This window comes from Salmo salar, chromosome ssa26 (assembly GCF_905237065.1).
Source record: "Salmo salar chromosome ssa26, Ssal_v3.1, whole genome shotgun sequence".
In the NCBI taxonomy this organism is placed as follows: Eukaryota; Metazoa; Chordata; class Actinopteri; order Salmoniformes; family Salmonidae; genus Salmo; species Salmo salar.
In genome coordinates this window covers 28,896,681-29,040,859 of record NC_059467.1, presented here as the reverse complement: position 1 = coordinate 29,040,859, position 144,179 = coordinate 28,896,681, and the positions used below count along the sequence as shown (strand labels likewise).

Here is a 144,179-nt window from a genome sequence, read left to right as displayed (position 1 = left end):
GAGTCAGGTTTGTAGGCCTCCTTGCTCGCACACGCTTTTTCTGTTCTGCTCACAAATTTTCTATAGGATTGAGGTCAGGGTTTTGTGATGGCCACTCCAATACCTTGACGTTGTTGTCCTTAAGCCATTTTGCCACAACTTTGGAAGTATGTTTGGGGTCATTGTCCATTTGGAAGACCTCATTTGCGACCAAGCTTTGACTTCCTGACTGATGTCTTGAGATCTTGCTTCAATATATCCACATAATTTTCCTCCTCATGATGCCATCTATTTTGTGAAGTGCACCAGTCCCTCCTGCAGCAAAGCACCCCCACAACATGATGCTGCCACCCCCGTGCTTCACGGTTGGGATGGTGTTCTTCGGCTTGCAAGCCTCACGATTTTCCTCCAAACATACTGATGGTCATTCTGGCCAAACAGTTATTTTTAGTTTCATCAGACCAGAGGACATTTCTCCAAAAAGTATGATCTTTGTCCCCATGTGCAGTTGCAAACCGTAGTCTGGCTTTTTTTATGGCGGTTTTGGAGCAGTGGCTTCTTCCTTGCTGAGCGGCCTTTCAGATTATGTCGATATAGGACTCGTTTTACTGTGGATATAGATACTTTTGTACCTGTTTCCTCCAGCATATTCACAAGGTCCTTTACGGTTGTTCTGGGATTGATTTGCACTTTTCGCACCAAAGTATGTTCATCTCTAGGAGACAGAACGAGTCTCCTTCCTGAGCGGTATGACAGCTGCGTGGTCCCATGGTGTTTATACTTGCGTACTATTGTTTGTACAGATGAATGTAGTACCTTCAGGCATTTGGAAATTGCTCCCAAGGATGAACCAGACTTGTGGAGGTCTACAATTCTTTTCGGAGGTCTTGGCTGATTTCTTTTGATTTTCCCATGATGTCAAGCAAAGAGGCACTGAGTTTGAAGGTAGGGCTTGAAATAAATCCACAGGTACACCTCCAATTGACTCAAAGTATGTCACTTAGCCTATCAGAAGCTTCTAAAGCCATTATATCATTTTCTGGAATTTTCCAAGCTGTTTAAAGGCACAGTCAACTTAGTGTATATAAACTTCTGACTCACTGGAATTGTGATACAGTGACTTATAAGTGAAACAATCTGTCTGTAAACAATTGTTGGAAAAATTACTTGTGTCATGCACAAAGTAGATGTCCTAATCGACTTGCCAAAACTATAGTTTGTTAACAAGAAATTTGTGGAGGGGTTGAAAAAACGATTTTTAATGACTCCAACCTAAGTGTATGTAATTTTCCAACTTCAACAGTATGAAGTAAGTAAAACAGAATGTAAAGATTGTTAAAGTGGCCAGTGATTCCATGTCTATACACATAGGGCAGCAGCCTCTAAGGTGCACCTGTACTGACCTCGCCTTCTGGATGATAGCGGGGTGAACAGGTCGTGGCTCGGGTGGATGTCCTTGATGATCTTTTTGGCCTTTCTGTGACAGCTGTAGGTGTAGTGGAGGGCAGGCAGTGTGCCCCCAGTGATGCTCTCAATGGTGCATCTGTAAAAGTTTGTGAGGGTCTTAGGGGCCAAGTCATATTTCTTCAGGCTCCTGAGGTTGAAGAGGCGCTGTTGCGCCTCTTTGGGTGGACCATTTCAGATTGTCAGTGAAGTGTACACCAAGGAACTTGAATCTTTTCACCTTCTCCGCTGTGGTCCCAATGATGTGGATGAGGGCATACTCCCTCTGCTGTCTCCTGAAGTCAAAGATCAGCTCCTTAATTTTGGTGATGTTGAGAGAGAGGTTATTTTCTTGGTACCACTCCGCCAGGGCCCTGACCTTCTGCCTGTAGGCTGTCTCGTCATTGTTGGTAATCAAGCCTACTACTGTTGTGTTGTCTGCAAACATGATGATTGAGTTGGAGGCGTGCGTGGCCATGCAGTCATGGGTTAACAGGGAGTACAGGAGGGAGCTGAGCACACACACTCGTGGGGTCCTGTGTTCAGGATCAGCGAATTAGAGGTATTGTTTCCTACCTTCACCACCTGGGGGCGGACCCAGTTTCACAGGGTGGCATTCAGACCCAGGGCATTGAGCTTAATGATGAGCTTTGAGGGTACTATGGTGTTGAAGACTGAGCTGTAGTCAATGAACAGCATTCTTACATAGGTATTCCTCTTGTCCAGATGGGATAGGGCAGTGTGTAGTGCGATGGCGATTGCATCATCTGTGGATCTTTCGGGGCAGTATTCCATTTGAAGTGGGTCAAGGGTGTGATGTAAGGTGGAGGTTATATGATGCTTAACTAGCCTTTCAAAGCACTTCATGATGACAGAAGTAAGTGCTACAGGCATTAGTCATTTAGTTCTGTTACCTCTTGAAGCAAGTGGGGACAGCAGACTGGCATAGGGAGAGTTTGAATATGTCCGTAAACACCACAGCCAGCTGGTCTGCGCATGCTCTGAGGACACAGCTAGGGATGCTGTCTGGGCCGGCAGCCTTGCCAGGGTTAACATGCTTAAATGTTGTACTCACGTCGGCACTGTGTTATCCTCAAATCAGGTGAAGAAGGTGTTTAGCTTGTCTGGGAAGAAGACGTCGGTGTCTGCGACGTGGCTGGTTTTCCCTTTGTAATCCGTGATTGCCTGGAGTCCCTGCCACATACGTCTCGTATCTGAGCCGTTGAATTGCGAGTTCACTTTGTCTATGTACTGATGTTTGCCTGTTTGATTGTCTTACGGAGGGCATAACTGGACTGTTTGTGTTCAACCACATTCCCAGTCAGCTTGTCGTGGTTAAATACGGTGGTTCGCTCTTTCAGTTTTGCGAGGATGCTGCCATCTAACCACAGTTTTTGGTTTGGGCAGGTTTTAATAGTCACAGTGGGAACAACATCCCCTATACACTTCCTGATGAACTCAGTCACCTTGTCAGTGTATATGTCAATGTTATTCTCTTATTCAACATATTTAGCAAATATGGGATCGGCCTACATTTTGTTATTTTGTTTCTGTAGGCTATTTAACAAACTAGGCTGTAACGACTAGCATTTATACTGGAGTTGCTGACAAAGCAATACAGAAAACCTCAAATACACAATTTGAAGCAACCACATATTTAGCCATGAAGCACGTTCTAATTGGCCAGTGAGGGGTCAAGCCTCGGCACAGTTCGTCTAAGTAGTAATCATGGCCGAATTACCGACTGGGCCCTGACCTCCAGGGGCCCCCCATTGAATTTGTTAGTCACTCTTGCTCAGATATTATATTAACATGGCATAAGTCATGGCAAAATGTGTAGAATTGCAGGAAATTAGCTGTAAAACTGTCCCATGTCAAAATGGGTAGTTGCATGAAATTAGTTAAAAAATGTTACATTTTTCTCTCTGCCCCATACAGGGCCCCCTGTATGCACCCACATGATAGCTTAATTGATAGTTAACATAATGAAAATGCTCATTAGGCTGATAATTGGGGTAGAGAAAAGGAACAGAGGGTTAAATGTAAACACAACTCGTCAACAATTTCATGCATACAGATGATCAAAATGTTGTCTTCTGTTGTGTTAGACAGAGTGATTTAGATACAATTTTCACAGGCAGCTGCTGGGCCTAATCCCATTTCAGCATTTGTCAGTTGATAGGTGTGATGGGCCCTGATGAGCAGCCTGAGCTATAAACAGAATTATTATTAGATCCCCATTGTGATAAATGTTATTTGTTGCTGTCAAGCGGTTTAATGTTTAATTCAACGGTAGAAAATTGGAAGAGTAGACACACACAACCCAGCCCGTTCACCATGGTCAGTTATTATGACAAAGGGAACTGCTGGCCAGATGAACTTCATCGCCCCTGAGATGGGGGGGGGGGTGAGAGATGGGGGGGGAGGTGAGAGAGTGAGAGGATAAGGGTTTTCATTTCCGTGTTTAAAAGGCCAATGTGGTAATATGATGTTTATCTTTTCTGAAGAGTTTAATTTCTGCTGGGACCCAGAGCACACACTGTGACACAATGCATTATGGGGGATAGTGTGTGTGTGTGTCTTAGGCCATGGGGGGTAGTGGGTGGCTGAGCGGTTTAGGATCAGACTGTTGAAGTGGGGGGGTGGAGGAGTGTGTGTGTCGGGGGGGGGTGTTGAGATTCATGCTCAATGATTTATTCATTAAGATCACTAACCAGCAGCAGAGCTCTTGTTTGTTGTTTGACCCTTAGTGGTAAGTGTGTGAGACATGTATATCTCATTTTACATTTGAGTCATTTAGCAGACACTCTTATCCAAAGCAACTTACAGGAGTAATTAGGGTTAGGTGCCTGACACATCAACAGATTCTTCACCTAGTAGGCTCAGAGGTTCAAACCAGCAAGCTTTTGGTTACTGGCCCATTGCTCTTAACTGCTAGGCTACCTGCCGCCCATCTCCTCTGATCAATCGATCAAGGTACTTCTTCCATTTTCTTTCACTGAGATTGCTTTGGGTTCGAGCAAGATTGACTTCAATTCGTTTCAACAACAAGAAAACAAGATATTTCATCTGATGAGCTACTGTGCAAAGTCCTATTCTCTTCCTCCTCCTCCTCTAACCCAACTCTGCTACTCTGTAAATATTACTTAAAAACCCTGGAACATTTTTGCTGCAGAAAAATGGCTATGCCCAAGAGGTGTGTGTTCCTGAAATAAGATGATGATGTAAAAGGCCAGCTGCTAATCTTTATTCCCTAAGTAAAGCCTTCATTCATTATGTAACAGATTGCATTTGTATTCAGGCCACAGACCCTGCCAGGGTGCAGAAACAGCCAGAGATCCACTTATTTTTTATTTCTACAGCTAGACTCTCTCTCTCTCTCTCTCTCTCTCTCTCTCTCTCTCTCTCTCTCTCTCTCTCTCTCTCTCTCTCTCTCACACCCCTAATAGAAAGATTCTAATGGAAAACCCAGAGACAATGATTTTTTTGGATTGCATGTCCCCTTACAAAGAAATATAGAAATAAAAATGATCATCAAAAATGGATTCAATTATAATTATTTGCTTTGAAAATGAACGGGATCCTTTATGTGGTGCAGTGTGGAAAAGACCCTACTTTAGTGTTGAAAGAAATTTCAATTTGAAGTCCAATCCGGGGTGTAATAGTCAGGGAATGAAGGCCCTTAAAATACTTTCGCTTTCCTTCAAAGTGCTTTTCCAGTCCTTTGGTATAGGACACCAACCTAAAAAATCCCTGCAGCTTTTTGTTGTTCTTTGATTCCGACTAGTGCAAAAAATGTAGCTGCACATTTTTATTTTAAATAGGTCATGGAACTACACTGCTCAAAAAATAAAGGGAACACTTAAACAACACAATGTAACTCCAAGTCAATCACACTTCTGTGAAATCAAACTGTCCACTTAGGAAGCAACACTGATTGACAATACATTTCACATGCTGTTGTGCAAATGGAATAGACAACAGGTGGAAATTATAAGCAATTAGCAAGACACCCCCAATAAAGGAGTGGTTCTGCAGGTGGGGACCACAGACCACTTCTCAGTTCCTATGCTTCCTGGCTGATGTTTTGGTCACTTTTGAATGTTGGTGGTGCTTTCACTCTAGTGGTAGCATGAGACGGAGTCTACAACCCACACAAGTGGCTCAGGTAGTGCAGCTCATCCAGGACGGCGAGCTGCGAGCTGTGGCAAGAAGGTTTGCTGTGTCTGTCAGCGTAGTGTCCAGAGCATGGAGGCGCTACCAGGAGACAGGCCAGTACATCAGGAGACGTGGAGGAGGCCGTAGGAGGGCAACAACCCAGCAGCAGGACCGCTATCTCCGCCTTTGTGCAATGAAGAGCAGGAGGAGCACTGCCAGAGCCCTGCAAAATGACCTCCAGCAGGCCACAAATGTGCATGTGTCTGCTCAAACGGTCAGAAACAGACTCCATGAGGGTGGTATGAGGGCCCGACGTCCACAGGTGGGGGTTGTGCTTACAGCCCAACACCGTGCAGGACGTTTGGTATTTGCCAGAGAACACCAAGATTGGCAAATTCGCCACTGGCGCCCTGTGCTCTTCACAGATGAAAGCAGGTTCACACTGAGCACAGTGACAGACGTGACAGAGTCTGGAGACGCCATGGAGAACGTTCTGCTGCCTGCAACATCCTCCAGCATGACCGGTTTGGAGGTGGGTGGTCATGGTGTGGGCTGGCATTTCTTTGGGGGCCGCACAGCCCTCCATGTGCTCGCCAGAGGTAGCCTGACTGCCATTAGGTACCGAGATGAGATCCTCAGACCCCTTGTGAGACCATATGCTGGTGCGGTTGGCCCTGGGTTCCTCCTAATGCAAGGCAATGCTAGACCTCATGTGGCTGGAGTGTGTCAGCAGTTCCTGCAAGAGGAAGGCATTGATGCTATGGACTGGCCCGCCCGTTCCCCAGACCTGAATCCAATTGAGCACATCTGGGACATCATGTCTCGCTCCATCCACCAACGCCACGTTGCACCACAGACTGTCCAGGAGTTGGCGGATGCTTTAGTCCAGGTCTGGGAGGAGATCCCTCAGGAGACCATCCGCCACCTCATCAGGAGCATGCCCAGGCGTTGTAGGGAGGTCATACAGGCACGTGGAGGCCACACACACTACTGAGCCTCATTTTGACTTGTTTTAAGGACATTACATCAAAGTTGGATCAGCCTGTAGTGTGGTTTTCCACTTTAATTTTGAGTGTGACTCCAAATCCAGTGTCACGGGCTGGCTCGAGGAACAACAGGAGAGGTAGAGTCAGGCGCAGGAGACAGAGAGAGTTTGTGACCACACTTCTTTATTTGAAGCACTGTACGTGGTCGACAAGGTATAGGGGCGCAGCCCTGAACGATTCTGCGGTGGTGTACACAAATAAAAGAAACCACTGGCAGAAGGAAAAAACTCAATACACGTTCTTTACGAACACACAAAACCCGGACAAGCAACACAATCACATACAACCACATACATCCTACGCTAACCTAAATAACCCCCCCTTACTAATGACTAACCCAAAACAGGTGCGTGCCTACCTAGACCTAACCAAACGAAAGTGAAACAAAAAGGGATCGATGGTAGCTAGTAGGCCGGCGACGACGACCGCCGAGCTCCGCCCGGCCGAGGAGGGGCGCCACCATCCGTCACTGTCGTGACAGTACTCCCCCCCTGACGCGCGGCTCCCGCAGCGCGCCGATGCCGGCCTCGATGACGCCCCGGAGGGCGAGGCGCAGGGCGATCCGGATGGAGGCTGTGGAACTCCCGGATGAGCGCTGGGTCCAGTATGTCCTCCACCGGTACCCAGCACCTCTCCTCCGGGCCGTACCCCTCCCAGTCCACGAGGTACTGCAGGCCCCTCGCCCGGCGTCTGGAGTCCAAGATGGACCGGACTGTGTACGCCGGGGGCCCCCCGATGTCCAGGGGGGGGTGGAGGGACCTCCCGTACCTCATTTTCCTGCAGCGGACCAGCTACCACCGGCCTGAGGAAAGACACATGAAAGGAGGGGTTAATGCGATAATAAGAAGGAAGTTGTAATCTGTAACACACCTTGTTTATTCTCCTCAGGACTTTAAATGGCCACACAAACCGCGGACCCAGCTTCCGGCAGGGCAGGCGGAGGGGCAGGTTCCGGGTCGAGAGCCAGACTCTCTCCCCTGGGGTGAACACCGGGGCCTCGCTGGGTTGCCGGTCAGCGCTCGCTTTTTGTCGTACCCTGGTTCGTTCCAGGGATTCCTGCACAGCGTTCCAGGTCTCCCTTGAGCGCTGAACCCATTCCTCCACCGCAGGGGCCTCCGTCTGGCTCTGATGCCATGGCCCCAGGACCGGCTGATAACCCAACACACATTGGAATGGTGATATGTTGGTGGAGGAGTGGCGCAAAGAGTTCTGAGCCATTTCGGCCCATGGCACGAACCTTGCCCACTCCCCTGGCCGGTCCTGGCAGTAGGACCGCAGGAACCTGCCCACCTCCTGGTTTACCCTTTCCACCTGCCCATTACTTTCGGGGTGAAACCCCGAGGTCAGACTGACCGAAACCCCCAGTCGCTCCATAAACGCCCGCCACACTCTGGACGTGAACTGGGGGCCTCGATCTGAGACGATATCCTCGGGCACCCCGTAGTGCCGGAAGACGTGGGTGAATAAGGCTTCCGCGGTCTGCAGGGCCGTAGGAAGACCGGGTAACGGAAGCAGACGGCAGGGCTTAGAAAACCGGTCCACAACGACCAGGATCGTAGTGTTGCCCTGAGACGGCGGGAGATCGGTCAAGAAATCCACCGCCAGGTGGGACCATGGTCGTTGTGGAACCGGGAGGGGTTGTAATTTCCCTCTAGGCAGGTGCCTGGGAGCCTTACTCTGAGCGCACACCGAACAGGAGGAGACATAGTGCCTCACGTCCCTCACCAAGGTGGGCCACCAGTATCTCCCACTAAGACCACGCACTGTCCGCTCAACCCCTGGGTGACCCGAGGAGGGAAGCGTGTGAGCCCACCGAATCAGCCGATCACAAACATCAAGCGTAACGTACTTACGACCCACTGGACACTGCGGAGGAGTAGGCTCCGTCCGTAACGCCCGCTCGATGTCCGCGTCCACCTCCCAGACCACCGGTGCCACCAGGCAGGAGGCTGGAAGTATGGGCGTGGGATGGGTGGACCGTTCCTCGGCGTCATGGAGACGAGACAGTGCGTCGGCCTTAGTGTTCCGGGAACCTGGGATATACGAGATGTTAAACCGAAATCTCGTAAAGAACATCGCCCACCTGGCTTGACGCGGGTTCAGTCTCCTCGCCGCCCGGATGTACTCCAGATTGCGGTGGTCAGTCCAGATGAGAAAAGGGTGACGTGCCCCCTCAAGCCAATGTCTCCACACCTTCAGGGCTCTGACCACAGCCAACAGCTCCCTGTCCCCCACATCATAGTTACGCTCCGCCGGACTCAACTTCCTAGAGAAGAAGGCGCAGGGGCGGAGCTTTGGGGGCGCCCGAGCGCTGGGACAGCACGGCTCCTACCCCAGCCTCGGACGCGTCCACCTCCACTATGAAGGGCAAAGAGGGGTCCGGGTGCGCCAGCACCGGAGCGTCGGTGAACAAAACCTTCAGACGACTAAAGGCCCTGTCCGCCTCCGCGGACCACTGCAACCGCACCGGGCCCCCCTTCAACAGTGAGGTAATGGGAGCCGCCACCTGACCAAAGCCCCGGATAAACCTCCGGTAGTAATTGGCAAATCCCAAAAACCGCTGCACCTCCTTCACCGTGGTGGGAGTCGGCCAATTACGCACGGCTGAAACGCGGTCACATTCCATCACTACCCCTGATGAGGAAATGCGATACCCCAAGAAAGAGACGGCTGGTTTGGAAAACTCACATTTCTCAGCCTTGACGTATAGGTCATGCTCCACCAGTCGCCCAAGCACTTTACGCACCAGAGACACATGCTCGGCGCGTGTAGTGGAGTAGACCAGAATGTCATCGATGTACACCACTACACCCTGACCGAGCAGGTCCCGGAGAATCTCGTCCACAAAGGATTGAAAGACTGCGGGAGCATTCTTTAACCCATACGGCATGACGAGGTACTCATAATGGCCAGATGTGGTACTAAATGCCGTTTTCCACTCGTCCCCTCCTCGGATACGCACCAGATTATATGCGCTCCTGAGATCCAATTTCGTGAAGAAGCGCGCCCCGTGAAATGACTCCATCGCCGAGGCGATGAGAGGTAGTGGGTAACTGAAACCCACTGTGATGGCATTTAGACCTCTATAGTCAATGCACGGGCGCAGACCTCCCTCCTTCTTCTTCACGAAAAGAAGCTCGAGGAGACGGGTGAGTGAGATGGCCGAATGTATCCCTGCCTCAAGGACTCAGTGACGTATGTCTCCATAGCCGCTGTTTCCTCCTGAGACAGGGGATAAACGTGACTACGAGGAAGGGCAGCGCCCACCTGGAGGTTTATCGCACAGTCTCCTCGTCGATGAGGTGGTAATTGGGTCGCCTTCGTTTTACTGAAGGCGATAGCCAAATCGGCATACTCTGAGGGAATGTGCACGGTGGATACTTGGTCTGGACTCTCCACCGTAGTCGCACCGATGGAAACTCCTATGCACCTGCCCGAGCACTCATTTGACCACCCCTTAAGAGCCCTCTGTCCCCACGAAATCTTAGGGTTGTGAGTGGCTAGCCAGGGAATCCCTAGAACCACTGGAAATGCTGGGGAATCGATGAGGAAAAGACTAATCCGCTCCTCATGACCCCCCCGCATTACCATGACCAGAGGCACAGTGACCTCCCTGAACAGCCCTGACCCTAGTGGTCGACTGTCTAGGGCGTGCACGGGGAAGGGTTGGTCCAACTGGACCAGGGGAATCCCTAACTTAGCCGCGACCCCATGGTCCATAAAACTCCCTGCTGCGCCTGAATCGACTAGCGCCTTAAACCGGGAGTGAGGGGAGAAACAAGGAAAGGACACTGACACATACATGTGACGGACAGGGGGCTCTGGGTGAGGCTGGTGCTGACTCACCTGAGGTGTCAAAGGAGCGCTCTGCCTGCCCTCTGGACTCCTAGGGGAGTCTCCCCAGCACCGGTCCACAGTGTGCCCTCTGCGACCACATGAGGTGCAGGAGCGACCTCCCCCTCCAGTCTTCCTGGCTGCTGCCCCCCCTATCTCCATAGGCGTGGGAGCAGGAGGGCTGGAGGGTGGAATGAGCAGGGCCCGGGTCGGACGTCCGCGGGCGGCCAGCAGATTGTCCAGTCGGATGGACAGATCCACCAGTTGGTCCAGTGTGTGGGTCGTGTCCCGACAGGCTAATTCCCGGCGGACGTCCTCCCTCAAACTACAACGGTAGTGATCTATAAGGGCCCTCTCATTCCACCCTGCTCCCGCGGCCAGGGTCCGGAACTCGAGAGCGAAGTCCTGCGCGCTCCTCGTCTCCTGCCTCAGGTGAAACAGCCGCTCACCCGCCGCTCTCCCCTCCGGGGGATGATCGAATACTGCCCGAAAGCGGCGGGTGAACTCTGGGTAGTTGTCCCTGGCTGAGTCCGGACTGTCCCACACGGCGTTTGCCCATTCCAGGGCCTTACCCGTGAGGCAGGAGACGAGGACGCTGACGCTCTCCTCCCCGAGGGAGAGGGACGAACGGTCGCCAGGTATAACTCCAACTGGAGCAAGAAGCCCTTACACCCAGCGGCCGTTCCATCGTACTCCCTGGGGGGAGCGAGTTTCACCCCACTGGTACTGGGTGCTGTGGGTGCTGGTGGGGGCGCAGGCTGTTGGCCTGCCGCGTTCAGGGGGCCGAGAGCGCGTCGGTCGCAGCTCTCCAGGCGCGCCAACACCTGATCCATGGCGTTCCCCAGCCGGTGGAGCAGGGTGGAGTGTTGGTCGACGGTTTCCTCCATGGACATGGCTGGCGCTGAAGCTCCTGCTGACTCCATTTAGTTTGGGTACGTGATTTCTGTCACGGGCTGGCTCGAGGAACAACAGGAGAGGTAGAGTCAGGCGCAGGAGACAGAGAGAGTTCGTGACCACACTTCTTTATTTGAAGCACTGTACGTGGTCGACAAGGTATAGGGGCGCAGCCCTGAACGATTCTGCGGTGGTGTACACAAATAAAAGAAACCACTGGCAGAAGAAAAAAACTCAATACACGTTCTTTACAAACACACAAAACCCGGACAAGCAACACAATCACGTACAACCACATACATCCTACGCTAACCTAAATAACCCCCCCTTACTAATGACTAACCCAAAACAGGTGCGTGCCTACCTAGACCTAACCAAATGAAAGTGAAACAAAAAGGGATCGATGGTAGCTAGTAGGCCGGCGACGACGACCGCCGAGCTCCGCCCGGCCGAGGAGGGGCGCCACCATCCGTCACTGTCGTGACATCCAGACCTCCATGGGTTGATAAATTGGATTTCCGTTGATTATTTTTGTGTGATTTTGTTGTCAGCACATTCAACTATGCAAAGAAAAAAGTATTTAATAAGATTATTTCATTCATTCAGATCTAGGATGTGTTATTTTAGTGTTCCCTTTATTGTTTTGCTTTATTTTCAAATGAATGTGTTTGGTATTTGTTGGAGGCTGCTGGTGGGAGGACAGCTCATTATAATGTCTGGAACAGAGCAAATGGAATGGCATCAAACCATGTCCTTAATGTATTTGATACCTTTCCACAAATTCCGCTCCAGCCATTACCACGAGATTGTCCTCCCCAACTAAGGTGCCACCTCCTGTGATTTACATAGATTTCTATTTTATTTAACTATATTCCAATATATAATGCTTCCGTATGGGAGTTGCTGTTAACCTCTTGGGGCTAGGTGGGACGCTAGCGTGCCACCTGTGGTGCACTCCATCAACAGCAGGTGCATTTCAAGAGCGGCAAATTTGAATCCAAATAAATGTCAAAATTCAAATTTTTCAAAAATACAAAAATGTTACACCATTTGAAAGATAAACATCTCCTTAATCTAACCACGTTTTACGATTTCAAAAAGGTTTTACGGCGAAAGCATAAATTTAGAGTATGTTAGGACAGTACATTTACAAGAGTTGTGTGTAATGTTTTGTCAAGTCAAAGACAGGGTCACCAAAACCATAAAACCAGCTAAAATGATACACTAACCTTTTACAATCTCCATCAGATGACACTCCTAGGACATTATGTTAGACAATGCATGCATTTTTAGTTCTATCAAGTTCATATTTATATACAAAAACAGCGTTTTACTATGGCATTGATGTTGAGGAAATCGTTTCCCTCCAATAACCGGCAGTCAAGTCAGCGTCACAAATTAAATAATTAAAATTAGAAAACATTGGTAAAATATTATATTGTCATTTAAAGAATTATAGATTTACATCTTTTGAACGCAATCAACTTGCCAGATTTAAAAATAACCTTACTGGGAAATCACACTTTGCAATAATCTGAGCACTGTGCCCAGAAAAATACGCGTTGCGATACAGACTAGACGTCATGTTGGGGAGATCTAAAATCGAAAATACTATGTAAATAATCCATTACCTTTGATTCTCTTCATCAGATGTCACTTCCAGGTATCACAGGTCCATAACGAATGTAGTTTTGTTCAAAAAAGCTCATCATTTATGTCCAAAAATCTCCGTCTCGTTAGCACATGATGTAAGCCAGCCGGACTTCTCGTCATGAACGAGGGGAAAAAATATATTTCCGTTCGTTCAAACATGTCAACCAGAACATGAATAATATTCAAGGTGGACGAATGCATAGCCTTTTATAACGTATTGGAACGAGGGTACCCAACATGAAGTAGCGCGCCAGGTGTCTAATGGGACATCACCGTTCCATGGCTCTTGTTCGGTCAGATCTCCCTCCAGAAGACTCAAAACACTTTGTAAAGGCTGGTGACATCTAGTGGAAGCAATAGGAAGTGCCAAAATATTCCTAAACCCCTGTGTTTTTCAATGGGATAGGTTTAAAATCAATACAACACATCAGGTATCCACTTCCTGTCAGAAAATGTCTCAGGGTTTTGCCTGCCAAATGAGTTCTGTTATACTCACAGACACCATTCAAACAGTTTTGGAAACTTTAGAGTGTTTTCTATCCATATATAATAAGTATATGCATATTCTAGTTACTGGGTAGGATTAGTAACCAGATTAAATCGGGTACATTTTTTTTATCCAGACGTGCAAATGCTGCCCCCTAGACCCAACAGGTTAATGTCAGCAGAAACAGCAAAACAGACAGGCCTGATACTCCTTCCAGCTGATTGTGGTGTCATGAACCAGTGGATGTAGCTGCAGTTAACCATCTCTTCTCTTCACTGATATAAAGGAACAAATCACATCAGTGCCTGAAGAGAGAGAGAGGACTCCAGGCAGCCTGAGCTCCAAGCCTATTTCCAGCCTGGCCAGTCTGATAAAGGTGGTTGTCATCATCTAAACAGCCAAGCCCATTTGTAACCAGGTTACCAGCTATCTATCATCTGTAATTGAGAGCATGCAGCTTGAGTCGGAAGTGTATCAACAATATAAAATGTTAGCCTTCCATCAAGCAGGCTCTGACGGGAATTAATAGGTATCATCTGAGAGGAAAAGAGCCCTGAGACAGACCAGAATGGGCTTTTAGTGACAGTGAAAGATGTACCCCTCTGAGCTATTATTATTACTGTGTGTGTGTGTGTGTGTGTGTGTGTGTGTGTGTGTGTGTGTGTGTGTGTGTGTGTGTGTGTGTGTGTGTGTGTGTGTGTGTGTGTGTGTGTGTGTGTGTGTGTGCACGCGGTCACGCGCATGTGTGTGTGCGTGTTTGTCTGTCTGTACAGTAAGTGCATGTGTGAATGTATGTATGTTTGTTTGTATGTACATGCATTTGCACACAAAATAATCAAATCTACTCCTTGAACAGTAATATACCCCAATCAGAAACACTCAAACAGGGTCACATGACTTAAACTCAAATGACTGTCAAGACAGCAAGCTCAGCTCAGCTCAGTACACAACCTAGGATATCTTCTATTTCTTGATTTTCTTTTTTCCACACACCACATCTTCTCAAATTCAGCTTGACAATGCAGCTTGACACAACATCCCAGAGCTGACTTTGGAGAGCCATAGCTAGACGTGCACTTGGGATGTAGGGGGGATGTATTGCAGATACATGAATGACAGACACAGATCCAGGCTTGTCAAGCCGTTTGCTCCCCCAACCCCCTCTCCCTGTGATGCTGAAATGGCTGTTGTGGTTGCAGTGGAGGAGGGGAGAGGAGAGGACCTGACACTGACACACATCTGATCCTGACATAAGACCATCTGATTAAAACAGAACAATCAATGTTCCCCTCTCTGCTTTATAGACCTTACAGACTTCTGATTAAAACAGAACAATCAATGTTCCCCTCTCTGTCTTATAGACCTTACAGACTTCTGTTTAAAACAGAACAGTCAATGTTCCCCTCTCTGTCTTATAAGCCTTATAGACCTTCTGCTGCTACTGCTAAACTGATTCAGTGATTACACAGGGAAGATGGATACACATGCACCTAGGTTATGGTTGGTTTATAGCTTTGGGAAACAACATTGGGAGTCTGTGTATTGGTTGGACTCCCTGATTTGTGCATCATTCTGGTGGTTGGTGACGGAAAATAACCATAACACAATATAGCCTCCTTCACCGAAATTTTTTTCTTCCTGTCAACGAAAGCATGTGTATAAGCTCTAGGAACTCGACTTACCAGACATGAAGTGAAATGTAGGGACACATGCTATCAAATAAACATATGAATCCAACTTCTGTTCAAACCGCACCATATTCCTGCTGTGTAGGAAGTCTCGTGTGAAGTGCATGGTTGCAGCCCGCTGTCTAACTTGGTAGGAACAGTGGCGACCCATCATTCAGGACCGGGGGGGCTGAGCCCCATCTGTTTTGAGCCCCACCTGTTTAGTGCCTGTTTTGCATGTTATTTTGGCATTAATACCTGTCACATATCAGTTTACAAACAATGTAAAAAAATATATATATTATTGAGTTAATAAAGCTGCATACAAACATGGTCTGTTTTTTGTTTTCTTTTGTAAGGCAGCTCCAAAATGCAGGTGTTTCAGCCAGCTCAGTGCTTTCTTTGGTGGTGGGGCAGCCAGCGGAAAATGCAGAGCGTAGGGGTTGGTAATGTTCTCTAGCTGACCCATGATTGGCTCAGTATTCTGTCAATAACGGGGACAATACATCACTGCAAAATATGCATAAGTAGCAAAAAAATTCAAGCCCCTTGGGTGGTGCCATAGAGTTACATTAGAAGTGCCCATCCAACAAGGCTCATGGTCATTGGTCATGGTAATCAAATCATGTTATATCTATAGTAGCTTTGATTGGACAGATCATGTCAATATCATACTTCCAAAATCTTAGCTAGCAAGAGTGGATGTGTGGTCCAAGTCTGGGTATAAGGGTCTCTTTTCTTAAAAGGATAAACATTCAACATTGGCCATGCTGTCAATCCAGCATGACTTCTGCAGCTTTCAAAACAACTGGAAACTCAGAACTGGGAAATCTCAGACTTCGGTGAGTTCAAGAAAAACTGAGAACTCTAAGTCGGGTACTCGGGCTTCTTTCTAGAGCTCCAACCTGAAGATCACTAATGTCATGATTTGACCTTGTCTTGTTGTCTTGAAAGCACCATAAATCCAGAGAATTCCAGTCTTTGATGACAAAGTTTGATAACAAAATTAGCCCACGTGCCACCTTCCTATTCAAGTGAGCACAGCACAACAATATGAGTCCAAAAAAGTATTGTTTGCTGCTGCATAAATTATGTAATATGCCAGGGAGATATGTATACCATAGCTAAGAAAGTAATACTAAGTGTATGTTGTGTAGTAAGCTGTTAGTAGCCCATATGCCTCGCCCTAATAATTTGGTCCATTTTCCCCTCATAATTTAGCCTACTTTTCTGACTTGGTGGTGCACATGTAGTATGTAGCCTGTTTTAGAGAAATGTCAACATCGAATATCTTTCATTGTCTGCTTATATGCCCCATTTATTTATCCTACCGTTCTGATTTGGTGTACATGGAGAATACTGTAAGAACAGCCCATGTTCTGAATTCTGTTGCTGTACATTTAAAAAGTGCTGAACAAATAGTTATATTGACTACGTCTGTCCTAGCTTGCTCATTAATGTCTAATGTAAATTACGGATTGCGTCTTGTCCGCTCGTCGTCTCCTTATGCCATAGTTTGTACATTTCAATTGTCAGTAGAGACCACATTTGCTTAAGCAAGTCAGCCATATCAGCTCTGTTTTTTAAAAGGCAGTAAATGAGGCTGAATGAACTGTTTCACTGCCAGACAAGGCTCCGCTGATAGACAGGTGTAGCAGTGGTTAGGAACCAATATACACAGGCAGTTAGGAAAGCAAAGGCAAGCTTTTTCAAACAGAAATTTGCATCCTGTAGCACAAACTCCAAAAAGTTCTGGGACAATGTAAAGTCCATGGAGAATAAGAGCTGCCCACTGCACTGAGGCTAGGAAACACTGTTACCACCGATAAATCAATGATAATTGAGAATTTCAATCAGCATTTTTCTACGGCTGGCCATGCTTTCCACCTGGCTACCCCTACCCCGGTCGACAGCCCTGCACCCCCCACAGAAACTTGCCCAAACCTCCCACATTTCTCCATCACCCAAACCCAGATAGCTGATGTTCTGAAAGAGTTGCAAAATCTGGACCCCTACAAATCAGCAGGGCTAGACAATCTGGACCCTCTTTTTCAAAAATTATCTGCCGCAATTTTTGCAACCCCTATTATTGGACTGTTGAACCACTCTTTCGCATCGTCTGAGATCCCCAAAGATTGGAAAGCTGCTGTGGTCATCCCCCTCTTCAAAGGGGGAGACACTCTAGACTCAAACTGTTACAGACCTATATCTATCCTAACCTGCCTTTCTAAGGTCTTCGAAAGCCAAGTTAACAAACAGATTACCGACCATTTCGAATCCCACCGTACCTTCTCCGCTATGCAAACTGGTTTCCGAGCTGGTCATGGGTGAACCTCAGCCACGCTCAAGGTCCTAAACGATATCATAACCGCCATCGATAAGAGACAATACTGTGCAGCTGTATTCATGGAATTGGCCAAGGCTTTCGACTCTGTCAATCACCACATACTTATCGGCAGACTCAACAGCCTTGGTTTCTCAAATGACTGCCTCGCTTGGTTCATCAACTACTTCTTAGACAGAGTTTAGTGTGTCAGATCGGAGGGCCTGTTGTCCGGACCTCTGTCAGTCTCTATGGGTGTGCCACAGGCTTCAATTCTCGGGCTAACTCTTTTCTCTGTATACATCAATGATGTCACTCTCGCTGCTGGTGATTCTCTGATCCACCACTACGCAGACAACACCATTCTGTACACTTCTGGCCCTTCTTTGGACACTGTGTTAACTAACATCCAGACAAGCTTCAATGCCATACAACTCTCCTTCCACGGCCTCCAACTGCTCTTAAATGCAAGAAAAACTAAATGCATGCTCTTCAACCGATTGCTGCCCGCATCTGCCCGCCTGTCCAGCATCACTACTCTGGACGGTTCTGACTTAGAATATGTGGACAACTACAAATACCTAGGTGTCTGGTTAGATTGTAACTCTCCTTCCAGACTCACATTAAGCATCTCCAATCCAAAATTAAATCTAGAATCGTCTTCCTATTTTGCAACAAAGCTTCCTTCACTCCTGCTGCCAAACATACCCTCGTAAAATTAACTATCCTACCGATCCTTAACTTCGGCGATGTCATTTGCAAAATAGCCTCCAAAACTCTACTCAGCAAATTGGATGCAGTCTATCACAGTGCCATCCGTTTTGTCACCAAAGCCCCATATCCTACCCACCACTGTGACCTGTATGCTCTCGTTGGCTGGCCCTGGCTTTATATTTGTAGCCAAACCCACTGGCTCCAGGTCATCTATAAGTCTTTGCTAGGTAAAGCCCCGCCTTATCTCAGCTCACTGGTCACCATAGCAGCACCCACTCGTAGCACGCACTCCAGCAGGTATATTTCACTGGTCACCGCCAAAGCCAATTCCTCATTTGGCCACCTTTCCTTCCAGTTCTCTGCTGCCAATGACTGGAACGAATTCGAACATTCCTGACGCTGGAGACTCATATCTCCCTCCCCAGCTTTAAGCACCAGCTGTCAGAGCAGCTCACAGATCACTGCACCTGTACATAGCCCATCTGTAAATAGCCCATCCAACTACCTCATCCCCATACTGTTCTTTTTTTCTCCTTTGCACCCCAGTATCTCTACTTGCACATTCATCTTCTGCACATCTATCACTCCAGTGTTTAATTGCTAAATTGTAAATATTTCGCCACTATGGCCTATTTATTGCCTTACCTCTCTTATCTTACCTCATTTGCACACACTGTATATAGACTTTTCTATTGTGTTATTGACTGTATGTTTGTTTATTCCATGTGTAACTCTGTACTGTTGTTTGTGTCACACTGCTTTGCTTTATCTTGGCCAGGTCGCAGTTGTAAATGAGAACTTGTTCTCAACTGGCCTACCTGGTTAAATAAAGGTGAAATAAAAAATAAAATATTAAGGTGTTTGGACTGCTGTTGGGACTCTGCTGTTTGGACAACTTTATGTAGGCTCAGTTTGTGGGCACTGTTTGTCACCATTATAGTCCAATTCATGTATTGTTTAGTGTTGTGTTGTGGATTGTTGGCATGCATCTAAAAAACATTATTTTAGTTTTCCCCACCAAGATTTACATGCTAAATTATGGTGCAGTTTGGACAAAAAACTCGCGACTCATCATCCAACGGCCCTAAATGGCAGGTTGCCACTGTTCCTACTTAGACTGTGGGCTACCATTAGACCACGCACTTCACACGAGACTTCCCACACAGCAGGAATATGGTGCGGTTTGAACAGAAGTTGGATTCATATGTTTATTTGATAGCGAGGGACACATTTCACTTTATGTCTGGTACGTAGAGTTCCTAGAGATTATATATATGCTTTTGTTGACACAAATCATTTTTTGGGGTGAAGGAGGCTACAGTTATTTTCCGTGGCCAACCACCAGAACAATGACCAACTTGTGTTTGTTGGTTTAGTTGGTTTAGTATTATAGTAATGATAACATGATCATGATAGCCCATATCCCGTGTTGATTTGTATTTGCATCAGATTGACGTAAACATTATGTGTATTGCAAGCTGTTTTTTACTTCCGATAAACACAACTTGTAGTTTCTCAGTACCTTACATTAGTGTTATGAAATATTTTCCAATTTTCCTTCTAGGCTTTGGAGAATGGTCCAATTACAAGGGTGTAAAAAGGAGAAGCTGCCATAGTCTGCAATTGTGTTGTTAAGAAAACCTAAACAAAAGGATTAGAATGTGAGAAGTGTTCCCAACATCTCAGGTGGGTAGAGAGAGAGAGAGAGAGAGAGAGAGAACAGTGGCAGAATACTTGACCACTGTGACTGGCCCAAACTTACGGAAAGCTTTGACTATGTACAGACACAGTGAGCATAGCCTTGCTATTAAATAAGTCCACTGTAGGCAGACCTGGCTCTAAAGAGAAGACAGGCTACAGTTGAAGTTGGAAGTTTACATACACTTAGGTTGGAGTCATTAAAACTAGTTTTTCAACCACTCCACAAATGACTTGTTAACAAACTATAGTTTTGGCAAGTCGATAAGGACATCTAATTTGTGCATGACACAAGTCATTTTTCCAACAATTGTTTACAGACAGATTATTTCACTTAGAATTTACTGTATCACAATTCCAGTGGGTCAGAAGTTTACATACACTAAGTTGACTGTGCCTTTAAACATCTTGGAAAATTCCAGAAAATGATGTCATGTCTTTAGAACTTCTGATAGGCTAATTTACAAATAATTTTGTCAATTGGAGTTGTACCTGTGGATGTACTTCAAGGCCTACCTTCAAACTCAGTACCTCTTTGCTTTACATCATGGGAAAATCAAAAGAAATCAGCCAAGACCTCCGAAAAAGAGCAATTTCCAAATGCCTGAAGGTACCACGTTCATCTGTACAAACAACAGTTTGCAAGTATAAACACCATGGGACCACACAGCCGTCATACCGCTCAGGAAGGAGACTCGTTCTGTCTCCTAGGGATGAACGTACTTTGGTGCGGAAAGTGCAAATCAATCCCAGAACAACAGCAAAGGACCTTGTGAAGATTCTGGAGGAAACAGTTACAAAAGTATCTATATCCACAGTGAAACGAGTCCTATATCAACATAACCTGAAAGGCCGCTCAGCAAGGAAGTAGCCACTGCTCCAAACCACCATAAAAAAGCCAGACTACAGTTTGCAACTGCACATAAGGACAACGACCATACTTTTTGGAGAAATGTCCTCTGGTCTGATGAAACAAAAATAGAACTGTTTTGCTATAATGACCATCGTTATGTTTGAAGGAAAAAGGGGGATGCTTGAAAGTCGAAGAACACCATCCCAACCGTGAAGCACGGGGGTGTCAGCATAATGTTGTGGGAGGGACTGGTGCACTTCACAAAATAGATGGCATCATGAGGAATGAAAATGATGTGGATATATTGAAGCATCATCTCAAGACATCAGTCAGGAACTTAATGCTTGGTCGCAAATGGGTCTTCCAAATGGACAATGACCCCAAGCATAGTTCCAAAGTTGTGGCAAAATGACTTAAGGACAACAAAGTCAAGGTATTGGAGTGGCCATCACAAAGCCCTGTCCTCAATCCTATAGAACATTTTTGGGCAGAACTAAAAAAGTGTGTGCGAGCAAGGTGGGCTACAAACCTGACTCAGTTACACCAGCTGTGTCAGGAGGAATGGGTCAAAATTCACCCAACTTATTGTTGGAAGCTTGTGGAAGGCTACCCGAAACGTTTGACCCAAGTTAAACAATTTAAAGGCAATTCTACCAAATACTAATTGAGTGAATGTAAACTTCTAACCCACTGGGAATGTGATGAAAGAAATAAAAGCTGAAATAAATCATTTTTTCTACTATTATTCTGACATTTCACATTCTTAAAATAAAGTGGTGATCCAGTGGTGATCCTGAATGATGTAAGACAGGGAATTTTTACTAGGATTAAATGTCAGGAATTGTGAAAAACTGAGTTAAATGTATTTGGCTAAGGTGTATGTAAACTTCCGACTTCATCTGTAGTGCATACTGCCCTCAAAATTAGGTGGAAACTGAGCTGCACTTCGTACCCTCTCGCCAAATGTATGAACATATCAGAGACACATATTTCCCTCAGATTACACAGATCCACAAAGAATTCAAAAGAAACCCAATTTTGATAAACTCCCATATCTACTGGGTGAAGTACCACAGTGTGCCATCACTGCAGCAATATTTGTGACCTGTTGCCACAAGAAATGGGCAACCAGTGAAGAAAAAACACCATACAACCCATATTTATGTTTATTTATTTTCCCTTTTGTACTTTAACTCTTTGCACATCATTACAACACTGTATATAGACATAATATGACATTTGAAATGTCTATTCTTTTGGAACTTCTGCGAGTGTAATGTTTACTGTTCATTTGTATTGTTTATTTCACTTTTGTTTAATATCTATTTCACTTGCTTTGGCAATGTAAACATTTGTTTCTCATGCCAATAAAGCCCTTGAATTGAATTGCATTGAGAGAGAGAGAGCAAGAGAGAAAGAGGGAAAGGGAGAAAGAGAGAGAGAGAGAGAAAGAGAAACAGAGAGAGAGAGCATGTGTGCCTGAGGCGTCAGGCAGTTTGATATAATGGGAATTTCAGTCGTGTCTTGTTTGTCTGTGAGCTGAGCAGCATCTCTTCCAGAGCTCTGCCTGTGTGTGCTCTAATTACAGTCGAGATTAGAGCGGAGCAGGCACATTAAACTGCTACCAGCCACTGTTTGTAATTGCTACAAGCAAATGTTTGTAATTATTAACAGATTGCTTTACTGTTGATAATTAAAACCACAACAGAACTTACTTAATGACTGTCTGGAGATGGCACTCTCAAATTGACAAAGTAAGCCACAGAAAATATGTTTTTATATTCTCCCTTTCTATCTGGTGTTTTTTCTTGTTCTCTCTCTATTCTATCTCTTCTTTCTACCCAGTTTTCTTGTTCCTGATTTCCCTTGCTTCCTCATTGAAGATCAAGCGATCCTCCTCCAATCAAAAACAAAGGAAGCAAAGACTGTTGGACATAGTACTCCAGTGTTGATAGGAAGACTAGTGACTGAAGAAGCTAAATGAATAACAATATGTACAAACAATGCATTGTTTGCTAAGACAGCTATTAATTTAGCTTCTTCAGTCAGTAGTCTTCCTATCAACACTTGAGTACTATGTCCACTATGTCCACTATGTCCCCCATAGCAATGTTTGGCCATTATCCATGAGGAAAACGATACATTGAGTCCTTGGTATTATTAGCTGCAGAGCCATGTTGGTAATCCAGCCACCTGTTGTTGGGTATTTAGAATGAGTTCTATAATATACAGTTACAGTTTATAAAGTACTGGTACGGTAGTCTATAAGCAGGATGTGGGATCTGTTGGACCATTCAAATCAAATCAAATCAAAGTTTACAGTGAAATGCTTACTTACAGGCTCTAACCAATAGTGTGAAAAAAAAGGTATGTGTGTGTGTGTGTAGGTAAGTAAAGAAATAAAACAACAGTAAAAAGACATTTAAAAATAGGAGTAGTGAGGCTATATACAGACACCGGTTAGTCAGGCTTATTGAGGTAGTATGTACATATAGGTATGGTTAAAGTGACTATGCATATATGAATGACAGAGAGTAGCAGTAGCGTAAAAAGAGGGGTTGGTGGGTGGTGGGACACAATGCAGATAGCCCGGTTAGCCAATGTGTGGGAGCACTGGTTGGTCGGGCCAACTGAGGTAGTATGTACATGAATATATAGTTAAAGTGACTATGCATATAAGATAAACAGAGAGTAGGGGGGGGGCAGGGGGAGGCTAGAGCGTCCGTCTCAGATGCCAGACAGGGATTTATTGTAAATAAATAAACACCTCCCCATCACAGTCAGTAGAGAATGGCTGTATCACCATCATGGCCTGAGGTGGGTCTGGATGTAAACAACTCACTATGGGCTAGGGCCAAGAAAACACTAAGAACAAAACCTAATTTTGGTATTAAAATCAGTATATTGTGTGGGAATACCACATTTCTTGTGCTGATGTGTCATGAATGATGTTAGAGTTTTATTTGAGATTCTACACTTTCACCACTCAATCTCCTCAAATAAAATCCCTTCCATAAAATCCGTTAATAGCCAAATAAACTGGATCAATATACATTTCCAAACGGTATCGCTGACAGTGACAGCATGACAGTGAACATTGCGGTGCACAGTGGAAAGGTGGGGTGTGGTATTATGTCTGAACTGGGAAGGAGCCATGATCTCACACTGTTCAAGCCTATCCTCTGATCACATTCCATTACCTATTGTATTCATTATCCTTGTTGTCATCACAGTGTCTGTTGGATTTTATGTTCTAATAAGGCAGTCTTGATGTGATAACAGATGGTGTTTCATTTCGCCAGGCCCCCACAGCACAAACGCCATGAGTTGTGTGTGTTTGATTTGATTAGAGATTTGATTTAACACATACATGGTACATTACTGCAACAGCACCCCCATTTCTCATCTGCAGGAGAAAATGAAACTGTGATGAAATGTAATATAGTCCACCTCAGGCGAAACTGGAGGGACTGGGAATTGCAGCACAATAAATCGAATGGATATTACTGCACTCAGCCAGCCCTCTGTGTGTGTGTGTGTGTGTGTGCGTGCGTGCGTGCGTACGTACGTGCGTGCGTGCGTGCGTGTGTGTGTGTGTGTGTGTGTGTGCGTGTGTGTGTGTGCTACACAAGCATGAGAGCATGAGTGTGTGGTCGTGCACACAAACACACACTTGGTACTCTGGTGAACACACAGAGAGATATTCATGCACGCACACCATTGTTTGTCTGTCAGGGACAAATGTACATGTGGTTGAAGAATCTTCCCCTGCTTCCATGAAATTCACTTATATTTACCATCAGATCCATTTTACATCCTCCTAATGGATTTCAATAACCAGCTCTGAACTTCAAAGCTAATGAAGTAGATGCTCTCTCTGCCAATGAACGCATTCTAAAAAGCATGACAATTTTAGAACAGAGGATAACATATATTGTTCATTATCAAGGCCATGTAAAATAAATTGCTTTTTTCCAGTCAAGGTTCTCAGAGAGATAATGTAGAAGGAGGACATTGTGGAGTATTATACCATAACGGCAGTTCTAACTAGCTTTAGGAGGGAGCAGGTTTTGACAGAATGTAATAAGCATGGCAACAGTGATGCCTGGACGGGGATGGGGAAGGACAGCTTCTCTCTGTCAGAGTGAGAGTTAAAGGAAGAAGACAGGGATAAGGTCTTTCCTACACAGATCTGACAGATCTGAAGGTTGGTTAGGTTACTGTAGTAGCTGGAAAGGAAGATATTTTGGTCCTTTAGCTCTGATTAAACTTTGGAAACATATTATGCTTTTTGAAAAAATAGAAAATATAAACTTCTTTAAACTACTGTGGTTACAAAACTATCCTTTGAAGATATGAAGTAAGAGATGAATAATTAACTGAAAACAACCAATGGGTGAAACGTGTTTGGTCCTTCAGGGATATTTCCCCCTGTTGAGAGTCAAAGGTCATGGCAGTAGCTCTTGTCATTACATATGTTCTCATCTCATGAAGATGAATATCTCAAAAGGTAGAGTCTGCTATGTGTGTTCTGAATATGAACATCTCAGAAGATAGAGTTCACTCTCTGTTGAGTTGTCTGAACAGATGTCAGAACACCTATGCTGCATCAGTCTATTGCTCTTTTGTGCTCTCAAATATATATCACCATGATGCTTCACAATCCCTGCTGCCTTCTACAGAGAAAACATGTCCTTTACCATCAGGTTAATTGTTAACCTCCACCAAGACCCCAATTTTAAAAACCAAGAAATGCTTCTGGCCATGCTTCTACCTTACAGTTTAGGAAAGAAAGGCAGAGCAGGAATTTAATGATTCAGAATGTAATGATAAAGGGAAAAGATATCGACTAGCTACAGTTGAGTGGTTGGTTGATTCATGTATTGGTCAGTGGACTGGTCAGAGTGAATCACCATTCATTTTCTGACCCATGTTTTCCCTATTCAGTTAAGTCCAGTGTGATGATCTAACCACTGCTATTTTGTGCCTGGGAGCTACAGAGCTCCTGTCATCCCTTCACCTTTGCCCTTGTCAAGATGCTTGTGCACAAACCACCATGGGAAGTGACATTACCAGGCGCCCCAAACACCTTGTGATTAGACAGACACACACAGTGGTGTGGGGAACTTGGCCTTAATGTATTTGCCAAATTGAGTTTGCTTCAAGTGCTTCTATTGTGTAAGGTTGGAGGAGGATGGTGGAAGGAGGAAAAACACTGAGACCCAATTGAAGTAAATGGATACATCTCAATTACTGTGTTCTTCATGAAAGTGGAAGTGAGTCGCAGAGGGATTATTAAAGTGGATAGGAGGATCAATGTCTGGCTGTCCTCTGCTGGACGCACTCAGAACAGAACAGAAAACCCATACGCACCATGAGCATTATACAGTAGCTGTGTATGCTGGTATCATTATAAGCCTCTATGAGCTAAAGCTGAGTGCAATTAATGACATTAGTAATCATTACAAACACAGCTGCAGCTCTTTTAATGGAAGAATATAATCAAGATTTTGTAATTTACTGTCTTTTTGCACCACACGAATGCATCAGCACTGCCTTGTTTAGCTGCCGCTCGTCACCATGACAACACCATTTGACAGAACCTTGTCAAACAAGTGTTCAATACCTCTCTGTTGAAGAGTCTCAAGCTTTGATCAATGCAACACAAGGTCAATAGATGTTTCAAATGAGACCAAGAGACAATGTTTAGACAAAAGAAATCCCGGAGAAATCCATGGCCACAAACAATAATGTCTGACCAGAGGTTGTAGCTACTCTTTCCTCTTCCTCCACCTCTTTCCCTTGTGTTAGGTCTTCATTAGATCTCTGATAACGAGCTTGCTGGAGATGCTTTTAACTGTGCTCATTTGCATTTAACAAGAAATCAACTCAAAACAGCTGAAACTTGTGTGTCCAATATCCTTGATGCAGAGCCACAATGGATCTTCCAATATATACTATGTCAGATGAAGAAGAACATCTAAACATATCCCTATGGTGACATAGGCATTTTATCCTAGAACCCATATTTTATTACATATCATAATCAGTGAAATAATTTGATTATTGATCTGTTTGATGAATATGCGTTAGAGGAGAATTCAAATAAATGGCTGCCCAATCAATCCCCTTTCCAGCAGGTAACTTTAAAGGAATTTTCAATCACAGGCTAATGCCGTTCGGTGGCTTGATGAGACAATGTCTGAGAGGCAATGTAGATCAATACGGCACAACCAGATCTAACCCCAGTATGATGTGTCAGTGAGTTAACCATCCCCCAGACACACAGACACACTCACGCATGCACACACACGCACTAACAAGCTTGCAATGCTGCACGCAGCTTGATTCTGTGATTGTCATTAAGTTTCTAATTTACACCATATTTTCACATCAACTATTGGTTGAGAGTGATTTAGATTCTCTCAACCAGTGAATCCCATCTGTGTGGTATTAGAACCACGTTGTGAGTCCCAAATGTCACCCTATTCTCTACATAGTGTACTACCTTGTACTACCTTTGACCAGAGTCTTATGGGGCCTGGTCAAAAGTAGTGCACTATATAGAGTGCCATTTGTGACTCAGCCATGCTCTGCTCTGCTCTGCTCCAGACCTGCCAATTCCACTGACAGCTGCAGTGCTAATTAGCCCAAAAGTATTCTCTTCATTACTAGTTAACCTATCACAGAGCACGGCGAGGGGACGACGACGCCATCGCCATCAAATTAGTTTTATTTAAACAAATGTGTTGTTTCAATGTCATCCTATACAAATGAAATATCATTAGCTCACACTTGTTCTTGTTCCCCCATTTGTATTCAGTGGGCACAACTCCCGTGCAGAGTTAGCTAGGAAACTATGATGAAGTGACAGGCAATTTTCCATCTAGGATATAATATTAATATCCCCAAGGTCGTATTAGTGTGGAGCTGTGTGTCATAGCCTCCAGCGCTGGGCTACTGGGTTATGAGACTACATGGCTGGGCCAGGAAAGGACAGGAGAAGACCTGGGTTCAAATACTATTTGAAATATTTCAAATATTGTAAGCCTTTACCCTTTCCTGCCTGTAGTGCCAGGTGGGTGGGGTTTATGCTTTTGGGATTTTTTTGTGGTTCCATCGCAACAGGCAAACTCAATCAAGCACAGCTAAAGTATTTGAAATGAATTAAAATAGTATTTGAACCCAGGTCTGGACAGGAGGTGAGGAGGGGAGTTTGAGGGTGTTGTCACCATAAATAAGCCTAAGTAGGGCCTGGGAAAAGCAAATCAAGGCCCTAAATCTGAGGAGAGGGTGGACACATGGACAGTTGTTCTCCTCTGAACATTGAACACCCAGATGGCTAGGTCTAGGGGCCATCTGTGGTCTCATCGATGTGCGATGAATAACACCATAGCACAGGGTGAGGTGGACAACCTACACTACCGTTCAAAAGTTTGGGGTCACTTAGACATTTCCTTGTTTTTGAAAGAAAAACACATTTTTTGTCCATTAAAATAACATCGAATTGATCAGATATACAGTGTAGACATTGTTAATGTTGTAAATGACTATTGTAGCTGGAAACGGCAGATCTACATAGGCGTACAGAGGCCCATTATCAGCAACCATCACTTCTGTGTTCTAATTGCACGTTGTGTTAGCTAATCCAAGTTTATCATTTTAAAAGGCTAATTGATCATTAGAAAACCCTTTTGCAATTATGTTAGCACAGCTGAAAACTGTTGTCCTGATTTCAGAAGCAATAAAACTGGCCTTCTTTAGACTAGTTGAGTATCTGGAGCATCAGCATTTGTGGGTTCGATTACAGGCTCAAAATGGCCAGAAACAAAGAACTTTCTTCTGAAACTTGTCAGTCTATTCTTGTTATAAGAAATGAAGGCTGTTCCATATGAGAAATTGCCAAGAAACGGAAGATCCTGTACAGCACTGTATACTACTCCCTTCACAGAACAGCGCAAACTGGCTCTAACCAGAATAGAAAGAGGAGTGGGAGGCCCCGGTGCACAACTGAGCAAGAGGACAAGTACATTAGAGTGTCTAGTTTGAGAAACAGACGCCTCACAAGTCCTCAACTGGCAACTTCATTAAATAGTACCCACAAAACACCAGTCTCAATGTCAACAATGAAGAGGCGACTCCGGGATGCTGGCCTAACATAATTGCAAAAGGGTTTTCTAATGATCAATTAGCCTTTTAAAATGATAAACTTGGGTTAGCTAACACAACGTGCCATTGGAACACAGGAGTGATGGTTGCTGATAATGGGCCTCTGTACGCTATGTAGATTTTCCATAAAAAATCTGCCATTTCCAGCTACAGTAATCATTTACAACATTAACAATGTCTACACTGTATTTCTGATCAATTCGATGTTATTTTAATGGACCGAAAATGCGCTTTTCTTTCAAAAATAAGGAAATGTCTAAGTGACCCCAAACTTTTGAATGGTAGTGTATGTAGCACACCTGTGTCCGCCATCGGACATGTACATTACAAGTAGCCAGTGAAGTTAGCTAACTATGTGACAAATGAAAACATCTGTTCTGAAAAACAAAGTTGTTGAATAAAATGCACACTTTACTTGGTTATTGTTATCTATATTCAGTTACAGCAACAACTTTCCTCTGTGTTTCTAGTAAGTAAAATAGAAAAGATGAAATCATCTGTCACTACTCTTCTCAATAAACAAAACAAGTTTAATCAAGGCTCTAAATGTTCCATCTAAACACTGGTGGTTTTGTATTTGATAAACTTTCATTGTACTCAGTTTGCATTGTTATGTGCCCTCATATTCTTTCATTTCACCCTGCAGCATGCAGACAATAGAGACAAATTGTTGGGTTTTGATAGCTGTGTGTAGCTCAAGAGGTCAGCCATATGCTGATATAATTGCAGAAATATCAAAAGTGATTTCCGTTTGAATACAAAACTAACAAAAAGCCAATCAGCCTTTCACAGAGGGCTCTGTGATTGTGGGGTAGAGTTGGACCCCTGAAATACATTTGGATGGAGAGGCTGGCCAAATGGTTGATTTCTTAACAGTCATATGGACAGGGAAAAGTAGCTACAGACATCCAGGTGTCATCCTCATCACTTTTGAATGGGGGATTGATGGCAGAAAGCATCTCATAACTGATTGAAACAGGACCTAGTTTGGAGCAGATCCATTAAGCATAATGTTTTGTGGAACAAATACCAAGAAGTGTTTGAAACTATAGTAGAAACAATACATTACTGCCTGTTACAGGAGCCTCATCTGGATGGATCATACTGAGTGCGTGTGACCAACCACCATGGGAAAGAAAACTAGCTTGTCTCTAGTCAGCATGCTCACAAGACTGGTTCCAGAACTCACAGGGGTTTGACGTGACGGGCGGATTACAATAATAAAAAAACAGGATAATCTACGAACAAAGCCTTTTCAAAGAACCCCTTTCATATGTTTTCCATTGAATTTTGGTGAATATTCTGTCAGCGTACTTTGGAAGGGCGCTCTGACCGTGCAGTTCAGAGAAAATGGTCATTTACGCCACAGAGTCTTTGTTGTTGTCTTCATTGTGCATTGCTGACCCCAGGCTTCTCCAAAGAAAAACCTCCCACACCTCCGATTACTGGCTCATTAGGTCTGATACTAGCTGTGAGCAGAGGAGGTGCAGGGGTGGGCAGGGAGGCTGTCGTATGTCTATTTAGCCTTCACTCCCACGCCACACTTTAACCATTGAGACATTGTTTAGCAGTCTAAACCTGGGCACTGTTTAACCCCTCGTTTCTCACACTCTCATACTTCATATCAGGTCAGAGGGCAGCTTCAGAGTTTGTTTAGACGTTATCCCTCTAGCTTTATATACTGTATGTTAATCTGACTTATTCTTTACATCTTTTAATTATATTTTCATAATAACGCTAAGTAAAATAAGCTGCTGACTATCAAGATTCTGATTGTTTTTGTTGTTGTTTAAGATAGCTCTGGGGGTGAAACAGCAATATGATTCAGCGCATTGCAGAATATATACTACCATAACATGTACATATCTTACTATAGGAAGACTATAGAAACCTTTAGGGGTTGTGAAGTTGCGTTGTATTTTAAATTGTACCTATATTAATTGAATATACTTCAAGGCTAATGCATTTTGAGAGGTGATAGTGAATACTGGTAGAAGTTCCTATGCAGGAACATCATTCACTATGCTTGTTAAACAACAATAGTATGCACGGTATTAATTACTACATGTTGTATAACAGATGTTGAATTTAAAAGAGCATTTTTGATAGTTTCTCTCCCCCAGGCATTCAGCTGAGATGGAAATAAAAAAAGAGAACAGTGGAAATGCAGCAGGCACTTCAATGACCTTCCATTTCCATGGCTACGTGCCGTTGATATATTATTATACAACTACTATGCCGCTCTGTTTCATTTTTAATATACTCAAAATAAAGTTCTCATTCATTCAGCTCTACAGCTCCTGTGCTGAGTTCATAATTTCACTGTTGTTGTTTGAATAACTCTAAGGGTGAGCCACGGTGGAGGAGAGTAAAAGACTACTCTCTCTATTTCTATCGCTCTCTCTCTTTCTATTTCTCCTTCTCTTTCTCTCTCTCCTTCTCTCCCTTTCTCTTTCTCTCTCTCTCTCCCAGTTTCTCTCTCTCGCCACTTTCCCTCTCTCTCACACTCTCTCTTTCTCTCTCTCATTCCTTCCATGTGATCCATCAGAATTCTTATTTGGGAGACATTATACGTTACTATAGTGCAATTCTCTGCAATGTTAGACAAACTGCGTGAAAGTTGTTCCTGTTGTGGTGTCTGGCATCATTAAAGTGAAGACTGTTATTTTATCAAATCAATTCTCTGTAATTATTATTACGTGATTAAACTAATCATGTAAATGTAATTAACTAGGAAGTCGGGGCACCAAGGAAAATCTTCAGATTACAAAGTTATAATTTTCCTACTATAACTTTTCAGATATTTTAATATCTGATCAATTAGTCTTCTAATTAATGAATTATTCTTTACCTCACGTTAGTCTCATTCCAAACATCGTAAATTGTTGGTTATCTGCACGAACCCAGCCTTCACTAGGAATCATCCATTCATCAATTGTCTTAATCATTTATTTACTAAGTAACTAAATAATCACAGAAATGCATAAACAAACAAAGTAGATATGGTTACAAGGAAATGATAGGGGATGTGCCCTAGTGGGCTAAACCGATATGGCGCTTGGTAGACAAAGGGACTGAGAAGTGTGCGAAAGACAAAAGACACTACACAGTTGATAATTATATTAATTGAAATGCTAATCCTTTGCACATAAATGCTCACTCATTCGGAAATAATTGCAATCAATATATATATTTGCGCTCAGTGTGTCGTCATGATATCTGTTGGAACTGTTCATCTTTCTGTTGGAAAGTTCATCTGAACTTCTCTCTCTCCCATGAAGTCTTTCGTTGTTAGAATGCATACTTCAGAGTTCCATTCAGAAATGTTCTTATAGAATAGATGTTTCGGCGGTTGTCGGTCTTCGCATTCAGTCGACATAAATTCTAGCTGCAGACTAGTAATTAGTATCGAAGATGTGCTCTTATTCTGTCGGTATCGATAGTCTCAGAGTTTAACCATTTCCACCAGTGTAGCCAATGCTCCACGTGGTTTGGTTAGGAATTCAACAATCGTTACAACCTTAGCTCCCTCAGATGACCGAGGAATGCATGGTCTCTACTCAAACCTTAGCCCTCTCGGTAATCGAGGTACGCATGGTCTCTACTCAAACCTTAGCCCTCTCGGTAATTGAGGTACGCATGGTCTCTACTCAAACCTTAGCCCTCTCGGTAATCGAGGTATGCATGGTCTCCAATTGGCTTCTCCAGGTGGGGTTTATATTCAGAACAGCAGAAAAGGGCTGTCCCATGACGCCAGATCAATGTCTGTGCTCATGGGGCAGGCCAATGACTCAGTTAAACTTTAAAGGGAATTGGATTCTCTTTCATTAAACAGTTTAAAATCACATTACATAATTTCACAAATAGTTTCATCTTTACTCATTCATTTTATACAATAACTAGATGCAAAACTCATAATGGAGACTCTTGTATAAACAGAGTTATGGTAATGTAGCTGTATTGTCTCTCATGAGGTCACAAACATTACACAAAATGGACTGGTCGTAGCTGGATTCTCCACCGACCGTTTACACATTCTCCAAAACATGGACATTGTTCAGTTCTCAAGTTCTGTGAGGTAGAAGAAGTTCCTTTGTTCTACTGTGAACCCTCTCTCTATACTGTATGAGGGAAGAGAGTCTCCTCCAGGAATTTATGACCTGAGATAACAGAGCCTGGGTGTAGGGGGAAGAGAGAGGTGGTGAGAGAGAGAGAGTTGGTGCATGCTATATCCAAAGAGGGCCAAGTCATGACACTATATCTGTTGAAATAAACTGTACTGGGATCTGGAGTTGGGAACATTCTGGGTGAACTGTAATAGATTTGCAATGGATTTTTGTATCAGGAAGGGAAGGACAACATGGGAATAACAGCAAGCATTATAGAGATTTGTAGATTAGATTGTGTAACAATAACAAACAGGAATCTAATAAAAGCATGGAGTTGTATTAGTGTAGTATATGCACGATTACAAAACACTGTTCTATCCTACAGTCTTTTATTTTAGACTCAGTATAGTAGATAATCAGTGTATTGTTGGATGTGCATGCTCATTTAATTAAGAGCTGCTGGAGGGTTAATCAAATGGAAATACAACAACACATATTTCTACACTGTTCGATATAAATTATGTACACTGATGTCTATTGATCTGGTTGTGTCAGATGATTGGGTGGGGGTAGTATGGCTGTGCTCCTCAGTGAAGGGCTGGTCTGAGGGATTGTTGTTTGAGTATGGTCCTCTGTCGTCTTCAGCTTCAATTCCACACATGCTTGTGCACACGCACGCACAGACATTGAGAGATTGCTGTTTGAGTATGAAAATGTCGTCTTCAGCTTCAGCTGTACTCAGGAGAACAATCTGTACTTCACAGGCTACCCGGAGAAATAATATTTTCAGACAGTTTCTAATAAATAATGTTGTGTTGGCTACAAGTGTTTTTTGCGTAGCACTGATATATTGTAATACCTATACCCTGTATGCTGTATATGAGTTATTTGAGCATTGTCCCTCACTCTGATTTGTCTATCATAGATATCAACTACCTTGAACAAAAACACTGTATACGTCAATCAGTTTACCATGCTACCATAGCAGTACAATCATTAAGTATGAGTTCTTTAACATTACAATATTGACGTCAATGCAGGGAGGAAATACTGGAGCATTGCCAGTCAACCAACGGTAACACTAGACCATGTTAGCAGACATTACAGAAGTCAAATGGCCTTTTCGTCCATTGTGATTGTTAACTGATCTTGACAGCCAGTCATGAGCACTGCCTTCACCGTACCGCCCACTAAATCTATCAAATAAAACAGAAATATTTGAGGTGTTGATCTGAACGAGCAGGCCCCCTGAATTTAATCTAATCCTCTCTTTCTATTTAAAAAGAAGCAAAATAGCCCTGCCTCTGCGCTCTCTCTCTCTCTCTCTCTTTCTCTACTCCTCTTTTTCCATGGTGGTTATTTGTCATGTGATTAGAGAAAATAAAAAACTAGTCAAACGTGAATTAAAGAGAGAAATAACACTGTGGTGAATGACCTGGATGTCGGTCAGAGAGGGGAGGGGGGGGGTCGAAGGGATGTCTGAATGTGGCTCAGTCCAAACCGTGTTGCAACAGAGGGGGACTCGTCAAGGCAGCAGCAGGCCCTCAGACAATGGAGCCCATCGCATGCTGATGCAGTTTGACATGTGAACGACATGCTGAATGGTTGCCATGGGTACAAATGTGTTTGGATTTATGCATGAATATTCTGTGGGGATTTTCTTCTCTCATTTTTTTCCGTTCTTTACGGCTGGGGAGATTTGACTAATAGTGTGGTGATCCTAAACATTGTCCCTGAACAGAGAGCTGCATAGTGAGGAGGCTCTTCTTTCTCTCTACTAGATCCACTAGACATTATATTATAGCCCCAGCTTAATGCTAATGCATCAGAGAGTATTAGAGCACAGTCAGTCAGCGCCACTGTCCATAGATTAGATGCAGAGCATGTGAACAGAGAAACAGTGCATTAGGTTCTGCAGGAGGGGGCCTTCCACTGCTAATGATCCAATGACACAGTCTAGTCCACTACTTTGTCAGGCCTCATCCCCCCATAGACCACCACATACTGGTATTCAGTTTTCAGCCACCACTGAGGAAACAGGCAAATATGTGTGTTTCGTTTGTATTCACAAGCATTACTGTGTATGGGTGTAGCATAGCGTATATCAGTGGTTCTCAACCTTTTTCAGTTACAGTACCACCAACCGAATTTAGCTCTGCCCGGAGTAGCCCTGATGTACCCCGTCATGTGCATTTTACCAGTAGGCCTATCGTCTCATGTCATGAGTCTTCTCAAGTACCCCATTGTGGATGGGCCAAGTACCCTCAGGGTCCTAGTACCCCTGGTTGAGAACCACTTGCTTATACAACCTAATGTCGGTGGAAGCCGGTAGCCTAGTGGTTAGAGTGTTGGACTAGTAACCGAAAGGATGCAAGATCAAATCCCCGACTTGACAAGGTAAAAATCTGTTGTTCTGCCCCTGAACAAGGCTGTTAACCCACTGTTCCTAGGCCATCATTAAAAATAAGAATTTGTGCTTAACTGACTTGCCTAGTTAAATAAAGGTAAAAAAAAAAATGTAAAGCTCAGTGGTGAAATTAAGGTGGTCCGGTACAGCGTACCAGCAAAATAAATATTGGGGGTACATAATACCGGTAAAATGTGAGCCTATTACAATTAACACAACATTCCCAAAAAACTATAGGCTATTACACCCATATTTAACATTACTGCATGTAAGCCGCATGAAAAATTAGCGAATTGACTGGAAAACGGGTGGTATAGGCTCCAAACTGCTTTGTGGTTTGAGGAGAACACTTACATTTTGTCAAGACGGAGATGAGTGGCTGAGACGCTCCTGGACAAGGCAGACATGAGTGGACAACAGTGGATGCATCAATTCAGGCTAGAAGTGTAGGCCTAATGACAATCACAGAATTGCGGGTGCACAGTCCACTGTTGGGGTTTGGATGCAGAAATGATTTTGTGAGTGAACGAATGTGTGCGGGTGGCCTTCAGGAGCGCTTTTTTTACACATTAAAAGGCATAGGCGGTGTGTTCCTAAGGCTAGGGGAAGATATGCTTTCCCTAAAGTAAATTTAATTAAATTGCCAAAATTATAAAAGCCTAATTAGCTTACTCCTGTCTATGCATAAATAAATCAAATCATTCAAAATAGGCTATTACACCAGAAAGCATGATTTGGTCACAGAGGATCATTAGCTTCTTTTTTTTAAAAGCTGTCACCTAGCCTTAAGAAGTAAAAAAAAAAAGCTGTGGATTGTTTTTAATCGCATAGCCTACAGTCGGAAGGGCCCGCAATTTGGGCACCCCATGCTGCTAATACCAAATAGATCATTGCTGAGTTGCGACTGTCAGTGAAAAGCAGAGACCCAGCTAGGCATATATGCAATATCTAAAAATAGCCTACAATCACAGAAAAACTGTTTGGAAAGCAAATGGCTATTGCTGTAAAGAGATGACAATGAAAAGACTCCAATCTGTCTTTTAGTTATCAAAATTCTTAACTTAATTGAACAAACAGTAGCCTATCTTATTGGCACCAGCGGAGAATATCGGCCAAATCCCCAGTGAGAGTGCATACTCACTGGCTTTTTGCATTATTTATTTTTTATATTTGAAACATACAATATACTTGCAGTGAAGCCGCTCAACATCTACATCACATTAGTCATCTAACAGACTCCCATCCAAAGTGGCCCACAGAAGCAAACAGGGTCAACGCCCTGCTCAAGGGCACATCGACAGATCTCCCACAAGGTCAAAAATGGGGACCCAAACCAGGGACCCATCAGCCACCGGCCCAAGCTCCCAAACGCTAGGCCACCAGCCCTCCAAGATCCCCCCACAGTTCCCCAAGAGCTGTTCCTCAACCATCTGAGATCCCCCCCCCCAGGGGATAAAATAAAATAATTTCCACCCCAAGACCCACCCCCAATGCACCAACAACCAACAAAATGAACAAAAGAGAAAAAAGACAAAGACAAAGGAAAACAGAAAACCACAATGCAAAAACTAAACAAGAACAACAAAAATCATAACAGCAAGGCCAACTGAATACGTTTGTGTGCATGTATGGCACTATTTACATGTGTGTATGTGTGTGTGTCCGTGTATGTGCACATGTGTGCATTTGAATGAGAGTGAGTCTATATGCGCGTGTACAAACACCTGCACGGCATCAGCCTCAGGCAAACAGGCATTAGCTGTAACAACACTTCCCCTCAGTGTCATTCAAACTTACTTTTTGTTATGTTTTATTTTGACTTTATTTTTTTACTTTTATCTTTGACTGTGATTCTATCCCCCGCACAGCAACTCCACTCCCACTTATCTCCAATTCCACATCCCAACACTCAGCTTCCCTCAGCCCATCCCACCTGTCTCTGCTGGCCACCCTCTTCGGATTTCTACGCACCATATATCTTTCAACTATGCTGTGATGTTTAACATACAATTTGAATCTATCTAATCAAATAAAATCCACAGAATGCGAGTTGAAGATAAACACTTTTACTAAGAGTATTAGTAATTTGGTAATTGACTGACCCTGTCTCTCCAGATCTCCCAACAACACTATTTCTAGGGTCAATTTTAGATCAATGTTATGCATTTTCCGCCATTCCTGAACCTATGATCAGAAACAGCCTACCTGAGGGCAATACCAAAACAAATGGTCTATTGATTCTGTATCCTCATAATAAAATCTGCAGAGCTGCGATGATTATTTGCCCTATTCAACATTTTGTTGGTGGCAAGAATTCTGTACAATAATTTTAGCTGAAAAGCACAAAGTCTTGAATCTTACTTCGTTTTACACAGTTGAAGTCGGAAGTTTACATACACCTTAGCCAAATACATTTAAACTCAGTTTTCACAATTCCTGACATTTAATCCTCGTAAAACGTCCATGTCTTACGTCAGTTAGGATCACCACTTTATTTTAAGAATGTGAAATGTCAGAATAATAGTAGAGAAAATGATTTATTTCAGCTTTTATTTCTTTCATCACATTCCCAGTGGGTCAGAAGTTTACATACACTCAATTAGTATTTGGTAGCATTGCCTTTAAGTTGTTTTAACTTGGGTCAAACATTTCGGGTAGCCTTCCACAAGCTTCCCACAATAAGTTGGGTGAATTTTGGCCCATTCCTCCTGACAGAGCTGGTGTAACTGAATCAGGTTTGTAGGCCTCCTTGCTCGCACACACTTTTTTAGTTCTGCCCAAAAAATGTTCTATAGGATTGAGGTCAGGGCTTTATGATGGCCACTCCAATAACTTGACTTTGTTGTCCTTAAGCCATTTTGCCACAACTTTGGAAGTATGCTTGGGGTCATTGTTAATTTGGAAGACCCATTTGCGACCAAGCTTTAACTTCCTAACTGATGTCTTGAGATGTTGCTTCAATATATCCACATAATTTTCATCTCTCATGATGCCATCAATTTTGTGAAGTCCTTTTAGAGAGAGGTTTAGTGCTATTATATTTAATATTTTCAGTTCATATTCATTATAAAGATCATTATATAGATTGGAACGCTTTAATTTGTCATAATTAGGTTTTAAGTTCCGAGAGTCCAGAAAGGTTATCTAGATCTTCAATGAGACATTGCAGGGATCTAGCTTGCGGACTTAATATAAAACTTGAGTCATCGGCATACATGGACACCTTTGTCTTTAAGCCTTGAATTTCTAATCCTCTAATTATTCTTGTTATTTGATCTGATTTTAATAGCTAGCATTTCAATGGCCATAATGAATAGATGTGATGACAGCGGACACCCTTGTTTAACTGCTCTTGACAATTCAAAATTCTCTGAGAAGTAGCTGCTATATATTATTTACGCCTGGGGTTGCTATACATTCATTTTACCCATTTTATAAGAGAATCACAAAAATTGAAAAAAAATCGACTATACATACCAGGCATGGTTTCTTAGACGTTTCGTGTTGTTCTTGTCACATTCTGACCAGTAAAGGTGTTATTTGTTAGTGTTTAGTTTGGTCAGGACGTGGCAGGGGGTATTTGTTTTATGTGGTTCAGGGTGGGTGTGTGTATGTGTCCATGTAGAGAGGGGTATTTTATTTATTAGTCCAGGGTTTTGGTTATTGTTCTATGTTAGTTTATTTCTATGTTCTGTCTAGTCATTTGTATTTCTATGTTAGTTAATTGGTGTTGGGGCCTTCAGTTGGAGGCAGCTGTCTATCCTTGCCTCTGATTGAAGGTCCTATAATTAGGGGTGTGTTTGTATTGTGGATTGTGGGTAGTTGTATTCTGTTTTGTGCTTGTCACATGACAGAACTGTTAGTGTTGTTTCTGTTAATTGTATACGTGTTTATTTTGTTTCTCCTTCTTATATATTAAAAAGAGAAGATGAGTATACACTTCCCTGTTGCGTCTTGGTCCTCCACACACGACAATCGTTACAGTTCTATTATTTCTAGTAGTTGTCATATATTATCTCCAATGTATCGTCCATGTAAAAAACCTGTCCGATCAAGATGAAAAATACCTGGTAAAACCTTTTTAATTCTGAGTGCTATGCATTCCGCTGGTATTTTTGCATATATATACACTGCTCAAAGGGAACACTAAAATAACACATCCTAGATCTGAATGAATCAAATAATCTTATTAAATACTTTTTTCTTTACATAGTTGAATGTGCTGACAACAAAATCACAGAAAAATAATCAATGGAAATCCAATTTATCAACCCATGGAGGTCTGGATTTGGAGTCACACTCAAAATTAAAGTGGAAAACCACACTACAGGCTGATCCAACTTTGATTTAATGTCCTTAAAACAAGTCAAAATTAGGCTCAGTAGTGTGTGTGGCCTCCACGTGCCTGTATGACCTCCCTACAACGCATGGGCATGCTCCTGATGAGGTGGCGGATGGTCTCCTGAGGGATCTCCTCCCAGACATGGGCTAAAGCATCCGCCAACTCCTGGACAGTCTGTGGTGCAACGTGGCGTTGGTGGATGGAGCGAGACATGATGTCCCAGATGTGCTCAATTGGATTCAGGTCTGGGGAACGGGTGGGCCAGTCCATAGCATCAATGCCTTCCTCTTGCAGGAACTGCTGACACACTCCAGCCACATGAGGTCTAGCATTGTCTTGCATTAGGAGGAACCCAGGGCCAACCGCACCAGCATATGGTCTCACAAGGGGTCTGAGGATCTCATCTCGGTACCTAATGGCAGTCAGGCTACCTCTGGCGAGCACATGGAGGGCTGTGCGGCCCCCCAAAGAAATGCCACCCCACACCATGACTGACCCACCGCCAAACCTGTCATGCTGGAGGATGTTGCAGGCAGCAGAACATTCTCCACGGCGTCTCCAGACTTTGTCACGTCTGTCACGTGCTCAGTGTGAACCTGCTTTCATCTGTGAAGAGCACAGGGCGCCAGTGGCGAATTTGCCAATCTTGGTGTTCTCTGGCAAATACCAAACGTCCTGCACGGTGTTGGGCTGTAAGCACAACCCCCACCTGTGGACGTCGGGCCCTCATACCACCCTCATGGAGTCTGTTTCTGACCGTTTGAGCAGACACATTTGTGGCCTGCTGGAGGTCATTTTGCAGGGCTCTGGCAGTGCTCCTCCTGCTCCTCCTTGCACAAAGGCGGAGGTAGCGGTCCTGCTGCTGGGTTGTTGCCCTCCTACGGCCTCCTCCACGTCTCCTGATGTACTGGCCTGTCTCCTGGTAGCGCCTCCATGCTCTGGACACTACGCTGACAGACACAGCAAACCTTCTTGCCACAGCTCGCATTGATGTGCCATCCTGGATGACCTGAGCCACTTGTGTGGGTTGTAGACCCCGTCTCATGCTACCACTAGAGTGAAAGCACCGCCAGCATTCAAAAGTGACCAAAACATCAGTCAGGAAGCATAGGAACTGAGAAGTGGTCTGTGGTCACCACCTGCAGAACCACTCCTTTATTTGGGGTGTCTTGCTAATTGCCTATAATTTCCACCTGTTGTCTATTCCATTTGCACAACAGCATGTGAAATGTATTGTCAATCAGTGTTGCTTCCTAAGTGGACAGTTTGATTTCACAGAAGTGTGATTGACTTGGAGTTACATTGTGTTGTTTAAGTGTTCCCTTAATTTTTTCGAGCAGTGTATATATATATATTGCATTTTTGCAATATTGAAGTGTAAGAGGCCTCCAATTTTTTAGATTGACAGGATATTTATATTTGCCATCTGGGTCTTGTTTTATTAATAATGAAATCAGACCTTCCTACTGAGTACCTTACAGACTAACATTTCAATAGGAGTAGTTAAAACAATCTAACAATGGAGCTTTGAGTATATCAAAAAAGGCTTGATATACCTCTACCTCTATTCAGTGTCTTTATCATTGGGTCAGTGCCACTTTTGTTTGTTTTTGGACCATAATGTACTCGTCCAGGTTAGATGGACATCATATTGTATTTGTGTCTACCCTTTTTGTAGGCCGGTTATGTGGATCAGACAATGTCGTTTTTATTGATCTGTTTGTCAGTGACAGCAGAGTAGGCTACCCTGTCATTTTTGTAGTAGGCCTATTAAAAGAAATGTGAGTGCACTTGGGTGTCCCTTACCGGTAAGAAATGTAATCTACTTTCACCCCTGGTTAAACTGTAATCATAATAAGCTCCAGCATAACCTGGTATCAGAGGATAGATATGGATATATAGGATAGAGAGGTAGGATAACTCCCAGATGTAGTATGTCTTTTTAGCCTTTGAATCCTGATCATTTCTTGTTTCTGGTTGAAAGTCCAGTACATACAGTATAGTTACCACATTGAGAGCTGATCTACACATAATTTGGAATGTATTAATATGGAGTTCTTTGGTATTCAGAGAGACAGTGGTAGGCTACGCTGACTGTGAGTGTGTGCTACTGTTAACCCGTCCTCGGGGCAGATTAGATGGTGGGTCGTCCTCCACCAAACCCTGCTGATGAGATGGGAGAATTGGCACTATTTACAACAATACCACTGTCACACTCACTGCTACATAATGAAATTGTGTGTGTGTGTGTGTGTGTGTGTGTGTGTGTGTGTGTGTGTGTGTGTGTGTGTGTGTTTGTGGCAAAATACCCCTGTAACACATGTGATGGTGACATCTTAGACATTTATCATCATTTATCAGTCTTTGATAATAGAAGGGGATCTTACAACCTATGATTAAACCACCTAGAAGATCATTATGTCGTGTAAGGTATAAAGACATGGTGTGTGTGGACAGGACTGATATATGAAATGTCAATCTTGTGGAGAGCACACACTAACAAGCCAATACTGGTAAAGGATACATGACAATATGTTCCATATCTCTCCAGTGAGGAGAATGCCCTGTGAATATTTTATTTCACTGACCGAAGATCTACATTTAAATTACACCAGAGAAGTAAGAAATCTCTACCAGTATGATGACAGATATAAGACATGCACACAGCTCACTGTACACGTTACCAGCACAATAACCATCAGTGGAGCTTTATAGGCTACTGTGTATTTACAAATATACAGTGTAATACAATTTTAGATACAGTATGTCCAGAATTTTCTCTTTACTTTATTGGCTAATTATCCTTAGAGACAGGCCAGCTCTGTTTGAAATGAATCAATGGATTGTTACAATGCGTGGCGATGATATCCCAGCAAATGTAATTTTTCATTGGTCAATTAGGTCCTTTGCTTCTTGTTGTACAAATTTTGCTTCTTTACTGGAAACCTGGCTGCCACGCTTAGAGTAATATCAATATGAGTGGTCATAGATAATTTATAACGTGATACACTACAGCTGTGTTTTGCGTTTACAGAGAGAGAGAGAGAGAGAGAGAGAGAGAGATGGGGGAAGGGGAGAGAACACACCATTGAATGTCCCAAGCCATTAGAACAAGGGATATTTCTGCTTGACTGAGCAATTCATTCTCGACATGTCACATTGAATTTCTTCCATTATAAAACACTGCTGCCTTCTCCACTCTAAAGGCAGATTGCCTGCTCCTGTTTCACCCAGTAAAATATTGCCTCTCCCTCAAACAATATTTTTTTATCCTAGTTATGAGGAAATTCAGAACATAAGATTGATCTGTCTGTGTTCATAATGTGGACTGATTATTTGAAATAGTCTCACATTATTTTATTAGATGGATAAATATTGAAAACCCTAATGTTATCATGCCATCATGCCATCATTCTTATGAAATACATGTATACCATCCTTGTATAAAAATATCAATTGTAAGCCTTACATTTGTTCACATTTTAAAAGAAATAAGCAATCCAAATCCATTTACAGTAAAGCCAGTCTGTGTACTGTCATTTTATGACATGGTTTCTGGTGTTGTACATCACACGCCTGTCCATTTTCTCTGTTATTGATGTGTTATTGGACATCAAAAAGAGAATCTATCTGTAACTGTCACCATGTATGGGGCTTTAGTGCTAAAGTCTGTTTTTCACTGAACCTGCCCCATGACACATGGAGTAAAGAGTAGGCTTGAGTCTCTTCTATCTGTCGACCAGTGGTATCATATCCTCTCATCCTCAGCAACATCTTGTGGTTAGCTGTAAGCTCCACCACTTCACAGCATCTCTCTTTTAGGAGCCAGGCTTTATTCTGTGACTCAGACAGTTCTGACAGCCCTGCAATACAGATTGATGTTGCCCAGATCGAACCGGGAAGGAAAGAATGCCAATTATGTCCGCCTCAGAGAAACATGTGTCTGTGTGTGACGATACAAAGGCCTCCTCACTACATTGTTATCATTCTCAATAACCCAAACAGTGTTTGGGAGTAAATTGACTGTCTGCAGACATCTTTCCCTCTATCGTCTTCTCCTCCTTTCTGTGTCTTCCACCTCTATTCTATAATGAATCTTTCTCTCTGTTGCTTTGGGTAACATGGAGTCTTTCTCTCTACAAGAAATTGAATCACAGATAAAAAAATGTATAGTTGTTGGACACGAGTTTGCAGATTGAATACTATTGATACACACACACACAAGACATCCTTGTACGAGAATTGGGTTTATATACAGTAAACAAACATGTATGCTTAAACCTGACCATAAAATGCTTGAATGGTTGTCTTTATCTACAATAAGCCAATACATAAACTAAGACAAACAAGAGAAGTTGTTAGTTCTGGATAAGTACAAGCCCTTTATCTGTGGGTAGCTGACAGCATACTGTATATGGGATTTATGATACATTATGTTCTAAACAGCTATTATTATTCCAAACCACAGATTCCATCAGTTAAGAGCACATTTTGGATAGTGTCCAAGTTGTAGTCTGAATATGCTCTCATCTCTGTTAGTCGTCATTAGAATAACAAAGGTCACATGAGATAGTTCTGGATGATATGTACACTATTCAAAGGACTAGTCAGAAGCCTATAGCTGACTACTGAAAATATAATAAACCCTAAACATCAAATCCTGTACAAATCCTGTACAAATAACACACTAACACACAATGGGAGGGGTGACTCTGAATGTATCTGACTGAGCCTCTGATCTTTCTGTGCTAATGGAAATGACAGTTGGGAGAAACAGAGACAGTAGCAGTAGGATCCTGGCTAAGATCCAGATCCATCCATCCACCCCTCTGGATGCATCCCAAATAGAACCCTATCCCCTAAATAATGCACTATTTTTGACGAGAGCCCTAAGGGTTCTGGTCAGAAGTAGTGCACTAAATAGAGAATAGAATGCAATTTGGGACGCTAATCCTGTGTTTTTCCCCTGTCTAAACATGGCTGCCCTCCCTCTCTCCTGACCGAACCAGTTCTCACAGAGCTTAATATGACACTCCACTGGTGTCATGGCAACCCTAACGCCACACGGTAATTACTGCTATTGAAATCAAATATCTGTATTGGGAATCAGATTAGATTGGTTGTCATAGAAAAACATTACCAATTTGTTCTGACTTGTTAGTTATATTACCATACAAGATACAACCTTATCGGTTTGTGCCCTCAACAGTGTAGCTACTATTTACCTCAGCATGTTGCTTGTGTTTAGGAGCGATACACATAGAAATAGAATTACAGATGTAGGATTTTAATTTGATCACCCCGTTGCAGAACAACTTTCCTGCCATTTCAAACTTGATTTTCCCTTACGAGAAATGTATCAACCCCTACAAAAATGTCCATTAATTATAATCCACATAATAACTAATATTTCCTGTTGCTCCAGGATTATTTTGCTGCTGTAGCATACTGGCTCAAATTAGGATCATACATCTGTACATAATTTGAATAGAATGACAGTCAGAATGACATTAGTCAAATAGAATGGCATGAGTCCAGAGGACAGGATTCTATTCCATTCTATCAGTAGGAATGACAGAATGTTGAGTTAAATGATAGCATGCTGGATTAGGATTGAAATTAACTACTTGCTACAAATCAAATATGTGTCACTCAAACAGGGACAAGTCTGGGGCTTTCTTCTCTGGCAGACTCATCGATTTCAGCAAATGACACATTTACATACAACAGAATATGAAGTCACATTTTGTTTTACACTTGTGTTGACATTTAATTCAAAAGACAACAGGCCAAGAGGCCAACTCCATTCTCAGGCTACTGTTTAATGTGTTTGAATGGCTATCGTAAAGACAAGCCATGATCTCATTGAGATAATGGGCAGAAAAGTGGATTCATAATTGGTTTGTAGTTTAATGTATTATGTTGTAAAAAATGTAGTTCAACGCCAACAGGAAAACATATCAAGATGAGACATTTATACAACCAAGTAGGCAGTGCTATTCTATTGCTCTTCTATCTATTGAAACAGTACAATTAAAGGGTCCCTTTCCAAGACCAGTGTCCATACCATATCACATATAATTTCCATGTGATCAAATTGCATTTCCTCAATGCTCAGGGACCAACACTACAGTAATAGTCAAGGCCATGGTAAAAGCACAAAATAAAAACACCATTCAACAGCTATCTCTACTGGACACCTATGGGTAAGATAAAGTCTTCATGTATTGTTTTAAATGAGTTTCAGATTAATCCAGCCTACAGCCGCTAGACTCCTGTGAGCTTTTCCATCCAACGGGCAATATAGAATATTCAACGCACAAGGCAGAACAGCTAACAGCAAACAGCCCTCAAGCTGTGCAATAGTGAGGGGTGAGTAGTGTTCAACTGCAGTGTTGCATAAATATTGATGAGATTCCTAGCTACAAACCTATGATATAAACATCAGAATATGACCAGTGACAGCCATTAGAGAGCGGTCACACTGAATCAAACAGAATAGCCTGTCTTTGATGCCAGTTGTCAGCATTATCACTGCCATTAGTGGACACATAAGAAGAGAAAAGGAATTTCTAAATAGACTCTGACTCTGGCCTTAGATTTAAAAAAATTGCAGCACCTTTCATGTGTGCTATGGAGATGAGAGGATTTAGCAGCAAGTGACCCTGGCAACTCTACACTCTTAGAAAAAAAGGGTTATTCGGCTGTCCCCATAGGATAACCTTTTTTGGTTCAAGGTAGAACTCTTTTGGGTTCCATGTAGAACCCTCTGTTGAAAGGGTTCTACATGGAACTCAAAAGGGTTCTACCTGGAACCAAAAAGGGTTCTCCTATGGGGACAGCCGAAGAACCCTTTTAGGTTCGAGATAGCACCTTTTTGTATGTTAAAGTGATGCCAACACTGACTATTTTTATTTTACCTTTATTTTACCAGGGAAGACATATTGAGACCTAGGTATTTTTTTCAAATATGCCCTGCACAATACAACACAAATATACACATTATACACAAAATATACACATACAGTACCAGTCAAAGGTTTGGACACACCTACTCACAAAAGGATTTTTCTTTATTTTTACTATTTTCTACATTGTAGAATGATAGTGAAAACATCAAAACTATGAAATAACACATATGGAATCATGTAGTAACCAAAAAAGTGTTAACCTGTTTAGGATAGGGGGCAGTATTTTCACAGCCGGATAAAAAACGTACCCGATTTAATCTGGTTATTACTCCCGCCCAGAAACGAGAATATGCATATAATTGTTTGATTTGGATAGAAAACACCCTAAAGTTTCTGAAACTGTTTGAATGGTGTCTGTGAGTATAACAGAACTCATATGGCAGGCCAAAACCTGAGAAGATTCTAAACAGGAAGAGCCCTCTCTGACCATTTCTTGGCCTTCTATAGCCTCTTTATCGAAAACAGAGGATCTCTGCTGTAACGTGACATTTTCTAAGACTCCCATAGGCTCTCAGAAGGCACCAGAACGTTGAATGATGACTCTGCAGTCCCTGGCTGAAAAACAGTAGCGCATTTGGATAGTGGTCGATCTGAGAACAATGAAACGGGTGCGCGCGTGCACGTGAAGAGTCCATTTTACATTTTCAGTCTTTGAACGAAAACAACGTCGCTATTTTACGAGAAAAATCGCATAAAAATTGATTTTAAACAGCGTTTGACATGCTTCGAAGTACGGTAATGGAATATTATGAAATTTTTTGTCACGATACGTGCCGGCGCGTCACCCTTCGGATAGTGTCTTGAACGCAAGAACAAACGCAGCTATTTGGATATAAGTATGGATTATTTGGAACCAAACCAACATTTGTTGTTGAAGTAGAAGTCCTGGGAGTGCATTCTGACGAAGAACAGCAAAGGTAATCCAATTTTTCTTATAGTAAATCTGAGTTTGGTGAGTGCCAAACTTGGTGGGTGTCAAAATAGCTAGCCATGATGGCCGGGCTATCTACTCAGAATATTGCAAAATGTGCTTTCACCGAAAAGCTATTTTAAAATCGGACATAGCGATTGCATAAAGGAGTTCTGTATCTATAATTCTTAAAATAATTGTTATGTTTTTGTGAACGTTTATCATGAGTAATTTAGTAAATTCACCGGAAGTTTCGGTGGGTATGCTAGTTCTGAACATCACATGCTAATGTAAAAAGCTGGTTTTTGATATAAATATGAACTTGATTGAACAAAACATGCATGTATTGTATAACATAATGTCCTAGGACTGTCATCTGATGAAGATCATCAAAGGTTTGTGCTGCATTTAGCTGTGGTTTTGGTTTTTGTGACATTATATGCTAGCTTGAAAAATGGGTGTCTGATTATTTCTGGCTGGGTACTCTCCTGACATAATCTAATGTTTTGCTTTCGTTGTAAAGCCTTTTTGAAATCGGACAATGTGGTTAGATAAAGGAGTGTCTTGTCTTTAAAATGGTGTAAAATAGTCATATGTTTGAAAAATTGAAGTTTTGGGATTTTTGAGGAGTTTGTAATTTGCGCCACGCCCTATCATTGGATATTGGAGCGGTGTTCCGCTAGCGGAACATTTAAACATATCAAAATATATTTTATATTTGAGATTCTTCAAAGTAGCCACTGTTTACTTCGATTACAGCTTTGCATACTGCTTTGCATACAGCTTCATGAGGTAGTCACCTGGAATGCATTTCAATTAACAGGTGTGCCTTGTTAAAAGTTAATTTGTGTAATTTCTTTCCTTAATGCTTTTGAGCCAATCAGTTGTGTTGCGACAAGGTAGGGGTGGTATACAGAAGATAGCCCTATTTTGTAAAAGACCAATTCCATATGGCAAGACCAGCTCAAATAAGCAAAGAAAAACGACAGTCCATCCTTACTTAAAGACATGAAGGTCAGTCAATCCGGAAAATGTCAAGTGCAGTCGCAAAAACCATCATGCACTATGATGAAACTGGCTCCCATGGGGACCACCAAACGAAAGGAAGACCCAGAGTTACCACTGCTGCAGAGGATAAGTACATTAGAGTTACGTTAGAGTTACCGAAGTTGCAGCCCAAATAAAAGTAACAGACTCATTTCAACATCAAATGTTCAGAGGAGACTGCGTGAATCCGACCTTCATGGTCAAATTGCTGCAAAGAAACCACTCCCAAAAGAACACCAATACGAAGAAGAGACTTGCTTGGGCCAAGAAACACGAGCAATGGACATTAGACCGGTGGAAATCTGTCCTTTGGTCTGATGAGTCCAAATTTGAGATTTTAGTTTTTTGTGAGACTCAGAGTAGGTGAACGGAAGATCTCCGCATGTGTGGTTCCCATCGTGAAGCATGGAGGAGGACGTATGATGGTGTTGGGGTGCTTTGTTGGTGACACTGTCAGTGATGTATTTAGAACTCAAGACACACTTAACCAGCATGGCTACCACAGCATTCTGCAGCGATACGCCATCACATCTGGTTTGCGCTTAGTGGGACTATCATTTGTTTTTCAACAGGACAATGACCCAACACACTCCAGGCTGTGTAAGGGCTATTTGACCAAGAAGGAGAGTGATGGAGTGCTGCATCGGATGACCTGGCCTCCACAGTCACCCGACCTCAACCCAACTGAGATGGTTTGGGATGAGTTGGACCGCAGAGTGAAGGAAAAGCAGCCAACAAGTGCTCAGCATATGTGGGAACTCATTCAAGACTGTTGGAAAAGCATTCCAGGTGAAACTGGTTGAGAGATTGCCAAGGGTGTGAAAATTTGTCATCAAGGCAAGAAGAATCTAAAATCTAAAATATATTTTGATTTGTTTAACACTTTTTTGGTTTGATTGGCGGAGTCAGGGTTTAGACCTGAGCCAACTCCCCGTGCTTACCATGGGGAGCGTGTGACCGGTCAGGCACCGTGTTATGCGGTGATGCGCACTGGAGATACAGTGCGCATACACAGCCCGGTGCGCTCGTTGCCGGCTCCTCGCATTTGCCGGGCTAGAGTGGGCATTCAGCCAGGACGGGTTGTGCCGGCTCAGCGCTCCTGGTCTCCAGTATGCCTCCTCGGTCCAGGATATCCTGTGCCGGCTCTACGCACTGTGTCGCCAGTGCGCCTTCACAGCCCAGTGCGTCCTGTGCCAGCACCCCGCACTTGCCGGGCTAAAGTGAGCATCCAGCCAGGACGGGTTGTGCCAGCCCTACGCTCCAGACCTCCAGTGCGCCTCCATGGCCCAGTTTATCCTGTGCCAGCTCCGCGCACCTGGTCTCCAATGCGTCTCCCCAGCCCGGTACATCTTGTGCCCGGTCTCCAGTCTCCAGTGCGTCTCTCCAGCCTGGTACGCCCTGTGCCGGCTCCACGCACCAAGCCTCCAGTGATGATCCATGGCACGAAGCCTGCAATGATGATCCATGGCCAGGAGCCTGCAGTGATGATCCATGGCCCGGAGCCTGCAGTGATGATCCATGGCACGAAGCCTCCAGTGATGATCCATGGCCCGAAGCATCCAGTGACGATCCATGGCACAAAGCCTGCAGTGACGATCCATGGCACGAAGCCTCCAGCGACGATCCATGGCCCGGAGCCTCAAACGACAATCCATGGCCCGGAGCCTCCAGCAACGATCCATGGCCCGGAGCCTCCAGCGATGATCCATGGCCCGGAGCCTCCAAATTCTGTGTTTTCTGTTTCTTTGTTCCCAATCAGAGGCAGCTGTATATCGTTGTCTCTGATTGGGAATCATACTTAGGCAGACTGTTTTCCACCTGAGTTTGTTTGATCTTATTTTCTGTTTAGTGTCTGTGCCTTACAGAACTGTTCGCTTTCATTTTGTTGCTGTAGTTATTTTGTTTTAGTGTTTCTTGAATGAACTAATCATGAACACTTACCACGCTGCGCCTTGGTCCACTTCTTCCACCAACTAGAGCCGTAACATGCATTTGCCTTGATTAGAGCAGGTATTCCCAAACTGGGGTACACACAATGCCGTCGAGGTTACGCCAAATAAAAATGTGATTTACATTTCTTTTTACATAAAAAAAATAAGCATTTCTTCACATTTTCAAACAGTACATTTATATTTTCCAACGGGGCTATATATTTTGGTGAGGTTTTTTTCTCTCCTGAGTAACCTTGTTTCACTGCCATTTTTTTTTTAACCATCTAGTGTTCAGCGAAATAACAACACAATGTCCAATCACATTAACCTTTACTCTCTCATGGGAAACCTTCACTATTGCACAGACATTTAGAAACCAAACATGACAATTTGAAAAATAAGCCACGGGAGTTTATTGAGCAAGAATAAAGACGACATTCAAGTAGTAAACCATGTATAAAAACAACAGATACCATTAATATGGAGGGGCTAGAAGCGTCTTAAACATATTTTTGGGCTAATTTGTTGCACCCGTGAGTGAGAGTGCTGTGCCAATTTAACTGATATGTGGTAGTAGTGCCCCATCAATTTAAATTATATAGGGGACAGATTGGAGTGGCATCACGTCTTAAACCTTTAACGGTTGAGCATTTTGCCATGTCCTTGGTTTGTTTTGCACTGTAGTCGCTTTTTTCCATCATTGTATGATTTTTGTGTGCAAATGAACTCAAGCTTACGCACGATGTCAAATGTGATATAGCAAAGCACCTGAGTGAGCTGGGTGCACAATTACACAGGTACTTTCCCGAAACGGATGACACAAACAACTGGATTCATTATCCCTTTCATGCCCTGCCTCCAGTCCACTTACTGACATCTGAACAAGAGAGCCTCATCGAAATTGCAACAAGCGGTTCTATGAAAATCGGGCTGTTAAGACACTGATGCCCTTTGCAACCATGTACCTATGTGAGAGTGGATTCTTGGCCCTCACTAGCATCGGAACTAAATACAGGCACAGACTGAGTGGAAAATGATTTAAGACTGAGACTCTCTCCAATACAACCCAACATTGCAGAGTTATGTGCATCCTTTCAAGCACACCCTTCTCATTAACCTGTGGTGAGTTATTCACAATTTTTGAACAAATAAGGTTTTATATGTAAGACGGCTAAATAAAGAGCAAAATTATTGATTATTGTGATGTTATTATTTGTGCTCTGGTCCTATAAGAGCTCTTTGTCACTTCCCACGAAGTCACGTGTGCTCCTTCTCTGGCAACTAGGTCACCAGGCTGCTCGGACTCACCTGGACTACATCACTTCCCTGATTACCTTCTCTAAATATGTCACTCCCTTTGGTTCCTCCCCTAGGCGTTATTGTTTCTGTTTCAGTTTCATGTCTGTGCATTGTTTGTGTCTCTTGTTTGTATTATGTTGCGTTTATTTATTAAAGCACTCACTCCCTGTACTTGCTTCCCGACACTCAGTGCACATCGTTACATTGTGACAAAAACTCACACTCATTCTTATGTTTAATAAATGTATTGTATAGTGTGTGTGCGGCAGGCTTACAATGATGGCAAAAAACAACATTTGATAGTGCGCTGACCCTGGTGCTAGAGGGGGTACGCAGCTGGAGGTTGAATGTTTGAAGGGGTATGGGACTATAAAAAGTTTGGGAACCACTGGATTAAGCAATGTCATTTACAAAATAGCCTCCAACACTCTACTCAGCAAACTGGATGCAGTCTATCACAGTGCCATCCGTTTTGTCACCAAACCCCATATACCACCCACCACTGCAACATGTATGCTCTAATCGGCTGGCCCTCGCTACATATTCGTCGCCTTTCTGCCGATTTGCACACCAGTATTTCTACTTGCACATCATCATCTGCACATCTATCACTCCAGTGTTAATTTGCTAAATTGTAATTACTTGCTACTATGGCCTATTTATTGCCTTATCTCCTCACGCCATTTGCATACACTGTATATAGACTTCATTTTTTTCTATTGTGTTATTGACTGTACGCTTGTTTATTCCATGTTGTAACTCTGTGTTGTTGTTTGTGTCACACTGCTTTGCTTTATCTTGGCCAGGTCGGAGAACTTGTTCTCAACTAGCCTACCTGGTTAAATAAAGGTGTAATAAAAAATAAAATAGAGGGACAATATAGTGCTGAGTACCAGGCAGTTAGCAAGTTTGGTAGGCTACTAATGGCCATCAGCAGCTTCAGAGCTTGGAGAAGCCTAGTTACCACGACTAAACGGTCACGTGGAATTTGACTGTGGTCATGACTCGTGACCGCCGGTGTGGCGGTAATATTGTCACCGTAACAGCCCTAGAAGGGCCTTGTCATTCTATTAGCACTGTTGTACAAACTGAACAAGAACATGTTGCCATGAAAGTCACTAACAGAATTCATTGCTTACCATTATGGCAGAAAGAATGCGTTCACATGACATACTTGAATTATAGACAACAATAGGATCAATGTAGATGGGTATTTATGCAGGAGGGTGACAGCAAGCCTGTAAACATGCTAATTTGCTTAGTTAACGATGAGATGAAGAGAATACATTTTCATTCAGAGCACTGATGGGGAACAGACTACACAAAGACGTGACAAAGCAAATTGTGGCAGAATAATTGATTTAATTTACCAAAATGGCAACCCCAAACTATCCATCAAAAGAGGATGTGGGTAGAAATCTTATTATGCTGCAGCATTTGGAAAACAAGCTCTTTGGGAGATAGCTATTTCTTATTTTACCTCAAGCCAATCTTTAGTTTCTTGCATTTGTCAATATTGTGGGTAGATCAGATTGTATACAAAGAAGTGCAGGCGTTACCCTTATACAAAAATACCAAGTAAAAGAGTCAGATAATAGGATTCTTTGCCTTTAGTATCACGCTGACATTAATATGAAGCCCTTGTGGAGGGATCTCACAATTATATGTTTTACACACAAATTGCTGAAAGCCTTGTGAAATATGAAATTATTATAAAAACACTGAAGCATATAATGTAATTACTTCCCTGAGTTTTTACAGAATGTCAATCAGGATCATATCTCTGCATCATTTAATGGGATATTGAAATATCCTCTTCCAGCATGAGGCACTGGAGGCTGCTTTACTAATTAGTATGAATGACGAGCGCTAAGATGACTAATGCTGCTGAGGACAGGTTTTAATTGAGAATAATATAATGAAGTATCCTGTAGATTTGTCAGAGTTCTCTAGATTACTTTTCATTGGTCTACTTGGGGGTTATGAGAGGGGTAGCTAGTGTTATTTAGGTCCTGTATACAGTAATAACTATATAATAACATAATATTAACAGTAACAGTAGTAACTGTGTAACATGTTACTTATAAACAATATTTTTGTCTTTGTTTAAAAGGGCAGGGGAAATCAATTTGGAGAGGTTGCAATAGCCTCTTTGGACTAGGGTGCAGTATTTTCACGTCCGGATGAAAAGCGTGCCCAAAGTAAACTGCTTGCTACTCAGGCCCAGAAGCAAGGATATGCATATTATTAGAAAACACACTAAAGTTTCTAAAACTGTTTGAATAATGACTGTGAGTATAACAGAACTTATTTGGCAGGCGAAACCCCGAGCACAATCCATCCAGGGCAAAAGAAAATTGAGCTCAATGTGTTTTCCATTACTTTTCTATGGTAAGCCCTTTTTAATAGAAATATGCTTGCAGTTCCTATGGCTTCCACTAGATGTCAACAGTCTTTAGAAATTGGTTGATGTTTTTCTTTTGAGAAATGAAGAAGTATTCCTTTCCTTTCCCTGTGTCACTCAGGGTTATATCCTGCCTGTTTGGCCCTGTCCGGGGGGTATCATCGGATGGGGCCACAGTGTCTTCTGATCCCTCCTGTCTCAGCCTCCAGTATTTATGCTGCAGTAGTTTATGTGTCGGGGGGGCTAGGGTCAGTCTGTTACATCTGGAGTATTTCTCTTGTCTTATCCGGTGTCCTGTGTGTATTTAAATATGCTCTCTCTAATTCTCTCTTTCTCTCTTTCTGTCTTTCTCTCGGAGGACCTGAGCCCTAGGACCATGCCTCAGGACTACCTGGTATGATGACTCCTTGCTGTCCCCAGTCCACCTGGCCGTGCTGCTGCTCCAGTTTCAACTGTTCTGCCTGCGGCTATGGAACCCTGACCTGTTCACCGGACGTGCTTGTTGCACCCTCGACAACTACTATGATTATTATTATTTGACCATGCTGGTCATTTATGAACATTTTAACATTTTAACATTTTGACCATGTTCTGTTATAATATCCACCCTGCACAGCCAGAAGAGGACTGGCCACCCCTCATAGCCTGGTTCCTCTCTAGGTTTCTTCCTAGGTTTTTGGCCTTTCTAGGGAGTTTTTCCTAGGGAGTTTTTCCTAGCCACCGTGCTTCTTTCACATGCTTTGCTTGCTGTTTGGGGTTTTAGGCTGGGTTTCTGTACAGCACTTTGAGAATATCAGCTGATGTACGAAGGGCTATATAAAAATAAATTTGATTTGATTTGAAATTTGAGATGGACTCAAGTATTTTGTTGCGCACGACCTGGAACGCGCTTCACTTTGTTTTCGTCCGGTATTGAGCACAGTATATCCCATCTTAAATTTGATCGATTATTTACGTTTTAGGATACCTAAGTTTGGATTAGGAATGTTGTTTGAAATGTTTGGACCAAGTTTACAGGTAACTTATTAAATACTTTGAAGTAATGTTGGGTGAGTTGGAACCGGTGTATTTCTGAATCAAACGCGCCAATAAATGGACATTTTGGGGATATAAAGAAGGAATTTATCGAACAAAAGGACCATTTGTGATGTTTCTGGGACATTTTGGAGTGCCAACAGAAGAAGATCTTCAAAGGTAAGGCATGAATTATATCATTATTTCTGACTTTTGTGTCGCACCTGGCTGGTTGAAATATGATTTGTATGTGTTTGTATGCGGGGTGCTGTCCTCAGATAATCGCATGGTTTGCTTTCGCTGTAAAGCCTTTTTGAAATCTGACACAGTGGCTGGATTAACAATTTATTTTAATGTATTACACTTGGGATTTCTTGAAAGTTAAATATTTATAGTAATATAATTTGAATTTGGCGCTCTGCAATTTCACCGGATGTTGTCAAATCGATCCCGCTAAAGGGATTTGATCCCTATTAATTTACTGTATGTGTGGCTCGAATAGGGGATGGCTTACTTTGAATGATTAAACTGTCTCTGAAAATAAATACAATGCTGGCCACTTAGGAGGGAACTCAAGTCATGCATATTAATTAGGGTGCTAGTATGCACTGTATTTTGGGATGGGGTGGGGCTGAGTGGAATGGAGTTTCAGCACCTTAGTATATAACATCATTCAATGAAAATTGAATAGGTTTCTGGTAGACATAATTTTTACATTTACGTCATTTAGCAGACGCTCTTATCCAGAGCGACTTACAAATTGATCATCATTGAAAAGCTACACATTCTAGAGACAGATTCATCTCCCATTTCATGTTCATGTTTGAACATTTCAACAACAGTCAATGAAAATAACTGTTTCAGTAACAAATAGTTCCTAGAAACTATCCTTTGAGGCATTAATGGTATTACATATGTTCAAATGCAAATGTAGGGGGGCGCGGATATGATTCAGCATTGAAAGAAATGTTTCACAAACATGCCCTGTAACATTACCGCATAGGCCTATCACCTTAGAGGAAGGGGATGGTTCAGTTTGGCTTTAATCTTTAATCTTCTCATCATTACCGAGTAGTGTAATAGAGGCAATGATCCCCAAGAGCATAGCATGAAACGCAAGCACAGCACAGCACATCTAAATCTATCTCCTGCAGGATGAACGATGCTGGCTGTAAGATATACTCAGGCCAAATGGTACTCTATTCCCTATATTGTGCACTATTTTTGACCAGGGCCCATAGGGCTCTGGTCAAAAGTAGTGCAGTATATAGAGGATGAGGTGCCATATGGGACGTCGTGTACCAGTCAGAACCAAGTCCTCCGGTTGCATTTAAAACAGACAATCAGCTCAGGAGACATTCAGGTTGGACTGGAAATATTACAGCCGTATGATAGGCAATGAGCTCATGTCAGACTGCATCATGACAAATCTGAAACCTTTTAAGGATCCGTCCTTTTTTTTCAATTTTCGCCTAAAATGACATACCCAAATCTAACTGCCTGTAGCTCAGGCCCTGAAGCAAGGATATGCATATTCTTGGTACCATTTGAAAGGAAACACTTTGAAGTTTGTGGAAATAAGAAAGGAATATAGGAGAATATAACACAATAGATCTGAAAAACCAACTGTACTTTTGTATCATCATCTTTTAAATGCAAGAGAAAGAACATAATGTATTATTCCAGCCCAAGTGCAATTTAGATTTTGGCCACTAGATAACAGCAGTGTATGTGCAACGTTTTAGACTGATCCAATGAACCATTGCATTTATGTTCAACATTTTGTATCAAGACTGCCCAAATGTGCCTAATTTGTTTATTAATTACTTTTCATGTTCAAAATTGTGCACTCTCCTCAAACAATAGCATGGTATTCTTTCACTGTAATATCTACTGTAAATTGGACAGTGCAGTTAGATTAACACAAATTTACGCTTTCTGCCAATATCAGATATGTCTATGTCCTGGGAAATTTACTTGTTACTCACAACCTCATGCTAATCGCATTAGCCTAGGTTAGCTCAACCGTCCCGTGGACGGGACACCGATCCTTTAAACACACATTCCTTTTTTTAGAACACTGTAGCTGCACTTACAAAGGCAGAGCAATTCTGATATGATCTGATTGGTCAAATGACTGTAAATCATGGCACAGTATCTTTTTCCGTGGTGGAGGTATTCAAAAGGAGGTAGGGATTAGAAAGATGCTTAATAATGACTTAATGACTGTCCACAGCTCAGGAGGCTGTCTCTTTCTCTCTGTGGGGTTTGGGTCTGAATTATCCACTTCATGTTTACTCCTCAGTGGCTAGCTGCAGGCCACTATTTATCTCCTAGGAGTGTGTGTCAGGGAGGTGTATATGTGTGTGAACTGACTGAGTGATCACCAGTGCACAGTAATAGAAAACTGTCATTTATATGTTAATTTGGGGTATTATTAACAATAAAATACAGTGAAACGGGGAACTGCAGCATTCTGTAAAGAATTGCAGTATTTCAAATGGTACTGTAATTCAATCCCACAGAATACAGTACCATACTGTATTATTGGAGCAGCAAAAACCTTTGACCAGTAGTGGGTGCATGGTATTGTTGTTTCTGGGTCATTAACATATTTTTTGGCTAAATTTGTTGCACCCGTGAGTGAGAGTGCTGCACCAATTTAACTGATATGTGGTAGTAGTGCCCCATCAATTTAAATTGTATCGGGGACAGATTGGAGTGGCAGCAAGTGTTAAACCTTTAATGGTTGAACATTTTGCCATGTCCATGTTTTTTTTTTTGCACTGTAGTTGCTGCCAAGTGGAAGCTTTTGATCAGGCCTCTAGAAGTGCAAGTGATATAAAACACCAAATATCTATTGATATGCTGTGTTACACATTACCTAGCAGCCAACCTGCATGCACCATTCCCATATAATTAAAGTAAAAAAACTGAAATACAAATCTCCTCTCAATGAATTCTCCTCTCAATGAATTTAATTTATTCATCCATTCATTAATTACAATTACAGTAAAATGAAGTCCCTTCTACAGTATTACCAGACACTACTTGTTGTGATACTACCGAGATTACAGTAGGTGTCCTACAATATAAAATACACAAACTAACTTACCATTAGCTGCCTGTAACGTACAGTAAAATTCACGGCAACCCCTTTACAGTGTGTACAGTCACCTTATGCATGTCTTACAGAAGCACTGCTAGCTCATGGGCAGCCATTGTCCTCTCCCATGACAGACTCTCCTGAACATTTAGTGTTCTCTTTCTGTAAGTTAGCTCATTGTCCTGGTGTGGTGCTTCTTAACCAAGCATGTTCATTCTATGTTACACAGCATGTACAGTTGAAGTCTGAAGTTTACATACACTTTGGTTGGAGTCATTAAAACTAGTTTTTCAACCACTCCACAAATTTCTTGTTAACAAACTATGGTTTTGGCAAGTCGGTTAGGACATCTACTTTGTGCATGACACAAGTAATTTTTCCAACAATTGTTTACAGACAGATTATTTCACTTAGAATTCACTGTATCATAATTACAGAGGGTCAGAAGTTTAAATACACTAAGTTGACTGTGCCTTTAAACATCTTGGAAAATTTCAGAAAATGATGTCATGACTTTAGAAGCTTCTGATAGGCTAATTGACATAATTTGAGTGAATTGGAGGTGTACCTGTGGATGTATTTCAAGGCCTACCTTCAAACTCAGTGCCTCTTTGCTTGACATCATGGGAAAATCAAAATAAATCAGTCAAGACCTCAGAAAGAATTGTAGACCTCCACAAGTCTTGTTCATCCTTGGGAGCAATTTCCAAACGCCTGAAGGTACCACGTTCATCTGTACAAACAACAGTATGCAAGTATAAACACCATAGGACCACGCAGCCTTCATACAGCTCAGGAAGGATACTCGTTCTGTCTCCTAGAGATGAACGTACTTTGGTGCGAAACGTTCATATCAATCCCAGAACAACAGCAAAGGACCTTGTGAAGATGCCGGAGGAAACAGGTACAAAAGAATCTATATCCACAGTAAAACGAGTCCTATATCGACATAACCTGAAAGGCCGCTCAGCAAGGAAGAAGCCACTGCTCCAAAACCGCCATAAAAAAGCCAGACTACGGTTTGCAAGTGCACATGGGAACAAAGATCATACTTTTTGGAGAAATGTCCTCTGGCCTGATGAAACAAAAATAAAACTGTTTGGCCATAATGACCGTCGTTATGTTTGGAGGATAAAGGGAGAGGCTTGTATTCCGAAGAACACCATCCCAACCGTGAATCACGGGGGTGGCAGCATCATGTTGTGGGGATGCTTTGCTGCAAGATGGACTGGTGCACTTCACAACATAGATAGCATCATGAGGGATGAAAATTATGTGGATATATTGAAGCAAGATCTCAAGACATCAGTCAGGAAGTTGAAGCTTGGTCGTAAATGGGTCTTCCAAATGAACAATGACACCAAGCATACTTCCAAAGTAGTGGCAAAATGGCTTAATAAGGACAACAAAGTCAAGGTATTGGAGTGGCCATCACAAAGCCCTGACCTCAATCCTATAGAACATTTGTGGGCAGAACTGAAAAAGTGTGTGTGCGCAAGGAGACCTACAAACCTGACCCAGTTACACCAGCTCTGTCAGGAGGAATGGGCCAAAATTCATCCAATTTATTGTGGGAAGCTTGTGAAAGGCTACCTGAAACGTTTGACCCAAGTTAAACAATTTAAAGGCAATGCTACCAAATACTAATTGAGTGTATGTAAACTTCTGACCCACTGGGAATGTGATGAAAGAAATAAAAGCTGAAATAAATAATTTTCTCTACTATTATTCTGACATTTAACATTCTTAAAATAAAGTGGTTATCCTAACTGATGTAAGACAGGGATTTTTTACTAGGATTAAATGTCAGGGATTGTGAAAATTGAGTTTAAATGTATTGGGCTAAGTTGTATGTAAACTTCTGACTTCAACTGTACATTAAGATCCTATATTTCAACTGAATGTGCACTGAGTATACAAACATTCAGAACAATTTGCTCTTTCCATGTCCTAGACTGACCAGGTGAATCCAGGGTGAAAGCTATGATCCCTTATTGATGTCACTTGTTAAATCCACTTCAGTCAGTGTAGATGAAGGGAAGGAGACAGGTTAAATAATATTTTTTAAATCTTAAGAAAATGTACCGCCACCATTAAGCCTTAAAAAATATTATTTAACCTGTCTCCTTCCCTTCATCTACACTGATTGAAGTGGATTTAACAAGGGGTATGGTAGTAGGTGCTAGTTTGTATCAAGAACTGCAACGCTGTTGGTCCACCACCCAAAGGACATCCAGCCAACTTGAAACTGTGGGAAGCATTGGAGTCAACATGGGCCAGCATCCCTGTGGAACACTTGTGACACCTTGTAGAGTCCAAATTATGAGGAAATCAGTCAATTGAAATAAATTAATTAGGCCTTCATATTTAATCGATGAAATGCAATTGTGTTCATTGTCCATAGCTTATGCCTGCCCATACCATAACCCCACCGCCACCATGAGGCACTCTGTTCACAACGTTGACATCAGCAAACCACTTGCCCACACAACGCCATACATGTGGCCTGCGGTTGTGAGGCCAGTTGGACATACTGCCAAATTCTCTATAACAACGTTGGAGGCGGCTTACGGTAGAGAAATAAACATTAAATTCTCTGATAATAGCTCTGGTGAACATTCCTGCAGTCAGCATGCCAATTGCACGCTCCCTCAAAACTTGAGACATCTGTGGCATTTTGTGTGTCAAAACTGCACATTTTAGAGTGGCCTTTTATTGTCCCCAGCACAAGGGGCACCTATGTAATGATCATGCTGTTTAATCAGCTTCTTGATATCCCACACCTGTCAGGTGGATGGATTAACTTGGCAAAGGAGAAATGCTCACTAAAAGGGATGTAAAGACATTTGTGCACAACATTTTAGAGAAATAATCTTTTTTTGCGTACGGAACATTTCTGGGAATTTTTATTTCAGCTCAGGAAACATGGGACCAACACTTTACATGTTGCGTTTATATTTTTGTTCAGTATACAAAGAGAAATCAAATGGATGAACGCTATGGTGCACATGCACAAAACAACCATTGGCTGGATAGATAGAGGGTTAATTAACCAATGGCCCGACAGAACAACCACAAAGCACAGGAAGCTTCCAGGTGTCCCATGTTAAATTGAGGTTGTAGCCTTGGAAATAGTGTTACAGTAGGTTGTGGATTTAGTAGAATAGTATGGAGATAATACATTTGTACATTGTTATTGTGTACATGGTGCCCTTCAGTAAGGATAAAAGCTTCTGCAATGAAATCTACATTTTATTTTGCTGTACATGTAACAGTATTATGTTATATGTTTTGATAAAATCATCTATTCTCGTCTTAGCAGATGTAGCTTGATAATAAATGTTCTACACATCACATTTGGTCAGGTGTTAGGGTTGCATATCTTATGTCCAACGCATGTCAGTAATTCACGTAAGTTCTCCACTTTCCTCGAATAGATTCACATTCTAACACGTATGCTGATGCAGCTGTATCCATCATGCACAATATGTTCTCAATGGGTGAATGAGATGGTAATCATAACAGCTCTGGGTATTAAATGTACCTGAGCTGTTTTTAATTTGAGATGGGAAATAATGAGCATTTGATTTCACTGACGCCCTGGCCATAGAGAGGGGTTTGTTGTTCTTTATTTTGGTTAGGCCAGGGTGTTACATTGGGTGGGCGTTCTATGCTCTTTTTCTATGTTGGTTTGTTTTGCTGATTTTGGCCGTGTGGCTTCCAATCAGGCACAGCTATAGAGTATTGTTGCTGATTGGGAGTCACACATAAGTGCCTGTTTTTCCGTTGGGGTTTTGTGGGTAATTGTTTCTGTTAGTGTTTTGCACCTGACAGGACTGTTTGGCTGTCGGTTTTCTTATTTTTGTATAGTGTTCTTTCGTCTATTAAATATTCAATGATGAACACTAACTCCGCTGCACCTTGGTCTACTCTCTCTCACGACAGCCGTTACAGAATTACCCACCACAAAAAGACCAAGCAGCGGAGAAGAGGGCAGATGGAAGTCAAGGAGGACTATAGGAAGCAGCGCGCTCGGGAGGAGATGGCATCCTGGTCGCTGGAGGTGTTGGAGTCAAGGATTGACTGGACATGGGAGCAATTGCTGGACCACTGTGACAACCTGCCTGGGAGGCAAGTAGAGCCCGAGAGGCAGCCCCCCAAAAAATGTTTTGGGGGGCACACGGGGAGTGTGGCAGATTCAGGTTGGAGACCTGAGCCAGCTCCCCGTGCTTACAGGAGGCAATGTAGTACTGGTCAGGCACCGTGTTATGCAGTAAAGCGTACGGTGTCCCCAATACACGTGGAGAGCCCGGTGCGCTACATCCCAGCTCCTAACATCTGCCGGGGGAGATTGGGCATCGAGCCAGGACGGGTTGTGCAGGCCGTGCACTCTAGACCTCCAGTGCGTCTTCAGGACCTGGTCTATCCTGTGCCTGCGCCCAGAACCAGGCCTCCTGCATGTCTCCCCAGCCTGGTGAATCCTGTGCCGCCTCCACGGACCAGGCCTCCAGTGGGTCTCCCCATCCTGGTCAGTCCTGTGCCTGCTCCACGGACCAGGCCTCCAGTGGGTCTCCCCATCCTGGTCTCTCTTGTGCCGCTTCCACGGACCAGGCCTCCAGTGGGTCTCCCCATCCTGGTCAGTCCTGTGCCTGCTCCACGGACCAGGCCTCCAGTGGGTCTCCCCATCCTGGTCTCTCCTGTGCCGCCTCCACGGACCAGGCCTCCAGTGGGTCTCCCCATCCTGGTCCATCCTGTGCCGCCTCCTAGGACTAGGCCTCCAGTGGGACTCGCCTGTCCAGAGCCGCCAGAGCTGCCCGCCAGCCGGGCGCAGCTATTGCCACCCGCCAGCTGGGCGCAGCCATCGCCGCCCACCAGCCGGGCGCAACCAGGGTCGCCCGCCAGCTGGGCGCAGCTATCACCGCCAGCCGGGCGCAGTCAGGGTCGCCCACCAGACCTTCGGCGCGGCCAGGTGCGCCACCTAAGAGGGCGACGCCGAGGGTAGAGCAGAGGCCACGTCCCGCACCTGAGCCGCCGCCGTAGAAGGCCCACCCAGACCCTCCCCTTCAGAGTCAGGTTTTGCCGGAGTCCGCACCTTGGGGGCGGGGGGGGTACTGTAACGCCCTGGCCATAGAGAGGGGTCTTTTGTTCTTTATTTTGGTTAGGCCAGGGTGTTACATTGGGTGGGCGTTCTACGCTCTTTTTCTATGTTGGTTTGTTTTGTTGATTTTGGCCGTGTGGCTTCCAATCAGGCACAGCTGTAGAATATTGTTGCTGATTGGGAGTCACACATAAGTGCCTGTTTTTCCATTGGGGTTTTGTGGGTAATTGTTTCTGTTAGTGTTTTGCACCTGACAGGACTGTTTGGCTGTCGGTTTTCTTATATAGTATAGTGTTCTTTCGTCTATTAAATATTCAATGATGAACACTAACTCCGCTGCACCTTGGTCTACTCTCTCTCACGACAACCGTTACACACAGGATGAAAAAAAAGCACGAGAATTCATTTACAAATTTCCAACAGCAGTTATTTGTTCAGGTTGCCGCACAATGGAATCCCATACTTAATATGAGGAGGATCATAAATAAAGATTATTAGGTTAATTAATTATTTTGCATTTATTACTCTTTTGTACCTCCACATAATTACTCAGCACTGATTTAATTGAATTTGAATGAGAGCCAGCGGAAGATAATTTGTTTTCAGGTTACCAAATGGTTCCAATGTTGCCTGAGAGAGCTGAGAGAGGGAGAAATGACACATGATTGCATCCCAATTGGCACACTATTCCCATCCCTGGTCAAAAGTAGTGCACTATAAAGGGAATAGGGTGCCATTTGGGACATATCCATGGTAGCAAGGCATAATTCATCAGGCTGGGACACTGACACCCAACCAACAATACGGAAATTAATTCAGCTCCGCAGCTGCATGGGCGAACAACATTAAACACAGAAATAAATAACAACACCAACCCAAAGACCTGCCGGAGCCAGAGCACAGCCGTGCCGTGCTTTATTCAAAACCAAAACATATCTAATAACCATGAGCTATTGAATTAGAAATGTAGTGTGGCAGGCGGTGGCACTCTTATCTGATAAATTATGTGGGAGATTGTGTGGGTTTTTATGTATGTATGTGTGTGTGTGTGTGTGTGTGTGTGTGTGTGTGTGTGTGTGTGTGTGTGTGTGTGTGTGTGTGTGTGTGTGTGTGTGTGTGTGTGTGATAGTGAAAGAAATCTGATTGAGTGTATATATGTGGGTGTATCTGTATGTGTGCATGCATAATGCTTTTTTAGGCATGTTTGCAGTTTAATCATCCAGGAACTTAACATAAAAACATCCGCCTTGGGTCAACGTATCCATAATTGCAAAGTATATTTTCTTGGCGAAGCTACATTGATTTTTGTACATTTTGTTAACCATCTCAAAGCAAGCGTTGGATCGTTGGACAGCGCTCAAAACAAGGATTATCTTCTAGCATGGGCATACAGTGATGTACAGTATTTCTTTGATTCAGTCTTCAATAACACATGCTGAACACCTCCCACATTCAGAATATCTTATAAAATGAAAACATACACCAAACCTTCACCCACTTGGGACCACAAAGGAACCTTAGATCTGAGATGTTCAATAACGCAAGCTCTTCATTTCTCTAACACGTATGGCAGCACTCCATGTTTAGGTATATGTGTAGGTTTATGTTTACATACTTGAAGAATTTCTTTGTCCTTAGATGTTTATGTGTGTGTGTGTGTGTGTGTGAGTGAGTGAGTGAGTGTGTGAGGGACAGAAAGCCCTTTGTCCAGGGTCTCTTTGTGGTTGCTAATAAGTGATGCCCCTCATTTTCATCTCTCCATGGGTCAGTATGTATGCAGTAGGCCTACTATCCTGAAGAGATAGATGTGCAGGCAGGTGGTTGAAGTATCTAATAGGCTATGTCTCTACATGGGGCCATATATGTTTGACTCGGCCTGACAAGGAATCAGGTTATCATTAAATACATAAGAGGCCGAGCACACATAAAGTGCATCTCCTCCAATCCCTGTAATGGGAGATTCTGACTGTTAGTTCAATCTTTTCAGAGGAGAAAATAAACAAGTAAGGCTACACATCATTGAGACATTATGATTATTGTAAATAGACTGTTTGTATTCATTCATTCTGTCCCATGTAGAATGAATACATTCTACTTCCCTGTAGCTCAGTTGGTAGAGCATGGTGTTTGCAACGCCAGGGTTATGGGTTTGATTCCCACGGGGGGTCAGTACAGGAAAAAAAATTATGAAACGTATGCATTCACTACTGTAAGTCGCTCTGGATAAGAGCGTCTGCTAAATGACTAAAATGTCAAATGTAAATGTGGTCATATTAGGGAGGGGGCCAACAAGCTGCTATAACTATCCCTAAGATTGGATTGGCTTTCAAAACCCATGTTTGTTGGTTTTGAAGAGATTTTCATTAAGAACAATGTTTGATTTAGTTAAGCACATAGAAACAATTATGCTAATACGGTTTATAATAAGGTTTTTGGGGCAGCAGGTAGCCCAGTGGTTAGAGCATTGGGCCAGTAACTGAAAGGTTGCTGGATTGAATCCCTGAGCTGACAAGGTAAAAATCTGTCGTTCTGTTCAGGGGTAGGATGTCATTGTAAATAAGAACTTATTCTTAACTGACTTGCCTGGTTAAACAAAATACATGAAAAAAAATATGACCAGTATATTATAAAAAAAATTCAATTCGAGCAACTGCTGTAAAAACGTGTATATTCCTCATTAAGTATTTTTATATAAAATCTGTTAATCAAAGTATCCCCAGAGACTGAAAGCAGTGTAAAATGTAACTATCTAGTGTTTTCATTGAAGCAGATGCTGGTTAAATGGGAGTGGCGTGCTGTGTTCGGGGAGTAGCCCGGGTTGTTCACACATTGTTCATCAACAGAGCCAAAGACTGAACCAAGCATCTATCTAGTGTTGTATAGCAAATCTACTAATTCCACATTATTGGTTGACCACAAATGTATCATTTTTTGTCCCGAAACCCCACTCTCCACTGGTCGAACACTGTAGCAGAATTTCAGGGAATACAATATCCTCATTGCTTTATGCTACATTCGCCAACTACTGTGCAAACTTGAGGAAAAACAACTTTTGGGGGGAAACGAGCGCTTTTTACGTGGATAGTCAATCTCCTGCGAGCCGGACGTCTTATTATACACATATTATAACGTTAGATCTGTTTTCAATTTTGTTTCGCAAGCTGAATAGGAGAAAGACGATTGTGCAGTCTGTCCCTGCCGGTCGCGTGGCTTCTTTGTGTACAGCAGCTGCCTCTAAATGCATGGGCAAACACCACGGCTTGGCGCAGATATCATAAACCTTGAGGACGAGCTTGGACATAGCTCAACCGTTATTTTGGTTTCAAAACTATGAAAAGCTTCTTCAACAAGTAGAAGAGGAATAACAAAACGTCGTATTTTACCCCTTACCCCTTCTTATCCGCTTTCTATTTCTTTGATTTACGGTCCTGATAAAGCTTGCCCGCTTCGCCGCCTTTCTCTCACTCTGTGCGCGTGGATTGTAAAAAGGTAGAAACAAATTGAGCTCTGTTCACAGTACAGCTGCGCTGTTGCCTGATACATCATGGATGTACGGTTTTATCCGATTGCCGGAGGAAATCCTATTCCAGGAGACCCACCAAACCTGGATTTTTCCCACTGTTTGGGCTACTACAACTATAATAAGGTGAGCAATTGCGTTCTACATTGTTTTGCGTACTTCTATCTTGTTTCTGCACACTGTATTCAAACCCCATTCCTCTGGAGTCCGGACAGACTAATATAATGACAAATGGTGTTGTACACGATTGGGAATGTTTTCTTTGATAATTAATTAGGCTACTCCATAATCTAATCCTATTCTGCATTGGCATTGAAAGCTTTTATAAAATAGACAGAATAACAAGAGGTAGTTTTGCCAGTGCATTACACACTTTTATCAATTAGGCAAGTTACCATCTTCCTTTGGTGCTGGAGTTCTGCATGCCATAATGTTTACGCGTTGAAATGCTTTCTCATATAGCACATCTCTCTGTTGGACGAAGTTTTGGTATCCTGTCTCTTGCAGAGTAAGCTATGCATGCCAGGTGGCAGTAACACTGCTACTTTACAATGAGTGATCAACTTGATTACATGTGTGACAGAGCCTTTAAAAAGTGACTTGATCCATAATCATTTAATCATTTAATGAGTGTTTATAATTTCTAATTCCATCATCATCAATCAACATGCAGTTCATATGTTTTAGATTCACTGAAGGCACATGATAAAGTGATGTCACTACCTATAGAGCTGGTCATATTTCAGGGCAATTCATGAATTGTGAAATACATGAATTATCCTTGAAGTGAGCAGGTTGTTTATATTGATATCTGATGTCTGATTCAACTGCTCTTGTTTCAGATCGTGATCCCTTCTTTTGCTCAGAGATAATATGTCCCTGTTTACTGATGTGTTGCAGTGTTTTGAAAAAATGTCATACTGTACCTAGTAGGGTTATCCTATGTGAGATATCCTTACACAAACAGTCCCAGACTGACAGGTGGTTTGGTACACAACCAGCAGCAGATATTTGGTATTTTTTTATCACAAGCACAAAGGAGTATTCGTTTTGAAAAGGATAATGGCTCTATTTGACAACACCTTCAGGATGTGAAAGCATGGTAAGCTGCCAAAAGAGAGAGACTGTCCATATCAAATGAGTTTCCAGACTTTTCCCCAGAACATCCTCTAAAACTGTTCTGAGAACCAGTAGAAAACATACTATAATCCTGTTCTGAGAACATTCTGAGACCAGAGCAGTGTTTGCGTCTGCTTGGCCAAATAGCCCAGGCTTGTTAAAGCTCCTAAGTGCAACCACATTTGTTTGACTGTCCTATAATAGATAAAGCGTGGTTTTGTGTTTGCTTGAAAACTCCCCGGGCCAAAGTTTGAGAAAGGAAATAGTCTTTCTGTCAGGGATAGGCCAAAATGCAATTGTAGTCTGAGAGAGAGAGAGGAAATGAAGCACTCCCTCTGCAACATGTCTCATCACAAACCACATATCACATGCCAATTCAGAAGCCTCTGCATACTGAGTGGAAGAGAGATTTGCATGTGTTTGCATAATGCAAGACACATCATCCCCAAATTGATTCGACCAAACACATTGAGAGGAAACATTAGTCATCCAGATGATGTGTCATGTTTTCAAGTTGTATAGACTCAAATTAACTTAGGTTGATAACAGAGTTATTTATTATAGCTTTCATGTCAAGTTCCCACTCCAAGAAGCTGTGACAGTGCCTTGGTCAATGTCAATGTGTACTCAATGTGATGTATAAACAGTAACACCCTCAAAATGTTGTCTGAGGAAATAATTCAGATTTAATTACAATGGGGCCCAGAGGCACTTTCAAACATCACAGATTCTTTTAAATCTACAGAAACATCCAAACGAGTGGCACAAACTTAATTAGGTACTACAGTCATCATGATTCATGACTAATGAATCCAGCAGTGATTTGGCAATGAGATGAAGGGAATATGTTAATATCATGTACTTTACAAGGGAAAATGAGCTGCTAGTAATCTAGTAGAATTGAACCTCGGACCCTTGATGATAAATGTCATTAAGAGCTGATTTAAAGCACACTTCATATAGGCTACCTATTACTCTATACCTTTTTAATATTTAATGGTGTGGATTATGTTCAGGTGTATGACAGGGCAGTCTCAGCAGGGGTGCCTTTGGTAAAAGTGCTTTGATTTAAGCTGGGACACAAGGCAACTATGTTTAGGGGTATATACCCACAGGGACTCTTTTTAGCCACTGATTGGTTGGTAGTTGGTGCTTCAGAAATTGTGTGCAGTCTTACATTACATTCAATTTATCTGGGATAATGACTTGGCTTTTACTGGCTCTTTGGTTTATACTGAGCACATGTGGTCTTAGTCAGTGAAATTTACAAGAAGCCCGGCTTCACTTCTGAAACCTTATGAAAACATGCCTAGATTATTTTTTGTCATCAGGGTGTATTTTCTCTCCTTTTCTGTCGCAAAAGTTGAATATTTTATATGTCCCCCTTGGTTTAAAATGTGGGACATTTTGTGGTCTACATAACTGTGCAAGCTCTTCAGATTGGACACTACTAAAGTCTGTGAGCTTTTTTGGTATTTTCTCAACTGTACTGGTTTACATTTAGCATGTCTAAATGATTTGACCGTTTGATTGACTGAAATGCCTTTGTTCATGAGCATGCCCCCCACCCCCCACGTCCCCTGTTACTGGCACATTTATAGTCCTGTGCTATACTCCCCTGAAGTTTAATAATGTTTTAGATTTAATATACATTTCATTAGCTGCGCTGGTAGAGGTAATTAGTTGGTTGTTACCAGATGTAACTGAGGAATGGGTTGCACCTGCAGCACTGCCACTACTACAGAGCTTTAGTTTGTGAAACTATTACTAATACTCCCAGTAAGTGATTATAAATTGTGGATGGCTATGTTCAGATCCAAAGATTATGTAATATGCATTAGCATTGTGTTAACTGTGATTGACTGAATTTTTCCGCTGTTCCATAGCCATACTTTTCTGTTGGTTTAAAAGGTGTCATTATGGAAGAGTGATTGATTGTCTTCCAAGAATCCTTTCAGTGACAACCGTTGTAAACAGGAAGTGTGTTTCACTAAGTAGGGTTGATAGTAACAGCTGATTGGCTCTGATGACAAATGGCCTCTGAGACTCTACCAAATAGATATGTTTCCTCTTATTCAAGGAAGCGCTTATCAATGGATTATATTTCAACTTTGAGTAGTATTAACCACTCATCTGTCATACGTAATAGACTACATACACTGTAAGAACAACAAATGGGAAGTTATTCACAGCATAACACATGAGGATGGAAGGCTGCAGCTGCAGTCGGCATACTCTAGGACTTTATTGAGCCTTTAAATGACTCATGTAGGTGAAACAAAAGCCTGATTGAGGATGGGTTGGATCCTATTGTTCCTTGCATATGTATAGGAAACAAAGCAGAAATGACATAAATAGACTCAGAGATGCTAAATTACAGTCCCTTCACACCAGAAAACCCTTGGGGCAATATCTCCCCATTGTCCCCTACAGCCAGATTGGCCTAGCCTCCCGTGGTCTTTGTTGTCCCGTCTGTGGAGTGGTAGTGAAGGGGTTAAGATGCTCTTCAAACACAGTGGGCCATGTGCATCTTGTCAGTGTACACAGCTGGTGCCATTTCACCACAAACACATTGTAAACATATCCAAACACTACTAGGACTCTAAATTGCTGGTACCCCGAGAAGCTGCTTACTTTGCCGTTTTCTAAAGTTGATGGATGTAACCGAAGTTATATGTTTAAAGGTTTAAATGTTGAGGAAGTGAAAAGCTGATGTATTTCCTGGGCATTTTAATTGCAGCTTGTCGGACGCCTAGGACGCCTAGTTCAACAGATTTATTAAAGACCCGGTTTTCCATTTGAGATTGGGGAAGTTCATTTTTAGCTCACTCACTTGAAGTACAGTACTTGGAACACCTGAGCGAAAGTGAGTTACTCTGCTAGGGAGTCCTCCTGTTTGTGTTTGAATCTCTCTGCGGTGTGCACTTTTGAATTTTACACTGACGTAAATCAACACTTAAGAGGCCTCGTCTATATGTCCACTGAACCTGTGTGCAACATTGGGACCGATTGACTGTCTTTACAAGGTGGATTTGGAAAGAGAGGCTGTGGTTGGTGTTGAATATGTAAATCTCATGCTGACACAGTCCATTACCCTGATCTGCTCTCGTGAAGACCATCTTTAATCCAACCACCACCCAGTGCTCATGAATCCATTCCATTCAATCTCCTCCTCTCACATCACCATCATCAGCCAGCAGGCTGCATGTAGATAGAGTTCACACAGTATTGCTACATTTGAATATCCACACTAGCATACTACTTAGAATTAAACGATGTAATGGGCATGCACGGCAAGCGGTACCGATGCACCAAGTCTGGAACCAGCAGGACCCTGAACAGTTTCTACCCCCAAGCCATAAGACTGATAAATAGTTAGTTAAATAGTTAACCAATAGCTACCCGGACTATCTGCATTGACCCTTTGTGCACCAACTCTTCTGACTCATCACATACACTGCTGCTACTGTTTATTATCTAACCTGTTGCTTAGTCACTTTATAGCTACCGATATGTACAAATCTACCTCAATTACCTCGTACCCCTGCACATCGACTCAGTACTGGTACTTCCTGTATATAGCCATGTTATTACCTCGTACCCCTACACATCGACTCAGTACTGGTACTTCCTGTATATAGCCAAGTTACTCATTGTGTATCTATTTTTCTATTTTCTCTCTTTTCTTTCTCTCTGCATTGTTGGGAAGGGCCCATAAGTAAGCATTTCACCTGTTGTTTACCAAGCATGTGACAAATAAAATGTGATTTGATTTTGGAATGTCCACACTAGCCTACTACATAGAACACATGCCCGATACATTGCTTCCTTTTAAGTAGTATGCTAGTATAGACATGGGAACAAGAGACTGTCTCAGAAGGTTCTGTTTTCTCTCTGGACAATCCAACAGCCGTGTCACTGTTACAGCTCCACAGCACTCAGATATAATAGACGGGTAGTAGCTCAGAGCTGAGGTGTCATGCTCGGTGTAGGGTTACGGTCATTTATCATGACACACCTGCAAGTGAATGAGAGAGAAAGGCCTCATTTAACCAGTATTGCTTAAACTGTCAAAGTTCTGAATCATTTAACAAAGGTGTTGTACCCTGGAAACTTGAGCTGTAGCATGTCCTCTGCCTAAGGGTCCTAGATGGACCTTCTTTAGGCTTTAAAACCACAGCCAAGCATTTGCCTGGCTACCCATCCGCATCGCTCCGGCCAACTGATGTTTGTTCTCCACGTTGAGTCTGGATTTGCCTCTCTCCCCAACAATTTCTAGAATGTGAACACATTCTGACCGTTCTGATTGGTCTCAGAAACCGATGGATTGGTCCAGAGCTGGCCTACATGATGACATCATTAACTTTGGTACTCTGATTGGTTAGACTTATTAGAGAAGATCCAGTCTCTGATTAATTTGTTCTGTACAACGCCCCTCATTTTGAAGTCACACAAACAACAATTTCAGACTGAATGCATGGAGCGATTAATAGAGCAGAGAAATGAAATTCAGGGTGAGTCGTTAGGCAAGCCTAACATGTCTCTTTATATCACACCAGGGTCTACTAACTCGCTATGAGACCTACTTTTTTCACCAGGAGAAACCATTTCAATCTGTCTTTGTCTCGCTACATCTCTGACAGCATCAACCTCACTGACTTATTAAAGATAGAATCTGTTCACCCCAGCGCCATTGTTATTGTTTTTGTTTTGTCGACTAAACGGAGGTGAGTGGCGTCCAAATGGAAATGAGCAGCGTGGTACAACAAATTGCACTACATCAGTGGAGACTGCTGAGGGGAGGATGGCTCATAACCATGTGGAAACCACGTGTTTGATGTATTTGATACCATTCCAGTGATTCCCCTCCAGCCGTTACCACGAGCCCATCCTCCCCAATTAAGGTGTCACCAAACTTCTGTGCAGTACGTATTCTGCTGTTCTATCGAAGCATGCAGTGATGTTCGAGGCAAAACAACTGTGTTCGTTGTTTGCTGTAACTTCTTTGGTGTTACAATATCCCAAATTGACGTGGCAGTTTCACCATTAAGGATTCCATCTTTTAAAGAGAATCATTTATTCTCTATGTGCCACAGAAACGGCTTTTTACTGTGAATTAAGCAGTGGGACCAGTCAATCAGTTCTGGCTGGGTGATTCAATAAATTGTGTCCTATAAATGATTAGCCTTGCAGTTAAGACACTTACATTTATTTTTAAAGCGCTGTTGCAGTGAGGTAGCCATCACATTTTTCACATACCTAATTTCTAATGCCCTGTAATGGGCTGACGTAGGACTGTATCAAAACATTTAACTGATCTCCCCTGGATTTAACCTTTAATCCAACACAGATTTAATTAGTAGATAGATTAGAAATGTGACGTTTTACAAAATCAAATATGCATGACCCCCTTCACTCAATACGTGAATAGGAGGTCCTGTCAAGAAAACGAGACTTAAAAGTTCAATTGTTAGAATTTTTGCCAGTGCTATTTTTCAGACCATCCCTTACTGTTCAGAAAGGAAGTATTTTCCGTCTCATCAAGGTATTGCTGACTGTTATTATTACATTAATTTTCAGGGCAATGCGTTGTCGTGACTGTAAGTGTGAAATGTCACCTCATTAGTGAGCTATGTGCTGTTGGGACTGAGAGAGAGATATTACATACAAGGCAAAGGAGATTTATGTGCATCCAAAATGCCACCTAATTCCCTTTGCACTACTTTTGAAAGGTCACTGGTAAAAAGAAGTGCACTATATAGGTAATAGGGTGCAATATCAGACGCAGTCATACTGTGGTGATTAGTCCAGCTATCCTTTGTTCAGCTGCCCGTAGCACAACCACGACCATGCAACATTCCCAAAATGCTCAGTGTGTGTCACCACCAGGTCGTCCTTTAGGGAGAAGACAATGGCAGCAGGTGGGCAAATATCCATAAGACCTGCTGAACAAAGAGCACAGAAAATGGAGTAATACAACAGCTATTTGAATGTTTAAATGGAAGACTGAAATGAACCACAGTAACAACGTACTGTTTTTCAATAGGTGATTTAATGTAACTTGGACCTATGCCTTGGTTACTGTAATACAGTAGTAACCAAATAATCTGTGTCACGTTTAGAACACATTGACTTTAACGGCTATGTTTATCTTCTTTTCCAAACTGTTTTCTTACATTTTCCCAACCAGTGCAGAGGTCCCCAAGCCAACAGCTGGAGTCAGTGTTATGGAAATAGGGGAGCCATGTTGGCCTCAGAAGGTCACAGTCGTCGATCATAGATCGCCCCTCCCCCAATATTATATATGTGGTAACAGGGTAAATGTTAAAATCTCACTCTGCTAATCCAATTTTACTGCAGCGTTAATACTGTAGCATTTAAAGTCATCTTCACCTAATAAATACACTTTAATAGTCTCCTCAAAAGCTAATATAAATTGGAAAAGCGCCATCACACTCTGCCAGATTTTAATTGGATCTTTTATAGACGTGCATTAGAATGATAAGAATATTCTATTGCAGAAAAGTCCTTTGTTTTTCCTGGAAATTTAATTTGCCATCATTTATGTTAGAATTAAATGGTAGCAGAGATCTACAGTACATAGACACTGTGCTGACATGGCCTTGTCTGTCTCTCTGCTCTGTGTAGGCCTAGCTCTGAGAGTTTTGAAAGAGCTGTTCTTGGAAGAATGTCTCTGTTTCTTGTTGTTTATTTATGGGTTTAAATTGTTGATTGTGTCCATTGTTCTTTAACTGGATAGTAGTGCCTATTCATAATTTATCCTCTCTGTCAGAAAGAGTTCATCTCATATATGGATACTTTGTATTAATTTCTTTGTGTACAAGTGTAACCGATGTGAAATGGCTAGTTAGTTAGCGGTGGTGCGCGCTAATAGCGTTTCAATCGGTGACGTCACTCGCTCTGAGACTTGAAGTAGGGTTTCCCCTTGCGTTGCAAGGGGCTGCGGCTTTTGTGGCGCGATGGGTAACGATGCTTCGTGGGTGTCAGTTGTTGATGTGTGCAAGGGTCCCTGGTTCGAGCCCAGGTTGGGGCGAAAAGAGGGACGGAACCGACACTGTTACATTGATGCTGTTGACCCGGATCATTGGTTGCTGCGGAAAAGGAAGGTGGAAAAAAGGGGGGGTGAGTGTAACCGATGTGAAACGGCTAGTTCGTTAGCGGTGGTGCGCGCTAATAGCGTTTCAATCGGTGACGTCACTCGCTCTAAGACTTGAAGTAGGGTTTCCCCTTGCGTTGCAAGGGGCCGTGGCTCTTGTGGCGCGATGGGTAACGTTGCTTCGGTGGGTGTCAGTTGTTGATGTGTGCAAGGGTCCCTGGTTCGAGCCCGGGTTGGGGCGAAGAGAGGGACGGAACATACACTGTTACACAAGTACACAATTCTAGTTACAACTCCTGCCTGTAGTTTCCAAAGCAATCAGTTCACAGTGATGCCTAGAATGTTTTTCTGAATAAAAGTACTTGACTGTACAACCCAAAACAATTCATCATTATGCCAACATATGAAATAAGACACATGGTGAGTGAGCCCCAATATCAAAACAGGGAAAGAGAAAAAGCGAGAGAAAAAACGATATTTTACTAAAACATCAAACTCTCTAACATATTCAATAATCATAAAGTTGTTGTCAGCCTATGGGGCTCCATTACTCTCAATAAAATATCACGTCTGGCAACCACACAAATCCCTTTCACATATCCGCTCTGAACCCTTCTTTTGAGATTTAACATACTCCCCCCCCCCCCGACTAGCATTTCCCTATCTGTTCTCAATGTACCACACATTTACTGTAAATCACTATTTAGTTGGAGGAGTGCACTTTTATATATTGGAGAAAAGATAAAGACATGTAGCGTTTTGTAGAAAGCACTAGCCTATGGATAGATTTTTTTATCCACCAAGAAACATATGGTTTCTCTCATGCTCTGGCTCGGCTCTAATATTTATTTCATACGCATATTAAAACTGGAAAGTGGTCTCTTTGTAGATGGTTTCCAAACATTGTACAGTGATTGCTTCATTGCTTATTTTTATTGGCCTCAGAAGTACTGTCTTAAACAAAAAGCGTGCCTCCCCTTTCCCCTGCCGTAATTCAATGTTGCATTTAGGATGTACCAATAAAGGCCCAATAAGGGGACACTTTGCTGCTGGCCTCCATCTGGATCTCTGAAAGCAGTATTGATGTGGAGGGAGAAGATTCTGAAAAGTCATCCTCTAGTTGGTTAAGTTGTCTTTTGTTTCTTGGCAACCATTCTTGTGGGGTTTAGAGGTCGCTGGTTGCAACCTCCAATTGTTTGCAAACTGATGACTTGATGAGAGGGTTCTACCATGTATTTGTCTTATGAAGACTCCCCTGGTACATTTGGGAAAGGAGCTGATATTTTAGGCTTTTTGTTGGAGCTCATCTCTTTGTGGCAGTGCATTGCAGTGGGACTTAATGCACTGCCACTGCACTGTGACCCGGTGAACACTTCCTCACAGGTGGCTGTGGTGTGGGATGGCAGTGGTAGGAACCAGGCCAAGGAGAAAGAGCCCTCAGCATTGAGGAGTCCTTTAGTTTCCTCCTGAGACTACATGCTATTGACAAGTCTGTCATACTCCATTCCTTTCTAGGAAAACGATCTAGTTTCTCTGACAATGGGCAATAACCCTGAACCTTCCTCTCTCCTCTTCGGAAGCTCTTACTCACGTGTGTCTTTCCAGACAAATGCAGATCCTGGAAAAAGAGCTTGCTCTCTTCTTTTCTCTCTTTTTCTCTCTTTCTCTAATGAAGCACAGGTATGATTTTCCTTCCTACCCGCTGATAAATGAGAAGTAGAAGCAGAATGATTACATTGTATCAGAGACATTACAGGCAGTTGATTAAAGCGTTAGTTGGGGAGTTAGCCAAGGTTAACAATCCATAATGAAACACTGTGAAAATAATGATACGCTGCATGGTTTTATGAAGGCTTGTGGCTGCTCAGCAGAGCTGCGTTGACCTTCAGCAGTTACTCGAGCTAATCGTGGTGAACCTTCAGCCCCCCTGTAGTTTCCAGCAGACTCCATTAGCTTCTGATATGCATCTTCTAGGAGAGCAGCCTAGACTTTATAGAGTTTTGGCTTTGGGACTGGGATTGTTCTAGTGACATTGAGATTACGGGCTATTCTAAAATAGCTCTGGTAGGTAGTATCATAAGTTGTTCTTCTGACGTATACCAATACTTAGGGATTTGATACACCACACTTCCTTTTACATGGGTGTGGCTGGCTTGAATGGCAACAGTTATTTAAAGGAATCAAGTATGTCTTTGTTGTTGTGGTTTGTTTTCAGTGAAGTCTATTAGAGCGCCATTGATTCTCCTGGAGAGAGCCAGAGATTGGTCACTGTCCAATGTCAGATCCTTTGTGTATGTTGAAAGCAGTTGTCTGGTGTTACAAAGGTCTCAACTTATGATGCTGTCAAAACAGCAGCATATCTGTATGCTTTGGACAGTAGCTTGGATCATGTTCCTACTGCTTTATCCAGACCATTTGCTACTCAACAGGCCATAGTGCTAGCGGCCTAGCACCATTAGCTTTGATCACTGACTAATAAAGCGTTCTACTATCTAGGGATCCTGTTGCCACAAAACATTGAGGATGTCAGGTGATGTCATATTTTGATTGGCCTGTAAGGGTAAGTCTTTCCTATTGGCTAATGACAACATTAACCTGTTGCTGACCAAAATAGTAACTGTAAGACATCATGGATTACACCTACTTCTCCTCCACAAACTATCCTCCAGATGCAAATAAGATATTTAAGCAATACTTAGCCTATATAGCGATTAACTATTGCTTCAAAAGATAATACATTTTCTCGGCCCAGATGTGTGAAATCACAGAAAAAAGGCATTGTTTACTGAAGCATGTTCCAAGCGAAGCTTCATGCATGTTTACCAACATCTGTGAGTAGTGAGTATTGTAATAAACTGTGGATAAAATGGAATTAAGATGGTCGTTAATGAGGCGATATGCTAAAGTTAGACGGAGGAGCGTGAGTTACGTCTACCTTTCTGTAATTACCTCAGTGATTGTCTGCTGCTTTGGTTCTTATCAGACGTAAACTTGAAGCACATTCCTCTGTGTAATTGTGCTGGCCATTATTACTGCAATTACTGTAAGTTATTACTCATATTGTTCTCTGTTGGACTGGTAGTTTGCTAGTTGCCAAATATGGACTCTAGGGTTGGGGAGTATTCAGGTTTTCATACCTTCATACCGTTTCTGTAACCTCCCAAAAACATTTATTTTATTTTTGACACACAAAACAATTTAGGCAACAAAGATCTTCATCCAGGGGGGAATTGAATGTCTCTGCTATAACCAAGAAGCTTGATCTTGACATCTAGTGACTTAGCCACCAAACCAAATGCATTGCTGGAGCCGTGAGCTGGATATAATTTATTTGACGCATCTTAGATTTCATATAGTTATACTAAACTTATAGTTATAAGCAGTGGTGTAGCATGCACCCCCACAGCCACCACGAGGCAGGGGTGCCCCCACATTTCCACTTAACAATAACAGCACTTACAGTTGACCGGGGAAGCTCTAGCAGGGCAGAAATTTGACAACATGACTTGTTGGAAAGGTGGCATCCTATTTTAGTGCCACGTGGATAATCACTGAGTTCTTTAGTAATCCCATTCTACTGCCAATGGTTGTCAATGGAGATTACATGGATGTGTGCTCGATTTTATACATGTGGCTGAAATTGCCTAATCCACTAATTTGAAGGGGTGTCCACATGCTTTTGTATATATACAGTGCCTTCGGAAAGTATTCAGACTTTTTCCACATTTTATTACGTTACAGCCTTATTCTAAAATGGATTAAATAAAAGAAAATCCTCAGCAATCTACACACAATACCCCATAATGACAAAGTGAAAACAGGTTTAAAATTTGTTTTGGAAATATATAAATATATAAAACAGAAAAACCTTATTTACATAAGTATTCAGACCCTTTGCTATGAGACTCAAAATTGAGCTCAGGTGCATCCTGTTTCCATTGACCATCCTTGAGATGTTTCTACAACTTGATTGGAGTCCATTTGCAGTAAATTGAATTGATTGGACATGATTTGGAAAGGCACACACCTGTCTATATAAGGTCCCACAGTTGACAGTGCATGTCAGAGCAAAAACCAAGCCATGAGGTCGAAGGAATTGTCCGTAGAGCTCCGAGACAGGATTGTGTTGAGGCACAGATCTGGGGAAGGGTACCAAAACATTTCTGCAGCATTGAATGTCCCCAAGAACACAGTGGCCTCCATCATTCTGAAATGGGAGAAGTTTGGAACCACCAAGACTTCTAGAGCTGGCCGCCTGGTCAAACTGAGTAATCAGGGATGAAGGGCCTTGGTCAGGGAGGTGACCAAGAACCCGATGGTCACTCTGACAGAGCTCTAGAGTTCCTCTGTGGAGATGGGATAACCTTCCAGAAGGACAACCATCTCTGCAGCACTCTACCAATCAGGCCTTTAGAATGGCCAGACGAAAGCCACTCCTCAGTAAAAGGCACATGACAGCCCGCTTGGAGTTTGCCAAAAGGCACCTAAAGACTCTAAGACCATAGGACACAAGATTATCTGGTCTGATGAAACCAAGATTGAACTCTTTGGCCTGAATGCCAATCATCAGGTCTGAAGGAAACCTGGAACCATCCCTACGGTGAAGCATGGTGGTGGCAGTATCATGCTGTGGGGTTATTTTTCAGCGGAAGGGACTGGGAGACTAGTCAGGATCGAGGCAAAGATGAACGGAGTAAAGTACATAGAGATCCTTAATGAAAACCTGCTCCAGAGCGCTCAGGACCTCAGACTGGGCGAAGTTTCACCTTCTAACAGGACAACAACCCTAAGCACACAGCCAAGACAATGCAAGAGTGGCTTCGTGACAAGTCTCTGAATGTCCTTGAGTGGCCCAGCCAGAGCCCGGACTTGAACCTAATCGAACATCTCAGAGACCTGAAAATAGCTGTGCAGCAAAGCTCCCCATCAAACCTGACAGAGCTTGAGAGGATCTGCAGAGAAGAATGGGAGAAACACCCCAAAAACAGTTGTGTGCCAACCTTGTAGCGTCATACCCAAGAAGACTCAAGGCTGTAATCACTGCCGAAGGTGCTTCAACAAAATACTGAGTAAAGGGTCTGAATACTTATGTAAATGTGATATTTAAAAAATGTCTAAAAACCTGTTTTTGCTTTGTCATTATGGGGTATTGTGTGTAGATTGATGAGGGAGAAAACAATTTAATCAATTTTAGAATAAAAAACACCAATCTCAACGTCAATAGTGAAGAGGCGACTCCGGGATGCTGTCTTTCTAGGCAGAGTTGCAAAGAAAAAGCCATATCTCAGACTGGCCAATAAAAATAAAAGATTAAGATGGGCAAAAGAACACAGACACTAGACAGAGGAACTCTGCCTAGAAGGCCAGCATCCCGGAGTCGCCTCTCCACTGTTGACGCTTGAGACTGGTGTTTTGTGGGTATTATTTAATGAAGCTGCCAGTTGAGGACTTGTGAGGTGTCTGTTTCTCAAACTAGACACTCTAATGTACTTGTCCTCTTGCTCAGTTGTGCACCGGGGCCTCCCACTCCTCTTTCTATTCTGGTTAGGGCCAGTTTGCGCTGTTCTGTGAAGGGAGTAGTACACAGCGTTGTATGAGATCTTCAGTTTCTTGGCAATTTCTTGCATTGAATAGCCTTCATTTTTCAGAACAAGAACAGACTGACGAGTTTCAGAAAGTTATTTGTTTCTTGACATTTTGAGCCTGTAATCGAACCCACAAATGCTGATGCTCCAGATACTCAACTAGTCTAAAGAAGGACCGTTTTATTGCTTCTTTAATCAGGACAACAGTTTTCAGCTGTTCTAACATAATTGCAAAAGGGTTTTCTAATGGTCAATTAGCCTTTTAAAATGATAAACTTGAATTAGCTAACCCAATGTGCCATTGGAACACAGGAGTGATGGTTGCTGATAATGGGCCTCTGTACGCCTATATAGATATTCCATTAAAAATCAGCTACAATAGTAATTTACAACATTAACAATGTCTACAGTGTATTTCTGATCAATTTGATGTTATTTTAATGGACAAAAAATGTGCTTTTCTTTCAAAAACAAGGGCATTTCTAAGTGACCCCAAACCTTTCAATGGTAGTGCATATATATATAAAAAAAACATGGTGGTAGTGGGCTCCCCTGCCTCGTGGGCTGCGGAGGTGCGTGCTACACCACTGATTATAACTATAAGTTAAGTGTAACTATAAGAAATCTAAGCTGTGTCAAATAAATTATATCCAGCTTAGGGCTCCAGCTATGCATTTGGTTTGCTAGCTAATATATAATTTGTTTTTGTGTTTTGGAAAATAATACCGTCTGTATTTCAAAATACCCCAGTATATGGTGTAAACGGTATATCGCCCAAGCCTAGTGGACTCCCTCGAAGAATTAAAGCATCTTTCCAATTATTTACAGATTGGACATGCTCAAAGAATTCAAGCATATTTACATTTTTTTCTCTCCAATTTATATATTATTTTGCCTGAGGATAGTACATTCAGCAGATGGACTAATGATTACTTATATAGCATCCAGGGGCTGCAGGTAGCCTAGTGGTTAGAGTGTTTGACCAGTAACCGAAAGGTTGCTGGATCGAATCTCTGAGCTGACAAGGGAAACTTCTGATTATTCTGCCTCTGAACAAGGCAGTTAACCCACTGTTCCCTGGTAGGCTGTCATTGTAAATAAGAATTTGTTCTTAACTGACTTCCCTAGTTAAAGGTTAAACAAAAATATTTTTTTAAATCCACCATGCAAGATGTGTAATGTTTTCATAACGTTAACACATTTTCCACCAGTGTCCACCACATACCAGGCCTATTTATTCAATTCCAGGATCTCTTTCATTTTATGAACTAGCCTAATGTGCAGGGGGTTTCAGATCACGTTAGCGGATCAAAGCACAAATTCCCTTTCTATGTTTTTCTCTCGCATGTCTAACTACAAACAAGCCCTCATATTTTCCGGTTGCAGTTTTATTTTGTTTACTCAAAACAGATGAAGAGGTCCGTGACACTCCAGCATGAAAGTGGGCTGTGCTAATATCTCTCCAGGCTAAACGGAGGTCTGATAGAGCCATGATATTGAGGCTAAATCACAAGTGTGTGCGCTCACATTAGCAGGCTACAGTTGGACAGCCACAAGGTTGAGTGCTAATTAGTGTTTTCAAAAGCCAATCAGTTCCGCACGATGGCTGCTTACTGCCATCCAAAAGTGCCATTTTATTTAATCTAGGTATCAAAGTTTATCCAGCAATGGAGTGTCATTGCAAATACAGGCAGATTGTTTTTGGTTTAATTGTGAGAATGCGGAGACTGGGAAACGATAGGACAGAGAGAGAGAGCCTTATGTTCAGACTGGCTGTTGTGGTGTATTGTGGGTATTGATATTTTCAGAGAGAATATATTCTTAACAGGAGCTAATTAACAAATAAGAGTAAATGCTCCATCCGCATATTCATCACCAGGCAGGGTCATCTCACTCACAACACAACAGGCAAGCCTTAAGCAGGAAAAACAAAGTAGTACATAAATCAAAGAGGTTTTCTCTGGCAAGGCGGAACCCCCTGGGACCTACCTTGGTGCTTCATTAGACTCCAGAAGGATCATGTTTTAAGTGGAGGTGAGCGAGTTCTGAATAACAATGACAAATCATGCCTCAGAGCATTGGGTGTTTAGGGAACATAAAAGCAACATATCCCTTTTCCTAAAAGTGAATAAAATATTATTTGAGAGAAAGGATATTCACTGCACTACATCATATACGTACAGTAGGGATATAGACTCTAGTTAACGTAACGGCTAATATTGCTGTTTCTGGCAGAGTTTCCCAAATTGAGGTTGAGCATTTTCCTTTCATAATTACCCATATGGGATTACAATGAATATATACTCTTTATTAGACTTCAGTGTGATGGCTTCACGTTTTAGCAATTTAAATTGTTGTCCTTTTTTGCATCTCGTCATATTTGACCACATAATTCTATTCACTTAACTCACCCCACGTACAGTACTTATGTGAGGAAACACTCATGATAATATATGATCAGTATCATCTTTCTCTTCTAATTATAAAAACATTATGTTTCTCTGTAGAAAGTGATACCAACATAACTGAGAGAATATGCAGCACTCTATGTAAAGCTTGTAAGATAAAAATACGTCCAGAGTTTGGTACACAGGCTGTCAAAACAACATACTGTAGCTACTGGGTGCTGACATAGAGGCTTTTAGAGCCCAGTCAGGCAGGCCTCTGGCTATTGTTGTTCCTGATCTTTGAATTCCTGGATCTGTCAACTCTGCACTGACCAGCCTAACCAGCACTGATGTCTGATGGTCTGTGGGCTAGAGAGAGTCAACAACAAATCTGAGGGTAACAAATCATCATATTAAAATGATATGGATTAAGGATATGGATTCAGATGATGCTAGTGAGAAAGAGTCACTGAATTATAATATATCACAATTTGCGATGTGCGGCTGCCTGTCTAGAAAGGCCTTTACAAATGAGTAATACATTAAATAGAAAACCTTGTGTAGCCGAGTTATAATAAGAAAGCCTTTTCCAGAGTATAAATCTGCTCAATTACAGACAGACAGGAGAGATATGCTGGAGCAACATTCCCATGGCTATTCAGTCACACTGAATATCCACACATGGCATATTTGAATAAAGAGATCGGAATTATTATTGCTTCCCAGTGTGATGGTAGTATTGTTTTCCAATCCAGGCCTTTATTTGGATTTTGGGGACAGCATGATAGCAGTAATGCTCCCGATTTAATAAAAACTGTGAAATACAAGGAGCTATAACAGTCAATACTGTTGGAGAGCTGATTTTGTCGATATCTTCAGTTTATATGAATGAAGAGATTAATTATCTCTGTGTCCATTGAATCTGCCCCTCTCTCTCCAGGTAAATTGGCTGATGACAGGCAGGGTGACAGCTTGTTCTCTCCCTCTCTCTCTCTCTCTCTCTCAAAGAAAGTGGCGTTTTCTCACCACCTGTCCAGCACAACTGTTTAAAAGCCTCTCACTCTCTGTGTCTTTAAAGAAGGACTTCTGTGAAGGATAGTGAGTAGGACATTGTAGAGTAGATGAGATGTGGGCTGCTACAGTATGAAGGAGCTGCAGCTGCTCCCAGTAGACTCTATACTTACAGAGACGTGAAGAAACAGTTCAAACACAAGCTTAATGAAGACGAATGGAGAGGCATGTTGGTACACACATATACACACACACACACACACAGTGAGGAAAGTGCTTGAGTACGTTGTAGAACGTATGGTGGAACCCGACCTTAACTGAACTGTCTCATTTATTTTGGTGCAGAAACTCACAGCGCGGTTCCCATTTGCCCCTAACATAGAGGCCAAGGCTCAAATACAGCATATGTCACTGTCTGACCCCTTTCTCATCTTCCTGAACTGTTAGAAATTGAATAAAACTGCTCTGAGGGAGTTCTGGTCAATGACTTATGTTTCTATAGACACTTAGCAGACCTTGCTTCCTCAGAGGTGGAGTAGTGTACAAAATCAAATGTGCAGTGTTATTTTTAAGCGTGGAAAAACGGATACTTCCTATCTTAAGAGTAGTTGTTTAAAACACACTGTACACTACTTAATCTCTGTAGTCAACTTAATTAATACCCAGAATTAAACTGTCCATTAAAGCACCTCTACGTTGCAATAAGTAGATCATCATGTTCTAGAACACACTAACAAATTTAATTGAACCATGATCTTAATATAATGTATTTCACTTCATCTATTATACTCAATTGAAAGGGGTTGGATAGACTAATGACATTACCATGACTCTCCTACTTTCCATTCCAGACCCAGATGCTGGTTTATGGTTGTAATGTACTGTATGCACACATGACTGACTTTATGAGTTATACCATTGGCTCATACATTAGTCGTAAAGGCAAACGCTTAGCCTCATATTATCCTGAGGAAAATCCACACTTTTTAGTGTCATGTCTGTATTTGATAGGTCACATGCTTTTTACGTGTCAGCCTCACCAAGGATTTTTTTGAGAGAGAGAAAATCACACAGACACACAAAGAATTTGAAAACAAATCAAACATTGATAAACTCCCATATCTGTGCAATCATGGCAGCAAGATTTGTGGCTCGTTGCCATGAGAAAAGGGCAACTAGTAGAGCACAAACAACATTGCAAATACCACCAATATTTATCTGTTTATTTATCTTCCCGTACTATTCGTACTACAACTATTTGCACATTACTAAAACACTGTAAATAGCTGATAATAAAATACTTGAAAAGTATTTATCTTTTTGAAACCTTTTTGAGTGCAATATTTACTGTTAAATTCGAATAGTTTTTTGTTAATGTTTTGTGTCTTCTCACCTTAGTTTATTGTTTATTTCACTTGCTTTGACAATGTAAACATATGTTTCTCATGCCAATAAAGCCCCTTTGAATTGAATTGAGAGCGAGAAAGACGGAGAGACAGACAGAGAGAGAGGTATATTTTCTCCTTCACCTTTTTCAATACTTTGCTAGCTAAGTTTAGCTGCTCTTTTTTTCCTTCCCTGTAAAAAAGAAATCCTCTAAAACATAGTGGGGTTCCATTAACTCTGTGGACTGTCATTTTCAGGTTCACTTTGATCTCGCTGTTCTTTCTAACATTGAAGAACGGAATAATTTTACATTGTGTCTAAACAGATGCGGCTTTCTTCTTAAGATCTCTAAATGTCACTGGCTGCTGTGATGTGAAATAAATAGTGAAGATTAAGTCTTTGTAATTATTCAACAGTAGGTATCATAATGTTACACTTCCTTTGAAAAGTGAAATGTTAAAATGGCACTTCAGGTGTAAATAGAGTGAAAAGCATGAACGGAGCATTTAGTCTTGATGGCTCCTGTCACACAACGAAAACAATATCTGAAACTCAACAGACGCTTGTTTTTTTTTAAATGTTTTTTTGAAGGCCCTGTTGCCAAGAATTGTCAGTCAAGTTGCTGAATGGAGGGTAGTATGCTGGAAAATACATATTTGAAATAGCTAATATGCAGGTCTAAACAGCTGTTTTTTGTCCACAGTTGTCTTTTGCAGCTGTCCTTTCATTGTGGAATAAAACAATTCATAACATGCTAGGCAGTGTATTAACATTGCTATAATGGGTGTGTATGTGATCTTACACACCAACCCCCAACGATTGTGTAGGAGAAAGATACTGTAACAACTAACAACGACTGGCAAAAATGGCAGGTATATGTCGCTCAACAACCCGAAAGAAAACATCCTTATCCGTAGCATTTCCATAATTTCAGCTAATTTGCTCCAGTCATTGCGTTAATCTGCGCCGACCTGTTGATTGTCAGTTTTCCAGACACATTTCTGTAGCTGAACACAAACAGTATTTGCAGCAGGACCTCTCTCTGTTCTGTCAGTAGTGCCAAGCAACACAGCCACAAATTGGAATGTGGTAGAGCTCTGGGAAGGCAGCCAAGATTGAAATTAGACAATAACCTCTGCTCCCCTATACTGGCTCTCTCCTCCAGCTGCAGGCAGATCCATTTGTTTAATACAGTCAGCCCTGTAGTGTATAATAGACTGATATATGAGTCACCGCTCAGCAGTTTGTGTTTCTCAGATTTATAGAGATTGAACAACTGGTCGGTTTCTACTTACTGTAGTCTTATCGAGAAAAATACATGGAAAGGAAGGATGCATGCAGCCAGCACAGCACAGCACAGCACAGCACAGCACAGCACAGCACAGGGTAGATTGATACAGTACACCCACGCCAGTTTACAGCTGTATCTTTACAATACATGCATGGAGAAAGACACAGGTATTTACCTAATCCATTACTAGCCTAAAGAGTTTTGTTTTTGCGAGTAAGAAGAGAAGCATGAAAGCTTAACAGGTAATAGTACAGATCCTACTGATTGTACACAATGAATTTTCTGGATGAATAATTTGTTGGTACATCAGATCAAATTTACATAAGCATTGGATGGTAAAATACTTTCATACTGTCACTTTTAATCCAGGAAGATTTTCTGCCTGCGTCAAATTATAACGGTAGCCTGGTTTATAAACGTTGTTTCAACCTCCTGAGTTAAATAGAATTTTCATGCAATTATACTCAAAGAATTAGAGGATTAGTTTACAGTGAGTCCCTGAAACAGTGACTGGTGCCTGCATTTTGCAGTGTGTACAGAGGCAAAACCGTTCTAATGAGTGTGTTAACCAGTAATAGTGTCCAGGGAATAGAGGAATGTGTCTGTTCTGCCAGCGCAATAGGAGAAGACTCCATTCTCCCCAGCTCTCAATAGGGATGGATCCAGGTCACTAAGCCCATACCCACCTGTCATATCTAGTACAGCAACACCACCATCAGAACTAGAGGTCGACCGATTATGATTTTTCAACGGCGATCCCGATACCGATTATTAGAGGACCAAAAAAAGCCGATACTGATTAATCGGCCGATTTGTTTTTATTTATTTGTAATAATGACAATTACAACAATACTGAATGAACACTTATTTTAACTTAATATAATACATCAATAAAATCAATTTAGCCTCAAATAAATAATGAAACATGTTCAATTTGGTTTAAATAATGCAAAAACAAAGTGTTGGAAAAGAAAGTAAAAGTGCATTATGTGCCATGTAAGAAAGCTAACGTTTAAGTTCCTTGCTCAGAACATGAGAACATATGAAAGCTGGTGGTTCCTTTTAACATGAGTCTTCAATATTCCCAGGTAAGAAGTTTTAGGTTGTAGTTATTATAGGAATTATAGGACTATTTCTCTCTATACGATTTGTATTTCATATACCTTTGACTATTGGATGTTCTTATAGGCACTTTAGTATTGCCAGTGTAACAGTATAGCTTCTGTCCCTCGCTCCTACCTGGGCTCGAACCAGGAACACATCGACAACAGCCACCCTCGAAGCAGCGTTACCCATGTAGAGCAAGGGAAACAACTACTCCAAGTCTCAGAGCGAGTGACGTTTGAAATGCTATTAGCGCGCACCCGCTAACTAGCTAGCCATTTCACATTGGTTACACCAGCCTAATCGGGAGTTTTCAGGCTTGAATGCATTGCGAAGAGCTGCTGGAAAAAGCAGTAAAGTGCTGTTTTGAATGAATGCTTACGAGCCTGCTGGTGCCTACCATCGCTCAGTCAGACTGCTCTATCAAATCATAGACTTAATTATAACATAATAACACACAGAAACACGAGCCTTAGTTTCCGGATTCGACCATATTAATGACCTATCACGTTTATTCTTTCAGTGAAATACGGAACCGTTCCGTATTTTATCTAACGGGTGGCATCCATAAATCTAAATATTCCTGTTACATTGCACAACCTTCAATGTTATGTCATAATTACGTAAAATTCTGGCAAATTAGTTCGCAACGAGCCAGGCGGCCCTGACTCTGCGTGCAATGAACGGAAGAGAAGTGACACAATTTCACCTGGTTAATATTGCCTGCTAACCTGGATTTCTTTTAGCTAAATATGCAGGTTTAAAAATATATATTTCTGTGTATTGATTTTAAGAAAGGCATTGATGTTTATGGTTAGGTACAGTCGTTCAACGATTGTGCTTTTTTCGCAAATGCGCTTTTGTTAAATCATCCCCCCGTTTGGCGAAGTTGGCTGTCTTTGTTAGGAAGAAATAGTATTCACACAGTTCACAACGAGCCAGGCGGCCCAAACTGCTGCATATACCCAGACTCTGTTGCAGAGGTGACACATTTTCCCAAGTTAAAAGAAATTCATGTTAGCAGGCAATATTAACTAAATATTCAGGTTTAAAAATATATACTTGTGTATTGATTTTAAGAAAGACATTGATGTTTATGGTTAGGTACAAGTTGGAGCAACCTTTTTCTCGAATGCGCACCGCATCGATTATATGCAACGCAGGACAGGCTAGATAAACTAGTAATATCATCAACCATGTGTAGTTAACTAGCTAGCTTCCCTGTGGCTCAGTTGGTAGAGCATGGTGTTTGCAACGCCAGGGTTGTGGGTTTGATCCCACGGGGGGCCAGCACAAAAAAAGAAAAACCAATGCATGAAATGTATGCATTCACTACTGTAAGTCGCTCTGGATAAGAGTGTCTGCTAAAATGTAAATGATTGATTGATTGTTTTTTATAAGATTAATGCTAGCTAGCAACTTACCTTGGCTTCTTACTGCATTTGCGTAACAGGCAGGCTCCTCGTGGAGTGCAATGTAAAGCAGGTGGTTAGAGCGTTGGACTAGTTAACCGTAAGGTGGCAAGATTGAATCCCCAAGCTGACAAGGTAAAAATCTGTTGTTCTTCCCCTGAACAAGGCAGTTAACCCTCTGTTTCTAGCCCGTCATTGAAAATAAGAATGTATTCTTAACTGACTTGCCTAGTTAAAAAATATTTATATATAAAAAAAAAATTAAAAAACGGCAAATCGGTGGCCAAAAATAACGATTACCGATTGTTATGAAAACTTGAAATCGGCCCTAATTAATCGGCCATTCCGATTAATCGGCCGACCTCTAATCAAAACTAATACCACTGAAACAAACCCATCTACTGTGGTGAAAAGCTTTCTTGTATGGCAATTAAACAATGCATTATCTCAGATAATGACACCTAAAACCACAATAGCCATAGACCAGAGAGCTAAGAGTGCAGTAAAAGTAAGCCTGGTTTAAATGATAGCATCTTGGAGCTGGAGTTACTTCAAAGCTGTCCCAAAGTAAACAGCATCTAGACATTCAAGGTTTAGAGGCGAATGCAAGACAACACCACCACCAAGCTGATTTGGACTACTCTCATGTCATTTCCTTAAAGGTCCAATGCAGCCGTTTTTATCTCAATATCAAATCATTTCTGGGTAACAATTAATTACATTACTGTGATTGTTTTAAATTAAAATAGTCTTTAAGAAACAAAAATACCTTCTTAGCAAAGAGCAAGCAAGAATTTTGCTAGGGCTGTCTGGGAGTGGTCTGAGTGGGGAGGGGAAAACGGAAAACTAGCTGTTATTGGCAGAGAGGTTTGGAACTCTCTTTCTTATTGGTCTATTAAGTAATGTACATCATGGTGATGTCACTAGGCAGGCCAAAACTTCATCCAGCACAATAAGCTGAAATTTCAGGCGGTCTTTTCAAACAGCTCTTACATTAAAAGGGCATTGTCATCATTTTCACAATTTTACAGTATTATTCCAACCTCATAGTGTGGAAATACTGTATATATATAAAACAGGGAAATCACATTTTTGACTGCACTGGGCCTTTAACAACTTGTGTGTCTGTGTCTGTGCTGCTAACAGCAGGCATTGTGGGAAAGCTTCCCCATGTTTCTGAGGCCTTATACTCTTCTCCTCAGCCCTAAGCCCCTTTGTGGCGGCGGGCCAATGGCTTTGCACCCCGCTAGATCAAAGATGAAACCCCTCATTCAGCTACTGCTTTCTTTTAGGATTTGCTCTCGGGAGTGTGGACCAGACCAGACTCAGTGGTAAAGGGAGAAGAGGAGAGGGTGGTTCATCTACATAGTATGTAGACTAGCTGGATTGGACCCAGGCTAAGGACACAAGTCCATGTAGGCCTAGTGCTAGAACGGATGCTTTTGGTCATTATTGTGTTGGTATCAACTAGGGCTGTGGCGGTCACCAGTTTGTCAGCCGGTGATTGTCAATCAAATAACTGTCGGTCTCACGGTAATTGACCATTCATTAACATAAACACATTTAGCATCTCCTGGCTTCCACACATAGCCTACAAGCCACTGATGCTGACCTTTGCAACATATACATTTGAAAAAGTCTAATAAATCCATGTAATATAGCCTACACCTTCACAATAAATATATTATTTATTTTAAACAGGTTTAAAAAAACATGATAAGAAGAAAATGTAGTCTATTTTAGAAGAACAGAATAGCATACTCTGAGTTGTCCTTATGTTAGTGTAACAGTACTCTTCTTGCGTTGTGTACAATCAATCATCGACACGAACTCCAACTTGTAACACCAGTCGTGGAGCTTTATTCTTATAGGAACAGCACAGAATTGCACGTCATGCAATGCATGGCTCACCATCCAACTCTGCACTCACCCACGCTGGTTTGGTGCTTGTTCACAGGGCAATGTAGTTACCAAAATAATACAATTACAATATACAATATAATATCTTTAACAATGTACCTGATAGGAACAGCACAAAATTGCACGCCATGCAATGCACGGCTCACCATCCAACTCTGCACTCACGCACTGTACAAAATATACAACCCCCCCCACCAGACACAGTAAGTTGCTAGCTAGTATTAGCTGGAATTCTCTACAACAAAATGCACAACAAATAATCACCAAAAACCGCTGCATCTTACATCTTGTGATGTTCGAATAACATTTACAAACAAATTGATATAAATTGTACATTTAAATCATCACTTGGGAGTATAGAAATCACTTTTGATGTACAGTGCTTTGTAACCAACAACTTACCGCTGGTTTGGTGCTTGTTCACTGGGACGATTCTAACTGAAACATCCTCCCTCGTAAGCAAGCTACGCAAACCAGCCAATAAGATGCCATGTTGAGTAGGTGAAGGCAAGACAAAAATAAAACCAAAAACCCATTGGCTTAACAATAAAGTGGCAAGGGGAATCACCAATATAACACTGTTACATTAGGTCCTGATCTGGCTATGCCAAATGGCTGTAGGCTACACTAGTCCATTTAGCAGACAAGATTTGCTTAGAATTCCGTGCCATTATTTTATAGTATGAAGAATACAATTGAACATAGCTGAATAATTCTCCTGTAAGGGGTGCAATCTGGCAGCAGAGAAGTCAGACGCAGGAGAGCAAAAACTGTTTCCAACGGCACAGTTTAATAATAAAAACCCACCGGATTACAGAACAATAAATAAATGGGTACATAACCCGACTCACACCAGACATAACGTGCACAAGCACTTACAATAAACAATACTGGACAAGGACATGGGGGGAACAGAGGGTTAAATACACAACATGTAATTGATGGGATTGAAACCAGGTGTGTGGGAAGACAAGACAAAACAAATGGAAAATGAAAGGTGGATCGGCGATGGCTAGAAGACCGGTGACGTCGACCGCCGAAAGTCGCCCGAACAAGGAGAGGGACCGACTTCAGAGGAAGTCGTGACATCTCCAAATGATTTGACGGAGTGCGCTCATGCGGCTATTCTGTATTGAGCGGTTAACAAAGAAATAGTTATTCCTATATGCTTAATTTAAAGTTATTAATGTAACTTTAGTTGTTCTACAAACGTTGGGCTATGTGTTTTGACTTTTTATACATTGTAAGGCTGCGTGATGCGACTTTAATGATGATTTGAAAAAAGTTGCTTGAAAGGCATGATCTCTGCTTTGTTTTTTGCGCAGGCTGTACACACTTCATCAGTCACTCATTCACAATTTGACAAGCACTTGATAATGCCTAGAATTTAACGGCGGCATCGCCTTTGTGTGGCCGTAATGCACCCTAAAAGAAATCCATGCCTTTTGCAGCCAGTGGCTGTTGTGCCCTCGCTGAGTGCGGCGCGCTCCATCACGTGATTGGGTCTTTCTCACAGGCTGCAAGTGAAGACAGACACATCGGGGACACAACTGCACGCGTCCTTATCCAATTCCAAGGTGCATATTGAAGATATTGGAAGAACTGTCCACATTTACTTTTCGTCAGCCAACAACATGAGTAGGCCTAACGAACAGCAAAAGCACTAGCCTATGTCAATCTAGTATTCCCCATAGTACAAAGGTCGACCTACTCTATTCTGTGCAAGAAATAAATATTCCAAACATAGTCTGGGACAGTTGTGGGATGCGATAGATCCCAAATTAATACAAACACTACAATCAAAAAAACGTAGCTGATGCAACAGCTCAGAATGTTTAGCTAAAAATGTTGATAAACTATTAGGCTATTTCTTCACATTATAAGTGCAGCAAGGCTATAAGCGCGAATGTTCCATCAGTGGAAAACACCATTATCAAAAGTGACCGCAAATGCAATTATGCATGTAATGCTTTTATTATAAAGGTGCATTTTTATCGTGAAAATTATCTTCCCCAAACTTGAAACTCACATGCAGCTTATGTATGGCCGTTAGGCTCTACACCCCTTGTGAAGCGCAATAATGTGCTTAATTTTAAGAAGTTTGGCAACTTTAGTTGTGATAGAAACCTTATTAAAACATATAGGCCTATGGGCTAGGCTCCATGAGGTGGGTGACTATGATTTTTTTTAAATCGCAAAAAAAGGCAGTGTTTCTTATGCTGGGCATCATTCACAAGTGATAATATATAATTCAGAAGTGATAGGCTAATATTGATTTAATCGTGTATTTAAATATACTAAATAATACATATGTGTGAAATTTGTTTTGATTTAGAATGGACCATTATCATGCACCTGTATCTAAACAGGGGCAGCGTAAAAAAATACATGTCATCTATGCATTTAAATAGCGAATGGAGGACACTTTTCCCCATGGTTCATTTTCATGCCAGCCATGTAGGCTATACTCCTGCTGTAAATATAAGCAATGTGCTTAATATTAGGAAAGTTGAAAAATAAATAAATATAGTAGGCCTAGCCTATAGAAAGCTGATCCTCCTATTTTCAGTAGAGGCCATCACTCTGTTTTCTCATGCAATTGCACAGCCTATTGAAATGTTGGGCAACATGAGCTCATGGGCTCTCATTAAGTGTTTAGTTTGATTTTCGAAAACATTTGCATTGATGTCAGAGTGATTAGAGGGACAATAAAGTGTTGAGTACCAGGCAGTTAGCAAGTTTGGTAGGCTACTAATGACCATCAGCAACATCAGAGCTTGGAGAAGCCTAATTACCATGACTAACGGTCACATGGAATTTGACTGCCTTCATGACTCCTGACTGCCGCTGTGACGGTAATATGGTTACCGCAACAGCCTTAGTATCAACTACAGTGTTGAGGCTTTGGTGTGCATCTGTCACAGATCCAATGAATTTCTGACATACTTTGTGAATTGTTTTGACTGTAATGGAAGTAGCTTTGTGTCATCATAATTCCGAACATGTGGTTGATTGATACAGCCTATTTATCCACATATTCCGTATTCCTGGAACAGATCAAGCATGGTTTGAGTCGTAGGGGACATTTTTGAATATATGACACAAGAGTAATAACAAGAAAAATGTAGCTACCTTTAGCACTGGCCGTCATACGGAACCAAACCACAACTCTCCTTGGCCCAGTGTTTGTTATGTTTGCTCTGCAGAGAACATGACAAAAGATGCCTGTGTCACTAACCTCAGACTTTTACTTACAGTCTCTCTCTCTCAACACTACCAAAACAAGCTGGCCCAGAGAAGAAACTTGAAAGCGAAGTACACTATAATATCATTCAATCTCATTTCCTTTATTTTCTTAATTGACCACTTCAGTTTGTTTCCAAGTGTAGCCCATGTTCCTTAAGCCAGCAACAAGGAAGAATGAATGTTCTTAGTTATGCCATGTACTGTAACATAGTACCTGGGAGGCTCTACTTAGGTTTAACTCCCGTCCCAAATAGACACATCTATATTAGGTGCGCACACACCCTTGAGAGCACCCTTGGGACTGTATCTTTCAAATACATTAAATTGAACTTACACAAAATCTTTATGCCCATGAAGTCTTTCTGAGGGGACCTGCACCTGAGACCTGAAACTCAGTTTTATTAATACACTCAACTCCACCGAGGCTGCTTCCCAAATGGGACCCTATTCCCTACATAGTTCATACTGCTATATAAGTAATAGGGTAATATTTGGGACGCAAGACATCAAACACTGGTAGAGTATAAGTGAACAGTGAACAGGTGGTCTTTTATAGCCATGTTGATTTCTCAGCATGGGGTTAAACAATTCCATCAGGTCTGGTCCAGATTTATTAAAGCAAACAGGGCAGACTGACGACACAATGGGCATGTCCCAAATAGCAACTTATTTCCTATATAGTGCACTACTTTTGACCAGAGACCTATGGAATAGTGTTCCATTTGAGACGCAAACAATGCCGGGCCAGAGCAGAAGAGAGTGGACATGCTGTGAAAGAGAGAGACAATCAGGACACAGACTGAATAAAACTGTCATCTGTTAGATCCAGACTTCGGATAACACCAAATCTTTCTCTCTCAGACCTGTTCTACTGATCCGTTTTAATCTAGTGAGGGGTGAGAGATAGGCTTGAATGGTATACCGTATATACCGTATACCGTGATATTTGAAAATAGCCACGGGATGTTTTTTCAATACCGTGAATACCATTGAAACTTTCTTTTAAGTTTAAATACATTTAAATATTTGTAGCTACTTTTTAAGTAAATACTTACGGTCAACTTGTGCAATACTTTAGGAGATTAAGAAGATCGTGTTCTTCATTTCACCTGTCACGTAATCTTTCATTATATTCCCCAGTCACGTGGTGATTGTTTACAAGCACACAACAACGAGAGACTGGAGCCTTGTGAGTCACTCACTGTTGTGCATCATGCGCCAGGTGATCTAGTTACAGCATGGAATTCACAACTAAATGTTTGCCAGCTAGATATCTTATAACTATTAAGTTAACTGTCTAAAATGTTTTAAATGCTATGCAGTTGTGCTTTTGATTTGATTTGCTAGTTAACTATCTAGCTAAGTGGTTATCTTCTTCCAAAATCAAGCTAAGATTGGTAACAGCAGAAAAAACCCTCCTGGAGCCATGCTGTCTATTATTTGTTTTGTGCGTGCATGAGTAGCATGAGTAGCATGTTTTTGTATAACTTTATGAGCTGGGATGTCTGTCCTGCAAATAATTTAGGTCAGAGACTGTATAAAATGTTCGCAATAAGCTTTTTAGCATTCACTATGCGATGTTACAGTTGAAGTCAGAAGTTTACATACACTTAGGTTGGAGTCATTAAAACTCATTTTTCAACCACTCCACAAATTTCTTGTTAACAAACTATAGTTTTGGCAAGTCGGTTAGGACATCTACTTTGTGCATGACACAAGTAATTTTTCCAACAATTGTTTACAGACAGATTATTTCACTTATAATTCACTGTATCACAATTCCAGTGGGTCAGAAGTTTACATACACTAAGTTGACTGTGCCTTTAAACAGCTTGGAAAATTCCAGAAAATGATGTCATAACTTTAGAAGCTTCTGCTAGGCTAATTGACATAATTTGAGTGAATTGGAGGTGTACCTGTGGATGTATTTCAAGGCCTACCTTCGACCTTAGTGCCTCTTTGCTTGACATCTTGGGAAAATCAAAAGAAATCAGCCAAGGACTCAGAAAAAAAATTGTAGACCTCCACAAGTCTGGTTCGTCCTTGGGAGCAATTTCCAAATGCCTGAAGGTACCACGATCATCTGTACAAATAATAGTACGCAAGTATAAACACTATGGGACCACGCAGCTGTCATACCGCTCGGGAAGGAGATGCGTTCTGTCTCCTAGACATGAACGTACTTTGGTGCGAAAAGTGCAAATCAATCCCTGGACAACAGCAAAGGACCTTGTGAAGATGCTGGAGGAAACAGGTACAAAAGTATCTGTATCCACAGTAAAACATGTCATATATCGACATAACCTGAAAGGCCGCTCAGCAAGGAAGAAGCCACTGCTCCAAACCACCATAAAAAAAGCCAAACTACGGTTTGCAACTGCACATGGGGACAAAGATCGTACTTTTTGGAGAAATGTCCTCTGGTCTGATGAAACAAGAATATAACTTTTTGGCCCTAATGTCTATTGTTATGTTTGGAGGAAAAAGGGAGAGGCTTGCAAGCCGAAGAACATCATCCCAACCGTGAAGCACAGGGGTGGCAGCATCATATTGTGGGAGTGCTTTGCTGCAGGAGGAACTGGTGCACTTCACAAAATAGATAGCATCATGAGGAATGAAAATTATGTGGATATATTGAAGCAACATCTCAAGACATCAGTCAGGAAGTTGAAGCTTGGTCGCAAATCAGTCTTCCAAATGGACAATGACCCGAAGCATACTTCCAAAGTAGTGGCAAAATAGCTTAAGGACAACAAAGTCAAGGTATTGGAGTGGCCATCACAAAGCCTTTACCTCAATCCTATAGAAAATGTGTGGGCAGAACTGGAAAAGCGTGTACAAGCAAGGAGGCCTACAAACCTGACTCAGTTACACCAGCTCTGTCAGGAGGAAGGGCCAAAATTCACCCAACCTATTGTGGGATGCTTTTGGAAGGCTTTTGGAACCAAATACTAATTGAGTGTTTGTAAACTTCTGACCCACTGGGAACGTGATGAAAGAAATAAAAGCTGAAATAAATCATTCTCTACTATTATTCTGACATTTGACATTCTTAAAACAAATGGTGATCCTAACTGACCTAAGACAGGGAATGTTTTACTAGGATTAAATGTCAGGGATTGTGAAACATTTAGTTGAAATGTATTTGTCTAAGGTGTATGTAAACTTCCGACTTCAACTGTACATGTACTTGTTAGCATTGCTAACCTTTGGATTTTTTATTTATTTTACTAGGCAAGTCAGTTATCTCTTATTTACAATGAAAAATTCTTATGTACAACGAAAGCCTAGGAAGAGTGGGTTAACTGCCTTGTTCAGAGGCAGAATGGCAGATTTTTACCTTGTCAGCTCGAGGATTCGATCTAACAACCTTTCGGTTACTGACCCAACGCTCTAACCAATAGGCTACCTACCGTCCCGGATTATAGAGGCTCAGTGGGATTTTGTTCATTGCCCGGTATTACAGAATATTCCGGGACGGCACATGGTCGGTATGAAAATCTGGATACCGCCCAAGCCTAGTGTGTAAGGGAGAGAGAGAGGGTGTAAGGGACAGAGAGAGAGAGAAGTAGAGAGAAGGAAATATGGGAGACAGACAGACAGAGAGAAAGAAAGAAATTCACTTTAATGTTACTTCTTGTGTAGTCCTGGACCAGCAGTCAGTTAGTTCTTATGGGAGGGAACAGTCTGCTGTGCTGTGGGAGTAATGATTTTAGCTTTAAACTGAATTACGGATCGATTCTTCCTGCAGATCAGAACACAGCTTGTGAGCTGACTGTGTGGACACGCTGTGCACTGGAGTCGCTTTACAAATTGACTGCCAAACACATAGTGAGGAATATATATCTATATGTGCCAGCTTGGCACCGCATGTATGGGGGCATGCTGGGGGTGAATAGCCCCTATAATCACAGGAGGGTCCAGCTGCAGGCTGTTTACGCTGAATTGGGTGGTAAATGAGCATGTATTTGGTGAGGAGGACCCAGGGAATCAGAGATTGGTGTTTACCCAAGCTGCAACTGGCCTGGTGGAGGTTCTGCGGAAAGGAAAGTGTTCCGTTTGTATTGCTAGTCTTGGTCTCCTCCCCTTCTGCTAAATGAAAGGGCCAAAGCTACTGTGGCTGGCATCTTAATGGAAATATTAAAATAAATAGAAACAACAGAGCAAATTACTTGTGGTTATACTCTGGACTGAACTGGAGGCGTAGTGTAGTTGCAAGTTGACTGGTATTTTATCCTTCTTACAGAGAGATGACTGGACTGGAGATACATTAGCATAGGCATCGTGTCCCAGAGAACAGAGGCTATGCTGTGATTACTGAGCTCATAGTTGAACTGTAAAATTGCTTGTCAGCAGCTGATATGTTTCTGGCAAATGTCTGCTCTTGATTGAATTAGTTTTTGGTGTTTCTGTGAGGAGGAGGGAGGAGGAACACGGCCAAGGTGCTTACCTGCTGTCAAGCGGGGACTGATACTGATGGCTTTGGATTGTATTGTGTAACCAAAGTAGCCTATTTTCTGCTCATTCTGTGTGTCGTCCATCACAGAGTAGACATTGTTTTTTTTACATAGCCAATCACTTATTGTGAGGTCATTTCATTTTGATTTATTCATGAGAGTCAACTTTGGAATTGAATAGTCTAAAGTGCAGATGGAAAAGGAAGATTCTAGACCCTTTGTATTAAATTTAGTATGGAATTTTGCAGTCCAAAACTTAAGCGGAAAAAAATATTTGATTTATGTTTAGAAAATTATCTTTTCGATGTCTTCTCTCTCTGTTCATGCTCTTGTGAATCTGGACTGTATATTGACCAAACCAGCACAACAGTCCAAGCTGACTATACCAAACAGTTATCTTATTTTATCTCCACATTTATGAACATCATCATATGACACTTTAAACATTCACAAGGCCACAGGGCCAGACGGATTACCAGGACGTGTACTCCGAGGATGCGCTGACCAACTGGCAAGTCTCTTCACTGACATTTTCAACCTCTCCCTGTCTGAGTCTGTAATACCAACATGTTTCAAGCAGACCACCATAGTCCCTGTGCCCAAGAACACTAAGGTAACCTGCCTAAATGACTACCGACCCATAGCACTCATGTCTGTAGCCATGAAATGCTTTGAAAGGCTGGTCATGGCTCACATAAACACCATTATCCCAGAATCCCTAGACCCATTCCAATTTGCATACCGCACTAACAGATCCACAAATGATGCAATCTCTATTGTACTCCACACTGCCCTTTCACACCTGGACAAAAGGAACACCTATGTGAGAATGCTATTCATTGACTACAGCCCAGCGTTCAACACCATAGTGCCCTCAAAGCTCATCACTAACATTTACATTTACGTCATTTAGTAGACGCTCTTATCCAGAGCGACTTACAAGTTGGTGCATTCACCTTATGATATCCAGTGGAACAACCACTTTACAATAGTACATCTACATCTTTTTTTGGGGGGGGTAGAAGGATTACTTTAACCTATCCCAGGTATTCCTTAAAGAGGTGGGGTTTCAGGTGTCTCCGGAAGGTGGTGATTGACTCCGCTGTCCTGGTGTCGTGAGGGAGCTTGTTCCACCATTGGGGTGCCAGAGCAGCGAACAGTTTTGACTGGGCTGAGCGGGAACTATGCTTCCGCAGAGGTAGGGAGGCGAGCAGGCCAGAGGTGGATGAACGCAGTGCCCTTCTTTGGGTGTAGGGACTGATCAGAGCCTGAAGGTACGGAGGTGCCGTTCCCCTCACAGCTCCGTAGGCAAGCACCATGGTCTTGTAGCAGATGCGAGCTTGAACTGGAAGTCAGTGGAGTGTGCGGAGGAGCGGGGTGACGTGCAAGAACTTGGGAAGGTTGAACACCAGACGGGCTGCGGCGTTCTGGATGAGTTGTAAGGGTTTAATGGCACAGGCAGGGAGCCCCGCCAGCAGCGAGTTGCAGTAATCCAGACGGGAGATGACAAGTGCCTGGATTAGGACCTGCGCCGCTTCCTGTGTAAGGCAGGGTCGTACTCTGCGAATGTTGTATAGCATGAACCTACAGGATCGGGTCACTGCCTTGATGTTAGCTGAGAACGACAGGGTGTTGTCCAGGGTCACGCCAAGGCTCTTAGCACTCTGGGAGGAGGACGCAATGGAGTTGTCAACCGTGATGGCGAGATCATGGAACGGGCAGTCCTTCCCCGGGAGGAAGAGTAGCTCCGTTTTGCCGATGTTCAGCTTGAGGTGGTGATCCGTCATCCACACTGATATGTCTGCCAGACATGCAGAGATGCGATTCGCCACCTGGTTATCAGAAGGGGGAAAAGAGAAGATTAATTGTGTGTCGTCTGCGTAGCAATGATAGGAGAGACCATGTGAGGATATGACAGAGCCAAGTGACTTGGTGTATAGCGAGAATAGGAGAGGGCCTAGAACTGAGCCCTGGGGGACACCGGTGGTGAGAGCATGTGGTGCGGAGATGGATTCTCGCCACGCCACCTAGTAGGAGCGACCTGTCAGGTAGGACGCAATCCAGGAGTGAGCCACGCCGGAGATGCCCAACTCGGAGAGGGTGGAGAGGAGGATCTGATGGTTCACAGTATCAAAGGCAGCAGATAGGTCAAGAAGGATGAGAGCAGAGGAGAGAGAGTTAGCTTTAGCAGTGCGGAGAGCCTCCGTGACACAGAGAAGAGCAGTCTCAGTTGAATGACCGGTCTTGAAACCTGACTGATTTGGATCAAGAAGGTCATTCTGAGAGAGATAGCAAGAGAGCTGGCCAAGGACAGCACGCTCAAGAGTTTTGGAGAGGAAAGAAAGAAGGGATACTGGTCTGTAGTTGTTGACATCGGAGGGATCGAGTGTAGGTTTTTTGAGAAGGGGTGCAACTCTCGCTCTCTTGAAGACGGAAGGGACGTAGCAGCAGTCAAAGGAGGAGATAGACAGATGGGTCAGGGGAGAAAGAGAGAATGTCCACTTGGGAGAGATGAGGATTCCAGTCCCGCCACCCCGCTGACCAGATGCTCTCGGGGTATGCGAGAACACGTGGTAAGACGAGGAGAGAGCAGTAGGAGTAGCAGTGTTCTCTGTGGTAATCCATGTTTCAGCGCAAAGAAGTCGAGGGACTGGAGGGTAGCATAGGCTGAGATGAACTCTGCCTTGTTGGCCGCAGATCGGCAGTTCCAGAGGCTGCCGGAGACCTGGAACTCCACGTGGGTCGTGCGCGCTGGGACCACCAGGTTAGAGTGGCAGCGGCCACGCGGTGTGAAGCGTTTGTGTGGCCTGTGCAGAGAGGAGAGAACAGGGATAGGCAGACACATGGTTGACAGGCTACAGGAGAGGCTACGCTAATGCAAAGGAGATTGGAATGAGCACTCAATGACACTCAATGACACTCAAATATAACTTTCCAACTTCCACTTTAGAAATTATAATTGATGTAAACTACAGTGGTTCAATGTTGCCAGGAATAGGCTCAAACTTAGTTTATTCAGCTAGATAACTTGGTACAGTATTCTTCCAGCTTCTTCCAGTGCACCGTGTCCTATGACGCCGTAGCTAACTAGCATGCTAGCATCCAATAACACACGGTTAGCACCAATACTTGGTTACAACAAACTACCAATGGATCATTCGTGTCCATGTCTGGTACCTTTCATAATGCAAAAGTGATTAAACGTTGGCTAGCTAATGCAAAGTCAGTCCTGCTAGCTACACAAGTGGACTACACATCTCGAATGTTCAGAAAGTTAAGCTTACGTTGCAAAAATCTTGTTGACTAAAATGATACAGTACTGCTCGCTGGTAGAGTTGGCTAGCTAGCAGTGGCTGCGTTGTTGACTTTGTTTGAAAATGTAGCTGGCTAGCTAACCTCGATAGCTACTCTGTACGACACCTTAATCTATGATACAAAGACAACTATGTAGCTAGCTAACATTACACTAATCAAATCATTCCGTTGTAATGTATTTTGTTTCTACTGTACTGCTAGTTGCTAAAGCTGGCTAGCTAGCAGTGGCTGTGCTGTTGGCTTTGTTTGTAAAACGGCGTCGCTGAGAACGAGTACAGCTGGCTAGCTAACCTTGTTAGTTTCTCAAAGCTACACCTCTATCCTTGATGCAAAGACAGCAAAGACAACTATGTAGCTAGCTAACATTACACTAATCAAATCGTTCCGCTAAGGACTCTGGGACTAAACACCTTCCTCTGCTATTGGATCCTGGACTTCCTGACGGGCCGCCCCCCAGGTGGTAAGGTTAGGTAACAACAGATCCGCCACACTGATCCTCAACACAGGGGCCCCTCAGGGGTGCGTGCTCAGCCCCCTCCTGTACTCCCTGTTCACTCATGACTGCACGGCCAGGCACAACTCCAACACCATCATTAAGTTTGCTGATGACAGAACAGTGGTAGGCCTGATCACCGACAACAATGAGACAGCCTTTAGGGAGGTAAGAGACCTGGCCGTGTGGTGCAAGGACAACAACCTCTCCCTCAACGTGATCAAGACAAAGGAGATGATTGTGGACTACAGGAAAGGAGGACCCGAGCACGCCCCCATTCTCATCGACTGGTCTGTAGTGAAGCAGGTTGAGAGCTTCAAGTTCCTTGGCGTCCACATCACCAACAAACTAACATGGTCCAAGCACACCAAGACAGTTGTGAAGAGGGCACAACAAAACCTAATCCCCCTCAGGAGACTGAAAATATTTGGCATGGGTCCTCAGATCCTCAAAAGGTTTTACAGCTGCACCATCGAGAGCATCCTGGCAGGTTGCATCACTGCCTGTTATGGCAACTGCTCGGCCTCCAACCACATGGCCCAGTACATCACTGGGGCCAAGCTTCCTGCCATCCAGGACCTCTATACCAGGCGGTGTCAGAGGAAGGCCCTAAAAATGTTCAAAGACTCCAGCCACCCTAGTCATAGACTGTTCCCTACTGCTACAGCACGGCAAGCTGTACCGGAGCGCCAAGTCTAGGTCCAAGAGGCTTCTAAACAGATTCTACCCCCAAGCCATAAGACTCCTGAACAGCTAATCAAATGTCAAAGACTCCAGCCGCCCTAGTCATAGACTGTTCCCTACTGCTGTACCCAGACTATTTGCATTGCCCCCTCCCACCCTCTTCTATGCTGCCGCTACTCTCTGTTATTATCTATGCATAGTCACTTTAATAACTCTACCTACATGTACATATTACCTCAATTACCTCGACACCGGTGCCCCCGCACATTGACTCTGTACCGATACCCCCTGTATATAGTCTTGCTATTGTTATTTACGGCTGCTCTTTAATTATTTGTTATTCTTATCTCTTACTTATTTTTTATTTTCTTAAAACTGTGTTGTTGGTTAAGGGCTAGTAAGTAAGCACTGTAAGGTTGTTCGGCACATGTGACAAATAAAATTTGATTTGATCAATTTGGTTCCTACCTCATACTGGGGGTAAGATGGGGTCATACTGGTGTAATGGAAAGTCTTTCCAAAAAAAAAAACCAATCCAATGAAGTACTATGGTATTTACAGTACATTTACATTTACATTTACATTTACGTCATTTAGCAGACGCTCTTATCCAGAGCGACTTACAAATTGGTGCATTCACCTTATGATATCCAGTGGAGCAACCACTTTACAATAGTACATCTATGTCTTTTTTTTTGAGGGGGGGGGGTTAGAAGGATTACTTTATCCTATCCCAGGTATTTCTTAAAGAGGTTGGGGTTTCAGGTGTCATGGAGTACATGGAGAAAGCAAATGCATCTCAGCAAATGAAGATGTAAACAGCCACAATTTCCCCTCCTCCTCTTCCAGCTCTCACAAGAGCTCATCATTGCACTATAATGTGAGAGAAGACTGCCAATTGCAAAGGATTGGGTATTCTTTCCCTTCTCAAAACACAGAGAGAAATTAAATTCATCTCTTCATCTGATTCTCTGTGAGGAAAGCTTAATGCTTTTCTGTCTCTCTCTATGAGTGTTTTCCCAGACAGTACAGCCTTTACAGTCTTTTCACGGCAGGATCAGGATCATGTAAGCTCTTTAATTCTCTCTTCTCTGAAACATTTATTGAAGAAAGAAATGTGCTGCTAGTGCAGATAGAGAGGAAGTGGCTGGGAGTGAAAACACTAGGTAGATGGCCGGTCAGTCAGTGTGTTTGCTCTGCCGTTTCTGTCTCTCTCACACCATCGAGGCTCGTGTTACACATAGCTCCTTTGGCCATGGATCCACTCTGTTAATAAAAGCCTTCTATCCCAAGGCTATTTTAAAGCTCTACTTTACTCTACTGCTGCTTGTTCCCCTCTGCCAGATAGAGCCTTTAGGAGATATAGAGAGAGAATGACAGAGAAAGAGAGATTGGGAGAGGGAAAGAGAGACATCACTTGTTTTTCCAAACATGCTGAGCTTGGAGCTTGGATGTGCAGGGCTGTCTAATGCTTAGTAACAGGTTTGCCTGGCCTGTTGCTGCTGTGCTCTTATGTTCCTACAGATTTTTCACCCCCAGTTCCCTGGTTCCTGTAAGAACACCCCATGATAACATTTCTGTAACATTTACTCTGTCATGTTCGGGTGATAATACTCCAGACAATCTTAGTTCCACCAGTGGCAGATTTCACTGCTGCCAAAAAGCTTCCCGTTTAACATAGCATGGTTTGATTTTGTCCTAACGAGGACTGTAGCAGGCAGAGTTTGCTCATCCATCCTGCTCATCTCATCATTTTAATTACAGAGCGCTCATTGTCTGCTCTGACCCATTTTAGTGCAGGCTCTGCCATCAGCTGCACAGTCCTTCCAATCACACTTAATTTCATCTGGCATTTGACTCAATCAGAGCCTGCCGTGAAACATGAACATTAAACGCCGGCGTTCCACCAAGATTAATTGGGAGCAACAATATAACAATAACAAGATCCGCTCATGTTGCTACTCGCTGTCCACTGAGGATGTGGCCAAGCGACTGCCACGGTAGGGTAGAGCTCTTAATGGTCAAGATTGATACTGGTGGCTGGGGACCATTTCCAATGGTGTTGGTGAGAGACTAGGATGTGTCCCAAATGGCACCCTATTTATTTTATAGTGCACTGCTCTTGACGAGGGCCCAAAAGTAGTGCACTACATAGGGCATAGGGTGCCATTTGGGATACAATCTAGTTCTCAGAGGGGAGTTGGACTTGTACCCAATGTGCCCTAGAACTGGAAGCACAATAAAACACACCTCATGGAAATGGGGAAGTCTTCCTAAAGAGTTGCACAATACTAATTAATGGCCTTTCCTTATTGCAGTGTTTTCTCTGTAGCTAATTTACTGGAACTCAGGCCAGTATCAATTGTTGTTGGTTGTTTTCCTATTGTCTCACCTTAGAGCGTGGTGTTTGTGTTATTGAGGTATAAATTCACCATGTGTTGGGAGCACACACCACAGAGGCGGTAGTTTACGGATCTTAATTTGACCTGTATGGTCACAGCAAAATAATCCTGTGCAGCAGGATTTTAATGTTTAGTCCATAATGTTGCTTGATCTGTGGTTAGGCTATTAGCTGGTCAAAATGAGGCTACATGACAAGTGGAATACTGTTAATATAACCACGTGTTAGTGCTGGTTTTCAGTGAATTTGTGTATATCACGAAGCTCATCTGCATTTTCTGCGGCACAGAAAAATATTCAGCATCAAAAGAGTGATCAAATTAAGATCCTACGTCTGTATGTTGCAGGTAGTAATTGCATTGGGAAACGGTTGGATGTTGATGACGTTAATGAATAACTAAACACTGACAACCAACCCACTCAAATCTACCTGCATGCTCTGGGAAGACATAGCCTACCTCCGCATCAGTTCTTGCCATTAGAAAGCCCACAATAACAACAAAATGATGTATTCATCTTCTTAGATCCTTATGTTCCCTCTCAATTTCCCAGAATGTTCAGAGTTCTCTTGGTTCCAGAGCTATTGTTTGTTCACCCCCTAACGTCTCACTCACCAGAAAAAAACCCAGGGGGGTTAGGAAGAGGTAGCACTGCACAAAACCTTCCTATATCTTCCCACATCAACACAATGTTGCCTGTGTTTCAATAGAGAGCGATATCTCTGAGGCTTCAATTTGTAATCTAAAAGAAGAAGGGGACAGTGTAACACTTCACAGATAAGCCCAGGCTGCGTTGAGGTTAATTACTAGCCGAGTGCTGCTCAGAATGCCAGATGTGTGTGTGTGTGTGTGTGTGTGTGTGTGTGTGTGTGTGTGTGTGTGTGTGTGTGTGTGTGTGTGTGTGTGTGTCCGTGTCTGTGTGTGCTTCTCAGAATGCCTGATGTACCCTGGCCATGTCAGGTCTGAAAGTACAGAAGGGGGAAGGGAGGACCACTCCTTATTGACAGAGGTTTCACAGTTGAGGTTATCTGCAACTCTCTGTGGCGTGTGTGTGCGTGTGTGTGCGTGTGTGTGCTGTGTGTGTGTGTGTGTGTGTGTTTGAACTCCAGTGCTCAGATGCAGTTCAGTGGGACAGCTCCAGGTAAAGAGGTCTACAAACGGGTTGTGTTGAATGTATCAAACCACCTGCTTTGCCAACTGCTAGTGGGGCTTGTGGCTTCCCTTCTCATTTGTGCATTACGCTGTTAACTTCACTAGGGTAGGGGGCAGCATTCGAAATTTTGGATGAAAAGCGTGCCCAAATTAAACTGCCTGCTACTCAGGCCCAGAAGCTATGATATGCATATAATTGGTAGATTTGGATAGAAACACTCTAACGTTTCCAAAACTATTAAAATAATGTCTGTGAGTATAACAGAACTGATATGGCAGGCGAAGACCTGAGGAAAATCCATCCAGGAAGTACTATTATTTTGAAAGGCTGTTTTTCCATTGAAAGCCTATCCACCATACAAAGACTTAGGACCCAGTTCACGATCTCTATGGCTTCTTCTACATGTGGCCAGTCTTTAGGCATTGTTTCAGGCTTTTACTCTGAAAAATGAGGGAGATACAGCACTTTCAATGAGTGGACAGTGGAAATTTCCAGACATGAGTCCAGCGCGTGATTGGGAGCGCACCTTTCTTGTTTCTCCTTTTCTATTGATGAAGCTTTTGTTCGGTTGAAATATTATTGATTATTTATGACAAAAACAACCTGAGGATTGATTTTAAACATCATTTGACATGTTTATACGAATGTTTATTGTAATTTTTTTACTTTCGTCTGGATGTTGAGAGCGCACTTTGTGCCTTTGGATTACTGAACTAAACGCACCAACAAAACAGAGGTTTTTGGACATAAAGAGGGAAATGATCGAACAAAACAAACATTTATTGTGTAACATGGAGTCCTGGGAGTGCCACCAGATGAAGATCATCAAAGGTAAGTGGCTCTCCTTGGCTGGAAAATGTCTGTATGGTGTTTTGTGGCTAGGCGCAGTCCTAACATAATTGCATGGTGTACTTTCGCCGTAAAGCCTTTTTGAAATCTGACACAGGGGCTGGATTAACAAGAAGTTTATCTTTAAAATGGTGTACAGTACTTGTATGTTTGAGGAATTTGAATTCTGGGATTTCTGTTGTTTGAATTTGGCGTCCTGCAATTTCACTGGCTAGCGTCCCACTCATACCAGAGAGGTTAACATTGCTGCTGATTCTACACGCTCTCTCTCCAAGGCATAGGCTAATTAATGGATACCATTCGTAGTTGATTAGCCACAGTTCTTTCGGTAATTACATTCGCATACTAACCACTCACAAGAAAACGAGGGGAGAAAAAAACAAAGGAGTGGAAAATAAATTAATGCACTTCTCATCTCGCTCTGATCTTAATTTGTTTCCACTATTGTTTGGCTTCCCCTTAAGATAAGAAACCATTTTTTCTCTCCCTCTATATTTGAGTTGTTCCACTTTCATAATGTTTCACTAGAATGACTTTGTAATAAATACACAAAAGGAGATTATTCCAGTGCTTTGTGAAAATGGAGAAAGTGTCTCACAGAGGGAGGACCCATGAAGACACAAACTTCTTCCCCTCTTCCTCCCTGCCCAGTGTAGGCTGGGGTTTGTGGGGTTTGTGCTGCTGCTGTAGCCTGGTCACAGAGAGGTGCATTGTGCTCTAGAGCCCAGCTGCTAGTGCATAATTCTTCATTCTGTGTCCCATTGTTCCTACCTGTCAGCACGCTTGTGTATCAGAAGAAAGGAAGTGGCAGCCATTTTGCTAGGAGGGCTATGTGTGTGGGTTTACGGGGCTCGTCATGAACGCAAAACACAGCGCTGTTGCTATTTCTTAACTAAACTAAAGGACACATTTTTTAATAGCTCATCTAGCTACACTTACCCCCCCCCCCACTCATGCTTGCCTTTCACCAATCCAAAAAACCACAACCGCTCCATGTCATTTTGGTACTCTCACACCATCTTTTTTTAGTTCCTTGGCAGCATCCTCCTCCCTTGGGTTACTTGAAGTTAATAACCTGCCAGAGCATCTTCATACTTTGCTTTGTGATGCAAACCCATGCTTAATTACCATCCCATAAGGCATGAATAGCCAGCCCAGATTTTCATTACCTTGCAGTGAATTGGCTACAGCCTCTCGAAAGACATATTTCTACTATGTGACAATAGAGCAATGTCACCCAAGCAGAAACAACTAGGACTAAACTCAACACGTGAACGTGAAAAACGTATACGCAAGTGACACTAATTGAATGGATCTGTGAAAGGAAATATCTATGTGACACTGATTTGACATAATCTTGGTACGAGGCCAGAGGTATAATGATGATCTGTTCTCTTCTCTTGCAGTTTGCCAACAACAACAACTACATGAACATGGCAGATGTCTCTGGTGGTGGTGATGTAAGTATCCCTTCTCCACTTTCCTCAACTATCCCTTCTCCACGTTCTGATCCCTTCTCCACGCTCTGATCCCTTCTCCATGTTCTGATCCCTTCTCTACGTTCTGATCATGTAAAGGCCAATAATGGAGATGTAGGGAAGTCAATTAATCAGATGTCAAAGATAACAACTACTATTTGTCCGAGAGTGGACCGGCATACAAGCTATAGTAAATGATAGACTACAATTGTTTTTAACATCGAGTAAGGCTTTGTTGTATTGCTGTTAAATTGCTTCATACTGAAGCAAGACCCTGCATAGATTGATAGTAAGATTAGTTAAGTTCAATATAGAGCCCTCTCTTCTGAAAGCCTTGTGATGTGTCTAGCTTGACAGGACTCAGCAAGCCAAGGTGAGGTGTCAGAAAGTTAGGGATGTAAACACCTGTTTTCCCTCATGTTCCAAGACATGATCAAGGAGCCTGAGGAGAAACACGTGCCATCACTCTCAAAACCACTCTCTGTCTTGCCTTGCAGTTCCAATGCCTTGAATGTCATGTGGCATGACTTTAGAAGTGTCTGAATGATCTGTGTATGTTATGGTAAGGACACATAGAGTAGGTTTGGGACTACTTCTGATGAGCTGCCGAACTCACATTTCATGTCCCTCTGAGCATTGGTGACTGAGGATTCAACAGTGTGCTAAATATACCAGTGTAGTCGACCTCCACCCTCTCTCCTGCCCTGTCATTAGGGAGAAGTGCGCCAAAAATACCCATCATCCCTCCACAATAGTTCAAAACAGGGCAATCTCATACTGTTTAGTGTACCAGGGTGCTGTCTAAAGAGAGACTGATATAGCCTGCTCTCTCAACCATGTACCAAGCAACCACAGTATTGCCATAGAGAAGAGGAAAACAGATGCCTTTGTAATGTTACACATCACATCTCTCTCCGTGGTTGAGAAAGCTATAGTTTCTTAACTCATTAGCTCAATGGTGATCCTACTTAGTCAAGCAGTTACAGTACAGCAGGGACTGCACCGACTGACCCAACTACAAAGCTTTAATAGAGTCTTATAGGGAGATGTTTCATTTGCCAACACATTTGCTAAAACTGGGTGCATCCATCCTCCATGTCCAGGGGCTGCTGAGGCCAAAGAAATATAATTACTAGAACCGGCATCCTCATGCAACTCAATGTGCCATGGTCAAAGGGGCTTTTTTTGACCCAATCTAGTTACTCTACTTCAATGGCTGAGGCCCTCTGTGGTGAGGCGAGTGGAGGCCACGCCATCACAAGCTGTTCAGAGATCATTCAGCACAAGCTGTGAAAGCCCAGTGTGGCTGGACTGGCTGGGTGGGGGCTGGGTGGGTGGGGGCTGGGTGGGGGCTGGTGGACTGACTGGGTGGGGGCTGGTGGGCTGGTGGTAGGGGGAAGGCAGGAGAGTTGATAGAACAGCCAAGCAGCTCATTTGCATTTGATCAAAAGGAGCAACTGTTTCCAGTGTTACGGCGCAGATGGCATTGTACTTCAGCCCACATTTTGTGTGTGTGTGTGTGTGTGTGTGTGTGTGTGTGTGTGTGTGTGTGTGTGTGTGTGTGTGTGTGTGTGTGTGTGTGTGTGTGTGTGTGTGTGTGTGTGTGTGTGTGTGTGTGTGTGGAGAGAGATATATAGTAAAATATGTCTGAGTGTAACCACAAACAGTGCACAGATTATTTATTTTTTCTAATGAAAAAAAAAAGGATTGGAGTGTGTGAAGTATTGTTTCTTGTAACCTGAACTGAAGAGAAATTTAAGTGACTTTCCACTTTGAATGGTGTAATTTCACACTAACATGAGATTCCTCTCTACTGTAACGCTGTATTAATCAAGTTAATGTGACAGGCCTTGGCTCTGGGTGCACTGGAAGGGAAGGCTTCTGTACCAGCACCAGCCAAAATGGATCTGGCTCCATGATGAATGAGTGACTAACAGCAGCTAAATATATACAACTGCATTCTGCATAGACAATTGAGGCTAACGGTAAATGTAAAAAAAAAAACATCCAGTTCTCTTGCAGCTCTTGTATAATGCAGAACACTGAGTCATCTTTACACAAACACTACTGGCTATTTACTCACTGGTATACTCAAACTCAGAGAACATCATTAAATTAGCCAATATGCTTATTCAAATAGATAAAACAATATTAGATAGTTAGATGACTAGTGTATCAAAATAAACCAATATGCTTATCCAATAGATAAAATAACATTGAATATGTAGATGGCTGGTGTATCAAAATCAACCAAAACGTCATATGCAACAGATAAAATAACATTGGATATTTACTGTAGATGGCTAGTGTGTTATTACCTTCTGCACTTACAGAATGAGATAAGATGACCTTGGTGTGCTCCTGTTAAAACACCCATCCTAACAGGGAGGCTTGACTGCTCTCCTTAGAGAGTATGATACTGTACACCGGGATTCAATTCCACTCAACGGTGGGTATCACTTCTCCCTTCCAATCAAATTAGACAGGAGTAATGATCTATGCAGAAATGGATTCGAGATGGTTACAAATTTGTAATGTTGATTGCGGGCCCACCGTGATGTTATCATTTGAGTATCTTTATGCTCCTCTGCCTCTCTAGATGTTGGAAACTGGAGTCTCAATCCTGGCTCTATTGATCCCAGGGCCTATTATATTCAGTAATTGCATGGCTCTGCCTTTAACAAGTCTTGGTTATTGCATCTGTGAATTGGATTACAGAAGTTTATTGAAAGGGTGGAGATATTGCCTCAAAAGCTTTTTCTTGCTGCTGTCTTTGATATTGGGATTGAGAACACCATACATGTTCTAGATCGAAGGAATATGAGATAGATTGGAGTCCTCGATGGTTCACAAAAACACATCAGATCAGAAGCATCTGAAACTCAACCATTAATCGTCTCATGCTTTTCCTGAACATTTCCATAATCCTTGCCTGTTAACTCCAATAGTCAACACTTTAGCAGTGAGCCAATGTGTTTGTCATAAACCTGATGGCCTTTTCACCATGCACGTAATGCTGCCTGTGTATTAACAACACATTACATCATACAACACTGGGGGATCTGTGGCTGCCTGGGAGATTCCCTATATATCTGCCCAGACATGCTGGATTGATCTGGTCTGGCCTCAGCTCCCTCTTACAAGCCCTGCTCTGCCCCCTATGCCATCGGACCCTACGCCTGCCCATGGAACGACCCGTCACACATGCACGCACACATAACACAAACAACACATACACACACAGTGACCGACATGGACACACACACACACACACACACACACACACACACACACACACACACACACACACACACACACACACACACACACACACACACACACACACACACACACACACACACACACACACACACACACACACACACAGACAAACATGAAGCCAGCATCTGGTTTGCTTGGCACTTGGCTGTGCTGAGCTTTCATAACAATGTAAATGGATAACCAGGCTGCTGATGTGAAGGAAGCGGATTGTGCGTCTCTTAATCTGAGATCAGAGCCCCTCTAAACTGCTCCTGGTGCAGAATTAGCCAGGCTTTATGTGAAGTGACACCAGGCAGTGATGCTGCAATGCTGTGACACTCTTGGCTCCACCAGCCATCCAGCCAGGCAGGCAGGCAGACAGGCACTCCTAGTCTGGCACCTCTCCCCCCTGAGGAATTGTTTTATTTTTTTTATTTCACCTTTATTTAATCAGGTAGGCTAGTTGAGAACAAGTTCTCATTTGCAACTACGACCTGGCCAAAATAAAGCAAAGCAGTTCGACACATACAACAACACAGAGTTACACATGGAATAAACAAACATACAATCAATAATACAGTAGAAAAATCTATATACAGCATGTGCAAATGAGGTAGGATAAGAGAGGTAAGGCAATAAATAGGCCGTGGTGGCGAAGTAATTACAATATAGCAATTAAACACTGGAATGGTAGAATGTGCAGAAGATGAATGTGCAAGTAGAGATACTGGGGTGCAAAGGAGCAAGATAAATAAATAAATACAGTATGGGGATTAGGGAGATTGGATGTGCTATTTACAGATGAGCTATGTACAGGTGCAGTGATCTGTGAGCTGCTCTGACAGCTGGTGCTTAAAGCTAGTGAGGGAGGTAAGAGTCTCCAGCTTCAGAGATTTTTGCAGTTCGTTCCAGTCATTGGCAGCAGAGAACTGGAAGGAGAGGCGGCCGAAGGAAGAATTGGCTTTGGGGGTGACCAGTGAGATAAACCTGCTGGAGCGTGTGCTACGGGTGGGTGCTGCTATGGTGACCAGTGAGCTGAGATAAGGCGTGGCTTTACCTAGCAGAGACTTGTAGATGACCTGGAGCCAGTGGGTTTGGCGACGAGTATGAAGCGAGGGCCAGCCAACGAGAGTGTACAGGTCGCAGTGGTGGGTAGTATATGGGGCTTTGGTGACAAAACGGATGGCACTGTGATAGACTGCATCCAATTTGTTGAGTAGAGTGTTGGAGGCTATTTTGTAAATGACATCGCTGAAGTCGAGGATCGGTAGGATAATCAGTTTTACGAGGGCATGTTTGGCAGCATGAGTGAAGGATGCTTTGTTGCGGAATAGGAAGCCGATTCTAGATTTAATTTTGGATTGGAGATGTTTAATGTGAGTCTGGAAGGAGAGTTTACAGTCTAACCAGACACCTAGGTATTTGTAGTTGTCCACATATTCTAAGTCGCAACCGTCCAGAGTAGTGATGCTGGACGGGCTGGCAGGTGCGGGCAGCGATCGGTTGAAGAGCATGCATTTAGTTTTACTTGCATTTAAGAGCAGTTGGAGGCCAAGGAAGGAGAGTTGTATGGCATTGAAGCTCATCTGGAGGTTAGCTAACACAGTGTCCAAAGAAGGGCCAGAGGTATACAGAATGGTGTTGTCTGCGTAGAGGTGGTTCAAAGAATCACCAGCAGCAAGAGCGACATAATTGATTTATACGGAGAAGAGAGTCGGCCTGAGAATTTAACCCTGTGGCACCCCTATAGAGACTGCCAGAGGTCCGGACAACAGGCCCTCCGATCTGACATACTGAACTCTATCAGAGAAGTAGTTGATGAACCAGGCGAGGCAATAATTTGAGAAACCAAGGCTGTTGAGTCTGCCAATATGAATGTCGTGATTGAGAATTGAAAGCCTTAGCCAGGTCCATGAATACGGCTGCACAGTAATGTGTCTTATCGATGGTGGTTATGATATTGTTTAGGACCTTGAGCGTGACTGAGGTGCACCCATGACCAGCTCTGAAACCAGATTGCATAGTGGAGAAGGTACGGTGGGATTCGAAATGGTTGGCAATCTGTTTGTTAACTTGCCTTTCGAAGACCTTAGAAAGGGAGGGTAGAATAGATATAGGTCTGTAGCAGTTTGGGTCTAGAGTGTCTCCCCCTTTGAAGAGGGGGATGACCGCGGCAGCTTTCCAATCTATGGGAATCTCAGACGATACAAAAGAGCGGTTGAACAGGCTAGTAATAGGGGTTGCAACAATTTTGGCAGATCATTTTAGAAAGAGAGGGTCCAGATTGTCTAGCCCGGCTGATTTGTAGGGGTCCAGATTTTGCAGCTCTTTCAGAACATCAGCTATCTGGATTTTGGTGAAGGAGAAGTGGGGGAGGTTTGGGCGAGTTGCTGTGGGGAGCGCAGGGCTGTTGACCGGGGTAGGAGTAGCCAGGTGGAAAGCATGGCCAGCCGTAGAAAAATGCTTATTGAAATTCTCAATTATAGTGGATTTATTGGTGGTAACAGTGTTTCCTAGCCTCAGAACAGTGGGCAGCTGGGAGGAGGTGCTCTTACTCTCCATGGACTTTACAGTGTCCCAGAACTTTTTTGAGTTTGTGCTACAGGATGCAAATTTCTGCTTGAAAAAGCTAGCCTTAGCTTTCCTAACTGCCTGTGTATATTTGTTCCTAACTTCCCTGAAAAGTTGCATATCACGGGGGCTGTTCGATGCTAATGCAGAACGCCACAGGATGTTTTTGTGCTGGTCAAGGGCAGTCAGGTCTGGAGAGAACCAAAGGCTATATCTGTTCCTGGTTCCATTTTTTTTGAATGGGGCATGTTTATTTAAGATGGTGAGGAAGGCACTTTCAAAGAATAACCAGGCATCCTCTACTGACGGGATGAGGTCAATATCCTTCCAGGATACCTGGGCCAGGTCGATTAGAAAGGCCTGCTCGCTGAAGTGTTTTAGAGAGCATTTGACAGTGATGAGGGGTGGTCGTTTGACCGAACCACAGACCCATTACGGATGCAGGCAATGAGGCAGTGATCGCTGAGATCTTGGTTGAAAACAGCAGAGGTGTATTTGGAGGGCAAGTTGGTTAGGATGATATCTATGAGGGTGCCCGTGTTTATGGATTTGGGGTTGTACCTGGTGGGTTCATTGATAATTTGTGTGAGATTGAGGCCATCAAGCTTAGATTGTAGGATGGCCGGGTGTTAAGCATGTCACAGTTTAGGTCACCTAGCAGCACGGGCTCTGAGGATAGATGGGGGGCAATCAATTCACATATGGTGTCCAGGGCACAGCTGGGGGCAGAGGGTGGTCTATAGCAAGCGGCAACGGTGAGAGACTTGTTTCTGGAAAGATGGATTTTAAAAGTAGAATCTCGAATTGTTTGGGTACAGACCTGGATAATAAGACAGAACTCTGCAGGCTATCTCTGCAGTAGATTGCAACACCGCCCCTTTTGGCAGTTCTATCTTGTCGGAAAATGTTATAGTTCGGGATGGAACTTTCAGGGGTTTTGGTGGTTTTCCTAAGCCAGGATTCAGACACGGCTAAGACATCTGGGTTGGCAGAGTATGCTAAAGCAGTGAATAAAGCAAACTTATGGAGTAGGCTTCTAATGTTAACATGCATGAAACCAAGGCTTTTACGGTTACAGAAGTCAACAAATGAGAGCACCTGGGGAGTAGGAGTGGAGCTAGGCATTGCAGGTCCTGGATTAACCTCTACATCACCAGAGGAACAGAGGAGAAGTAGGATAAGGGTATGGCTAAAGGCTATAAGAATAGAGGCCTGCCCTGCACTGACAGCTGACACACTCCCTCCGTACCCCAGACGAGCCTTAGCTAACTTCATGTCTCAATTTTCAGCTCCCAACTCGTGCAGATGTTAATTTGGATCATCATTAAGGACGGGAGACGAGGAACACAACCACAGTCTTTGATACCGATCTCACTTCCTCTCTCCCTCCCTTCCTCCTTCCCTCGCTCCCTCCCTCCGTTACACTATTTAGCAGTATCTAGGAAAAAAACATTCCTCTATTCCTGCCCTCCAGGGGCAGGTCTGTTTATCTTAAAGGTCACCGTCACATTTGCTGTGTTTTACTATAAAAATGGAACTCACCTTTGCTCACCTTCATCTTAGGGAAGGCTGTCTCAAACCCCGTCCTGCTTGCCTGTATAATTCAGGCTACAATGCATCAGCCTACGGTCCAACATCCCTATCCAGCTCTGTTCACTGTCCTGGTTTAGCTTCTTCCACACAGATCTTGGCAAGTTGTACCCATATGAAAAGGTCAGAGAGTAATACAAATGAATGTAATGGTGATGTCCTTTTTTCCTCCCCTAAAGTATCCTTCTGAGGCCTGTGAACCCAGCCAAACAAACAGAGAGGCCCTTTTTACTGCACATCATTCTTCTCTAATGACAGGTTCAGATTGGTAATGAAGCCTGTGATGATGATGTTCTCTCCTGATCACTGCCATGTGGCCCTGGCTATAGCTCTACACCGTTGAGTCATGACAGTTCCCCTTTTACACTATTTATGTTTTAAACACTTTGTGTTTTCATTGTTAGGCATGGAGACAAAACAGGTTCCAGTGCTTTTTCAGTGACGTTAACATGAAATAAGATGGCAGTAGTAGAGTAGTGCACAGTAAATTGTTTGTTTAAAGCTTTCTGTAATTTATCCTGCTCTCCTCTACACTCTTAGAAAAAATATATATCACGAACCTTAAATGGTTCTTTGGCTGTTCCAATAGGAGAACTCTTTGAAGAACCCCTTTTGAAAAAAAGGGTTCCAAAAGGGTTCTTTGGCTGTCCCCATAGGAGAACCCATTTTGAATCCAGGTAAAACCCTTTTGGGTTCTATGTAGGACCTTTTCCACAGAGGGTTCTACATGGAACCCAAAAGGGTTCTATGTGGAACCAAAAATGGTTATCCTATGGGGACAGCCAAAGAACCCTTTTGGAGCCCTTTTTTCTAAGAGAGTATAAAAGTGTCCGTATGCTTCCCAACTGAAACAGTTCATGCATAAATTATGATGACATTTTATGACATTTTTGTTTGTTTTGGCCTTCGGCAAGGGTTTTTTCGGCTGTTCATAAACACGATATTTTTTCTCAAGGCAAGCCGAATCTGTGCCCTTTCGTCTGTAATTGGTCAACAGTAGGGATTGTTCGATGAAGTGTTTGTTGTCATTCAACGATAGACGACTCGTTTTCATGCACATTTTTTCACTTGAGAAATACTAAACCCAACATCCTAGTTAGATGTAAAATTGCACGACTAAGATCTCCTTGGTAAAAACATCAAAATTAATGACCGATTTTTTTTGTTATCTTAGATTAGTCTTTCATTTTGAGGAATTCTATACTGGCTACGGCGTCTCAAGATGGACTAGTAATATTGGCATTTTTTTTCAAATTTTTCAAGTGAAGGTCTTTTCAAGCAAAGGTCGAAGATATGCGAGCACACTAGTTTGGTGCGCCTAGCCGAGTTCTGCTAGGCGCCCGCCAAACCGAAGCATGAGGAAGCCTTAAGCCAGAGTCCAGAGCTGTGATGAACATGCAGTGGCTCCTTCAGAAAGGAGAACTGATTGAACAGCTGTGAAACAAGCGTCAGAAAGTTGAAAAGTGGTCTGAAACTAGGGGAACAGGAAAATACAACTCTATTAACTGTCTCTGCCTCTGGAATTCATCAGTGCTTGTCAAGACAGCTGCCCTGAGTAGGCATTGAATTAGTTTCAAGTGTCTGTGTGCTAAAGCAAGCAACAGAAACATTACTACTCTCTAATCAAGGACTAGGCTGGCATATTCCCTCTGCTGCCACTGCCTTGGGTTTTTTTCATTGCCTGTTCTAGAGAAAGAGAGAGAGAAAAAGAGAGTGAGAGAGACTGATGGACTTCTGTTCTGCCTCCCCTCTAAGCTTGCCCTGGTAAAAAGTGTATTAACACTGATATCAACACACTGACCTAAAGCTAACAGAAATATGTTTTTCAAATCGATTTAAGACCTTTGATATTGAGAAAAGAGTATCTTGACTGCCATGCTAGTAGTTGCTATATCCAATTGTGGCGCGTCCTATATGCATGTAACTCAGATGTGGTCATTGTGGGTCGCTATGTGAATACGTTGGCCTTTTACAGAGTGGCTTAAGGAATGTACCAATGAAGACAAGACCAGCAGTAGGTGAGCAGAGCAGTTGGTACCGTCTCCAAGAATCCAAATAAGCTAATTAAGTGTGACCAAAAGCTTGAATTCTGCAGGCAGAGGGATTAGACTGTTTGATGAGCAGATTTAAAGGTTCAACCAAGGGGAACAATGAGAAACCCTTCTGGCCAAGCATAATATTTCTCAGAACATTTTCTTTAAACCCATGTTTCTGTGACGTGAATTTTCTTTGCACTTCAGACCCAACATCTTCCATCCCTGAGATTAAAGGGCTTTTATCATGTATCCTCTCCTCTCTCATGATTTCTTAACTTTTTTGCAGTTGCTTTTTTCCCCCTCTTCACTCCTTACTTTGCTCAGAGTGGACTTTAATGGGTTTTAAGAAATGTTACATCTCTGTATGGTTATAGATAAGTGTTAGTACCACTCCACCTAACTTCTCATCCTTTAAACAATAAATCCCTGAAAGGAAGGCTTCATGCAGGTATGAGAGATAAGAGTGATTCCAACTCGGATGGAAACATCTGTTTTGTGCGTCTGATTAAATCCCCATGGGAGCATAGGAGAGTTGCAGATATTCCTTTTTTCCTTTGATTATAATTAATGTACATTTATGTAGGGGTTCACACATTTTTCATAAGGAAAAATCTACTCTGAAATTTTGAAGTGGAAATTACAAACTTCAGAATCATTTTTACACCTCAAATACACTACACGTTTAACATTTCCTGCATTGCAGGAAAGTTCTCTGTAACATGATCATTGGGATCATTCCAGAGTTGTTGTCATGCCCTGACCCGAGAGAGAGGGTTTGTTTCTCTATGTGGTTAGGTCAGGGTGTGGGGTGGACATTCTATGTTTTGTATTTCTTTGTGTTGGGCCGAGTATGGTTCCTAACCAGAGGCAGCTGTCTATTGTTGTCTCTGATTAGGAACCATACTTAGGCAGCCTTTTTTCCACCTATGTTTGTGGGATCTTAATTTTGTATTGCTTTGTGTGCCTACAGAACGTGCCGGTCGTATTTTCTTTGTGCATTACTTTTTATTCGTGTTCTGAGTAAATAAATCACAAGATGAACATATTCTACGCTGCACCTTGGTCGACTCCTTTTGACGAACGTTACAGAAGATCCCACCACAAAAAGACCAAGCAGCATGGGCAGGATGACTGGACCTGGGAGGAGATCCTGGATGGGGCAGGACCTTGGACAAGGCCGGGAGAGTATCGCTGCCCGCCGGAGGAGATAGAGGCAGCAAAGGCGGAACGGCGATACTGGGAAGAACGGCTAGGCAAGCAACAGGAGGCCGAGAGGCAGCGGCAAAACAAATTGGTGGGGGGCACACGGGTAGATTGGCTAAGGCGGTTTTAAGACCTGAGCAAACTCCTTGTGCTTACCGTGGGGAGCGAGTGACCGAGCAAGCACCGTGTTATGCGGTGATGTGCACTGTGTCACCAGTGCGCACTCACAGCCCGGTGCGCTCGGTGCAAGCTCCTCACCGTTGCCGTGCTAGAGTTGGCCGTCAGCCAGGAAGAAGTGCGCCGGCTCAGCGTATCTGGTCTCCAGTGCGTCTCTACGGCCCAGGTTATCCTGTGCCTGCTCTACGCACAGTACCCCCGTTCACCAGCGCAGCACAGTTCGTCTTGTACCAGCGCCCCGCCCGTGCTGGGCTACAGTGACCATCCAGCCAGGACGGGGTGTGCCAGCCCTGAGCTCCAGACCTCCGGTGCGCCTCAGCGGCCCAGTGTGCCCTGTGCCTGCTCTGCGCACCCAGTCTCCTGTGCGTCTCCCCAGTCCGGTGACACCGGTTCCAGCTCCACGTAGGAAGCCTTCAGTGATGACCAATGGTCCCATGCCTCCAGTGATAATCCATGGCCCGGAGCATGTAGGGATGATCCATGGCACGAAGCCTCCAGTGATGATCCATGGCCCGGAGCCTGTAGGGATGATCCATGGCACGAAGCCTCCAGTGATAATCCATGGCCCGGAGCCTCCAGTGATGATCCATGGCACAAAGCCTCCAGTGATGATCCATGGCGCGGAACCAGTAGTGAAGATCCATGGCACGAAGCCTGCAGCGACGGTCCCCAGTCCGGAACCTACAGAGACGCTCTCCAGTCCGGAGCCTCCAGCGACGCTCTCCAGTCCGGAGCCTCCAGCGATGCTCTCCAGTCCGGAGCCTCCAGCGATGCTCTCCAGTCCGGAGCCTCCAGCGACGCTCTCTAGTCCGGAGCCTCCAGCGACGCTCTCCAGTCCGGAGCCTCCAGCGACGCTCTCCAGTCCGGAGCCTCCAGCGACGCTCCCCAGTCCGGAGCCTCCAGCGACGCTCCTCAGTCCGGAGCCTCCAGCGACACTCCCCAGTCCGGAGCCTCCAGCGACACTCCCCAGTCCGGAGCCTCCAGCGACGGTATGCAGCCCGGAGTCTTCAGCGGCGGTCAGCAGCCCCGAGTCTTCAGCGGCGGTCTGCATCCCCGAGTCTTCAGCGACGGTCTGCAACCCCGAGTCTTCAGCGGCGGCCTGCAGCCCCGAGTCTTCAGCGGCAGTCTGCATCCCCGAGTCTTCAGCGACGGTCTGCAGCCACGAGTCTTCAGCGGCGGCCTGCAGCCCAGAGTCTTCAGCGGTGGTCGGCAGTTCAGAGCCTCCGGCGCTGATCCACGGTTTGGTTCCTCCGGCGACACAGAAGTGGGGGGATCAGCGGGCGGTGTGGGGGCTACGCCCCGAACCAGAGCCGCCGCCAAGTATAGATGCCCACCCGGACCCTCCCCTATAGGTTCAAGTTTGCGGCCGCACCTTTGGGGGGGGGTACTGTCACGCCCTGACCTGAGAGAGAGGGTTTGTTTCTCTATGTGGTTAGGTCAGGGTGTGGGGTGGGCATTCTATGTTTTGTATTTCTTTGTGTTGGGCGGAGTATGGTTCCTAACCAGAGGCAGCTGTCTATCGTTGTCTCTGATTAGGAACCATACTTAGGCAGCCTTTTTTTGGGGATCTTATTTTTGTATTGCTTTGTGTGCCTACAGAACGTGACGGTCGTATTTTCTTTGTTCATTACTTTTTATTCGTGTTCTGAGTAAATAAATCACAAGATTAACATATTCCACGCTGCACCTTGGTCGACTCCTTTTGACGAACGTTACAGTTGTGGACATGTATTCTTTCTTTGATACGTTCTTCTGGCCTGCACCTGATAAATTGGATGTTCATATTTTTCTATTATTTCCATGAATTATAATCCACATAATAATTCACATTTCCTGTTGCTGCAGGATTATTTTCCTGCTGTAACAAACTGGCTCAAATTAAGATCTTACATCTGCAGATAGTTTTAGCTAAATGTCATTATAAAGTATCTAGGCTTGTAGCGACAGTACACATACATTGATCATAAATTAATCCATTGATGTGACAGTGTGCTTTTCCTTCCTTTTTCTCGCTCAGCCAACTTTCACTACTAGTTTCCTATACAGTACAGATGATCTGTATTTATTCGTAAACATGAATCCAATGATATGACCGTGTTCTTCCCTCTCCCTATCTGCTCTCTAGACATTCCACACCCCCAGCCTGGGAGACGAGGAGTTTGAGATCCCTCCCATCACCCCTCCTCCAGAGACAGAGTCTGGCTTGGGCCTATCGGATGTGGACTCCCCCTTCCCGGGGCACCCGCTCCAGCACAGGGGACCCTTCACCCCCCAGTTCCCCCCTCAGAGCCTTGAGCTGCCCTCCATCACCATCTCACGCAACCTCATGGACCAGGAGGGGCTCTCCAGTATCAACGGCCTGCCATTGGTGAGTACTAGACTGGACCAACACTTAGGGTTGAGGGGTTTAATAGATACTACGGTCACATGCATAGGCATCAAGTACAGCGTGCAATTAGGTCATGCACCTCTTCAATAATTATAGGGGTAGGGCGGGTATAAGGTGTCAATCTGATAGATCTGTTAATGCACAGAGAAAATAGAGTACCAAGCACCAACACTTGGGTACAGGATCAAGGTGCTGTCATATAAACAGGTCAGGAGAGCGCATGTGACCATTACAGTATGATCTGAGTACCAGGAGAATACCCTTACCCTTTATTAGGCCATAGAGTAACCTTCACTGCACTCAGTGCACACCTCCAGTTGTTACTGCATCTGGCACAGCATCTGGCCCGTTTATAAAGCTGGAGGATGGAATAGTATCACAATGCTAGCTAGACAATGGTCGCAGTATGTAAATACTGAATTCTGTTTGGGTTTATAAAGGAAAAACAAAGCCTACCAAAATAACCCTATTTGTAATAGGAAAATATATTAATGGATCATGGGCATGATGGCACAATGTATTTTTTCCCCCACAGGGAGTGGTGAAAGTGAGTCCCCAAAAAGTGCCACTGTTTCATGGGTCCGTATACAGTATTATCGATGTTGGTTCCAGAAACTCTGTTCTGTAGATGCTGATGCATCATTCTGTTCTGTCCTGTCCCCTCCACTGTCACATGATGTGTTTCCATGCCTTTATCTACATGTTGTTATGTTCAGAGCCTGAATGCACTCAGTCAACTGACAGACAGAGCTTTGTTTGAGTTCAGAATCCCAGGTTTTGTATTTGGTTAAATAACACAATGCTACTAGAATTAACCTTTCGGTGTGAGTACTTAGAAAGGGAGTCAATGAATGGATCTCCAGCTTAGCCTTCCTGTCCATTGATGTGGATGAGAATGTGGAATGGTTCCGGAACCCGGTAAACACTTTCTTTATGTTGATAGAGTTCTATGTTATAGATTCAAAACATTTTGATAGAAAAAGCATTCTTAAATGCCATTGAGGATGAAATGCATTGAGGAGGAAATGTGGAAATGTCACTTGCTGTGAGATGATGATATTGATGCTGTGTTTTTTGTGGCTGAACTGCAAAAAAATCATTACATTGAACAAAAATATCATGACAGTTTTAGCCATATTATCCATGTAAAAATGTATTTCAGACCCCCCACTTTTAAACCAGACACATATGGTGAATCGCATATGATATTACAGAATATATATTTACGTTCCGATATGGGCAGGCACTAGAACATTTTATTGCCTTTTTTCCTCCATTCCATGCTGCTGGCATGTAAAATAATTGCAGCTTTTAAAATATCTGTGCTGCATAAGCGAGCCCCGGAAGGCTTTTGCCTAAAGAATTTTCATTTCATGGTCAGTTAAGCTTTTTTACATCTGGAGAAGAAACGGAACCTTGACACAATTACGGTCCTGACTGTTCTCACGACTTGGTGGAGGATTAGATTTGATTCTCCAACATTATTCCTCTTTAACACCATTTGCATGGCTCATGTCTCTGATTGTAAGGAGACTCTATTAAAACTACAGGGAAAGAATGTGAGGTTTCTGCTCCTTTGCCTTGTGGCATTGTCACTGGGAGACTGTTGCACACTGCTCTGCTCCTTTATCACTCAGCAAACATTGTGCCACAGACAGAAAGGCAGAAAGGCTTACCGACCGTGAACTCCATCCATTATGTTCTGGATATGGGATTGATCCCCAAAAGTCCTGAACACAGAGACAATGCAGGGAAATTACATTGATCTATGCCATTGTCTTTGGTTTGAGATTTGAAAAGGGTTGAGGGAAGTAACTATTTTAATTAACTATATAGTGTTTATAAAAGTGTAATTACGTTTTAGGTTTATTTTGTCAGTGGAATGACATTGGGGGACAACATTATGTAGACTACACTGATGTGTATCTCTTATTTGAAACGTCTGCAAGGACATATAAATAAACCATGCAAATAAACCATAGTAAATACGTTTCCCAACCAGCCACAGTTTTCATATTCCCCAAATAGTTTTCTCTGTTCTCTTAGCTCTGTGGCAGTGGGTAATTCGGAACTGTGATAGCCTCTCGCTACACCACCATGACAGAAAAAACAAACCAATGCGTGTACAATGTACCTGTACTATTTTCAAATCCCCCTCCATGTAGTTGCTCTGCCAAGTGTTCCACTAATTCCCTTCCCCTAATGCTCCATGTATGTCTAGCAAATTGGCCACAGATGCTATGGTTCTACAAAGAGAAATACATTTCTGTGGGCTGCAGACAGTCAGAAACGGCTGGCAGAAAGCAAGTCATTATTTATTTAATCTGCTCTCCTAACAAGCTTCTGACTGTCATTTGTGTCTCGCAGCATGTGTCCTCCTGATTTGTGATTTGGTCTCTGTCAATAGTGCCAAATACTATTGGAGGTGGAACTGCCAGTATCTATTTATTTAGAGCTCCCTTCATTCATTCTCTCTCTCTCTCTCTCTCTCTCTCTCTCTCTCTCTCTCTCTCTCTCTCTCTCTCTCTCTCTCTCTCTCTCTCTCTCTCTCTCTCTCTCTCTCTCTCTCTCTCTCTCTCTCTCTCTCTCTCTCCGATGCACTGCACAGGCCTCTGGGTGCTATTTCAGAAAATCTCCTTGTCTTCTCTACTGTATCTTTGCACAGAATTAGACTTTTCCCGTGTTTCCTCCCTTGTAAGAAAGTAAAAGCATGGGTGGATATGGCTGTCTATAAAAAGGTCCCTTCTATGTGTCATATCTTCATAATTGGATTAGAAATAGCCCAAATATCCCACTTGAGTAGAAATTAATATGGAGTAAAATGTATCTTTCTAGGTTTGTTGCCAAAAATTGATGCAGAGATGCATGTTTATTGTATTTACATGAATACATACTGACTATTGGCCAAAGTCTAGTCAGTAGGAATCTAATCTGAATCATTTGTGCTACATTCACCCTAATGACTTATTACACACAAACATTTACCCAGCTAGACTAGTACATTCATCCACAGTTGTTTTGCTCTATAGCCAACACCCAGCAATGCCATGCAATTGGGTCTGACCTGGGGATTTGTAGCTGACTGTATGTACAGTATGGTTAATTACACCCTGATAGTGTACAGATAGTCTATGAATGTAATCCCCTAGATTCTGACCCATCACAAACCACTGTGTCTTGAATAAAATGGAAAATATGACCAGTGTTGCAGAAACAATGTTTTTTTTTACACTCTCTTATCTTCCTTCCAAGCTGAGTAGCACTGACATCAGTTGTACATCAATTTCAGAGAGTGGATTTTTTTGTAATTTTTTTCTTCGTCCTGTTTCTTTTCTCTTTTTACTTTCAGCCAGACAGATGTTGTGACATATTGGGTCAGTCAGAAATGAAAGATATTCATGCAGGCATGCAATACTTGTAATGAAGTCTCAACCTGACCTTCTGTATGATTGATTCTGTAATTTAGTTTTCTCAGGCAGCCAGCGCTTGAAATGAAATGATATCATGTTGAACAACTTTTAAATACCCACAGTGCACCGGGGAAAATGGGGGAAGGTTGTGGAAGGGAAGAATTTGTTTTTGGGCTTGGGGGTTGGATAGAGAGGGGTTAGTCAGTGGACGGACTGTGACTGTGTATATGCACAGCAGTATAACGTGAGGTTTGTTAAAGCCAGAGACAGGAGAGAGGAGTCGAAAAACAATTTATCTTCATACTATTATAGCCTTTACCAGCATTCTAAATTCCATTTTTCTCATTTGGCTTAAGCACCAAGTTTCTGCGGCCAGGTAGCCGAAAAGGGAGTAAGAAAATAAGATGTACCCGTTTAAAAGCACATGCAATAAAGGACTATGTGCAGAGGACTGATAAACTATCTTTAATAGGACTGACCTTTCATGCTGGCGAAAGTTACTGGGGGATTCATCCTTATAATTACCATATAGATGATTTTACCCCTCTTCTGCAATGGAACATTTCCAAGAGCCTCTGTCGTTGATTGAAGGGAAATTGAACTTGTTAACATTCTTTTCAGCCTGTTACGGCTCACACAGTGCCACTGGTAATAAATTTCCCACCTCCCCAAATTCTGATTCCAATATCTTCAAGAACAGACCGAAGGCTCTTTTCATTGACATCACTGCTATTGAGATTTTATCTCTGGTACTTCTGAATGAGTAATATTGCATTTTCAGTCCAGCTGCTGTGTTTATTAGCCAGTGTGTTGTGGAAGGGTCTCGGCTATTGTTGGGTTTTTTATTGCATCTTATACATAGTTGTTTGGATGCTTTGGTGCAGGGGAGAGGATAGGATGTGTAGTCAAAGCCAACAACCTTCTATCAAACAAGCCAATATACTTGTGACGGCTTGACAGGTACACATGACTTGCTGTGTATCATTTTGCTGCTGGCTCCTTGAGCTTGAGGTTTTTTAAAAGGCATAGATGTTGAGAGACTCCATCTCAATATTTCCATCACAAGCCTTATTGATTGGAGAGTAGATTGCATAGACTCTGGGTTTACTTGTGGTGTTTGATACACATGTCCATGTATACACACACACACACACACACACACACACACACACACACACACACACACACACACACACACACACACACACACACGTTGGATGGAGCCTGATAGGGGAGAGAAGAGAAGGGATTGGCTTGTCACATCTGGCCACTGTGCATTCGAGATAAGGACTTATTTACAGATTTATGATGACTATCAAGCTATCTTCTTAGATGTCTGCTGTGACTGCAGACAATATCTGCGTCCCAAAGGCACCCTATTCCCTACATAGTGCACTTTGGGCCCTGGTTAAAAGTATACACTATATAAAGAATAGGGTGCCATTTGGGATGCAGCCAATATTCCAATTAAAATGCAAATGAGAGGACAGAAGGACATAAATTAACAGACTTGTTGCAGATTCACACATTACAATCACAGCCACTGTAGCTGGAAATGATGTATTTCCTTTTTCACGGACTAGTATTATCCAGGGGTGTTTTGATAGCATGGTTAACATAGATGTGTTAACATTAGGCCTAAGCTAGGGTATGTTCGCCTACTCTATAATCACTAACTCCTCTTCGGAGGACAAAAGTAACTTTGTTTGTACAGCTTTTTTGTTACAAACAGCATATATGTTACACACATTTTACATACATGGTACTTTTTTAACACAGTAGTTACATAGCAAATATATCGTTTTTTCATATAGATTACATTAATCACTCACTCTTTTAGGTAAATAGTTGTGAGCTGTAAAGAGCCGTAGATGTATTTATAGTCACCAGTCCAGTTTATTAGATTATACCACTATAGTCTGTTTAGCAATCTGGGTTATGTGATATTATTGTAACACTAGTGTAAGCTATTTCACCACAAACCCATTTACAAAAAGGCCAGCTATCACTAAAGCCAGCAAACACAAGATACATTTTGAAAGGCAAACGATCTTTGAATAGGGCAGGGACATTATGAAGAAAACTCAACATTTGACACAAATGGCAGGATGTGTCATTGCTCTAAGTGATATTGCATCATTGTGATATTGTGTAGAAGTGTTGAAATGTTGTTACATAGATAGTCATGGCTAAAGAGCTCAGTGTGATGCTCTCAATGAGCAGAGAGTCATTCTGAGAGCACTCACTTCCTGTAGCTCACTACTGGAGGTGACAATGAGACTTGCACATCAAGTGGAACAGTTTCAAACTGAAGATATGTAAATCAACATTACATCGCTATCCCATTGCTCAAGTTTATTTCACCATTTATTCAAAGAGCGAATTGAATGGTTGGCATGTTTTATTTAACCATTTATTCAAAGAGAGAATTTAATGATTTGCATCATCAGAAAAATATGTCTATAAATTGTATTCTATTGCATCTCTGGTGGAGTATTTCTATGTAAATATTGAATACAATTCTGCCTTGTACTGTTTTATGATAAGTAGTAGACATGGCATATGAGAAAGATGGGAGACATGGATTGTAAATTCAATATGTTTCTGTTCTGAGAAGGTGTTTGAATATTGTTTTGAAGACAGGGTTGGTAAGGTTCTCTCAATAAAGCAAGGTGTGTGGGTATATGATGTGTTGATGTTGGGAGATATGGAGTTTGTGCTGCTGCTGAATACCAGATGGATGTTACTCAGGGAGAACACACGAACACACACATACACACACCACACAAACACACACACCTCCCAAACAAATCACATTTTTGTTGTGTTCGGTTATTTTTCACTATTCCCTGTCAGCTCTGCTGCACTGCTGATCATTCTCCCCTCTGAGAGAATGGCAGGCCATGTAATTTCATCCTCAGTGCAATCAATGCAAACACCTACCTCTCCCTCTCTTTACACAAAGAGCTTTTGAAAACCATAATGTTTTATCTGGAAAATATATTAGAAAATATGAAGATGGTATGATATACCCACAACGGTATAAAGAGGAAGAAAAATGCCCATGACATGCCAATCATATCCCTTCAGCCAGTTGATTTATAGAGTTGATTATATATAAATATTTTTTCACTCTTTGGCAGTTAAAGTATGATCTATGAAACCTGCCAGCAGATAGCATTTAATCTCTAAACATACTGGAGGAGGTATCGTTTTGTGCCCCCATCTGCCAGCCAGGGGAAATGTATAACCTTCAAAATGTCAGACTTCACAGAAATGTATAGCATTTTTATTTGTTGCATGGGCATTAAATCCAAAATGTCTTCGGGGTAGTCATTGTGCATACAAATGTTTTTGTCCTGGCATTTGAGGTTATGTAGCTTAACCATCTCAAGGGTGCTAACTCAGTCCATTATACACCAGGGTATGAGCATTCAAAGCTGTGCCACAGATTTCCATACAATAGAGTGTTGTGAACCGTATCAATTGAGCTGTGAAGCCATCTATTAATGGCAGATCGAACTGGCACTCAGGTTTCAAGATAATTCATCATAGTTGATAATGGGAGACGTTAAAGACCCAGGGCCATGTGTTATGTTATGTGATGCATTGTGGCCATGTGACAGTCTGGAAGAATGTGATCAGATTCTTTTACTGCTATGCTCTGGTCCAATATATGTTTGTGCTGTATAGCCAAGTCCTACTTGGTTGTGATGACAAACAAATGGCTATATAGCACAAACAGATCTGGGACCAGGCTACAGATACAGTACAGTCTCTTAAAAGATGCTGTCATATTTACTGACTTTTCCCTCTCTTTCTCCTCTGATTCAGAACATGCAGGGCCACCTCCGCCAGTACCCCCCTAACCCCGCCATGGTCATGAGATCCATCATCAGCATGAACAACCCCAATGGTATGATGTCCCGGAACCAGCTGACCACCATCAACCAGTCCCAGCTCAGTGCCCAGCTGGGCCTGAACATGACAGGACCCAAAATCCCCCATACTTCGCCCTCACCACCAGCCAGCAAGTCGGCCACGCCCTCACCCTCCAGCTCTATCAACGAGGACGACCAAGACCAGGACAATAGGGTGAGTGAGGAAAACTCTATGAAAGGGCCTTAAATAAAAACACATTTTAAAGAAGGCTGCACTAAGACTGTGCTCACTTTAGTGTGAAATAGACCTGATTGAATAGCACAGTGATTGCTTGATATTCATATACATTTGTTGAGGGTGGTTGTGTTAGTAAAGTGTCACATGCACATTTGGGCTCCTGAGTGGCGCAGCATCTCAGTGCAAGCGGCGTCACAGCAGTCCCTGGTTTGAATCCAGGCTGCATCACATCAGGCCGTGATTGAGAGTCCCATAGGGCGGCGCACAATTGGCCCAGCGTCGTCCAGGTTTGGCCGGGGTAGGCCGTCTTTGTAAATAAGAATTTGTTCTTAACTGACTTGCCTAGTTTAACAAAATAAAATTCCTTTGGCACTACAACAAGTTACCGTTGAATTACATTCATCTGTCTAAACCAGATCACTCTTCTTGTAACAGGTAATGGCAGGAGAGAAGCGCCCAGCACCAGATGCTGGGAAGAAGCCCAAGACCCCCAAGAAGAAGAAGAAGAAGGACCCCAACGAGCCCCAGAAGCCAGTTTCAGCCTACGCCCTGTTCTTCAGAGATACACAGGCCGCCATTAAGGGTCAAAACCCCAACGCCACCTTTGGAGAGGTTTCCAAGATAGTGGCCTCCATGTGGGATGGCTTGGGAGAGGAACAGAAGCAGGTAATCCATCACTATTTGTCAGAGCAGTCCTACACTATGACGTTTACACCACTGGGTCTGCATTCACAAAGGCTGTGTTTACACAGGCAGCCCAATTCAGATTTTTTTTCTCATTAATTGGTCTTTTGACCAATCTGAAAAAGATCTGATGTGATTGGTCAAAAGACCAATTAGTGGAAGAAAAAACAAATCTGAATTGGGATGCCTGTGTAAACGCAGCCATAGCACCTCAGACTAGGAGAGCTGATATAGAATCAGTTTAGCCTTTTAGATCATACTGAATACGATTATATATGAACAGGCCAGGGGAGACTTACCAGATCCTGAATGAGCACTTCTACTCTGAGATGCTTTGTGAATACGGGCCCTTGAATTTTATATCTGATTGGGAAGCAAATGCATGATGATCAGTAATTAGCAGTAATTGCTCTAAAGGGATGCATGAAGTCAGATTGTATAATTTCTCCCGCCCGCTCTTTTCCCAATCAATATGTGGAGAGCTACAGAAATAAATAGATGAATATAGACATCAAAAATAGAAGGCTTTTTAGTCTGTTATATTGTGCTGCCTATGCCTGCATTTAGATGTTGTATCTCTTTACAGAGTGATCCTTTGTTTGTCACCTGTCATTCACTCCTGTCGGTCTTGTCATAACAGGGCTATAAAAGCAAAACAGAGGCTGCTAAAAAGGAATATTTAAAAGCCCTCGCTGCCTACCGCGCCAGCCTGGTTTCAAAGGTGAGACACTGCTTTCACTTTTCACCCAACAGAAGTGTGAACTGCTGGAAAGAAGCCCAAGACCCCTACTTTTATTTCTGACTTTCTGACTGTTATATTTTTGATTTGACTTGATTATTATTGATATTTGTACTGCAGTGTTGAGAAGCGCTTGCAAGGAAGCATTTCACTGTACCGTTTATACATGCAGTATTCTGTGCATGTGACAAATAAACATTGATTTGATTTTAATTTAATTGTGACAAGTAGTAAACTTACAGTTGATGTCGGAAGTTTACATACACTTAGGTTGGAGTCATTAAAACTCATTTTTCAACCACTCCACAAATTTCTTGTTAACAAACTATAGTTTTGGCAAGTCGGTTAGGACATCTACTTTGTGCATGACACAAGTCATTGTTCCAACAATTGTTTACAGACAGATTATTTCACTTATAATTCACTGTATCACAATTCCAGTGGGTCAGAAGTTTACATACACTAAGTTGGCTGTGCCTTTAAACAGCTTGGAAAATTCCAGAAAATTATGTCATGACTTTAGAAACTTCTGATAGGCTAATTGACATCATTTGAGTCAATTGGATGTGTACCTGTGGATGTATTTCAAGGCATACCTTCAAACTCAGTGCCTCTTTGCTTGACATCAGGGGAAAATCAAAAGAAATCAGCCAAGACCTCAGAAAAACGCCTGTAGACCTCCACAAGTCTGGTTCATCCTTGGGAGCAATTTCCAAATGCCTGAAGGTACCACGTTCATCTGTACAAACAATAGTACGCAAGCATGAACACCATGGGACCACGCAGCCGTCATACCGCTCAGGAAGGACACGTTCTGTCTCCTAGAGATGAACGTCCTTTGTGCGAAAAGTGCAAATCAATCCCAGAACAACAGCAAAGGACCTCGTGAAGATGCTGGAGGAAACAGGTACAAAAGTATCTATATCCACAGTAAAACAAGTCCTATATCGACATAACTTGAACGGCCACTCGGCAAAGAAGAAGCTACTGCTCCAAAACCGCCATAAAAAAAAGCCAGACTACGGTTTTCAACTGCACATGGGGACAAAGTTCGTACTTTTTGGAGAAATGTCCTCTGGTCTGATGAAACAAAAATAGAACTGTTTGGCCATAATGACCATCGCTATGTCTGGTGCACTTCACAAAATAGATGGCATCATGAGGAATGAAAATTATCTCAAAACATTAGTCAGGAAGTTGAAGCTTGGTTGCAAATGGGTCTTCCAAATGGACAATGACCCCAAGCATACTTCCAAAGTAGTGGCAAAAAAGCCCTGACCTCAATCCTATAGAACATGTGTGGGCAGAACTGAAAAAGCATGTGCGAGCAAGGAGGACTACAAACCTGACTCAGTTAAACCAGCTCTGTCAGGAGGAATGGGCCAAAATTCACCTAACTTATTGTGGGAAGCTTGTGAAAGGCTACCTGAAACGTTTGACTCAAGTTAAACAACTTAAAGGCAATGCTACCAAATACTAATTGAGTGTATATAAACTTCTGACCCACTGGGAATGTGATGTAAGAAATAAAAGCTGAAATAAATCATTCTCTTTACTATTATTCTGACATTTGACATTCTTAAAATAAAGTGGTGATCCTAACTGACCTAAGACAGGGAATTTTACTAGGATTAAATGTCAGGAATTGTGGAAAACTGAGTTTAAATGTATTTGGCTAAGGTGTATGTAAACTTCCGACTTCAACTGTAGATTTTCAAATGTTCCTACATGAGCTGCATCAACTTCCTGAATCTTTTCAAGATTACAATCTTAGAAAAGTAAGAGGCTTTATAGCTTTAAGTTGTTACCTCAGGCTATTGTCGAAATAAACATATTTGTTTAGTGAGTAAGTCTAGTGTCCATTCCTAGTCTGTATCTAACATCCTGTTGTTTCGCTTCCAGGCTGCCCAGGAATCAGCAGAGGCTCAGACCATCCGTTCAGTCCAGCAGACGCTGGCCTCCACCAGCCTGTCCCCAGGTCTGATGCTGCCTTCGCCACTCTCCCAGCACCCGTCCATGTCCTCCATGTCCTCCATGGCCCAGGCTCTCCAGAACGGCATGCCACGGGCCATCGCCCCCAAGCCGCTGCAGATGAGGCTGGGGGGCAACCAGATCGTGACCTCGGTGACGGTGCAGCACCAGAACATGCCCAACGGTGTGCCATCCCAGCTGCTGAACCAGATGGGTGGAGGTGGTGGAGGAGGGGCCATGGTGGCCGGAGCCCAGCCCACGGCCGTGTCCCAGATGAGCCCGCCCATGCAGGGTGGCGTGGGGGGGCACATGCAGCAGCTGCAGCAGCAGCAGACACAGCAGCAGCAGATGCAGCAACACCTGCAGCACCACCAGATGCAGCAGCAGCAGATGCACCACCAGCAGATCCAGCAGCAGATGCAGCATCAGCATTTCCAGCACCACCTCCAGCAGCAGCTGCAGCAACACAACATGCAGCAACAGCAGCAGCAACAACAACAACAGCAGCAGCAGCAGCAGCAGAGGCATGACATGCAGCAACAGCAACTGCAACTCCACCAGATGCAGATGCAGCAGCTCCACCAGCAGCAGATGCAGCAGCATCTCCAACAACAGCAGCAACAGCAACAGCACCAGTCCCAGTGTTCCCCACCACAGCACTCACCCAGCACGCCTCAATCAGTGGGGGGCTCCGCCTCAATGGGCAGTCCCCAACCCGCCCCCCAGCAGCCACACCCCTCCCAGATCCAGGCCCACGCCCAGGTTCTGTCCCAGGTCTCCATCTACTGAGCCAAATGAATGGAAGATATCTATCTTATCTCAAAGAAGAGGAATAGAAATAAAAGCATAATTTCCACATTGCTTTTCTAAGTTACACTTAAGAAGTGTGTAAGAATTAGAATGTTTTACAAAGAACTTGTCCATTGTTATAGACGGATATGAATACCTACGTAGATATGTAAAGGGGCAGATACCTTAGCTGGATTTTGTCTATAAAATAGGCTGCGCTATGAGGAAAAGTCGGTAGGCAAATGCCCATTGATTGTTTATTGTTTGTTTGTTTGTCTTTCTCTGCTCAATAGTCAATTCAAAACTGACTTTGGGCACATTTGTGAAAAGACTGGTATACCTGACTCACACAGGGGAAGGAATGCCCTGTTTTTATTTAACGATAGAGCTTTATTTATGAGGTCAAAGTTGTCAGTTCAGCTCAACTACTGGACACATTGAATGGATTTCAACAGGCATTTTTTGCAGCTCTAACCTCTCCCAGAGAAGAACACCTGAACTGAATGACTTACAGGTACAATACTGGAGACCAGTAATCCACACATTAAACTTGTTTCCACACTGTCCATTATATTATGAGACTTTCTACCTTTTTCCCATTTTTCTCTTGCTCTACATTCCTGCAGATGTAACTGTTTAACAAATTGCCTAAGGGAAATTCTCCATTAAACCATCATGCATTTCAGGCCAATGTGATATCTGAGCGCATTCATCCTATGGCATGAAGGCAAGAGACAATATCTTAAGGAAAAAGGGAACTGAAAAATGTCTTGGGGATGGAGGATTGTGGGGGTTGCTGGATGGAGGGATGGAGGAATGAACAGACTGAGAGACATAAACTGCCATAAGATAATTTATGTCATCATATGTCATCAAACTGTAAATGTAACCTACTGTAAGTGTTTTGTAGAGTTGGGGACCTCCTCTTTCCACTAAAATACCCATTTGCTCAAAACGTGTGTTTAAAACTGACACTCCAAAAAAATCCTCCTTTTATGTATTTGTTTTTACCTCAGATGTTTAATAATTAAATTATGTTTTTTTTTGGTGTGATAAAGGGGATATTTTATGGTAAATGAAAAATTCCACGATCAAGGTTGATGGTTTCATGATTGATTGATGTATTTTTACACTACGTACTCCTTGATACTACAAAACGTATCAAAAGTAAGAAGAAGTAGCAGAGACACTTTGTTGCACTGTCAGAGCTAATTGAAAAGGCAATGGGGGTATTTTCTTGCCAGATGAAGTGATATATCCATGATGAAAAGTTGTACATTTTTCATATCACCTGTTGTAAAGTTTTAATATGTGAGGCTGTAATTAAAACATTGGTAAAAATGACCTGTATGATTACTATATCACGTAGTGCATTTCTGCTCTTTTATACTTTTTTATGAGTTATAATAGCATCAATTCATTTGTTTGTATTTTGCTTACAGATAAAAATCCAACTGATTTTTGAAAACTGTCCATAGAATAAATACATTTCAGTATGAATATTCTACTTGTTTTTGAGCTCTTAATAGGACATTTAATGTAACATTTGAGCTTAAATGAAAACAACCAGAGACATTCCATCTATTATATGATACTAGCCATACTTTTGTATGACGTCTCCTTATTGTTAGCTATTGAAAAGTTTAAAGAGAAAAACAATATTTATGTATATAATTATTTCAAGATAATAATAAAAAAAGAGATTTGTATGCTTTGTATGGAGTAACTAAGACGTATAATATAATAATAATAACGATGCAGGGATATAAAACCTACTTTTCATGTTGCCATTATTATAGTGTGTATATGTTTCTCTGTGATTTCAACATGGAGTACCAACCATTGTAACTGTGTCAAACAAACAGTGTTGAGACTGGGAAGAGTCAGCATGTAACTGGTGCTTGTCTCAATAACAGTCCTCATTCTCACTGACAAATGTTTTGGATTCTGACTCTTTCTTCACCAGGAACTAACCGTTTCGTACCACCACATATTAACTACTTCATTTCTAAGATAGCCTATCCTCAGGGGGCTCTGAGCTTACATCAACATGGTGAGTGAGTGGGGGAGGGAAGGCTGGTAAACAGTAATTATCATATATCCACAATGAGCAGCAAAGCCATTAGACTATGTAGGGGGGAGGGACATTTATGTTAAACCAATTGTAAAATATATCTGGACCTGTAAAAGAATTGTGAAATAAAAGTCATGCATATTTTATATCGCTGATTTATATAATTTTCAAATTGTGGCTTTGTATTCAATTAGTTAGTTTGAAAAGGCATTTATAATTTCGGTTTTGAGGGCTGGCTGCTTTTGCTTAGTCTGTAGTGATTGGCTCTTCATCTCTGTGTGGAGCAACGAAGTCCATTTCTCCGTCCGGCGTGATTAATTGCAGCATCTGTCCTGTCAGAAGGCAGTAGTGAAGAGGTCCGCAGAAACTGCAAATAAGCTCTGGCAATAGTCTAAAAGCGCTTATGATGAAATGAAAATTAAAAACAGCAAGTGCCGTCCATGACCTGAATCTTAATAGGAGGGACGTGGGGGGGAAGGAATGAGAGAAAATGTAGAGTGGGGTGTCCATGGCGACCAAACACATGCTTAAAAACACAGTAATGAGGCGGAGGGAAATGGCTAATATTATTCTGAACAGATTCACGACGGAGCTTTCATTAATAATGCATGGAGCTCCTTGTTATTCCATAACCCCACAGCACGGTCACTGTGTGGACAAATATCTCACAGCCAGGGATGGGAGTTTTGGGACTGTTCAATAAAAAGGTTACAGATTTATTTTCAAAACATTGTTAGTAGCCTACATCCTCAACATACATTTTAAATGATTAGTTGAGTAAGTCTTCTTTGGGAGACTGACTGGATTAGATTTAAGATCTAGCTGAATATATTTCATTTGCTTTCAGTGGACTTCCATTGAGGTTTTCTGCAGGCATTTCCACTACATCATAACCAGTGTATTTATCTACATTTGCAGAAGTAGGCAAGTGCAAAATTTATAATAAATGATTCCTCCTCACAATTTGGCCGTTTTGATAACAAACATAACATAATAATAAGTAATATGTTAGGCTATATCAGGGATGGGCAACATTTGAAGGCCCTCTGATAGATTTCCACCAAAAAAAACCTCAGTCGGGGTCTCAACTTACTGTTACAAGTTAGAATCGTAAAATACAGAAGGTGCCATTTCAAAATGTGGCTGTGCATCACCAGTTTTTCTCTTGTTATGTCAGTCACTGATGGTCACTCAATTAGCCCATGTCAGCTAATTTGTTTTCGATTGGTAAGTTATTCTAGCGGCCAGCTATCTAAACTTAATAAATTATGGTTAAATTACCGACCGGAGGCCCCCATTGATTTTGTTAGTCAGTCTTACTCAGATATCATATCAAAAACTGCAACCATTTCTCTCCACCCTATGGCAAAATGTGTAGAATCTTTGTAAATTAGCTGTAAAACATCACATTTCCCCCCCCCCAACCCATTGCAAAATAAGTAGAATTGCATGAAATGTTGCAAATTCACTCCGCCCTATGGCAAAATGTGTAGAATTGCAGCAAACTTGCTTTAAAACTACAAAATTGTCTCTACGCCCGATGTCAAAATGTGCAGAAATTAACTAAAAAAAATGTCTCTGTTCTCTCAAGGGGAGGGGCTGCTAAAATGTTTTGCTCGCAACTGCTGCCCCTCATGATGCGTTCAGATTTTTTGTGGCCCCTACCACCATCAAAGTTGTCCAACTCTGGGCTATATACTTCATGCATAACCTGAGCTAGTTGCCTTCATCCTTATTCGGGTCTTATGCCTCATATGCTTGGCGTTGTGTTAGAGGAAGCCTGAGGAGCCAGACAAGGAACCTGTATGATCCCTATATTTTAATGATTTATTTGGGTCCTGTGTTTTCCTGTTCAATGCACAGATACAATGTAGCCATAACAATAGCCCTGCTGCTACTGACTCCTAGTCCCCCAAACACCCAGACCCACATAGGCTTGGACCATACCCCACACCCAAGCTACAGCCAATATCTGTGTCTGGACTTGGACTCCAACTCCGGTATGCAGAGTTACTGACCTGACACTTTGCCCATCAAAACTATGTCTAATTTAAAAAGCACGCAGCCTTTGGGTGTGTCTGAAATTGCACCCTATTCCCTTTATACAGATGCAGGATCTTAATTTGATCACCCTTTTGCAGGAGAACTTTCCTGCAATAGAGGAAATGTAAAACGTGTAGTGTATTTGAGGTTTAAAAAGGCTTCTGAAGTTTGTAAATTCACCTTGATTTCAGATTTGATTTTCCCTTACAAAAAATGCATTAACCTCTGATAAAATGTCAGTTAATTATAATCCACATAATAATTCACAACGCTGTAGGATTAGTTTCCTGCTGTAGCAAACTGTCTCAAATTAAGATCATACATCTGTAGTGCACTACTTTTGACCAGAGCCCTATGCGAACCCTGGTCAAAAATTATTTTCCTGCTGTAGCAAACTGGCTCAAATTAAGATCCTACATCTGTAGTACAATACTTTTGACTAGAGCCCTATGCGAACCCTGGTCAAAAATAGTACACTATATAGTATTAAATAGAACGTTGCGGCCCCGCCCGCATGTAGAGAAAACAACCCATGGTTACCTAATTGGGTCACAGCAAACACGTGACCTATTTCAAACACAATTTTATTTGTGTCTGCTTGTTTTAGTCAATTACAAAACTACATTTAAGAAAAATACATGTCTAAAGATTACTTTTCAACATTGCCTGCTCCCAAGCGTTCTCACTACCTAGAAAAACGTAATATTGTAGGGCCTCCCTCATGCCCCATTTTGTGATGGCGCTAACCGTAGCCACGCAAGTCAAAAACAACAACACAAACAAACGGACTATAAAGCTACAAGTAGTGAGTGGAGTTACAAACGGACTATACTAAACGAGATAAATGTCTTACCTGTGATTAAATGTTTTCCCTACTGTGTTTCCTGACACCGGGTCCCCACAATTTCCCAGTCTTCCACATTGAAAACCTGAAGACACAGCACTCTTCTCGCAGGGTCTATTTCCCTACGTGGGATTTTTTTACCTGGTTACATTGACCAGCACAGCAGCTTTTAGGCATTTGTTGTTATTTCTGTATAACAAAAAATCTACGCCAAAGTTGGCTCTTTTACAATGGGTCAATGGGAAAGAATGTTTGTTTTCCCCAATTTGTGGGCGAGGTCGAGGGGAATATCGACTCGGGGTATAGAGAATTGGCTGCCATTTCAGATTCTGCCTTTAACTCCTAACACCTGGTCCTGGAGAGATGACAGTTGACCCTCCAAGTCCAATGGCAAAGCTTTGTTTAAGGGAACCGTTAAGCTCACACTGGTGATCTTTGTTTAGAGAACTATTGACCCCATGGTTCAATGATGAACTTTGTTTAGGGGGGCTCGCTGACTCTTCAGGTTTTGGGAAGATGAATTCTTGACTCCCCTGACCAATGGTAATCTTTGTTTAGGGAACTTTTGATCCAGCAGACCATGGATGGACATAGTTGAGATGATAAGCAACCTCTCAGGATGATAAGACTAATTTAGTGTCTGTGGGAAGCTTGTGATAACCCCATACAACCCCTGTAAAACTTTCACTGATATGTATCCATGATGTTAGTGTGTGGCATTTGCATTTTATTATCGCTATAATGAATTTAGACATACAAAAAAATATATAATGCCTTGGGTTAGGGTCCTTTGCACTGTTTTTTGTAAAGCAAAATAAACCACAGCATTAGTTTGCCGTGTTGGTAGTATAACCAGCACATTGAAACCTAGCACACACACATACACACACAGGACACACACTTGCACACACACATTCTCAATCATTGGTGACAGTGATTCAGTCTTTAGGCTCATCCCCTCTTTTGTTGAATTCAGTGAATGTAAGGCTGAACTGGCCACTTTACTGACCCTGGTTGGTCTGAGATTCATGCTATGTCACACTATATCACAGGCCTGCTATTTGCGTTAGTTTACCATACAAATATAAAATACCATATCTAGAGGGCTACCCAGCTCCAGACGTGATTTAAAGGTTTGTAATCAGACAATAATGTAGGCTTACAAACATCCTTACTAACCCAGCGTAGAGGCTACCTCCTGAAATAGAACCAAATACAAACTGGAAATCCACTCTGACAGTATACATTGAGCATACAAAACATTAGGAATACAGTTGAAGTCGTAAGTTTACAGACACTTAGGTTGGAGTCATTACAACTCGTTTTTCAACCACTCCACACATTTCCTGTTAATTAACAAACTATAGTTTGGCAAGTCGGTTAGGACATCTACTTTGTGCATGACACAAGTCATTGTTCCAACAATTGTTTACAGACAGATTATTTCACTTATAATTCACTGTATCACAATTCCAGTGGGTCAGAAGTACACATACACTAAGTTGGCTGTGCCTTTAAACAGCTTGGAAAATTCCAGAAAATGATGTCATGACTTTAGAAGTTTCTGATAGGCTAATTGGCATAATTTGAGTCAATTGGAGGTGTACCTGTGGATGTATTTCAAGGCCTACCTTCAAACTCAGTGCCTCTTTGCTTGACATCATGGGGAAATCTAAAGAAATTAGCCAAGACCTCAGAATAAAAATGGTAGACCTCCACAAGTCTGGTTCGTCCTTGGGAGCAATTTCCAAACGCCTGAAGGTACCACAATCATCTGTACAAACAATAGTACGCAAGTATAAACACTATTGGACCACGCAGCCGTCATACCACTCAGGAAGGAGACACGTTCTGTCTCTTAGAGATGAATGTACTGTGGTGTGAAAAGTGCAAATCAATCCCAGAACAACAGCAAAGGACCTTGTGTAGATGCAGGAGGAAACAGGTACAAAGTATCTATATCCACAGTAAAATTAGTCATATATCGACATAACCTGAAAGGCCGCTCAGCAAAGAAGAAACCACTGCTCAAAAACCGCCATAAAAAAGCCAAACTACGGTTTGCAACTGCACATGGGACAAAGATCATACTTTTTGGAGAAATGTCCTCTGGTCTGATCATGTTGTGAGGGTGCTTTGCTGCAGGAGGGACTGGTGCACTTCACAAAATAGATGGCATCATGAGGGATGAAAATTATGTGGATATATTGAAGCAACATCTCACGACATCAGTCAAGAAGTTAATGCTTGGTCACAAATGGGTATTCCAAATGGACTATGACCCCAAGCATACTTCCAATGTTGTGGCAAAATGGCTTAAGGACAACAAAGTCAAGGTATTGGAGTGGCCATCACAAAGCCCTGACCTCTGTCTCATAGAAAATGTGTGGGCAGAACTGAAAAAGTGTGTGCGAGCAAGGAGGCCTACAAACCTGACCCAGTTACACCAGCTCTGTCAGGAGGAATGGGCCAAAATTCACCCAACTTATTGTGGGAAGCTTGTGGAAGGCTACCTGAAATGTTTGACCCAAGTTAAAACAACTTAAAGGCAATGCTACCAAATACTAATTGAGTGTATGTAAACTTCTGACCCACTGGGAATCTGATGAAAGAAATAAAAGCTGAAATAAATTATTCTCTCTACTATTATTCTGACATTTGACATTCTTAAAATAAAGTGGGGATCCTAATTGACCTAAGACAGGGAATTCTTACTAGGATTAAATGTCAGGAATTGTGAAAAACTGAGTTTAAATGTATTTGGTATGTAAACTTCTGACTTCAACTGTACCTGCTCTTTCCATGACTTAGACTGACCAGGTGAATCCAGTTGAAAGCTATGATCCCTTATTGATGTGACTTGTTAAATCCACTTCAAATCAGTGTAGATGATGAGGAGGATACAAGTTAATCTCTTACATCTAGATGTGCCGCTAGCGGAACGCCTCGCCAATATCCAATGATAGAGCGTGGCGCGAATTACAAACACCTCAGAAATCCAAAAACGTCCATTTTTCAAACATATGACTATTTTACACCATTTTAAAGACAAGTCTCCTTTATCTAACCACATTGTTCGATTTCAAAAAGGCTTTACAACGAAAGCAAAACATTAGATTATGTCAGGAGAGTACCCAGCCAGAAATAATCACACACCCATTTTTCAAGCTAGCATATAATGTCACAAAAACCAAAACCACAGCTAAATGCAGCACTAACCTTTGATGATCTTCATCAGATGACACTCCTATGACATTATGTTATACAATACATGCATGTTTTGTTCAATCAAGTTCATATTTATATCAAAAAACAGCTTTTTACATTAGCATGTGACGTTCAGAACTAGCATACCCACCGAAAACTTCCGGTGAATTTACTAAATTACTCACGATAAACGTTCACAAAAACATAACAATTATTTTAAGAATTATAGATACAGACCTCCTTTATGCAATCGCGGTGTCCGATTTTAAAATAGCTTTTCGGTGAAAGCACATTTTGCAATATTCTGAGTAGATAGCCCGGCCATCATGGCTAGCTATTTTGACACCCACCAAGTTTGGCACTCACCAAATTCAGATTTACTATAAGAAAAATTGGATTACCTTTGCTGTTCTTCGTCAGAATGCACTCCCAGGACTTCTACTTCAACACCCAATGTTGTTATTGTTCCAAATAATCCATAGTTATATCCAAATAGCTGCGTTTTGTTCTTGCGTTCAAGATACTATCCGAAGGGTGACGCGCCGGCGCATATCGTGACAAAACATTTCAAAATATTCCATTACCGTACTTCGAAGCATGTCAAACGCTGTTTAAAATCAATTTTTATGCGATTTTTCTCGTAAAATAGCGATAATATTCCGACCGGGAGACCTTGTTTTCGTTCAAACACTGAAAATAGAAAATGGAGTCTTCACATGCACACGCGCATCCGTGTCATTGTTCTCAGAACGACCACTTTCCAAAAGCCCTACTGTTTTTCGCCCAGGGACTGCAGAGTCATCATTCCCCGTTCTGGCGCCTTCTGAGAGCCTATGGGAGCCTTAGAAAATGTCATGTTACAGCAGAGATCCTCTATTTTCGATAAAGAGGCTATAGAAGGACAAGAAATGGTCAGACAGGGCACTTCCTGTATGGAATCTTCTCAGGTTTTGGCCTGCCATATGAGTTCTGTTATACTCACAGACACCATTCAAACAGTTTTAGAAACTTTAGGGTGTTTTCTATCCAAATAACATAATTATATGTATATTCTAGTTTCTGGGCAGGAGTAATAACCAGATTAAATCAGGTACGTTTTTTATCCGGCCGTGAAAATACTGCCCCCTATCCTAAACAGGTTAATGAAGGATTTTTAAGCCTTGAGACAATTGAGACATGGATTGTGTATGTGTGCCATTCAGAGGGTGAATGAGCAAGACAAAATATTTAAGTGCCTTTGAACGGGGTATGGTAGTAGGTGCCAGGCACACCGGTTTGCGTGTGTCAAAAACGGCAATGCCGCTGGGATTTTCACACTCAACAGTTTCCCGTGTGTATCAAGAATGGTCTACCACCCAAAGGACATCCAGACAACTTGACACAACTGTGGGAAGCATTAGAGCCAACATGGGCCAGTATCCCTTCGGAACGCGTTCAACACCTTGTTGAGTCCATGCCCCGACGAATTGAGACTGTTTTGAGGGCAAAAGGGGTGCAACTCAATGTTAGGAAGGTGTTCCTAATGTTCTATACACTCAGTGTATGTAGGCCTAATGAAACTATTCAATGAACACAGTCACTACACATCAC

The 144,179-nt window shown here is 42.6% G+C and overlaps 1 protein-coding gene across 1 annotated transcript; it reads left to right on the top strand.

The window, feature by feature from the left end:
- Positions 1-66,382: 66,382 nt before the first annotated feature.
- LOC106587588 (TOX high mobility group box family member 3) lies at positions 66,383-135,921 on the top strand. The gene is made up of 7 exons (XM_014176114.2): positions 66,383-67,202; positions 109,411-109,464; positions 122,446-122,688; positions 129,954-130,214; positions 130,674-130,904; positions 131,563-131,643; positions 133,564-135,921. The coding sequence occupies exons 1-7, from the start codon at positions 67,101-67,103 to the stop codon at positions 134,419-134,421; spliced, it is 1,830 nt and encodes a 609-aa protein (XP_014031589.1). The 5' UTR covers positions 66,383-67,100; the 3' UTR covers positions 134,422-135,921.
- The last annotated feature ends 8,258 nt before the right edge of the window (positions 135,922-144,179 follow it).

What these genes read in the sequence shown, in the direction of transcription:
- LOC106587588 (XM_014176114.2), top strand. Translation starts at nt 67,101, where the DNA reads ATGGATGTACGGTTTTATCCGATTGCCGGAGGAAATCCTATTCCAGGA. An exon ending in ATGTCTCTGGTGGTGGTGAT is followed by an intron (nt 109,465 to 122,445) that starts GTAAGTATCCCT and finishes TCTGCTCTCTAG; the next exon opens with ACATTCCACACCCCCAGCCT. An exon ending in ACCAAGACCAGGACAATAGG is followed by an intron (nt 130,215 to 130,673) that starts GTGAGTGAGGAA and finishes TTCTTGTAACAG; the next exon opens with GTAATGGCAGGAGAGAAGCG.